At 46.2% G+C, this 137379-nt stretch overlaps 1 long non-coding RNA gene across 2 annotated transcripts; it reads left to right on the top strand.

Moving 5' to 3' along the window:
• Window positions 1-22786: 22786 nt before the first annotated feature.
• On the top strand, window positions 22787-97501 carry LOC140479388 (uncharacterized). 2 transcript variants are annotated; one of them, XR_011961013.1, is made up of 5 exons: window positions 22787-23992; window positions 50220-50347; window positions 60725-60859; window positions 80440-80649; window positions 97382-97501. It is a non-coding gene; the product is annotated as an uncharacterized lncRNA (long non-coding RNA). The 2 variants fall into 2 exon arrangements; XR_011961014.1 differs by lacking the exons at window positions 22787-23992; window positions 50220-50347 and adding an exon at window positions 55590-55666.
• The last annotated feature ends 39878 nt before the right edge of the window (window positions 97502-137379 follow it).

Raw genomic sequence — 137379 nt, 5'->3', positions numbered from 1 at the left:
AATACCATCTGAACCAGTACATAAACACACCATTTTCACAACATCTGAGATCTTTAGCACATTGTATCACGCTCTTCTTTGGAAACAAAAAAAAACATGAAACGGAGCCTCAAGGAATCGGAGCAGGAGTAGGGCATTGATCCCCTTCAGCTTGTTCACCCCATTCTATCAGATCATGGCTGGGTCAACCCAGACCTCAACACCTCTTTTATACTTGATCCGCATAGCCCAAAACTGCTCAATATTTCAAAAATCTACTACCCTCTTTTAAAATAATTTGAGATAGAATCATAGATTCCCTACTGTGTGGAAACAGGCCATTCGGCGCAACAAGCCGGATCAACCCTCCGAAGAGTAACCCAACCATTCCGCTCCCCCATTTAACTTTCACAAAAGTTTGGGCGAGAAAATTCTAGCCATTCACTGAGAGAAAAAATTCTTTACTTTTTCTAAAATGAATGTTCCCTTCTGTGGTGTCCCCTGGTTTGAGACTTCACTGGTGCTCAAAGATCCAGTCAACATCCACCCTGTCAAGCTTGTCAGAATCTTGTTTCCGTAAGATCACCCCGCGTATCTATCCTTGTTAGCTGCTTCAAGGACGAAAGGATTGACCTAAGTGAATCTTTTTTGAATGGTCTCCTTTATTAAAATATGGGAGCTAACATTGTATACAGCACTGCAACTGAGGACTCGGCAACAGCCAGTGTGGTTAACCAATCCTCAATCCATGCTAATACATTACCCCGATACCATGAGCTCCTGTATTATGCAATTAACTTTTATGTAGCACCTTATTATTTGCATTTTTAAAATCCAAATACAGAACATCACTGGATTGCCCTTTATCAGCCCTGCTTGTTATCTCCTCCATGAACTGTCGCAAATTTGTCAAATATAGTTTCTCTTTCACAAAACCCAGTCTACCATGTTTAATGATAAGCTTTACTAAATGTTCTTCTATTTCTTACTTTAATATTCGACTCTGTAGATTCTTTCAGTAGATTTGCTAAGTATGATTCCCCTCTTAAATCCATGCGGACTCTGTCCAATCCTGTCACTGTTCAGTAAGAAACTTGACTGTACTCCAACATAGTTAGTAAATGTATCTGTGTTTATTTTTTAAAAATGATTACTTATAAATGCTGGACCCATGCAAGATCAATGAATTCGTGACTCAGAAAAAAAATGTTGTTTTCCTGTTAATTCCTTTTCATACTGTGTTATTCAAACAGCAACAAGTGATCGCTCTTAATTGTGAGTAATTTTGAAAATAATATATTTTAAAAATGACATCCCAAAATGCTGCCTCATTATTGCGCAAGGAGGATTTTGCATTCAATAGTCTGCAGATAAAATCGAACAGCTTTTTGCTGCAATTTGGCCAGACTGCAGGTTACACCAAAGTATCAGTGCCTCACATTTCGGGTGTTCCCAGATATCGCACAGCTGCAGTATTTTGTTTTGCACTCAGCTATATGTTGTTCTCACTTGTTTCTTGGTGAAAGATTACAAAATTAACTTTGATGAAGGAAATTATGATTTCTTTAACCAAAGTTGGGAGAAAAAAAAGTCAGTATTTCAAGTGCTGATAAAGTAAAATAAACTGAATCAGTAGAAAGGGTTTAAGATGGATATGGAACAAATGCTGGCAAATGGGTGTAGATTAATTTTGGATATCTGGTCAGCATGGGCAAGTTATACTGAAGGGTCTGATTTTGTGTTGTACAACTGTGATTTCATTCTATCAATTATTCAAGAAGTTGAAAACTTCGAGGAGTAAAAGGAGAATTTATGCAGAGAATGCACTTGAAATGATGATTGAGGTAAATCAAACTCACATTATTTCAGTACCTTTTCCTCTAGGTTCTTCAATGAACAAACTTGTTTTGTTCTCTGAATAAGTATGTATCATGTGATTTGTTTTGCTCAAAATATTTCGTTAGGATCTAGTGAACTATTAAGAAGTGTTCATTTTTAAAATTTAGGCAGCTTGATTATTAAAAGGTTAGCGTTTTACTCCCACTGAATCATTGCTCTATAAAAGGTAACAAGCTTTTTATGTTTTCTGGACACTGAATATATGGAAGTCAATTCTGAAGGAAAAACTCCTTGTTGGTAATGTCCCCACATATGTGGAGTAATTGCTTCCGGTCACTCTTCAGGCTATAGAGGCTCGGAAAGAAATGAGTTGGCCAAAGTTAGGAACACCATTTGGATGGACTGTGCTCATTGGGGAAAATTACAGGATCTGTAGAAGAAACACGTGTTTCAGAGTGTATGCAATAAACCTGAACATTGTTATTTTTTTTCACAGAGCTTGTGACCCAACTGGAGCAGCAGTGAAGCTCGTATTGTTTTTTAAATTTCCGAGCTTGCCAAATTACTGTTGGTAAATGCAGGTGACTTTATCAAAGCACATTTCACACTCCCCAGCCTGGAATTTGGTCCCAATTCTGTCAGTCCATCCATTCCTATGGATATTAGGTATTTCAAATGTGAGCACTCCATTTAACTATTTGAATTGAATACTTCAGTGGTTAAGTCCTCTTGGATTCTGAATTTCAAATTACTCAATTGTGATTTTTTGTCCCCCTGAATTTGCCAAGCACTGGGCAGTTCTGGAATATTCCAAGTATTTACAATAGATACATTCACACTGTTGAAGGCAACCTGGTATTCAGGTAGTCAACAACAATACACAAGTAAATTTATGAATTGCTTACTGTACACCAACAACACAAGCCAAGTACTATTGAAATCACAGATTGTCTCCCAAGGACTCCCAAATCTAAACAGTGCATTCCAGATATGCTCACTCTCACTATCTGGGAGCAGTCTCCCAAAGTGCTCCCAGAATTTAGAAAGCACACACACTGCCCTCCAAAGCTAAATCTGCCGTCACAGGCTTCACTCTGATTGTATACAATGACATTTATTGTCCAGTTCTTTAACATGACAAATGATTTTACAAACAATTTATAAAATTCTTTAAATCCTGAAGAAATGTGATGTCACCCCTTTGTAGAAGTGAATGGAAAGTGTGATGTTTGCTTGACCTTTGGCTCTATGTATCAGACCGAACTGAACCTTTAGCAAGATGTGGGATCTTTCTCACAAACTTTGTTTAAAAAAGCAAAGATTATGCTCTGAGATTTAAATTTTCAATCAGGTTTAATAAAAATCCTTGCAAAAAAATTGAGAGTTTGACTTCAGCTTCTTTAATGAGACATGCTCTTGGCCTTTAATTTTGTGACATATGATCATTCTTTGGTGAAGGTGGCTGTGTGTAACCCTGCAGGATGTTGTGCTGAAGTGCCTCATTGGGTGGAGGAGCTTTATTACTGGTGTAACTTGGCTAATTTTGAGATGGAATGTTATTGAGTTAAATCTTGTTTTTAAACTGAGGCGTGCTTGTGTAACTCAAGTGTGGACACCACGCTCACGTTTACAATGAACTTTTCACTTTTGCAGATTAGTATTTTCCGACCTGTTTTGTAAATAAATTTCACTATAGAAAGCACAATGTTGGAGAACCGCAGGTCCAGCAGCATCTCTGAGGGGAAAAAAAAACATTTCAAGTTCAAAGTCTCATGACCTTTTGTCCGTTCAGATGAAGAGTCAGTGAACTTGAAATGTAACATTTTTTTCTCTTCACCGATGCCCTCAGAACTGCTAAGTTTCTCCAGCACTTTGTTTCTGGGGTTTATGTCTCCAGTATCTGCAGTTTATTGTTTTGTTATAGATCCTATAATTTGACTTGGGGAGCAAGAGGCAGCAACTGTGATCAACTAGGGTAAAACTCCCCAACCATGGAATGGAGTTTTATACTTTGCAAAATACTACTGTAAATAAGAAATGCAATTAAGCTAAGTGCAAGATGACATATCACCTGCCTTGTCTCAAACTTGCTACTCACCTTTGAGGACTAAGCTGTCAGAATTATGTTTGCTCCCTTCCTTTGAGATCACAGTCCACAAATGTCCCAGTTCCAATTCCTGGGCCGGGCCCAGTTGCCACATTGCAGTGGGGTGGGGAGCTTTGTGTCAGCCTGAAGTTTTTGTAAAGAGAAAGATTGCAGGTTGAAGTTGACGGTTTTGACTAATATTGCGTCAACAAACTTGGAGGAAATCCATCCGAATGTATTGATTAACTGGACTGAGCCTGTTTACATGCTGCCCTGTTAGTAGTGCTGTAATATTCTTAGTTAATAATCACACAACACCAGGTTATAGACCAACAGGTTTAATTGGAAGCACACTAGCTTTCGGAGCACCGCTCCTTCATCAGGTGATTGTGGAGAGAATAATTCTAAGGCACAGAATTTATAGCAAAAATTTAGCGTTATGTAACTGAAATTATCCATTGAAAAATATCTTGATTGTCTGTTGAGTCTTTCATCTGTTCGAATACCATGATAGTTTCACTTCTTTCATGTGTAAATCACAAAACCTTTTTTTAAAAGTTGCATTCCTGACAGTGGCCCATCAAATCACTCATTGTATTAATCACTGCACAGTCTCAACAAAGGAATGAAACTGGATGGACCACATTACATCTACCAATGCACTGGAAAATACAACACAATCAGCCTCTTGACCCTGCAACTTCTGTCTCACTGTGGGCCAACAGCAGCAGCAGAACTGTACTCCAGGCCAATCTTAAATCTCATGGCCTGGTATATTCCCCATTCAACCATTAACATCAAGCCAGGGGATCAACCCTAGTTCAATGGAGAGTTCCACAGGGCATGCCAGGAGCAATACCAGGCATACCTAAAAATGTGGTGCCAACCTGGTGAAGCTACCCAACCTACATGCCAAACAGCACAAACAACACCAAATAGAACTATGTGATCCAATAACCAATGGATCAGATCTGAGCTCTGCAGTTCTGCCACACCGAGTTAGGAATGGTGATGGACAATTAAACAACTCACTGCAGGAAGCAACACAGATATCCCCACCCTTACTGATGGAGGGGTCTCACACATCCGTGCAACAGACAAGACAACAGCATTTGCAGCAATCTTCAGCCAGCAGTGCCAAGTGGATGAGCTTTCTACATTGGTCCCTGACATCACAGACGTGAATCAACTTGGTTGAAAACTTATTTCAAATCAGATCAAGAAATGGAGAAGTAGTGTAAAGGCAGTCAGCCCTACCAACATTGTGGCAATAATACTGATGGCTGTGCTCCAGAAATTGCTGCCCATCAAGACAAGTCCAGCACTGGCACCTACTGACATTGTGGAACATTTCCCAGGGATGTTCAACACAAAAACACAGGACAGAGCCAACCCAGCCAATTTCCCTCCATCAGTCGACACTCGCTCAGCAGTGAAGTGATGGAAGGTGTCATCAACAGTGTTGTCACGCAGCTGCTCAGCAATAACTTTCTGTGACACCCAGTTTGGGTTCTGCCAGGGCCACTCAGCTCCTGATCTTGTTACAAACTTGATTCACAAACTGACAAACAGCTGAATTCCAGAGGTGAGGGGAGGGTGATAGCCCAGTCCCACTCCAAGACCACTATTTCGACTTCAGTGATATCACCTGACCTCACCACAGCCTCAGCTCATTTACTGAAACTCTCATTCATTCCTTTTATTAACTCTAGATTTCATTATTTAAACCCACTCCTGACCAGCATCCCACAATCACCCTCCCTATAACCTTCAGAATATTGAAAACTCTACCGCCCAAGTGCTCACTTGTACCAGAACTTGCTGATCCATCAAAAGGCTCCCATTTACAAGCAACAACAATTTACTTTCACACCCTTGACTTAATTCCTGGCTGTAATCATTCCTATCTCCCTGCACCACACACCCTTTCATATCTCAAAAACTCATTTTAGTTTAGACTCCCAATGATGTGTTTATTTTTGAGTTCAGCTGTGTGACTGTTTCTATAGATTCCAAGGCAACACGGTCTGGAATTCCCACCCTCTAAGATCTGCTTTCTTCCTTTGAGGCATTCCTGAAAAATTGCTTATTTGGCAATGGTTTTGGTCACTGGACATAATATTCTCCAGCTGTGGCCTTATGTCAAAAGTTCTCAATATTTTTGTGAAATTAAAAACATGTTGATTTGTACAGATATCTTCTACTTTTCACTATCACTGAGTGAATAATCTGTAATGTCTCTTAGCCAACCACGTTGTGGGAGCGCCTTCACCATTCAAACTGCAGCAATACAAGGAAGTCAAACATCACCCTCTCCACAGGCAACAGGGCTTTGGCAATGATCACTGGTATCTGTGGAAGGAGAAATACACATGATGTTTCAGGGAGTGCAATATGAATTATAGGGAATGAAAATGGTGCAGAATTTGACTGTCAGAAATGGAAGAAAAATCCACTCACTATTGGAAAAAAGAATTCTTGACTGTCAAAGATATTGTGGAAAAAATAACCTGATAATGGAGCAGCATACAGTCAGGAGTCGGGCAGCAGTGGACAATCCATTTACAAAAAGGTCTGTGAACGTAGTAGTAAAATACTAAACATGGCAAAAATACACTCATGTGAGACTGAGGAAGCTAGATAATGAACAAATGGTCATCAAGGAGCCAAGAGGTGAATCAGAGCAGTGTTCACTTTTCTGATCCCACAGTCAGAGATGTCTAGCACCGAAACAGACTCTTCAGTCCAACCCATTTATGCAAACCAGATATTCTAACCTAAACTATTCCCATTTGCCAGCACTTGACCGACATCCCTCTGAACCCTTCCTATTCAAATGCCTTTTAAATGTTACAATTTTGGTTGCCCTTTCGGCTCCTTTTGAATTTTCCCAACTAACCCTAAACCTATATCCTCTAGTTCTGGGCTCCACCTCCCCAGTGTAAACACCTTGTCTATTTATGCGATCCATGCCCCTCCTGATTTTATAAACCTCTTCAACATCACACCTCAGCCTATGACACTCCAGGGAAAATGGCCCCAGCCTATTATGCCTCTCCCTGCAACTCAAATCCTCCAACCCTGGCAACATCCTTAAAAAAAAATCAATTCTCAAACTTTCCATGTTTCAGTGCCTCATTCTGATAAGAAGGAGGCCAGAATTGCACACAATATTCCAAAAGTGGCCAAACCAATGTCTTGTACAGCTCCTTTACTCAATACTCTGACCAACGAAGGGAAGAATCCCAAACAATTTCTTCACTATCCTATCTACCTGTGACTCTACTTTCAAGGAACTACGAACATGCACTCCAAGGTCTCTTTGTTCAGCAAGACTCTCCAAGACCTTACAATTCAGTGTGAGTCCTGCTCTGATTTGCTTTTCTAAAATGCAGCACCTCACATTTACCTAAATTAAACCCTATCTGCAACTCCGCAGCCCATTGGCCCATCTGATCAATATCCCATTGTATTCTGAGACAACCTTTATCACTGTCCACAATCCCTCCAATTTTGGTGTCATTTGCAAACTTACGAACCGTACCGGCTCTATTCACATCCAAATCATTTAAATGGATAAAGAAACAAATCCAGGAAAAAAAAACATCCATTTCTCTGGGTTTGAATGTGGTCTGTGTAAATCCTGCCCTCTGACTCTTTACCAGGGAGGGCTGCACATACATCCCTCTGAACTTTGCCCCCGACAAAGCTGGCGGCCGCGCACGTGTCCAGTGAATCTTTGCCCCGAATAAAGATGGCGGCGATCATACGATGAGGTTATTTTCCCGTTTACTGCAAAAACGGGACTGTAAGTTTCAAATTTGTATTTTCCGATGTGCACCAAATGTTTGTAAAACCTCTCAGCCCATACCAACACCATATCCGTCCAACTTCCTGCTGTTTATTTCTTTCCTTACCAACAGCTCTCCATCCACACGTCCCGCACATCCGCGCCCACCGTGAGGATGATCACGTGGTATAGTCTAGTCCCGTCCCTCATTTACTCTGATTGGTCGGAGGACCAAATGCCCCGCCAGGTCCTCCAGCTCTGCCCCTGCCTTTTCCATTGGTCTTCCGCTGACATCAACTCCCAGGGGCCCATTGTTGCCTGGAGCATGCGCACTGCTTCGTGGCTTTTGTTGCTGTTTATTAGTTACAAGAGTGAGACACAAAGTTAAAAATCACACACCCATCTGATGAAGAAGCTGCAAAGCGAGTGCTTCCAAATAAACCTGTAGGACTATAACCTGGTGTTCTGTGAATTTTAATTTTGTCCATCCTAATCCAACACCAGCACCTGAAAGTCAAGAGTGCGGGAGGAATGCAAAATATAACAACAAAAGAACTCGGAACAGGAGAAGGCCGTCCTGCCCTTTGAGCTTGCTCTGGCATTCAATAAGATCATGGCTGATCATTTAATGGACGCAGAACCATTTACCAACGTTCTCACCATATCCCTTAATTAATTAGTTATTTCTTTTAAAAAAAGTTACCTTAGCTTTAAAAATGTTTACTGAACTAGCATCAACGACTTCCCTGGGCAATGAATTCCATCGAGGTCAAGAAGCCCCTTCTCAATTCAGTCCGAAATTTGCTGCCTCTAATCTTGAGGTGATGCTCTCTTGTCCTGGCTTCGTCTGCCAGTGGTAACATTCTCTCTACTTCTATTTTATCCATTCCATTCATTATTTTATATGTTTCCCATTCTTCTGATTTCCAATGAATATAATCCCAATCTACTCAGTCTCTGTTAAGACAACCCCCTCAACTCTGGAATCAACCTAGTTAACCTCCTCTGCACCCCCTCTAGTGCCGGTACATCCTTGAGCAAGTAAGGAAACAGAAACTGCATGCAGTACTCCAGGTGTGGTCTCACCAGCACCCAATAAGATGGAACATAAACTCTGCTTTTAAACACAGTCCCTTCAGCAATGAAGGCCAAAATTCCATTTGCTTTCTGAATTGATTGTTGTACCTGGTGACCAACCTTCATGCGGAAGGTTACTCAGGTGCCCCTGCATAGCAAATGTTGCAACTTTTTAAAATTTAAGTAATAATCTCATTTTTAATGTTACTCCAACCAAACAGTAGGACTTTACATTTATGAATGTTCTATTCCAAATGCCAGACCATTGCCCACTGACTCAATGTAGTTATATTCCTCTGCAAAGTTTCCCAGTCCTCTGCACACTTTGTTCTGCTACTCATCTTAGTATCATATGCAAACTTTGACACCCTACATGTGGTCCCCAACTCCAAATCATCTGTATCAATTCTAAATAATTGCAGACCCAACACTGATCCATGAGGCACACTATTAGTCACTGATTGCCAGCCAGAATAGTACTCATTTATCCCCACACTTTGCTTCCTGTTAGTCAACCGGTCTTCTATCCATGCTAATACTCTTCTCCTAATGCCGTGCACCTTTATATTATGCCACAGCCTCTTGCACAGCACCTTGTTGAAGGCCTTTTGGAAATCCGGGTACACTGCATCCACAGGGTCCCCGTTGTCCACCTTTTTCGAAATGTCTTCATAGAATTCCAAAAGATTTGTGAATCCTGACCTGCCCTACATGAACCCATGCTCTGTCTGTCCAATGGGAAAATTTCTATTAAGATTCCCTGCTATTTCTTCCTTGATAATAGACCCAAGCAGCTTTCCCACTACAGAGAATAAGCTAACTTGTGTATAATTCCCCACCTTTTGTCCACCTCCTTTTTTAAAACATGGCATCACTTTTGCTGCTTTCCAATCTGCTGGGACTGCCACAGAGTCCAGTGAATTTTGGAAAATTACTGCCATTGTATTTGCTATTTCTCCTGGCATCTCCTTTAGTACCCTGGGATGCATTCCATCAGGCTCAGAAGACTTTTCTGTCATAAGCTCAATTACCTCCAACAGTCCAACACTAGCTGTTCCATAATAATGATAATTTCCAAATCCTCACCTATCTTTGTCTCTTTGCTAATTATTGGCAAGATATTATTTCCTCCACTGTGATATCCCATAATTAAATGTTCCTTTTCATTTTCCAAGGGACTAACATTTACTTTAGCCACTCTTTTCTCATTCAATATAAAATTTTGCTATCTGTCTTTATAGTCTGTGCTAGTTTATTTTTATCATGTTCTATCTTACGTTTCTTTATAGCTCTTCTGTGGCTTTCTGTTGACTTTTAAAGTTTTCCCAGTTCTAGTTTCAGGCTGTTTTTGGCCACTTTGCATGCCTTCCCTTTCAATTTGATTGCTTTCCTTAGATACCCATCGCAGAGTATCCCTTTTCTTACAGTCCTTCCTTTTCACTGGAATATGCCATTGTTGAGCACTTTGTAAAGTGCCTTTGAAAATCTTCCACTGCTCATCAACTGTCCCACCATAAAATCTTTGTTTCGAGTCTACTTTATCCAGGTTCTCCCTTATTCTATTGTAGTTCCCTGTGTTGAAGCACAGGACCCAGGTATTAGATTTTATCTTCACATTCTCCATATGTATTCTAAATTCAACCATACAGTGATCACTTCTTTCAAGAGGCTCCCTGACTCTGAGGTCATTCATTATTCCTGTCTTATTGCACAGGGCCAGATGCTGGATAGATTGCTCCCTTGTGAGTTCCATTTCAAACTGTTCAAGAAAACTGTCATGGATACACTTAATAAACTCAAGGCTACCCTGACTGAGCTGGTTCGATTTAATCTACATGTAGATTAAAATCATCCAAGATAATAACCGTACCATTTTTACAGGCAATAGTTATTTCTTTGTTTATTGCCCATCCCAATGTGATGTTATTATTTGGTGGCGTGCACACTAACCTGTCAGTGACTTTCTTGTTAGAATTTTGAATGCATCATTCCTGTTTCTCCGAATGTACAGCAATAATAACAACTACTTGCATTGTATGGGATCTTTTACAATGGCAAATCTCCTAAGGTGCTTCATGGATGATCAAAACATTGATTAAAGAGAATGATTTTAAAATACATCTTAAAGGAGGATATAGAAGGTTAGGGAGGATATTCCACAGACTTCTACCCTTGACAGCACCATTCGTGGAGTGATGCAGGTGGAGTGGGTTGGAAAGGGAATGTGCAAAGGGGAAATGGAGGAGCGCAGGCAGTGCGTAAGGTCTCAAGGACAGAGGAGGTTCCAGACTGAGTCTGTCTGTCAGAGAGTATGGCTGTCTCATGGAGTTTGAAGCTCTGCAATGGGACAATGCATGTCATGTTAGTCAAGGAGAGTATAACGGTGGCTGAGAGAGCTTTTGATGAGGGCTAGTCTCCTGAGGTAGTGTGGGCTGAGGTGAGAAACAGAAGAGGAGAGGTCACACTGCTTGGAGTTTTTTTTTAAAATAGGCCTCCACAGAGTTCCAGGGAGGTGGAAGAGAGGATTTGCAAAACTATTCTGGATAGGAGTGAAAGTAACAGGGTGGTCATTATGGGGGACTTTAACTTCCCCAGAATTGACTGGAAATGCTATAACTAATACGTTGGATGGATCAGTTTTATCCAATGCATACGGGAGGGTTTCCTGACACAGTATGTTTTAGGGCCGACAAGAGGGGAGGCCACATTGGATCTGGTCCTTGGTAATGAATCAGACTAGGTGTTTGATTTAGTTGTGGGTGAGCACTTTGGAGAGAGTGACCATAATTCAGTTAAGTTTAGTTTAGTGATGGAAAGGAATTAGTACATGCCACAGGTCAAGAGTTATTGATGGGGCAAGGGCAATTATAATGCTATTAGGCAAGAATTAGATACACAGAATGGGGTAGCAAAATGCAGGGGATGGAGACAATGGAAATGTGGAGCTGGTTTAAGGAACAGATATTGCGTGCCCTTGATAGGTATGTCCCTGTCAGGCAGGGAGGAAGTGATAAGGTAAGGGAACCGTGGTTTACTGCGGAAACTGCATCTCTTGTTACGAAGAAGAAGGAGGCTTAGGTGTTGATGAGGCAAGATGGTTCAAATGAGGCGATGGAGAATTACAGATCAGCTAAGGAGGATTTAAAGAGAGAGTTAAGAAGAGCAAAGAGACGACATGAGCAGTATTTAACAAATAGAATAAAGGAGAACCCTAAAGCTTTCTATAGGTATGTGAGGAATAAAAAGATGGTTAGGGTAGGAATAGGGCCAATCACAGACAGAATGGGAAGATGAGTGTTGACACTGTGGAGATCAGAGAGATGCTAAATGAACATTTCTCATCGGTTTTCACTCAGGAAAAGGAGAATATTGTAGAGGAGGAGAATGAGGTATGAGATATTAGACGAGAAATTATCAAGGTTAGTTATGAACAGGTATTATCAATGCTGGAAGGCGTGAAAATAGACAAGTCCCCTGGGCTGGATGGGATTTATCCAAGGATTCTCTGGGATGCTAGGGAGAAGGTAGCATAGCCTTTGGCTTGGATATTTGAGTTGTAATTGTCTGCAGATTTGGTACCAGAGTACTGGAAGATTGCAAATGTTGTGCCCTTGTTCAAGAAGGGCAGTAGAGATGACCCAGGTAATTATAGACCAGTGAGCCTTACTTCTGTTGTAGGAAAGGTTTAGGAAAGGATTATGAGAGATAAGATTTATAATCATCTGGCAAACATCAATTTGATTTCAGATAGTCAACTTGGTTTTGTCAAGGGCAGGTCATGTCTCACAAATCTCATTGAGTTTTTTGAGAAGGTCACCAAGCTTGTTATGAGGGTAGGGCATTTGACGTGGTATACATGGACAAAAGTAAAGCCTTTGACAAGATTCCACATGATAGCCTGTTAGAGAAAATGCAGAGGCATAGGATTGAGGGTAATTTAGCAGTTTGGATTAGAAACTTGCTTTCTGAAAGAAGGCAGCAAGTGGTGGTTGATGGAAAATATTCAGCCTGGAGTCCGATTACGAGTGGTGTGCCACAAGGATCTGTTTTGGGACCACTGCAGGTATAAGTGAATGGATTAGGAAATTTGCAGATGACACTAAAGTCAGTGTAGTAGTGGACAGTGTGGAAGAATGTTACAGGTTGCAAGGGGACTTGGATAAACTGCAGAATTGGGCCGAGAGGTGGCAAATAGAGTTCAATGCAACTAAATGTGAGGTGATGCACTTTGAGAAGAATAACAGGAAGGCTGAATACTGGGTCAATGGAAAGATTCTTGGTAGTGTTGGTGTGCAGAGGGATCTTTGAGTCCATGTACATAGATCCCTGAAAGTTGCCACCCAGGTTGATAGTGCTGTTAAGGCGGCAAACGGTGCGTTAGGTTTCATTTGTGGAGGGATTGAGTTCCGAAGTTGAAATACCATACTGCAACTATACAAAACGCTGGTGCAGCCACACTTGGAATATTGTGTTCACTTCTGGTGCCCCCATTCCCCCCACTCCAGTTACAGGCTCCGCCCCGACTCCCAGCTCCACACCCACACCAGATCCCAGCTCCCAGCACTGCCGGTTTTCACCATCCCTCCAGACCTTCCCCTCACTGAGGACAAACGATCAGTCCTCAGCAAACGAATCACTTTCATCCCCCTCTGTCCACACATCACTGAATTTAATGCACGCCGTGACATCGAACACTTCTTCTGCCGCCTCCGAGCTTTCACAATCAGGACTCCCACCCACCTTCCGAGGACCCCTTCGCCCACCTCCAACTCACTGCATTCACCTGGACACCCCGCGCTGGCCTATTACCTGCCCTTGACCTCTTCATTTCCAACTGCCGCCGGGACATTAACCGCCTCAACCTGTTTACCCCCTTCCCCAACTCCACCTTCTCACCCTCTCAACGCGCAGCCCTCCAATCCCAACCTCACCATCAAGCCAGCAGATAAAGGGGGTGCAGTGGTAGTCTGGTGCACTGACCTCTACACCGTTGAAGCCAAACCCCAACTCGAGGACACCTCTTCCTACCATCCCCTCAACCATGACCCCACCCCCCATCACCAAACTGTAATCTCCCAGACCATACAGAACCTCATAACCTCAGGAGATCTCCCACCCACAGCTTCCAACCTCATAGTTCGGGAACCCCGCACTGCCCGGTTCTACATCCTTCCCAAGATCCACAAGCCTGACCACCCTGGCTGACCCATTGTCTCAGCATGCTTCTGCCCCACTGATCTCATCTCTATTTACCTCAACACTGTCCTAGCCTCCTTAGTCCTGGAACTCCCCACATACATTCGAGACACCACCCACGCCCTCCACCTCCTCCAATACTTCGGTTTCCCCGGCCCCCAATGCCTCATCTTCACCATGCATATCTAATCTCTCTACACCTCCATCCGCCATCATCAGGGCCTCCAAGCCCTCCGTGTTTTCCTCTCCCAATGTCCCCAACAGTACCCTTCCACCAACAGTCTCATTCATTTGGCCGAACTGGTCCTCACCCTTAACAATTTCTCCTTCGAATCCTCCCACTTCCTCCAGACCAAAGGGGTAGCCATGGTGTATGGGCCCCAGCTATGCCTGTCACTTTGTTGGCTACGTAGAACAGTCGATCTTCCATAATTACACCGGCACCACTCCCCACCTCTTCCTCCGCTACATTGATGACTGCATTGGTGCCAGCTCATGCTCCCGCGAGGAGGTTGAACAATTCATCAACTTCACCAACACATTCCACCCTGACCTTAAATTTACCTGGACCATCTGACAACTCCCTTCCCTTCCTGGACCTCTCTATCTCCATTAATGACGACCGACTTGACACTGACATTTTTACAAACCCACTGTCTCCCACAGCTACCTGGATTACACCTCTTCCCACCCGACCTCTTGCAAAAATGCCATCCCATATTTCCAATTCCTCCGCCTCCGCCATATCTGCTCCCAGGAGGATCAGTTCCACCACAGAACACACCAGATGGCCTCCTTCTTTAGAGACCGCAATTTCCCTTCCCACGTGGTTAAAGATGCCCTCCAATGCATCTCACCCACATCCTGCACCTCTACCCTCAGACCCCACCCCTCCAACCGTAACAAGGACAGAACGCCCCTGGTGCTCACCTTCCACCCTACAAACCTTCGCATAAACCAAATCATCCGCCGACATTTCTGCCACCTCCAAAAAGACCCCACCACCAGGGATATATTTCCCTCCCCACCCCTTTCTGCCTTCCGCAAAGACCATTCCCTCCGCGACTACCTGGTCAGTTCCACAACCCCCCGACAACCCACCCTCCCAACCTGGCACCTTCTTCTGCCACTGCAGGAATTGCAAAACCTGCACCCACACCTCCTCCCTCACCTCTATCCAAGGCCCTAAAGGAACCTTCCACATCCATCAAAGTTTTACCTGCACATCCACTAATACCATTTATTATATCCATTGCTCCTGATGTGGTCTCCTCTATATTAGGGAGACTGGACGCCTCCTAGCAGAGTGCTTTAGGGAACACCTCTAGGACACCCGCACCAGTCAACCCCACCGCCCTGTGGCCCAACATTTCAACTCTCCCTCCCACTCTGCCGAGGACATGGAGGTCCTGGGCCTCCTTCACCGCCGGTCCCTCACCACCAGATGCCTGGAGGAAGAAAGCCTCATCTTCTTTTTTGCAACATTTCAACCCCAGGGGATCACTGTGGACTTCAACAGTTTCCTCATTTCCTCTTCACCCACCTCACCACAGTTCCAAACTTCCAGCTCAGCACTGTCCCTGTGACTTGTCCTACCTGCCTATCTTCTTTCCACCTTTCCACTCCACCCTCCCCCCGCCCCCGACCTATCACCTTCATCCCCTCCCCCACTCACCTATTGTACTCTATCCTACTTTCTCCCCACCCCCACCTTCACCCTCACCCTCCTCTAGCTTATCTCTCCACGCTTCAGGCTCTCTGCCTTTATTCCTGATGAAGGGCTTCTGCCCAAAACGTCGATTTTACTGCTCCTCGGATGCTGCCTGAACTGCTGTGCTCTTCCAGCACCACTAATCCAGAATCTGTACCCCACCACATCACTTTGCCCCACAATCGTGGTATCTGGCTGTGCACAAGGAGGAGTGGCACAGTCTGTACTGGGAGGCACTGGGGCCCTGAAACACATGGTAAAGATTAAAATCACCAGAGCATTGAGAGCCCCACCACATTGTTTGTATGTTCTATTGTTTTTACTCTGTTCCTGCCTTCCCTTGTTTTTTTCTTAATAAAGTTGTTGTTGTTGTTGTTGTTGTTGTTACACACACCTGCACAAACTGTGAAATGAACTCAGGCCTCTCGATCCAAGATTCGAGATTCGAGATATTTTCACCACATCACAAGGCATCGACTCTAACTTCCCTTGTCCCTCAGCCTGCTGAGTCACGCCTGAATCAACTCTGCAATTGGGAGGAAGGGGCGGAACAGGAGGACCGAGCAGCGGCCGGTCCGCCAACCAGAGTGAGTGAGGAGCGGGGCCAAAGTACTTTTTTCTTTTCTTTTTTTTCTTTCTTTACGAATCTTTATTCAATTTCCACCACCAGGAAGATAGGAAAACACCCGAGTGGCCAGTGACAAGCACTGCCCTTCACATCAAAGGGCGGGGCCAAAGTATTCTCTTTTTTTCCTTTTTTAAATTTTTTTTTTCAGTGAAGGGGAGGGTAGGGACTAAATCAAAATAGAGTTGGAGGGAGAAATGATGCAGTTAGGCGGTAGTGTGGGGGAAAAAAAAGGAACAGGAGGTGGGCGCCGCAGGGAGTGGAGTGCATCATTTCTCCCTCCAACTCTATTTTGATTTAGTCCCTACCCTCCCCTTCACTGAAAAAAAATAAAAAAAAAGAGAATACTTTGGCCCCGCCCTTTGATGTGAAGGGCAGTGCTTGTCACTGGCCACTCGCCTAACTGCGGTAGTGCTTATTAAGTATCCCCTGTATATTTTATTTTTGTGTGTGCACAGAGTCACAGCCCCACACTGATCCAATTCTCCACACAATGGGGGAAAAACACCCGAGTGGTCAGTGACAAGCAGTGGCCCTTCACATCAAAGGGCGGGGCCAAAGTATTCTCGGGCAGTGAACGCTTCAGGATTGGTTAGAAAGCAAACTATTTTGCAGGATTGATTATCCTCACCACACAGTGGAGCATTAAATCTCTCCCATGAATCAATGTGAGATTTTTAAGAAATAGTTGAGATGTAAATCTGATAACTTGCATTAGGGAGATTTACACAATCCTGACATAAACACATGTGTGATTTTGCAATAGTGTAGCGGGACGAGCTGAGTATAATTCACAGGTCGGTTTACACAACTCGAGTAAGAAATTTACTTTCAAACTCCCAGAACGGCTTCTCGGCCTTTTGGCTCGGAATATGTGTCGTTCCTGAGGACCAGAGGAAGAGATTCTGCTCGAGTGTTGGAGGTTCGACGCAGCAGAAGCGTGCTGGCGGGGGAAAAACTGCGGGGGTCGTGTTGCGAGTCGTCGGAGCTGCTGGAGACCATCGCTGGATCGTGATTGGACGTTGGAGGATCGTTTGGTTGTGCTGACCTGCTCTTGGTGGATCTTCATGCTGGCTTCGGCCTAACGCCAATTCAGGGACCAGCCAACCTCAGAGCTATGGCCTCAGCAGCCACTCGCCGCCCAGGCCAGGGCATTCGGAACACAGTCAGGGTGACTGTGAAGAAGGTGGAGGAGCACACACCGGTGGATCGGACGGTGTTTGTGAAGAAAGTTCGGCTGGAGTGTTGCGGCCTTGCAGCCGCAGACGTGTACTGCCTGCAGGATTTCCCTGGGGCAGGCTACTTCGATGTGACCTTCAGAAGTGTGAAGCAGTGTGAACAGCTCCTGAAAGTCTTCAAGGAGAAGGAAGGGGAGCCGCTGTTTTCCATCCTGTCGGCGACCCCATTGTGTGTGCTTCCTGCACAGAGGAATCGGGTTGTTACAATCCATATGTACAACCCCTACGTTCCAGCGGCTGATGTCCTGACCTTCCTGGGAAGGTACGTCCAAGTCGAGGGAGAAGCCACCGATGTGATCGACCCCTTTGGGATCTGGACCAGTAAGAGGCAGGTCAAGGTAACTCTGAGGGCCGATGACAGTGGGAACATCCTCCACCCACCCTCGAGCTTCGCAATCGGAGGGAGCAGAGGCTACCTGACATATGCAGGGCAGCCCAAAGTGTGCCGAACCTGCGGGAAGTCGGGACACGTGGCGGTGGATTGCAAAGTGACCATCTGCAGGAACTGCAAACAGGAGGGTCACTTGACAAAGGACTGTCGGGAGGAAAAGAGCTGCAACCTGTGCGGGGAGGCGGGCCACATGTACAAGGCCTGCCCAAGACGAGGAGCTGCCACCTACGCACAGATGGCCGGAGGTGGCAACACGAGCCGCGGACCGACAAAGTCTAACGAGGTACCGCGAATCAGCAAAGGAACGGTGCCTGGAGGCACCCAGAAGGAAGGGAAAGTTGTAGAGGAGCAGGCAGCAGACAGCGGGGAGTTGCAGCAGCCGACCCAAGCTCCTGCAAGACAGACGGAGGAAATGGAAGAGGAGGGATCAAAGGAGGCAGAGCAGTGGATTATCGTTAAAAACAGGAAAAGGAAACCTCTCGAGGGCCCCAAAGCCACCAAGCGAAGGGGGAAGAGACACCTCCAAGAGGAGGATACAGGCAGCTCCTCCGACGGTGAGGACGGGCGCAAGAAGGGTTGCCTCCGGAGGAAGAGGCAGAGCGCCGTGGGGAGAAAGGAGGGCAACACCGCCCAAGAAGGAAAAGACGATCCCTCTGAGGGGATGGGTGAAGGCCTCCCCCTACCCGGTGAGAACCAAGGGGTACCCACCGGCCCACAGCTCCAGGGAACTGGGAGCAGCGGCCCTGTGACAGCCCTGATGTCAGATGGAGAACGGGGCGATGCGGACCCTGGGTCTGACACGATGACACCAGAGCGGGGAAATGACTCCAGCGTGGAGCCGGACAACTACCTCAGCCCTGGGAAGGTCCAGCAGTTTGCTGTCACCACGGGGATGCACGCAGCTACCCCACTGGAGCAAGACCAGAAGAAAATGGACACTGGTAACCCCGCAAACTGTTAAAATGGGGTTTAAAATTGCCAGCATAAATGTGCGTAGCATTAAAGCGGCTACGCGATGTGTTTCAACGCTGGCCTTCCTGGCCAACGTCAAAGCCGATGTCCTGTTTCTGCAGGAGTGTGGGATACCGCACCTCAGCAGTTACAGGAGATGGTCGAGCTTGTGGACCCACGGGCCGTCAGTGTGGTCGGGGGGCAACGATAGCCGCGCCTCCGGCCTGGGTATCCTGTTGCGGGGAGGCAACTTCACCATCTCCGAGGTTAAGGAGGTGGTGGGCGGGCGCCTCCTCGTCGTGGACGTCAAATACAGAAACGCTCCCGTGAGACTAATCAACGTGTACGCCCCAGTGGGTAAGAGTGAACGGTTGGCCGTCCTGCAACAGCTTCCACTGCTGCTGGCTACGTCCAGGCCGGTCATTCTGGCCGGAGACTTCAACTGCATCATTGATGCAGATGGACGATCCGGCGGGGGGGACAGTAAACCGGACGCTACGTCCAGGGCCCTGATGGAAACGGTCAAAGACGCCAAGCTGCACGATGTCTTCAGCGCCCCTGCAGACGGAGCGCAGCGTAGATACACCTGGTCACGGGCAGACGGGTCTATCCGCTCAAGGATAGATTACCTGTTTGTGTCCCGAACGCTCTCGGTCAGATCCACCGACGTCAAGCCGGTGTTCTTCTCTGACCACTGCCTCCTGCTGGCCGACTGTCACCTACAGGACGAACAGCGGGCGGGCAAGGGAACGTGGAAACTGAACACTAAGCTGTTGACCCCGGGAAACATCGAAGAGCTCAAGAGGGATTACGCAGGTTGGAGAACCGTGAAGCCCCTCTTTGAGTCTCCAGCGGACTGGTGGGAAACGGTAAAAGGGAACATCAAGAGGTTCTTTATCCTCAAAGGTGTCCAGGAGGCGAGAGAGAGGCGGGGAAAACTGTCCCAGCTCCAGGAAAGTATGCAGAACCTGCTCCTGCTGCAGACGATGGGGGTGGATGTCACGGAGGACCTCAAGGAGGTGAAGGGCCAGCAAGCCTCGCTCTTTGCCTCGGAGGCCTCCAGGATAATCTTCCGGTCCAGGGTCCGCTCGGTGGAGCAGGACGAGACGTGCTCACGTTTCTTCTTCCAGAAGGTGCACAAAGAGAGCTCGGTGCTCAGCAGCCTGAAGAAAGAAGATGGCTCGGTAACGTCATCTCAGGCTGACGTCATGAGGATCAGCAAATCCTTCTACGCCAGCCTGTATGACTCGAAGCCGACCGACAGCGCGGCCTCCCAGTCGTTCCTGTCCTCTATCACGGAGGTCCTAGATGACGGAACACGAGAGAGGCTGGACCAGCCGCTATCTCTGGATGAACTGACCAAGGCCCTCAAGTCCTTCGAAAAGAATAAAACTCCCGGAAGCGACGGCTTACCGGTCGAGGTTTATTCCGCTCTTTGGGACTTGATCGGCCAGGACCTGCTGGAGGTGTATGTCAGTATGCTCCGGGCAGGTACCATGAGTGAATCCATGAGGAAAGGCATCATCACCCTCGTCTACAAGCGGAAGGGGGAGAGGGAGGAAATTAGAAATTGGAGACCGATCTCACTGTTAAATGCAGACTACAAAATCCTGTCAAAGGTCATCGCCAACCGGGTCAGGTCTGCTCTGGGATCGGTGATCCACCCGGACCAAACCTGTGCTGTACCGGGCAGGAAGATCTCTGAGAGTCTCGCACTCCTCAGGGATACGATCGCCTACGTGCAGGACAGGGGGGTGGACACCTGCCTCATCAGCCTGGACCAGGAGAAAGCCTTTGACAGGATATCGCATACATATATGAGGGATGTCCTCTCCAAAATGGGCTTTGGGGAGGGAATCGGAAATTGGATCAGACTGCTCTACACCAACATTGTCAGTGCAGTCTCAATCAATGGGTGGGAATCAGATAGCTTCCCTGTAAGACCTGGAGTCAGGCAGGGATGCCCCCTCTCACCCGCCTTGTTTGTGTGTTGCATAGAGCCATTTGCCGAATCCATCAGGAAGGATGCGAGCCTGAGAGGGGTGACTATTCCTGGCAGCGGGGGCCTGCAGGTTAAGGCCTCCCTGTACATGGATGACGTCGCTGTTTTCTGCTCGGATCCACTGTCCGTGCACAGACTCGTGTGCATCTGCGACCATTTCGAACGGGCCTCGGGGGCCAAGGTAAACCGAGGCAAGAGCGAGGCCATGCTCTTCGGGAACTGGGCCGACCAATCCTCTATCCCCTTCACCGTCAGGACTGACCACCTGAATGTGCTGGGTATTTGGTTCGGGGGGGCTGGGGCGTGCGCCAAGACCTGGGAGGAGCGGATCAGGAAGATGAGACAGAAACTAGGCAGATGGGGGCAACGGTCGCTCTCCATCGCGGGAAAAAACCTGGTCATCAGGTGTGAGGTCCTCTCAGTATTGCTATATGTGGCACAGGTCTGGCCTATCCCCAGGACCTGTGCCGCCGCAGTCACCCGGGCCATCTTCCAATTCATTTGGAGATCAAAGATGGACCGGGTCCGAAGAGACTCTATGTACAAAGACCGGTGCAATGGGGGAAAAAATACGCCCAATGCCACCCTCACCCTGATGGCCACCTTTGTGTGTGGCTGCATCAAGCTGTGCGTGGATCCCCGGTACGCAAACACCAAGTGTCACTACGTACTGAGGTTCTACCTGTCCCCGGTGTTGCGAAGGATGGGCCTGGCCTCGCTGCCGCGGAACGCTCCGAGTAGTTGGACCGTTCCGTATCACCTGTCCTTCGTGGAGAAATTTATGAGGAAAAACACCTTTGACCACAAGTCCAGCAGGAAGTGGTCAGCACGTAGCGTCCTTGAGACCCTTCGGGAAAAGGAGAGGGCGGATCCTGTCGAGCGGTTCCCTGAGCAGACTGTCAAAGCCATTTGGCAGAATGCCTCATCGCCAGAACTTTCCAACAAGCACCAAGACGTGGCTTGGCTGGTGGTGAGAAGGGCTCTGCCTGTGAGATCCTTTATGCACGCCCGGACTCTCTGCCGCACCGCACGCTGCCCTCGAAGTGGCTGCGGGGGGGACGAGACTGTCACACACCTCCTTCTGGAATGTGCCTATGCAGAGGAAGTCTGGAGAGGAATGCAGTGGTGCTTGTCGAGGTTCGTCCCGAGCAGCGCCGTGACGCGGGACTCCGTGCTCTACGGCCTGTTCCCCGGGACTCACACCGAGACGAACATTAACTGCGCCTGGAGGATCATCAACTCGGTGAAGGACGCTCTCTGGGTGGTCCGAAACCTGTTGATCTTCCAGCTGAAGGAGTTGACCCCGACCGAGTGTTGCAGACTGGCACATTCCATGGTCCAAGACTACGTGTTGAGGGACTCGCTGAAGCTTGGGGCAGCTGCCGCCAAGGCGCGGTGGGGAAAGACCACCGTGTAAGATCGGCCTGCCGAAAGAAGAACAGGGGGCCCATACAGACGTTTTTTTGGGCTCTGCTGATGCCTCAGCCAAATATATGTATATATACAAGAGTGAAAAAATGCACAGGATTGTAAAGGACAAGAATAAAGTCGAATCTGTGTTTGTAAATATGGACATATGTATGGCATGATCCAATGTACAGACCATCAAATCATTTATGAATAAAGTATATTTTTGAAATAAAAAAAAGGTTGGTAATTTACGTACCTGACTAGCGTGTATAAATTGGACCGAACAATCTATTTACACACGAACAATCTGAATGACTGCAAGTCGACAGAGCAATTGTTAATGAGTAATATTTCACCCATGATCCTGTGCAGTTATGAATATTCTCGAGAAACTCACCGATAACCTCAGACGCACGCGCAGTTTGGTTTCTATGGAGAGCATGCGCAGTGTCACATTGATCAGGACACAGAAAGAGAGGCATGGAGCTGTTTTCTCCGGCAGCGGCTGCGATCAGCTTCAGAGAGCGGCGCTCAGAGCCGTTGTGTGGGAGCCAAGCTGGGAGAAAGGAGCGGAGAGATTTCACAAGTCCTGGATACAGGTTTAAAAAAACTCGAAAAAGACCCTCCAGGCCTGGGTAAGGAGGTGGCGGTCTCTGATCAGGGAAGTGGCCCAGGGTCACGGCCGCCATTTGTTTGAGGGAAGAGGGAGCGCGGAGCTCCGGGCCGCCATTTTGAGAAGGTCAAGGCGCAGGAGGGCGGGGCTCTCGGGGTCTGTAGAACAATCAGAGGAAAGGGAAGCCCCATTGTTATTGATTAATTCCACGAACACAGCGTCACTGGGCGGTCCTGCAGGAATATCTTCTCTCAGTCCTGCTGGGATGTTTCACCCAATCAGAACCAGCAGCTCTCCTCCTCTCTCAGCTCCCCTTCTGTCCTTCCTGCAGCATCTGTCCCCTGGAACATTGAGCTGCCTGTCCTGTCCCTCCCTCAGCTGTTGTTTCTGTAATACCTGTGATATCCCAGTCCTATCTTAGATTACTTCACTAAAGACAGGAATGCACCCGATGGATTTTTCTTAATATCAGTAATTCTTTAATACTCACTTACAGGTTTTTAATTACATCGTTTTTGAAGCATTTACTTCACTTTCAATCATTTGCAATGGTGGGATTTGAACCTGTGTCCAGAGAACACTTGCTGAGTTTCTGGATAAATTGTCACACAATAATGCCACTAGGCCATCACTTCGCCTGCTCACAGTTTGTATATCCCAGTGCAACATGAATCAAAACCCTTTCTTCCTGCACAATTGTTTGACCCGGCACTCTGGTGATGTGACTCTCCATGTGATATCCCTCACTGTGTGGGTCTAATTGCTGCCTCTGTCAACGTCTCTCACTTTTGAAGCTACTCCAGATCATGAGCCAACAGAATTCTCCACTCTGGAGAGGTGAGGCAGCACAGGTCAGGAATGGAGACTGGGATTTTCCAGATCTCTGTGGGCTCAGTGCCATTCTATTTGTGTAACCCTCACAGCATCAGTCTACTTTCCCATTCTGCCTATTTCTGTGTCTTCTACAGGTACTCATGGTGTTCCTGACTCAATAGACTTGCCAACTGCTGGTTGGGACAATGGATGTTCAGCCAGAAAGACAAAGTCGGGGAGGTTGGGAGTCTTCAATAAATCCTGCTGCCAGGTAAGATCATTCCAGTGCACAGAGCAGAAAGTAATAAGGGGGATCCAAACATCAGCTAACAAGACGTGACATAGAGAAAGTGCTGGAGGGGGAGCACAGTACAGGCACACCCCAGGCTCAATCACCAAGCCGACTGCAAGTTTTGTTGTAATGAGACAGCATCGGGAGTTCCCAGTTATCAGTCCAGGCCTGTGCTTTCTTAGGGAGCATCAGAACAACAGAGGGGAAAGCAGGCCTCCCACGAGAGGGTGGTAATGCTGCCTGGGATCTTTCTGTTCTCTATTCCCTCTCCAACACTGTATCTATGGCTTGTATTGTGGGCCAGTGTCTTCAACCATTCTAACTCCTATAACAGTTCCTATCTCTGTCACCTCCTCCCCTCTCACCAATTATTTCACATATTTCAAACCTCCAGTCCAGATGACCATCCGTATCGCTGTAACTTGCTTCAGTCTCTCCAACATGCCTTGTCTCGATAGTCTCCTCCTCCAATAACTGGAGACATCGGGTCTGTTTCTGTGCGGCATGACTCTTCGGCCGAGGTTCCCTAAATGGAATGAGTCGGGTTTGGCTCATATCCCTTCAAACCTTCTCCTCTCCATGTACCTGTCCGAGTGTCTTTTCAATGTTGTAATTGTACTTGTTTTTACCATTTCCTCTGGCAGTCCATTCTGTCTATGCACCGTCCTCTGTGGATAATGTTGCCCCTCAGCTCCCTCTTTAAATCCTTGCTGTCTCACCTCACGTTTATGCCTCTAGCTTTGGACTCACCTCCCCTTGGCAATTCACCTTACTTAGACCCTACATGGTTTCATAAACCTTTATAAGGTCACCCCGTGGCCTCCCCTGCCCAGGAGAAATATTGATGACAGTGTTACCAATATCTCCAACTCATGTACTCAATGCTCTGACCAATGAAGACAAGTGTGCCAATTGCCGCTTTCAACACCCTGTCGCCCTGTGATGCCAGTCCAAGGAGCAATGTAACTGCACCCCTTGGTCTCTCTCTGTTCAACAGCACTGCCCAGGGCCCAACCATTACCCGTGTTAGTCCTCCCTGGTTTGTCTGAACTAAATCCAACACCTGAATTAAACTCCATCTTTCATTCCTTGGCCCAGTTGATTAACATCCCCTTCGATAACTATACTCCCTGCCCACTCTTCCACTAATCTTGGTATCCATAAGCATACGAACAGGGGCTCCTATATTTTCACTCAAATTATTTATGTAAGTGGTGCACAACAGTGGTCCCAGCACCAATCTTTACAGCACACTGCTGGTCAGAGGCCTCCAGTCTGAACAACAACCCTCTCCCACCACCCTCTGTCTCCCACTGTCATCCCATTTTGTATCCAGTTGGCTAGCTCTCCCTGATCCCTTGTGATCTACCCTTACTAACCAATGTATCATGCTACATCCTGAACAAGGGTTTGTGGAAGCCCGAAACAACGTCTGTTGCTCTCCCTTCGTCTATCTTTTTGGTCACATCTTGAGCAAACTCCAGTCAAGTTTGTGAGACATGTTTTCCCATGCACAAAGCCATGCTGGCTGTCTGTGATCAGGCCTTATCTTCCAAATGCATGTAAGGCCTACCTCTCAGAATGACCTCCAACAACTGACCCACCCTAATGTCTCGCTCATCAGTCTGTAGTTCCCTGGATTTCTCTTGCAGCCTTTCTTAAGTAATGACACAACATTATAATCATAGTCAGAGAGTCAGACCGCACTGTTTAGTTAACGCTAACCATACTCTAAAACTGATCTCGTCCCACCTGCCTGTTCCTGGATCATATCCCTTCAAACCTTTCCTATTCCTGTACTAATCCAAATGTCTTTTAAACATTGTAATTGTCCCCATGTTCACCCCTTCCTTGGGAAGTTCATTTCACACACAACCCACCCTCTGTGTAACAATGTGCCTCTTGTGTCTTTTTTTTTAAATGTCTCTCCACTAAACTTAAAAATGTAGTGCCTTGTCTTGAAACTCCCCTGTCCATGGGAAAAGACAACTCCCATTAACTCTATCGATCCCCCTCATGATTTTATAAACTTCTATGAGGTCATCTGTCAACATTCAGGTTTCAGTGAAAAATACCAACCTATTCAGCCTTTCTTTATACTGAAGCCTTTCGTACCCAGCCACGTCCCAGTAAATCTCCTCCCAACCCTTTCCAGCTGAATAATATCCTTCCTATAACTGGGTGACCAGAACTGGACACAGTATTCCAGAAGAGGACTCACCAATGGCCTGTATAATCTCAATTCGACTTCCCAACTCCTATATCCAAAAGACTGAGTAATGAAAGCAAGTGAGGCCAGCACCTTTTTTCAAACTATCCTGTCTCTCCATGTTATAAACTTTAAAGAATTATATAGCTGAGCCCTGAGGTCCCTCTGTTCTACAACACTACCCAAGGTCCTCCCATTAATTGTATAAGTCCTGCACGTGTTTGTTGTACCAAATGCATTACCTCACATTTATTCAGATTGATCTCCATCAACAGTTTTTCAGCCATTCACACATTTCATCAGGATCCCTTTGTAATCTCAGAAAACCTTCTTCACTGTCCACAATGCCACCCTCCAGTCTAACAGCCTATCACATGCAGCTCTCTATGGGACAAATATATCTGTTGGAGGCCCTACAATTTCTTCACCAGCTTCCCACAATGTCCTGAGATCCATTTGATCAGGTCCTGGGGATTTATCTACCTTTGTGTTTTAAAACCTCCAGCACCTCCTTTTCTATAATGTGGACTCATTTCAAGACATTGAGTCATAGAGACGTACAGCACGAAACAGGCCCTTCAGACCAACTCCTGCATGACGTTTCTAGTCACATTTGCTACAATTTTGCCAATATCCCTCTGAACCCTTTACTATTCATACACCCATCCACATGCCTTTTAAATGTATTTCTATCAGCCTCCACTATTTGCTCTGGCAGCTTATTCCATCCACTCTGCGGGAGCCAGTTGTCCTTTAGACCCCTTTGAAAAGTTTCCCTCGCCTGGGGAAATGACCTTGTCTATTGACCCCGTCGATGACCATCATGATTTTAAACACCTTTTATCGGTTAACTCCTCAGCCTCCCATGTTCAAGTGAAAACAGCCCCAGCCTATTCAGGCTTTTCCCTGAAGCACAAACCCTCCAACCCTGGCAACATCTTTGGTCATTTCTTCTGGACCCTTTCATGTTCCACGACATCCTTCCGATGGCATGGAGACCAGAATTGCACACAGTATTCCAATAGTGGTCAGGTCAAACACTGTTTAGTTCCCTGAGCGCCCCAGTCTTTATCCACAGTAAGTTCCAAAGTGAAATATTTGTTTTGGATCTTTTAGTTTCACACATCGTTGCCTTCATTGATCATTAAGGAGACCGGGTTTGTCCCGAGCTCTTCTTTTGCTCTTAATACACTTGTAGAGTCTCTTTGGATTCTCCTTAACTTTCTCTGCCAAAGCGATCTCGTGTCCCCTTTTTACATTCCTGATTTCCATCCTAAGTGTATTCCTACAGCCCCGATGCTCCTGAAGGGATTCCCTTGAGTCAGCCAGTTATATCTGACATGTGACCCCGTTTTCCTTGACCACAGCCTCGAAACTCAGCCAGTGTTTCCTAATTCAGTCAGCATTGAGCTGCACACTAACAGGAACACGCTGGCGCTGAACGCTCCTTTTATCTCGGTTTTAAAATATTCCTACTTGCCAGACTTCCCTTTATCTGCAAATAGCCTCCCCAGATCTACTTTAAAAATTCATGTCTAATACTATCTTGCTTCATTGAATAACTTTAACTTGTGGACCAGGCCTGTCCTTTTCCATCACTATTTTCAAACTAATACAATTGTGGTAACTTTCCAAAGTGCTCCCCCACTAACACCTCAGTCCCGTTCCCGACCTTCTTTCCCAAGGGGAGGTCAGGTTTAGCCCCATTCTCCAGTTGGGCCACTTACATAATGACTGGGAGTTTTCGGAACACACTTAACAAATTCCTTCCATCCAAATGCTTAACTTAGTAGCAATCCCAGTCCAGGTTTGGAACGGTTAAGATCCCCTATCATTACAACCCTATTATTCTAAGAGATATCTCAAATCTCCTGACATATTTGCTCCTCCATCTCCCATTGCCTATCGCTGTAGTCCGACCGTAGAAAACTAATGACCAATTTTTATTTCTCAGTTCCACTAATATCGTTTAACTGGGCGATCCTACATGAATCCTCCCTCTAGGTACTGCTGGGATGTTTCCCCAATCAAACCCACCAGCTCTCCTCCTGTTTTGCCTCCTGTTCTATCCTTCCTGTAGTATCTGTCTCCGGAACATTGAGCTGCTGCTCCTGTTGCTCCCTCAGCTGTGTTTCTGTAATATCTATGGGATCCCAATCCCATGTTCCCATCCATGCTCTGGGTTCATCTGCCTTATCTGTCTGGCCCTTTACATTGAAGTAACTGCAGTTTAATCCATCAGTTTTCCCTCATTGTCTGCTATGTTCTTGCCTGCCTTGTCTACTTATATCGCTCTCTTGAACATTTGTACCAGCCTCAACTTTCTTTCTGGCCTTATGACTCTTTGGGGTCACACAGCCCTGCCAGATGAGTTTAAATCCTCTCGAGCAGCTCCAGCAATGTTCCCCACCAGGATGTGGGTCCCCCTCCTGCTCCCAGTTCAGGTGTCTTCCCCACCCTGTCTACCTGTGCTGACACCTTCAGACATCCAGGGACTTACCCACCAAGGTCCCTGTGTCCCTCAGTTCTCCAGGTGGACCTACCATTCATGATGTTTATCATTCATTTATTAGACTTCCCACAGTGCATTACCTCACAGTGATCAGAAGTAAACTCCATCTGCCATTACTCTGCTCAGTTTATCATCTGATCGATATCAGACTGCAGCCTGAGTCCATCCCCCTCACTGTGGACAACACCCTCACCTTTCATGTTATCTGCAAACCTACTAATGTTACCTTCTGCTTTCACATCCGAGTGATTAATGTCCATAAGGAACAGCAATGGCTCCTGCACAGATCCCTGTGGTACACCCGCTGGGCAAAGGCTTTCAATCACAAAACCAACCCTCCACCAATTGCGGACCCAATTCACCAACTTACCTTGGATCCCATGGGATCATCCCTTTTGGACCAGCCTTCCATGTGGGACCTTGTCAAAGACCTTAATAAACTCCATATAAACCACATCATCTGCACTGCCCTGACCAATATCAGAGGACAGTCGTCGAGCAAATCCATACAGACAATCCCGAATGAAATTATGGGGGTATCCGTTTTTGGCGGATAAATTGGATAGGTGTTCTTCTTCCTCTTTTTGTAGTTCTGGTGTACTGCAGTGTGTTGTGGCCCTTTTGAACAGTGTCTTGATGCAACTTCTGTTGAGTGTGTTGGGGTGGTTGCTTTCGTAGTTCAGGACTCGGTCTGTGAGTGTGGCTTTCCTGTAAACCTTTGTGGTGAATTCTCCGTTCGGTGTTCTCTGTACCATCACGTCTAGGAATGGGAGTTGGTTGTCCTTTTCTTCCTCTATAGTGGATCGGATTCCTGTGAGTGTGGCGTTGATGATCCGGTGTGTGTTCTCTATTTCTGTATTTTTAATGATTACAAAGGTATCATCTATATATCTGACCCAGAGTTTGGGTTGAATTTGCGGTAAGACTGTTCTAATCTTTGCATTACCGCTTCTGCTATGAGTCCAGAGATGGGTGAGCCCATGGGTGTCCCGTTGATTTGTTCATATATTTGGTTGTTGAATGTGAAGTGTGTTGTGAGGCACAGGTCCAGTAGTTTGAGTATACCGTATTTGTTGATAGGCTCCCCGTCTTGTCTGTTCTGTATGTCCAGCAGGTTGGCTTTTTTTTTGTGGGTAGGGTTTTGTCGATAGAGGTGAACAGTGCCGTTACATCGAATGAGACCATGGTTTCTTCCTTGTCTATGTGTGTATTTCTGATGATGTCCAAGAATTCCTGTATTGACTGTACAGAGTGTCTGGATCCGCTGATCAGGTGTTTCAGTTTCTGCTGTAGTTCTTTAGTCAGTTTGTGTGATGGTGTCCCTGGTAGTGATACTATGGGTCTGAGTGGGATGTCTGGTTTGTGCAGTTTAGGTAGTCCATAGAATCCGGGGGTGTTGTTGCTTTCAGGTTTCATTCTCTGTCGGTCAAACCTGGTGATCTGTCCATTTTTTTTGTAGGTTTCTCAGTGTGTTGTTTATCCTATTGGTGAGCTGTGGGGTGGGGTCAAATTTCACGCAATTTCATCCAAAGATGCCTTTGGGAAAGACAACGGAACGAAGACATGCCACGACCCAAAGGACCAGCCATACTACCATACATCAAGAACATTTCTGAACTGACAGCCAGACTACTGCGACCACTAGGACTCATAACAGCACACAAACCAACAGCCACGCTCAGACAACAACTCACCAGAACGAAGGACCCGATACCCAACATGAGCAAAACCAATGTAGTGTACAAAATCCCATGCAAGGACGACACAAAACACTACATAGGACAAACAGGAAGACAGTTAACGATCCGCATCCATGAACACCAACTAGCCACGAAACGACACGACCAGCTATCCTTAGTAGCCACACACACAGATGACAAGCAACGTGAGTTCGACTGGGACAAAACTACTATTATAGGACAAGCCAAACAGAGAACAGCCAGGCAATTCCTAGAGGCATGGCACTCATCCACAGTTTCAATCAATAAGCACATCGACCTGGACCCAATATACCGGCCACTGCAGCGGACAGCTGGAACTGACAACCGGAAGCGGCAGATACAAATCACTATAAATGCCGGAGGAAACATCACAGAAGCGCTTCACAGGAGGCTCCCTGAGGGTGTCACCTAGACAGGGGACGAAACATCTGCAACACAAATTCCTAACTCGGCGAACAGAACCACAACAACGAGCACCTGAGCTACAAATCTTCTCACAAACTTTGTAGCCCTTTAGACTCTACAAAGCTCCGTCATGAACAAGCCACCATCTCTCTATTTCCTTTGCCTTCGTCAGTGTCTGCAACTCTCGCTGTATCTTCCAGTAACGTTCTTTAATTACTGCAGGTCTGCCTAGCTCCCCAGATAACCTGTTTCATCCCCTACAGCTCCCTCAATCACTGTAACACCCTCTGCTTTGTCTAATCCTCCTCTTCCCCACTGTCTTCCAGGCACAACGGCGATCCTGGAAGAGAGCAGTGTGGAATGGGATGTTATAAATCTCAGCTGAGGCTTGAGGCCTCCCATTACCTGGGGGTCACAAGGGGAGAGAACCTGAGAGACAGCAGCACAGAGCAGGAGAATATAAATCAGCAGCGAGGGTCAAGGCCGACTGGGACTTGGATTTGGATAAAAAGCAGAGCAGGAGGCTCGAAATCAGCACCGAGTCACAGAGGGAGCAACTTGGAGCAGGAGCTTGAGGCTGACTCGCACCTGGGAGAATATAAATCAGCACTGAGGATCGAGGCCTAGTTGTACCTGGGAGTCACAGAGACGGTGACCCTGTGAGGCAGCAGACTGGAGTGAGAGCTGGAGGATTACACGTTAGAGGAGACACTTTCTGAGCACGTCTCACCCTCACTGTGTGTGTGTGTTCCTCTTGCTGTGTATGTGTGAGGGTGTCCTCCCCTCGCTCTGTATGTGTGTGTATACATATCACTCACTCTCTGTGTGTGTGTGTGTGTGTGTGTGTGTGTGCGCGCGCGAGTGTGTCCCCCCCTCGCCGTGTGCGCGCGTGTCCCCCCCTCGCCGTGTGCGCGCGTGTCCCCACCCCCCCCCCGTTGTGTTAAGCATGTCCCCCCCCTCACTGTGTGTGCATGTCCATTGCTGGCTGTGTGTTCGTGTCCCTCTCACGCTGTGCGTGTCAGTCATTTTGTGTTTGCGCATGCACGTGTCCCTCCCTCGCTGTGTGTGTGTGTGAGAGTATGTGTCTCCCTCCCTGGCTGTGTGTCTCCATGTATCCCCTTAACTGTGTGTATGTGTGTCTGTCCCTTCCTTGCTCTTTGTGTATATCCCCCTCCCTGTGTGTGCTCATCTCTCCTTGCTGTGTGAGTGCATGACCCCCTTGTGTGTGCGTGTGTCCCTCCATCGCCGTGTCTGTGCATGTCCCCTCTCACTGTGTGTGCGTGTCCCCCCCCACGCTGGGTGTGTGCGTGTCCCCCCCCACGCTGGGTGTGTGCGTGTCCCCCCCACCACGCTGGGTGTGTGCGTGTCCCCCCCCACGCTGGGTGTGTGCGTGTCCCCCCCCACGCTGGGTGTGTGCGTGTCCCCCCCCCCCACGCTGGGTGTGTGCGTGTCCCCCCCCACGCTGGGTGTGTGCGTGTCCCCCCCCACGCTGGGTGTGTGCGTGTCCCCCCCCACGCTGGGTGTGTGCGTGTCCCCCCCCCCCCCCCATGTTGGCTGTGTGCGTGTCCCCCCCCATGCTGGGTGTGTGCGTCATTTTGTGCTTGCGCACGCGCGTGTCCGTCCCTCGCTGGGTGTGTGTGAGTATGTGTGTCCCTCCCTGGCTGTGTGTCTGCGTGTATCCCCTTAACTGTGTGTTTGTGTGCGTGTCCCTCCCTCGCTTTGTGTGTGTGTGTCCCTTCCTTGCTCTTTGTGTATATCCCCCTCACTGTGTGTGCTCATCTCCTCTTGCTGTGTGAGTGCATGACCCCCTTGTTGTGTTTGCATGTGTCCCTCCATCGCCGTGTCTGTGCATGTCCCCTCTCGCTGTGTGTGCATGTCCTTCCCTCGCTGTGTATATGCGTGTCCCTCCCTCGCTGTGCGTGTGTATCTGTACCTCGCTGTGTGTCTCAGCAAGCCTCTTGCTCACTGCGTGTGTCCCTCGCTCGCTCTGTGTGCGTGTGTGTGTGTGTGTGTGTGTGTGTGTGTGTGTGTCCCTTCCTCTGTGTATGTGTACACGAGTCACACCGTCACAGTATGTGTTTGTGTGACGTCCCTTTGCTGTGTGTCCCTCCCTCGCTGTTTGTGTGTGTGTTACTCCCCCACATTATGTGTGTATGTCTCTCTCTTGCTGTGCGTGTGCATGTCTCACCCTCGCTCTGTGTGTGTGCGTGCATGTCCCTCCCTCATTGTGTCTGTGTGTGTCCCTCCCTCGCTGTGTCTGTGTGTGTCCCTCCCTCGCTGTGTCTGTGTGTGTCCCTCCCTCGCTGTGTGTGTGTGTGTGTCCCTCCCTCGCTGTGTGTGTGTGTGTGTCCCTCCCTCGCTGTGTGTGTGTGTGTGTCCCTCTCTCGCTGTGTGTGTGTGTCCCTCTCTCGCTGTGTGTGTGTGTGTGTCCCTCTCTCGCTGTGTGTGTGTGTGTGTCCCTCTCTCGCTGTGTGTGTGTGTGTGTCCGACCCTCCCTCGCTGTGTGTGTGTGTGTCCTCCTCTCGCTGTGTGTGTGTGTGTCCCCCTCTCGCTCGTTGTGTGTGTGTGTGTCCCTCTCTCGTTGTGTGTGTGTGTGTCCCTCTCTCGTTGTGTGTGTGTGTGTCCCTCTCTCGTTGTGTGTGTGTGTGTCCCTCTCTCGTTGTGTGTGTGTGTGTCCCTCTCTCGTTGTGTGTGTGTCCCTCTCTCGGTGTGTGTGTGTGTGTGTGTGTGTCCCTCTCTCGCTGTGTGTGTGTGTGTGTGTGTGTGTGTGTGTGTGTGTGTGTGTGTCCCTCCCTCTCTCGCTGCGTGTGTGTCCCTCTCTCGCTGTGTGTGTGTGTGTGTGTGTGTGTGTCCCTCCCTCGCTGTGTGTGTGTGTGTGTGTGTGTGTGTCCCTCTCTCGCTGTGTGTGTGTGTGTGTGTCCCTCTCTCGCTGTGTGTGTGTGTGTGTGTCCCTCTCTCGCTGTGTGTGTGTGTGTGTGTCCCTCTCTCGCTGTGTGTGTGTGTGTGTGTGTCCCTCTCTCGCTGTGTGTGTGTGTGTGTCCCTCTCTCGCTGTGTGTGTGTGTGTCCCTCTCTCGCTGTGTGTGTGTCCCTCTCTCGTTGTGTGTGTGTGTGTGTCCACCTCTCGCTGCGTGTGTGTCCCTCTCTCGCTGTGTGTGTGTGTGTCCCTCCCTCGCTGTGTGTGTGTGTGTGTGTGTGTGTGTGTGTGTGTCCCTCTCTCGCTGTGTGTGTGTGTGTGTGTGTGTCCCTCTCTCGCTGTGTGTGTGTGTGTGTGTGTGTGTGTGTGTGTGTGTGTGTGTGTCCCTCTCTCGCTGTGTGTGTGTGTGTGTCCCTCTCTCGCTGTGTGTGTGTGTGTGTCCCTCTCTCGCTGTGTGTGTTTCCCCCTCTCGCTGTGTGTGTGTGTGTGTGAGACCCCCTCTCACTGTGTGTGTGTGAGACCCCCTCTCACTGTGTGTGTGTGTGTGTGTGTGTGTGTGTGTGTGTGTGTGTGTGTCCCTCTCTCGCTGTGTGTGTGTGTGTCCCTCTCTCGCTGTGTGTGTGTGTGTGTCCCTCTCTCGCTGTGTGTGTTTCCCCCTCTCGCTGTGTGTGTGTGTGTGTGTGAGACCCCCTCTCACTGTGTGTGTGTGTGTGTGTGTGTCCCTCTTGCTGTGTGTGTGTGTGTGTGTGTCCGTCCCTCCCTCGCTTTGTGTGTGTGTGTGTGCGTATGTGTGTCCCTCTCGCTGTCTGTGTGTGTGTGTGTGTGTCCCTCTCGCTGTGTGTGTGTGTGTGTGTGTGTGTGTGTGTCCCTCTTGCTGTGTGTGTGTGTCCGTGTCCCTCTCTCGCTGTGTGTGTGTGTGTGTGTGTGTGTGTCCCTCTCTCGCTGTGTGTGTTTCCCCCTCTCGCTGTGTGTGTGTGTGTGTGTGTGTGTGTGTGCCCCCCTCTCGCTGTGTGTGTGTGTCTGTGTGTGTCCCTCTCGCTGTGTGTGTGTGCGTCTCCCTCTCGCTGTGTGTGTGTGCGTCTCCCTCTCGCTGTGTGTGTGTGTGCGTCTCCCTCTCGCTGTGTGTGTGTGTGCGTCTCCCTCTCGCTGTGTGTGTGTGTGCGTCTCCCTCTCGCTGTGTGTGTGTGTGCGTGTCCCTCTCTCGCTGTGTGTGTGTGTGTGTGTCCCTCTCTCGCTGTCTGTGTGTGTGTGTGTGTCCCTCTCTCACTCTGTGTGTGTGTATGTGTCCCTCTCTCGCTCTGTGTGTGTGTGTGTGTGTGTGTGTGTCCCTCTCTCGCTCTGTGTGTGTGTGTGTGTGTCCCTCTCTCGCTCTGTGTGTGTGTGTGTGTGTGTGTCCCTCTCTCGCTGTGTGTGTGTGTGTGTCCCTCTCTCGCTGTGTGTGTGTGTGTGTGTGTCCCTCTCTCGCTGTGTGTGTGTGTGTGTCCCTCTCTCGCTGTGTGTGTGTGTCCCTCTCTCGCTGTGTGTGTGTGTGTGTGTGTGTGTGTCCCTCTCTCGCTGTGTGTGTGTGTGTGTGTGTCCCTCTCTCGCTGTGTGTGTGTCCCTCTCTCGCTGTGTGTGTGTGTCCCTCTCTCGCTGTGTGTGTGTGTCCCTCTCTCGCTGTGTGTGTGTGTCCCTCTCTCGCTGTGTGTGTGTGTCCCTCTCTCGCTGTGTGTGTGTGTCCCTCTCTCGCTGTGTGTGTCCGTCCCTCTCTCGCTGTGTGTGTCCGTCCCTCTCTCGCTGTGTGTGTCCGTCCCTCTCTCGCTGTGTGTGTGTGTCCCTCTCTCGCTGTGTGTGTGCGTGTCACTCCCTTGTTGTGTGTGTGTGTGTGTGTCCCTCTATTGCTTATTGTGTATATCCCCCTCACTGTGTGTGCGCATCGCCCCTCGGTGGTGAGTGCATGTCCCCCCTTGCTGTGTGTCCCTCCCTCGCTGTGCCTGTGTGTGTCCCCTCTCACGTGTGTGCGTGCACCCTCTCAATTTCTGTGCATATGCCCTCCCCCTCGCCGTGTGTCTGATTGTCCCTACTTCCCTGTGTGTGTGTGTGTCCCTCCCTTGCTGTGAATGTGCATATTCCTCCCTCGCTGTATATGTGAGATTCGCCCTTGCTGTGTGTGTGTGTGTGTGTGTGTGTGTGCATGTCTCCCTCTGGCTGAGTTTGTGCGTGTCTCTCTCACTGTATGTGTCTGTGTTTGTGTGCTTCCTCATGTGCGTGTCGCTCGCTCACTGTGTGTGTGTCCCTCCCTAGCTGTCTGTGTGTGTGTGTGTGTGTGTGTGTGGTCCCACCCTCGCTGTCAGTGTGTGCGTGTCCCTCCCTTGCTATGAGTGTGTGTGTGTGTGTGTGTGTGTGTGTTCTTCCCTCGCTGTGTATGTGTGAGTTACCCCCTTGCTCTGTGTGTGTGTGTGTGTTTGTGTGTGTCCATGTCCCTCCCTGGCTATGTGTGTGTGTGTGTGTGCGTGCCCCTCTCTCGCTGTGTGTCTGTGTTTGTGTGCTTGAGCATGAGCATGTCCATCCCTCGCTGTTTGTACGTGTCCCCTCTTGCTGTGAGTATGTGTGACCCTTTTACAGTGTATGTGAGTGTCCTTCCCTCGCTGTGTGTGTGTGTGTGCGTGTCACTCCCACACTGTGTGTGTGTCACTCCCTTGCTATGTGTCTGTGTGTATGTGTGCGTTTCCCTCCCTTGCTTTGTACGTGTGTATGTGTGCCTGTTGCTGTGTGTGCACGTGTCACTCCCACGCTCTGTGAGTGTGTGTCCGTCCCTTGTGTGTGTCCCTCCCTTGCTCTTTGTGCATATCCCCACCATTGTGTGTCCGCATCGCCCCTCCCTGTGTGAGTGCCTGTCCCCCCTGGCTGTGTGTGCGTGTGTCCCTCCCTCGTCATGTCTGTGCGTATCCCCTCTCGCTGTGTGTGCGCATCCCCTCTCAATTTCTGTGCACATGCCCTCCCCCTCGCCATGTGTCTGCTTGTCCATCCTTCCCTGTGTGTGTGTGCGTGTCCCTCCCTCACTATGTGTGTCCCCCTCTTGCTGTGAGTATGTGTGTCCCTCTTGCAGTGTATGTGAGTGTCTCTCCCATGCTGTGTGTGTGTCCCTCCCTCGCTGTGTGTAACCCCTTAACTTTGTGTATGTGTGCATGTCACTCCCTTGCTGTGTGTGTGTGTGTCCCTCCATTGCTCTTTGTGTATATCCCCCTCACTGTGTGTGCTCATCTCCCCTTGCTGTGTGAGTGCATGACCCCCTTGCTGTGTGAGCGTGTGTCCCTCCCTCGCCGTGTCAGTGCGTGTCCCCCTCACTGTGTGTATGTGCCCCCTCTCACTTTCTGTGCACATTTCCTCCCCCTCGCCGTGTGTGTGTGTGTGTCCCTCCCTCGCTGTGTGTTTGTGTATCACCCTCCGTCGTTGTGTGTGTGCATGTCCTTCCCTCCCTCACTGTGTGTGTGTGTGTGTCCCTTCCTCGTTGTGTGTGTATGTGTCACATCCTCACAGTATGTGTTTGTGTGTTCCCCTTCACTGCGTGTCTCCCTCCCACGCTGTGTGTGTGCGTGTCCCTCCCTCGCTCTGTGTGTGTCTACATGCGTGTCCCTCCCTCTGTGTGTGTGTGTGTGTGTGTGTGTGTGTGAGTGTGTCTCCCTCCCACGCTGTGAGTGTGCGTGTCCCCCTTGCTGTGTGTGTCCATGTCTCTCCCTTGCTGTGTGTATGTATCCCTCTTGCTGTGCATGTGTGTGCGTGGCCCTCCCTCGCTGCGTGTGCATGTGTCCCTCTAGATGTATACGCGTCTGTGTGGCCTTCACTCTTGTGTGTATGTGTCTGCCCCTTGCTGTGTTTGCGAGTATCCCTCTTTTGCTCTGTGTGTGTGTGTGTGTGTCCCTCCCTCGCTGTATGCACGTGTCCCTCCTCGCTGTGTGTGAATATCCCTCTTTCGCTGCATGTGTCTGTGTTTGTGTGCTTGCACATGTCCCTCCCTCACTGTGAGTGTGTGTGTCCCTCTTGCAGTGTGTGTGAGTGTCCCTTCCTTGCTGTGTGTCTGTTTGTATCCCCTTAACTGTGTGTATGTGTGCATGTCCCTCCCTCGCTTTGTGTGTTTGTGTCCCTCTTGCTGTTGTGCGCCTGTCACTCCCTCGCTGTTTGTGTGTGTGTGTGTGTGTCCCTCCATTGTTCTTTGTGTATATCTGTGTGTGTGCCTCTCCCCTCACTGTATGAGTGCATGTGCCCCCTAGCGATGTGTGTGTGTGTGTCCCTCCCTCACCGTGTTTGTGCGTGTCCTCTCTCGCTGTGTGTGCGTGTCCCCTCTCAATTTCTGTAAACATGCCCTACCCCTCGCAATGTGTGTGCTTGTCCCTCCTTCCCTGTGTGTGTGTGTCCCTCCCTTGCTGTGTATGAAGGTGTCCCTCTCTCGCTGTGTGTGCGTGTGCCTCCCACGCTGTGTGTTCATGTCCTTCCCTCCCTCACTCTGTGTGTGTGTGTGTGTGTGTGTGTGTGTGTGTGTGTGTGTGTGTGTGCGTGCGCGTGTCCCTCCCTCGATATGTGTGTGTCTCTCGCTCGATGCGTGTGTGTATGTGTCCCTCCCTCGCTGTGTGTGTGTGTGTCTATGTGTGGCACTCTCTCGCTGTGTTTCTGCGGGTAACCCCCTCACTGTGCGTGTGCGCATGTCCCTCCCTTGCTGTGCGTGTGCGTGTCCCTCCCTTGCTATGTGTGTGCATATGCCCTCCTCGCTGTGTATGCGTGTCCCCCCCATGCTGTGTGTGTGTGTGTGTGTGTGTGTGTGTGTGTGTGTGTGTGTCCCTTCCTTCGCTGTGTGTCTGCGGGTAGCCCCCTCACTGTGTGTGTTTGCGTATCGCTCCCTCGCTGTGTGTGTCCCTCCCCCGCTGTGTGTGCACGTGTCCCTCCCTTGTTCTGTGTTTGTGTGTGTGTGCATGTCCATCCCTCGCTTTGCATGTGTGTGTCCATCCCTTGTGCGTGTCCCTCCCTTGCTCTGTGTTTCCGTGTATGTATGTGTGCGTGACCCTCCCTCACTTTGTGTGTCCATGTGTCAGTCCCTTGTGTGTGTGTGTGTTTGTGTGTCTCTCCCTCGCTGTGTATCTGCCTGTATTCCTCACACTGTGTGTTTGCGTGTCCCTCAATCGCTTTCCGTGTGTCCCTCCCTCGCTGTGTGTCTGCGTGTATCCCCCTCATTGTGTATTTGCGTGTCCCGCCCTCGCTCTGTGTGTGTGTGTGTGTGTGTGTATTTGTGCGTGTCCCTCCCTCGCTTTGTGTATGTGTGTCCCCTCTCAAATTCTGTGCACATGCCCTCCCCCTCACAGTGTGTGTGATTGTCCTCCTTTGCTGTGCGTCCCTCCATCGCTATGTGTGTGTGCGTGCCCCTCCCTCGCGGTGTGTGTGTGTGTATTTGTGCATGTCCCTCCCTCGCTTTGCGTGTGTTTGCCCCCCCTCAATTTGTGTGCACATGTCCACCCCCTCGCAGTGTGTGTGATTGACCTCCTTCGCTGTGTGTCCCTCCCTCGCTCTCTGTGTGTGTGCCGCTTCCTCACTCTGTGTGTGTGCGTGTACCTCCCTCACTGTGTGTGTGTGTGTGTGTGTCCTTCCCTCGCTGTGTGTGCGTGTCCGACCCTCGCTGTGCATGTGCGTGTCTGCTCCCTCATTGCGTGTCTCAGTGTGTCCCTCCCCTTGCTCTGTGTGTGTGTGTGTGTGTGTGAGAGAGAGAGAGCGTGTCCCTCCCTCACTGTGTGTGCATGTCCTTCCCTCACTGTGTGTGCGTGTCCTTCCCTCGCTGTGTCTATGTGTGTGTACATATGCATGTGCCCCCACTTCGCTGCGTGTGTGCGTGTCCCTCCCTCGCTGCGTGTGTGCGTGTCCCTCCCTCGCTGCGTGTGTGCGTGTCCCTCCCTCGCTGCGTGTGTGCGTGTCCCCCCTGGCTGTGTGTGTGTGTGTGTGTCCCTTCCTCGCTGTGTGTGTCCTTTCCTCCATTTGCGGGTGTGTGTCCCTCCCTTGCTGTGTGTCTGCGTGTATCCCCCTCACTGTGTGTGTGTGTGTGTGTGTGCGCATGTCCTTCCCTTGCTGTGTGTCTGTGGGTATCTCCCTCATTGTGTGTGTTTTCGTGTCGCTCCCTTGCTGTTTGTGTGTGTGTGTGTGTCCAATATTCGCACCATCAGTGGATTGGCCATCATAACTTGACTGTAGTATTCAGGAATGTGTGTTTTAAGTAAGTTCACCATGAGAAATGCAGGGTTTAATGTATAGGTAGAGGGGTGGGTCTGGGTAGGATGCTCTTCAGAGTTTTGGAATGGACTAGTTGGGCCGAATGGCCTGGTTGCACACGATGGCGATTCTATTCAGGTTATTGTCCAGCCCTGTCAACCATCCCCGTCTCTTACACCTGGCCTGATCCCCAATATTCTCCTTAACACTGTAATCTCCTCCAGACTCTAAAACACTCCTTGGCGATGTAACCTTCTCCAGTCCTTGCAAAGATCGATATGTCTGTCACCTCTTCCTGCTTTTAGAACCCTCCCTATAACTATTACCGTTTGGTACAGCGCTCCCAATCATTGTTCCCTCTTGAAACTCCCATAAACATTTGTATCTCTGAAAACTCATCTGGACTGTCTCAACTTCCCTTTGACAGTTACGTGCTGAGACCTGCTCTATTTCAGTGAAGTAATTAAATCTTGGCAACACTCACTGTTATAATCTCCCTCCAGCCCTACAGCACCGAGGATCTGTAGAAGGTCTTTTCAACCCGACAGCCATCTCTGTGTCTGTAATCTCCTCCACTCCCCATAATACATTCTCTCTGAGCTCCTCTGTAGTCCATTAAACACTCCCTAACACTGTCTGTATCAGTGTAACCTTCTCCAAAAACACAACCTTCCCTATCTGTGTAAATCCCTACACCGGTCCCTATCCCTCTCAGCTCCGTCTAACAATACAACCCTCCATGTCTGTGTATTCACCTTCAGTCCCTACTCACCTCCCTATCTGTGTAACCTTCTCCATGCATTTTTGCTTCAGTGTCTTCAACTCTCCCTGTCAGTGTAATCTCTTCCAGACCCGAAAACTCCCCTCTCTTTCACTTCCTCAGGCCACATACCCCTCACTATCTATAACCTACTACTGTCTGAGAAACCTCCCTCTGTAAACTGCTCCAACTCGTCAACTCTCCACAAGCTCCTGCAGCTCTTGCATCCCTCCCTATCTACAAAACCTCTTCCAGTCCCTTAAACACCAACAGTCTGTGGAGACCTGACCACCATCCCTATCAGTGTAATCCTCTCAGGTCTCTGCAGTAATCCTGATCTGTCGAACTCACTCCATGCCTGTACCTCTCCCAATCCAGTCCCTACAAAACCCACTATCAATTTAACACCCTCCTGTCACTATCACCCCCATGTCAATGTTAGCTCCTCCTGTGTCTCCACCATCTACCCATCTCCATAACCTTGTCCAGCTCTTACACCACTATCTGTTTAAACGTCACCCTCCTCTACAACTTCCTCCTGTTTGTGCAATGCTCCCTTATCTGTGAAACTGTTTCTGACCAAAATTGTTATCTCAGTCTCTAAAAAGAAATCCAGATTCCACAGCCTCCATAACCCCCAGACCCTAAGCCTTCCTATGTCTATAACCATCTTCAGTCACGACTACCCTGCATATCTCTGTTTGTTCTTCCAGTCGATACAAACATCTTTATCTCTGTAATCTTCTCAGCTCCCTAAAACAGTCCCTGTCTGTGATCCAGCCCTGGCCTACAAACATCCTTATCCCTGTAAACTTCTCCATCCCTCCCAGCATTCCCATCCCCATCAACCCCTGTCAGCCCTACAGCTCTCCACATTTCTGTAACCTCCTGTGGGTCTATGGTCCTCCCTCCCTGTGAAACCACCTCCAGTCCCCCCATCCCTCCCAATCTGGGTCCTCTGCTCCAGATCAGACCATTGCTGTCTCTGTGAACACCTCCACTCCTGACAACTCTTCCCATTTGTGTAACCTCGTTCAGACCCCATACTCTCCAGCTTCCTGAATCCTCTTCCTGCATTGCAACTAAAACCACATGTTTATGTAACAACCACTAGTGCTTCCACCCTCCCCAACTCAGTAACCACTTGCAGCCCGAACAAAACACCTAAACTGTGAACCCTCTCATTTCCCTAGAATCCTTCCTCCCTCCCTCCCTCCCTCCCTCCCTCCCTCCTCAAATGCCTTCATCACCATGAAACTTCACAATTACTGAAACCTAATGTCTGCAAAATCCTCCTGTCCTGATATTCCTCTCTATCTCTATAACCCCCACCACCCTCCAGTGCCCTTCTGGGGAACATGGCAGAGGAAGGAAGATTTGTAAAGTCCAATCCATGTAACGGAGGTAGAATTCTGGGAATTACAGATTTGGTCGAATGTCTGTGGTGTGCAGATTATTGGTGAGGACTCTAAAGACAGGATTTACGACTACTTGGAAAACCATAGTTAAATTAGTGACAGTCAGTATGGGTTTGTGAGGGGTCAGGTCATACCTCACAAACCTTATTGAATTCTTTGAGGATATTTCAGAATAGGTTGATGGCTCATTCAGAAAAGAAGGAAAATTGGGATACAGGGAAATCTGTCTGTCTGGATACAGGATCGGATGACCCAGAGAAGACAGAGGGTGGCAGCAGATGGACAGTATTGAGCCTGGAGCTCAGTGACCAGTGGGGTTCTGTAACAATCAGCTCCGGGACTCTGCTCTCTGTGATTTTTGTAAATGACTTGGGTGTGGATGTTGGAGAGTGGGTTAGTAAGTTTACCAATAACATGAAGGTTGGTGGAGTGGTGGGGAATGTGGAGGGCTGTTGTAGGTTGCAATGGGACATTGACAGGACACAGAGCTGGGCTGGAAGTGGCAGATGGAGTTCAATCTGGAAAAGTGTGAAGTGATTCATTCTGGAAGGTTGAACTTGAATACAGAATACAGGGTGAAAGGCAGAATACTTGGCATTGCGGAGGAACAGAGAGATCATGGGGTCCGTGTCCATAGATCTCTCAAAATCGCAACGCACGTTGGTAGGGTTGTTAAAAAGGCAGATGTTGTGTTGGCTCCCCTTAGAAGGGGATTGACTGTAAGAGCCGTGAGGTTTTACTGCATCATTATGGTGAGACCACACTTGGAATATTGTGTTCAGTTCTGGTCCCCTGTTTACAGGAAGGCTGTGCACGTTTTAGACAGTGTACACAGGAGATTTACCAAGATGCTGCCTGTAATGGAGGGCAGTTCTTAGGAAGAAAGGTTGAGGGAGCTATGGCTTTTTTCATTGGAGGAGGGGGCGGGGCGACTTTGTGGAGGTGAACAAGATGATAAGAGGCACAGAGTGAGTGAATAGTCAGAGACGTTTCCTCCTATGGCATAAATGGTTATTACAAGGCGGCATAATTTTATGGTGAATGGAGGACGGATAAGAGGATAGAGAATGGTACGTGGTTGGATGGACTGCCAATTGCGGTAGTAAAATTAGACACATCTGGGACATTTAATAGACTCTTGGACAGATACATGGACAATAGTAAAATGAAGGGTATGTAGGTTAGTTTGGTCTTACAGTTGGATAAAAGGTTGGCATGAAATCATGGCCGAAGGGTCTTGGGCTGAACTGTTCTGTGTTCTATGTTCTGTCTGGTAAACTGGGTAATAAGCTCAGATCAGTGTAAGAAGGATATGATATTCAGGAGGAGCTCGTCAACTGGATACAAAATTGGGCTTGATGGTAGGAGACAGAGGGTGGTGGGAGACATGTTGTTTTTCTGACTGGAGGCATGTGACCAGCGGTGGAGTGGGTCCACTGTTGTTTGTCATTTGGATAAATGGTTTGGATGGGAATATTGGTTTCCTGGTAGGTAATTGTTTTGGGTGACACTGAAATTGGTGGTAAAGTGGACAGCGAAGAAGGTTATCTGTGATACAACAGGATGAACAGTACTGCTGGGATCGTGGGCTGAAGAATAGCAGATGAAGTTTAATTAGATAGAGGTGAGGTGTTCCATTTTGGTGAAACAAACCAGGGTGGGACTTGTACAGTTAATGTTCGGGCCCTGGGTAGTGTTTTCAGTCAGAGATCTAGTGACCCAGGTTCACACTTCTTTGAATGTGGTGTCACAGGTAGACAGGCTGGTGAAGCAGGTATTTGGGATGGTTACCTTCATTTGGGAGAGCATTAAGAGTAAGAGTTAGGATGTCATGTTGTGGCTGTAAAAGATATTGGTGGGGCCACCATAAAAACATTGTTGATCAGTAGGAAGAACTCATCTAGTTCACAAACCTCCTTTAGGGAAGGACATCAAATATTCTAACCTGGTTGGCCGACATGTGACTCCCGACCCATAGCAATATGGCTGACTCTGAGCTACCCTCTCAGTAATTAGCAGAGGGGTCAAAGAACGTTGTTCCAGGCAGTGACACCCACATCCCATGAATGAATATATAAAAATACCTATGTCCCTCCCTGCCTCTGCAAACCCCTCCAGCTGCAGCAATCCGTCCTGGCTTTGTAACACCCTGACCACTCTCTGTAACAATGTCACCACCTCCAGCACCTTCACCTCTCCCTGTTCCTATCGTGTCAATGGACCCTGACCGTGGCTCCCCTTCCCACAGCCCTCCTGCGAGCAGACACATTGTAATCCATTTACATTTACTCCTAAAGCACTCTCTCACTTCAGGATTTTAAGTACTTTTTGGTGATCTTCTCAGCCTCATAATCTAGTATGATTCCTTTTGTCCTGAGTGAGGGATCAGTGGGAATTTCTTGCTGAGGTTTTTACTGTTTCAATGGAATGTGCTTTTGTTGAGTATTTTGCATTGTCCCTACAAATGTTTTCCACTGTTCATTTACAGGCACATATTTCAGTCTGTTTAGCCTGCTTACCTTGGTCAGTTCTCCTCTCAAACTCAGGTCATTGGCTATTTTTGTTTTTAGTTGTAGCTTGTCCTTTCTGTGATTCACTTTAAAACTTTATATTTCTTTAAACTGCACTTTATCACAATTTCCCGAAGGATCTCTCCCGGTGACATTACTCATTCACTAAGTTTCATTACACAGTCGCTCTGTGATAGTTATGTCCCTTAACAGTTGCACAATGTGTTTTTCAAGGAAACACTGAAAAAAAAATTAACCGAACTCCTCTTCCAATATCAATGTTGTCCGTGTGATTGTCCCAGATTATACAAATATTGAAGTTTTCCAAAATTATCACAATGCCTTTGTTAAAAAATTCCAATGAGTTCCTGTTTAATGTAGTGATGAGCAATGAAATGCTGTTTGGTGACTAAAACTGTTCTGCTGCTTGTGTCCTTGGCGAGTAGTAGCCAGAATTTACATTCAGACTGACTCTACCTCATGATCTGCGGCCAAATGCTTTCTCTGTAATGCCTTTGTTATCCATTATTGTTAGCGTTGCCCATTTTGCCTGAGTTTGCACAAGATTACAAACCACTGAATATTTTGTTCACCCTGTATCCATGTCTCCCTGGTGTCTAAATCTCTTTTATCTCTGTCTCACAAATCCATCGACCTTATTGCAGCAACGTTGTCCATTTAAAAAAAAACATAATATACTCTCTTCCACAATTTTCTGTCACAAATCTATTTGCTGATGTACAATTTTAGTTAAACTCTGTCCCATCCTGTTCCTTTCTGCTTGTCTTCAGCCACATTCCCATGCTGTTCCATTGCTTCACCTTTTCCCTTTGGATTTGGAAAGCTCCTTTCACCTGCATCCTCTCTGTCAGTTTAAAGCCCTGTCCATAAACCTACCGACATGTTTGGCCAGGACACTGCTCCCAGCACAGTTCCAGGGGGACCATCCTAATAGATTTTTTTTTAAATCAGGTATGGGATGTGTGAGTCTCTGGCTGACCAGCCTTTCTTGCCCAGTCCTAGCTGCCCTTGAACTGAGTAGCTTGCTTGGCCATTTCAGAGGGTAATTGAGAGGCAACCACTTTGCTGTGGGCATGTCGTGCAGACCACGTGAGGATAGGCAGATGTCCTTCTCTAAAGGACAAGTGTTTGGATTTGTTGTACATCAGTAATGGTTTCATACTTATTTGTGGATTGTTAATTATTATTTTTTAAATTATTGATTACAAATGTCTCCTTTTCAGATGGCGGGATTCAATCCTGCCTCCCCTGAACATTAGCTGAGGTTTTGGATACATTCTCTCGCAATAATACCACTAGGCCATTGCTTCACCTGCTCACTGGGTGCTCATCCCTGAGCACTGATACCAGGGCATCATGAAGCTAAACCCATTCTTCCAACACAATTGTGTGATCCTGACATCTTCCAGCAATCTGGGACTATTACTTAATATCGCTCCATTTTCCAGATCTCTGTGGGACTCAGTGCCATTCTCCATGTGTAACCCTCACTGCATCTGTTTAATTTCCCATTCTGTCTATTTCTCTGTCTCCTGTAGGTATTCAGGAAAGTCCTGACTCAATAGCCTTCCCAGCTGCTGGGTGGATCGTCCATCACCTCATTGAACGCAGTTGGTCTGCCAGAGAGAGACAAAGGGAAAGGAGATCTGGAGCCTTCAATAATTCCTGTAGTGAGGTCAGGTCACCCACAGTGCACAGAGCAAAGAACAATGAGAGGGCTCCAAACATCTGTTAACACAACATGACATAGATACAGTGCTGGAGGGGAGCACAGTACACACACACACACCCCAGGCTCAATCACCATCCCAATGTAAGTTCTGTTATATTAAAACTCACTACTCTAACAGCGTATCTATGGCATGTCTTGTGGTCCAGTGTCTTCAATAATTTTTAATTCCTATAACAGATCCTATCGCTGTAACCTCCTCCTTTCCCGATAGTCCCTCCACATATTTGACATGTACTGCATTCCAGACTACCATCCCTATCCCTGTAACTTGCTTCAGTGTCTACAACATGCCTTATCTCGGTACTCTCCTCCTCAAGTAAGGTAAAAACCAGGACTGCAGATGCTGGAAACCAGAGTCTAGATTAGAGTGGTACTGGAAAAGCACAGCAGGTCGGGCAACATCCGAGGAGCAGGAAATCGACGTTTCAGGCAAAAGCCCTTCATCAGGAACAGAGGCCAGGAGCCTGCAGAGTAGGGAGATAAATGAGAGGGGGTGGGGGGGCGGGGGGGGAATGGGGGGAAAGTAGCATCGAGTACAATAGGTGAATGGGGTGGGGAAGAAGGTGATAGATCAGAGTGGAGGATGGGGGAAGGTAGCAAAGAGTACAATAGGTGAATAGGGGTGGGGATGGGGGTGATAGGTCAGAGAGGAGGGTGGAATGGATCGGTGGGAAGGGAGATAGGCCATTGGGACAGGTCATGGGGGGGCTGAGCTGGAAGGCTGGAGGTGGGGTGAGATGGGGAAGGAGAAATGAGGAAACTGGTGAAGCCCACATTGATGCCCTGGGGTTGAAGTGTTCCGAGGCGGAAGGTGAGGCGTTCTTCCTCCAGGTGTTGGGTGTTGAGGGAGTGGCGGTGGAGGAAGCCCAGGACCTGCATGTCCTCGGCAGAGTGGGAGGGGGAGTTGAAATGTTGGGTCACAGGGCGGTGGGGTTGATTGGTGCGGGTGTACCAGAGATGTTCCCTAAAGTGCTCTGCGAGGAGGTGTCCAGTCTCCCCAATGTAGAGGAGACCGCATCAGGAGCAATGGATACAATAAATGATATTGGTGGATGTGCAGGTAAAACTTTGGATGTGGAAGGCTCCTTTAGGGCCTTGGATGGTGCTGAGTGGGGAGGTGTGGGCGCAGGTTTTGCAATTCCTGCAGTGGCAGGAGAAGGTGCCAGGAAGGGAGGGTGGGTTTTTGGGGGGCGTGGAACTGACCAGGTAGTCATTGAGGGAATGATCTTTGCGGAAAGTGGAGAGGGGTGGGGAGGGAAATATATCCCTGGTGGTGGGGTCCGTTTGGAGGTGGCGGAAATGTCGGCAGATGATTTGGTTTATGCGAAGGTTGGTGGGGTGGAAGGTGAGCACCAGGGGCGTTCTGTCCTTGTTACGGTTGGAGGGGTGGGGTTTGAAGGCGGAGGTGCGGGATGTGGACGAGATGCGTTGGAGGGCATCTTTAACCACGTGGGAAGGAAAATTCCAATCTCGAAAGAAGGAGGCTATCTGGTGTGTTCTGTAGTGGAACTGGCCCTCCTGGGAGCAGGTACAGTGGAGGCGGAGGAATTGGGAATTGGGGTTGGGAATTTTGCAGGCGGTTGGGTGGGAAGATATGTAATCCAGGTAGCTGTGGGAGTCGGTAGGTTTGTAAAAAAATGTCGGTGGCAATTCGGTTGTCATTAATGGGGATGGAGAGGTCCAGGAAGGGGAGGGAGGGATCAAAGATGGTTCAGGTAAATTTAAGGTCGGGGTGGAATGTGATGGTGAAGTTGATGAATTCCTCAACTTCCTCGAGGGAGCACGAGGTAGTGCCAATGCAGTCGTCAATGTAGCGGAGGAAGACGTGGGGAGTGGTGCCATTGTAACTATGGAAGATGGACTGTTCTGCAAAGCCAACAAAGAGACAGGCATAGCTGGGGCCCATACGGGTGCCCATGGCTACCCCTTTGGTCTGGAGGAAGTGGGAGGATTTGAAGGGAAAATTGTTAAGGGTGAGGACCAGTTCAGCCAAACGAATGAGAGTATCAGTGGAAGGGTACTGTTGTGAACGTCGGGAGAGGAAGAAACGGAGGGCTTGGAGGTCCTGGTCATCGTGGATGGAGGTGTAGAGGGATTGGATATCCATTGTGAAGATGAGGCGTTGGGGGCCAGGGAAACAGAAGTCTTGGAGGAGTGGAGAGTGTGAGTGGTGTCTCGAACGGATGTGGGTAATTCCTGGACTGGGGGATAGGACAATGTCGAGGGAGGCAGACATGAGTTTGGTGGGGTAGGAGCATGCTGAGACAATGGGTCGGCCAGGGTGGTCAGGCTTGTGGATCTTGGGAAGGAGGTAGAACCGGGCAGTGGGGAATCCCGACAATGAGGTTGGAAGCTGTGGGTGGGAGATCTCCTCCTGAGGTGATGAGGTTCTGTATGCTCTGGGAGATGACGGTTTGGTGATGGGAGGTGGGTCATGGTAGAGGGGGTGGTAGGAGGAGGTGTCTTTGAGTCAGCATCATGGCTTCAGTGGTGCAGAGGTCAGTGCACCAGACTACCACTGCACCCCCTTTATCTGCTGGTTTGATGGTGAGGTCGGTATTGGAGCAGAGGAAGTGGAGGGCTGCACATTGTGAGGGTGAGAGGTTGGAGTGGGGGAGGGGGTAGATAGGTTGAGGCAGTTAATGTCTCGGTGGAAGTTGGAAATGAAGAAATCGAAGGCAGGTAATAGGCCAGTGCGGGGTGTCCAGGTGGATGGAGTGTATTGGAGGCCGGCAAAGAAGTCCTCAGGAAATAGGTGGGAGTCTTCATTGTAAAAGTAAGCTCTGAGGGGGAGGTGGTGGAAGAAGTGTTCGATGTCACGGCGTGTATTAAATTCATTGATGTGTGGACAGAGGAGGATAAAGGTGAGGCCTTTGCTGACGACTGATCATTCGTCCTCAGTGAGGGGGAGGACAGGGGGAAAGGTGAAAACTCGGCAGGACTGGGAGCTGGGACCAGGCGTAGGTGTGGAGCTGGGGGAGGTGACGGAGCCTGTAACTGGAGTGGGTGTGGTGTTAGGGGGAATGGGGATGGAGTCGGAGTCATGAGCAGGGGTGGGGTTCCCCTCAGGGTTCTGGGGGCAGGGATTGTGATGGTGGGTCCTGCGGGGGTGTCAGCAGAATGCAGATGAGTGGCGTTGGTGAGGGCGGAAGTGGTGGCAAACATGGCCGTGGGGGGGGCGTGGAAGTCACTGGGTGTGTGACATCAGCGATGATGTGAGGGGCGGAAGTGATGTCACTTGTGGTGTATGAGGAATTGTGAGGGGCGGAAATGGCATTTACTTTATTTTAACCAATAATTGCCTGTCACAAATCTGTTTGACAATGTCGTATTTTAATTAAACTCAGTCCCTTACTGTTTCTTTTGGTCCTCATTCACATCTCCATGGTGTTCCAATATTTCAACCTTTCTCTTTGGACCTGGGAATTTCCATTCACCTCAGACCTGTCCCCTCCTCATCTGTATCCATTTATATCACACTGCATAATCCTGGTACCAGAGGAGCCTATCCCAATAAAATAGCTCAGTCCTCCCTGAGTACTGGTAGCCGTGCTCACTGGTCAGAACCACTTCTGATGATACCATTGTGTGATCCTGATACATTCCTGCACTCTGCTGATATCACTCAGTCTCTCTCCATGTGATATCCCTCACTGTGTGGGTCTAATTGCTGCCTCTGTCAGTGTCTCTCACTCTTGCAGCTACTCCAGATCCTGAGCCAACAGCATTCTCCACTCCAGCATTCCCATTCTGTCTACTTCTCTGTCTCTTGTAGGTATTCCTGATGTCCCTGACTCAGCAGAATTCCCAATTCCTGTCTCATGCATCACCACATGAAGACAGTTGGTCAGCCAGAGAGAGATGGAGAGTGAGATCTGGAGCCTTCAGTAAATTCTACAGCCGGTAAGATCACTCACAGTAAACAGCACAGGGAGGAGTTAATGGACTTTAATTCAGACCCTGAGGGCATGATGTAGGAACAATGCTGGGCAAGGAACATGAGAAAATTCTCAGGCTTCATGATCACCATCTTGTCTGTAAATTGATCTGTTCCACAGAACCCTCCCTATGTCTGTCAGTTTCTCCATTGTCTGTTTCATCAATACCACTTCCCCTATCTCTATCAGCCCCTACAATTCTGCTTATCCCTGTAAGCTCCTCATATCAGTAAAACTCTCCAAGTTTCTGCCTTTGTCTTTAATCTTAGTTCTGTCACATCTCTCCTTAACTGAAGAAAAACAACTCCTCAGTTCCTTAAGCCATCCTGGTCAGTGTAGTCCTTTCCAGACCTGAAAAATCTCCCTGTCTCTGTGACTTTTTTGAACTCCTACAACCTTCATGATCTCTGTGACCTTCCCGTCACGTCAACAAAAAAGCTCTGTACCTGAGTACCCTCCTCCAGCTGTGAGACTCCTCCTTGTCTCTGGGCACAGTGCAGAGTGACCCTGCTTCTCTCATAAATTAGTTTCTCCATTTCTAATGATGGCTATGAACTCTTCCTGTCTCTAAAACGCACTCCGTCTCTGTAAACTCTGCTGGTCCCGATTGATGGAATTTCCTTCGGTAATTACAAACCTTTATACCTTTAATCTCCTCCAGACGCGACCACACAGTTTATTTCTATAACCTCTATGACTGATAGAGTCATAGAGATGTACAGCACGGACACAAACCCTTCAGTCCAACCCGTCCATGCCAACCAGATATCCCAACCCATTCTAGTCCCACCTGCCAGCACCCAGCCCATATCCCTCCAAACCCTTCCCATTCATATACCCATCCAAATGCCTCTTAAATGTTGCAATTGTCCCAGCCTCTACCACATCCTGTGGCAGCTCATTCCATACACGTACCACCCTCTGCGTGAAAAGGTTGTCCCTTAGGTCTCTTTTATATCATTCCCCTCTCACCCTCAAACTATGCCCTCGAGTTCTGGACTCCCTGACCCCAGGGAAAAGACTTTGTCTATTTATCCTATCCATGCCCCTCATAATTTTGTAAACCTCTGTAAGGTCACCCCTCAGCCTCCGAAGCTCCAGGGAAAACAGCCCCAGCCTGGTCAGCCTCTCCCTGTAGCTCAAATCCTCCAATCCTGGCAACATCCTTGTAAATCTTTTGTGAACCCTTTCAAGTTTCACGACAATTCTTCCGATAGGAAGGAGACCGGAATTGCACAAAATATTCCAACAGTGGCCAAACCAATGTCCTGTACAGCCACAACATGACCTCCCATCTCCTGGACTGAATACTCTGACCAATAAAGGAAAGCATACCAAATGCTGCCTTCACTATCATATCTACCTGTGACTCTACTTTCAAGGAGCTATGAACTTGCACTCCAAGGTCTCTTTGGTCAGCAAAACTCCCTAGGACTTTACCATTACGTGTATAAGTCCTGCTAAGACTTGCTTTCCCAAAATGCAGCACATCGCATTTATCTGAATTAAACTCCATCTGCCAGTTAGCCCATTGTCCCATCTGGTCCAGATCCTGTTGTAACCCTCTTTGCTGTCCACTACACCTCCAATTTTGGTGTCATCTGTCAACTTACTAACTATACCTCTTATGCTCACATCCAAATCATTTATGTAAATGACAAAAAGTAGAGGGCCCAGCACTGATCCTTGTGGCTCTGCACTGGTCACAGGCCTCCAGTCTGATAAAAACCCTCCACCACCACTCACTGTCTTTTACCTTTGAGCCAGTTCTGTATCCAAATGGCTACTTCTCCCTGTATTCCATGAGATCTAACCTTGCTAATCAGCCCCCCATAGGGGACATTGTCGAATGCCTCACTGAAGTCCACACAGATCACATCTATCATCTGCCCTCCTCAATCTTCTTTGTGAAATCTTCAAAAAAATCAATCAAGTTTATGGGACATGATTTCCCACGCACAAAGCCATATCGACTATTCCTAATCAGTCCTTGCCTTTCCAAATACATGTGCATCTTGTCCCTCAGGATTCCCTCCAACAACTTGCCCACCGCCGAGGTCAGGCTGACTGGTCTATAGTTCCCTGAATTGTCTTTACCACCCTTCTTAAACAGTGGCACCACGTTTGCCAAACTCCAGTCTTCTGGCACCTCACCTGTGACTATCGATGATACAAATATCTCAGGAAGAGGCCCAGCAATCACTTCTCTAGCTTCCCACAGAGTTCTCGGGTACACCTGATCAGGTCCTGGGGATTTATTCACCTGTAACCGTTTCAAGACATCCAGGACTTCCTCCTCTGTAATCTGAACGTTTTGCAAGATGTCACCATCTATTTCCCTACAGTTTATATCTTCCATATGCTTTTCCACAGTAAATACTGATGCAAACTATTCAATTAGTATCTCCCCCATTTTCTGCGGCTCCACACAAAGGCCGCCTTGCTGATCTTTGTTGGGCCCTATTCTCTCCCTAGTTACCCTTTTTTCCTTAATGTATTTGTAAAAACCCTTTGCATTCTCCTTAATTCTATTTGTCAGACCTATCTCATGTCCGTGTTTTGCCCTCCTGATTTCCCTCTTAAGTATATTCCAACTTCCTTTATACTCTTCTAAGGATTCACTCGATCTTTCCTGTCTATACCTGACACATGCTTCCTGCTTTTTCTGAACCAAACACTCAATTTCTTTAGTCATCCAGAATTCCCAATACTTACCAGCCTTCCCCTACACCCTGACAGGAATATACTTTCTCTGGACTCTTGTTATCTCATTTCTGAAGGCTTCCCATTTTCCAGCCGTCCCTTTAGCTGCGAATATCTGCCTCCAATCAGCTTTCAAAAGTTCTTGCCATATACCGTCAAAATTGGCCTTTCTCCAATTTAGAACATCAACTTTTAGATCTGGTCTATCCTTTTCCATCACTATTTTAAAACAAATAGAATTATGGTCGCTGGCCTCAAAGAGCTCCCCTTCTGACACCTCACTCACCTGCCCTGTTTATTTCCTAACCTAAAGTTTTGCACCTTCTCTAGTAGGTACATCCACATACTGAATCAGAAAATTGTCTTATACACACTTAAGAAATTCCTCTCCCTCTAAACCTTTAACACTATGGCAGTCCCAGTCAATGTTTGGAAAGTTAAAATCCCCTACCATACCTACCCTATTATTCTTACAGATAGCTGAGATATCCTTTCAAGTTTGGTTGGCAATTTCCCTTTGACTATTGGGGGGTCTGTAATACAATCCCAATAAGGTGATCATCCCTTTCTTATTTCTCAGTTCCACCCAAATAACTTCCCTGGATGTATTTCTGGGAATATCATCCCTCAGCACAGCTATAATGCTATCCCTTATCAAAAATGCCACTCCCCTCCTCTCTTGCCTCCCTTTCTATCCTTCCTGTAGCATTTGTATCCTGGAACATTAAGCTGCCAGTCCTGCCCATCCCTGAGCCATGTTTCTGTAATTGCTATGATATCCCAGTCCCATGTTCCAAACCATACCATGAGTTAATCTGCCTTCCCTGTTAGGCCCCTTGTATTGAAATAAATGCAGCTTAATTTATTAGTCCTACCTTGTCCCTGCCTGCCCTGACTGTTTGACTCACTTCTGTTCTCAGCTGTACCTGTCTCGGATCGAGCTCCCAAAATCCTCCCTGTGATTGTTATCACGTCCCATCCCTGCATTCCTCCAAATCCCTGTAATGTCCTCCCATTCCTAACACCCGCCCTGTATCTGTCACCTGTCCCAGCTTCCACAACCATCCCTATCTCTGTAAGACACCTCCCACCCCCTGTCCCAGTTACTCCAGCCCGCTGTATCACTAAATGCCAGTCGTCACTATAATATCAGAGTAAGGTGTGAAAGCAGGAATACTGTACTGGGTTAATGATCAGTCGTGATCATATTGAATGGTGGGACTGACTCTGTGGTCAAATGGCCGATACCTGCTCTTCTTTCCTGTGCTTCTCTATAAACTTACTATCTATATAACCTCCATCAGTCCCCACAGCCCTCCCTATCTCCATAAACTCCTTCAGTCCCCACGACTCTTCCTATCGAAGTAACCTGAATCATTCCCCACAAACCTCCCTAACTCCATAACCTCCAAAAGGCCCCACGACCCTCCCTATCTCCATAATCACATCCTGAGCCAACGACCCTCCCATTCAGAGTAACCTCCTTCAATCCCCATCATCCTCCTGATCTGTGAAACCTCCTTCAGGCCCAACAGCCCTGCAGATCTCTTTGGCCCCTTTCAGGCCCCACATCACTCCCTATCTCCATAATGTTCTTCAGTTACCACTGCACTCTCTGTGTCCATCATCTCATACAGTCCCCACATCACTCCCTATCTCCATAATGTTCTTCAGTCACCACTGCACTCTCTGTGTCCATCATCTCATACAGTCCCCACATCACTCCCTATCTCCATAATGTTCTTCAGTCCCCACTGCACTCTCTGTGTCCATAATCTCATACAGTCCCCACATCACTCCCTATCTCCATAATGTCCTTCAGTCCCCATGAACCTCCTTAATTCCAAAACATCTATTACCTGTTGAACCTGTAAGCTACCTTTTTCAGATTGACAAACATGAACTCCCATAACCCTTTCTGCTGCCAGTCAGGAACCAAACAGTGTTAGCCTGACAGTAGGTCGGGAGCTGAAATATGTTTGAAAGGATATGTCAATGAACAATAACTGGACCCTTAGAAATGCTTTTAATAAAAAGAGAATGTGTTTTTGAGCCTGTTGGATTTTATTTTTATTGGTGTGAATATAAATCGCAGTATAGATACAGGTGTAGGGGTGGTTGTACCGAAGATATGGTTTATTTGAATTTTCAGAAACCTTTACACAGGTTTCAATAAGGGCTAAAGAATAACTTGGTAGAGAATAGGGCACCTTAACTGTCAGGAGGTGGGTGAGATATTAGACAAAATAGTGTTGTCAGAATTTACTGTGGACAAAGACATGGAAGCTCGGGAACGTGGGGAAATAAATAGTGATGTCTTGGAAAGAATCCTCAACAGAGAAGAGAAAGTGCTGGAATCTTAAAATAAATAAAGGTAGATCAATCCTCAGTCACTTATTAGGTCCATCCTAGAACATTGTGGGATTCTGGGGAAGAGATTGCAGTGTCCCTAACAGAGATATTTATATTATCAACAGACACAATGAGTTACTGGAAGACTGGAAGGTGGCTAATGCTGTTCCATCACTTAAGGTCTGCAAGGAGCAGCCAGGAAATCACAGCCCAGTGAGCCCAGTGCTGGGTAAGTTGTTGGAGGAGATTCTGAGAGAAAGGAGCTACATATCTTTGGAAAGTCAAGGGCTGATTAGAGATAGTCAGCATGGCTTTGAGAGTGGGAAACCGTGTTTCACAAACTGGATTGACTCTTCGAGGAGTTGACCAAGAGATAGATGAAGGCAGAGCAGTCAGTGTTGTCTACAGCAAAGCATTTGACAAGGTTCCGGGGGATGTAGAACATCTTGTCAAGAGGAAGAAGGAAGCTAACTTAGGTTTGAGGAACCAAGGATCAGAAGCAGGGCTCCAGAGAGTTACATGGGGCAGCACGGTGGCTCAGTGGTTAGCACTGCTGCCTCATAGCACTAGGGACGTGATTTCAATTCCAGCCCCAGGCGACTGTCTGTGTTGAGTTTGCACATTCTCTCCATGTCTGCGTGGGTTTCCGACAGGTGCTCCGGTTTCCACCCACAGCCCAAAGATGTGCAGGTTTGGTGAATCAGCCATGTGTTGTTCAAGAAAGGGAATAGAGGTAATCCTGGGAATCACAAACCTGTCAGTCTTCTGTCTGTGATGTGCAGATTATTGGAGAGGACTCTGAGAGACAGGATTTATGATTCCTTGGAAAATCATAGTTTGATTAGAGGAAGTCATCATGGCTTTGTAAGGGACAGGTCATGCATCACAAATCTTATTGAATCCTTTGAGAATGTGACAAAACACATTTCTGGCTCATTGAGAAAGTACAGAGCATGGGATACAGGGAAACCTGCCTGTCTGGATAGAGAATTCCTGGCCCATAGAAGACAGAGGGTGATGACAGATGGAAATCATTCAGCCTGGAGCTCAGTGACCAGTGGTTTGCTGCAGGGAGAGGTCAAAAAATCTCTGCTCTTTGTGATTTTATGAATGACTTGGATGTGTGAGTGAAAGAGTGGGTAAGTAGGTTTGCCAATGACACGAAGGTTGGTGGAGTGGTGAATAGTGTGGATGTCTGCTGGAGGTTGCAATGGAACATTGACAGGATGTAGAGCTGGGCTGAGAAGTGGCAGATGAAGTCAAATCTGGAAAAGTGTGAATTGATGCATTTTGGAAGGTGAGACTTGAATGCAGAATACAGGGATAAAGGCAGAATACTGAATAGTGTGGAGGAACAGATGGACCTTGGATTTCATGACCAGAGATCCATCAAATTTGCCACCAAGCTGTGATCGTGTTGTTAAGAAAGAATATGTTGTATTGGCTTTCATTAGCTGGGGGATTGAGTTTTAAAGCCATGAGGTTATGCTGCAGCTGTATACAGCCCTGTTTAGATCCCAATTAGAATATTGTGTTCAGTTTTGGTCCCTTCATTACAGGAAGGATGTGGAAGCTTTAGACAGGGTAAAGAGGAGATTTACCAGGATGCTACCTGAACTGGAGGGCATGTCTTATGAAGAAAGGTTGAGGGAGCTAAGGCTTTTCTCATTGGAGTGAAGAAGAGTGTGGTGTGATTTGGTAGAGGTGAACAAGATGATGGGGGGCAAAGATAGAGTGAACAGTGAGAGACCTCTTTATCCCATGGCATACATGGTACAAGGGGGCATAATTGTAAGGTGATTGGAGGATAGGTAAGGGGAGATCTCAGATGGAGGTTCTTTACACAGAGAGTGGTGGGTGGATGGAACGGGACATTTTAACAGACTCTTGGATAGGCACATGGATGACAGCAAAATGAAGGTTATGTAAGTTAGTTTGATCTTACAGTCGGGTAAAAGATGGGCATGGCATCATGACCGAAAGGTCTTGAGCTGTACTGATCTGTGTTCTACATTCTGTATGGTAAACTGTGTAATAAGCTCAGATCAATGTAAATGGATATGGCATTCAGGAGGAGCTAGTCAACTGGATACAAAATTGGGCTTGATGGTTGGAGACAGAGGGTGGTGGGAGACATTTTGCCTTTCTGACTGGAGACATGTGACCAGCGGTGAAGTGAGTCCCCCTGTTGTTTGTCATTTGGATAAATAGTTTGGATGGGAATATTGGTTTTGTGGTAAGTAAGGATTTTTGAGTGACACTGAAATTGGTGGTAAAGTGGACAGTGAAGAAGATTATCTATGATACAACAGGATGAACAGGACTGCTGGGATAGTGGGCTGAAGAATAGCAGATGGAGTTTAATTAGATAAATGTGAAGTGTTTCATTTTGGTGAAACAAACCAGGGTGGGACTTGTACAGTTAATGTTCGGACCCTGGTTGTTTTGTCAGTCAGAGACCCAGGGATGCAGGTACACAGTCCTTTGAAAGTGGTGTCACAGGTAGACAGGTTGGTGAAGCAGGCGTTTGGGATGGTTACCTTCTTTGGGTAGAGCATTGAGAGTAGAAGTTGGGACGTCATGTTGTGGCTATACAGGACATTGGTGAGGCCACCATAAAAGCATTGTTGACAAGTAGGAAGTACTCATCTGGTTCACTTACGTCCTTTAGGGAAGACCATCTGACATTCTTACCTGGTCTGGCCTGCACGTGACACCAGACCCACAGCAATATGGATGACTCTGTGCTATACTCTGGGTAATTAGCAGTGGGGCAAAGAATGTTGGTCCAATCAGTGACACCCTCATCCCATGAATGAATAAATAAAAAAATACATATATCCCTCCCTACCTCTGCAAACCCCTCCAGCTGCAGCAATCCGTACTGGCTTTGTAACACCATTCAGACCCTGACCACTCTCTGCAACACTCTCACCACCTCCGGCACCTTCAGCTCTCCCAGTTCCTTTTGTGACATAAAACCTTGACATTTATTCCCTCTTCCATCTGACCTCCTGCGAGCAGACCTTTTGCAATCCCTTTAAAACTTACTTCTAAAACATTCTCTCACTTCAGGATTTTAAGTACTTTTTGGTGATCCTCCAAGCCCGATAATCTAATATGATCCTTTTTACTTGAGTGTGGGACCAATGGAGATTTCTTGCTGAGGATTTGTCTGTTTCAATGGAATGTCCTTTTGTTGAGTGTTTTACACTGCTCCTTCAAATGTTTTCCAATGTTCATTTACAGACACCTATTTCAGTCTGTTTAGCCTGTTTACCTTGGTCAGTTCTCCTCTCAAACTCATGTTATTGGTTATTTTTTTGGAGTTGTAGCTTGTCCTTTCTGTGATTCACTTTAAAACTTTATATTTCTTTAAACTGCAATTTATCACAATTTCTCTGAGGATCTCTCCAGGTGACATTACTCATTCACGAAGTTTCATCACACAACAGTCACTCTGAGACAGTTACGTCCCTCGCCAGTTGCACAATGTGTTATTCTAAGAAACACTGAAAACTAATTCTCTGAACTCCTCTTCCAATATCACTCTTGCCAGTGTGACTGTCCCACATTTTGTGAATATTGATGTTTCCCAAAATTATCACAATGCCTTTGTTAAAAAATTCCAATGAGTTCCTGTGCAATGCAGTGATGAGCAATGGAATGCTGTTTGGTGGCTAAAACTGTTCTGCTGCTTGTGTCCTTGGGAAGTAGTAACCAGAATTTACATTCAGACTGACTGTACTTCATGATCTGAGACCAAGTGCTTTCTCTGTAATGCCTTTCTTATCCATTATTGTTAGTGTTACCCATTTTGCCTGAGTTTGCACAAGGTTGTGAACCATTGAATATTTATTTCCACCTTTTGTTCACCCTATAACCATGTCTCTCTGTTGAACAAACCTCTTTTATCTCAGTGTCACAAATCCATCTGCCTTATTGATAAGACGTCGTCCATTTAAAAAAAAACATAATTTACTCTTTCCCACAATTTCCTGTCACAAACCTATTCACTGATGTACAGTTTTAGTTAATTGCTTTCAGTCACATCCCCATACTGTTCTGATGCTTCACCTTTTCTCTTTGGATTTGGAAAGCTCCTTTCACCTGAACCCTGTCCCTGCATCCTCTCTGTCAGTTTAAAGCCCTGTCCATAAACCTACTGACATGATTGGCCAGGAAACTGGTCCCAGAACGGTTCCAGTGGGACCATCCTATTGGATTTTTTTATAAATCAGGTAGGAGATGTGGGTGTCTCTGACTGACCAGCCTTTATTGCCCAGCCCTAGCTGCCCGTGAGCTGAGTAGCTTGCTTGGCCATTTCAGAGGGCAATTGAGAGGCAAACACTTTGCTGTGGGTATGCCTTGCCACGTGAGGTATGTGGGTACCACGTGAGGATGATCAGATCTCGTTGTTGAAAGGACAATTGGGTGGCACGGTAGCTCAGTGATTAGTACTCCTGCCTCACAGCACCAGGGTCCCAGGTTCGATTCCAGCCCCGGGCGACTGTGTGGAGTTTGCACATTCTCCACGTGTCTGTGTGAATTCCCCCCGATGCTCCGGTTTCCTCCCACAGTCCAAAGACGCGCTGGTCAGGTGAATTGGCCATGCTAAATTGCCCATGATGTTAGGTGTATTAGGTCGAGGGAGATGGGTCTGAGTGGGTTACTCTTTGGAGGGATGGTGTGGACTGGTTGGGTTGAAAGGCCTGTTTCCACACTGTAGGGAATCTAATCTAAGGGGTTGTGATTTTTGTACATCAGCAATGGTTTCATATTTGTTTATGGATTGTTCATTGCTATTTTTAAAATTATTGATTTTACATTCCACCATATCTTATGGTGGGATTCAACCCTGCCTCTCCTGAACATTAGCTGAGGTTTTGAACAAATGCCCTAACAATAATGTTACTAGGCCATCACTTCACCTGCTCACTGGTTGCTCATCTCTGAACACTGATGCATGAAGCTAAACCCATTCTTCCAACATGATTGTGTGATCCTGAAGTCTTCCTGCACGCTGGTGATATCACTCAATCTCTCTCCATGTGGTATCCCTCACTGTGTGGGTCTAATTGCTGCCTCTGTCAGTGTCTCTCACTCTTGCAGCTGCTCCAGATCCTGAGCTAACAGAATTCTCCACTCCAGAGAGACGCAACAGCACAGGCCAGGGATGGTGTTTGGGATTTTCCAGATATCTGTGGGGCTCATTTCCATTCCCCTTGTGTAACCCTCACTGCATCAGTCTAATTTCCCATTCTGTCTATCTCTCTATCTCCTGTAGGTACTCAGGAAGTTGCTGACTCAATAGACTTCCCAACTGCTGTGTGTCTCATCCATCACCTCATTGAAGATGGTTGGTCAGCCAGAGAGACAAAGGGCAGGGAGATTACGAGCCTTCAATAAATCCTGCAGTGAGGTAAGATCACTCATAGTGCACAGAGCAGAGAGCAATGAGAGGGCTCCAAAGATCGGCTAACAAGACATGACATAGATACAGTGCTGGAGGGGCAGCACAGTACAGTACAGACACACCCCAGACTCAATCACCACCTCTACTTTAACTTATATTGCACTGAGACAGTATGGGGAGTTCATAGTTATCACTCCAGGCCTGTGCTGTCTTAGCGAGCATCAGTACAACAGATGGGAGAGTAGGCCTCCGACGAGAGGTTGGGAATGCTGCCTGGGATCTTTCTGTTCTGTGTTCTCCCTCCAACACTGTATTAAGACTCACTACTCTGCAACACTATCTGTGGCATGGCTTGTGCACCAGTGTCTTCAGTCTTTGTTAACTCCTATAATCGTCCCTGTCCCTGTAACCTCCTCCCTTCCCGATAGTCCCTCCACATATTTGAAATGTACTGCATTCCAGACTACCATCCCTATCGCTGTAACTTGCTTCAGTGTCTACAACATGCCTTATTTTGGTACACAAATCCTCTTTAACTGGATACAGAGTGATACAGCACGGAAACAGAACCTGTGGTCCAACTCCTCAATACTGCCCATGTTACCTAAACTGAACGAGTCTCATTTGCCTGCATTTGGCCCTTATCTCTTCAAACCTTCTCCTCTCCATGTACCTGCCCGAATGTCTTTTCCATGCTGTAATTGTTCTTGTTTCTCCCATGTGCCTGAGGCAGTCTGTTCCGTCTATGCATAATTCTGTGTGGATAATGTTCCCCCTCAGCTCCCTCTTTAAATCCTTGCTCTCTCTCACCTCCCGTTTATCCCTTCTAGTTTTGGACTCACCTACCCTTGGTTATTCACCATTCTTAGGGTCACCCTGTGGCCTCCTCTGCCCAAGTGAAATATTTAGGATAATGTTACAAATATCTCCAACGTATGTAACAAAGTGCTGGCCAATGTCGGCAAGTGTGCCAAATGTCGCTTTCCACACCCTGTCCACCTGTGATGCCACTTCCGAGGAACAATGTAACTTGCACCCCCTGGTCTTTCTCTCTCTCTCTCTCTCTCTCTCTCTCTCTCTCTCTCTCTCTGTTCAACAACCCTGGCCAGAGCCCTTCCATTAACTGTGTTAGTCCTCCCTGGTTTGTCTTAACAAAATCCAACCCCTGAATTAAACTCCATCTTTCATTCCTTGGTCCACTGGCCCAGTTGGTCAAGATCCCCTTTGATAACCGTATTTACTGCCCACTACCATTCATTTGATCATCAACAAACTTTCGCACAATCACTCCTATATTTTCACCCAAATTGTTTATGTCGATGATGCACATCAGTGGACCCAGCCCTGATCCTTTCTTCAATAATGGAATCAAACCATATTCTTGTCATAGAGCCATACAGCTTGGAAACTGACCCTTCAGTTTATACCCACCATAATCTAAAACTAAACTCTTCCCAGCTGCCTGTTGCTGGCCCATATCACTCCAACCCTTCCGTATTCACCTGTTTATCCAAATGTCTTTTAAATGTTGTAATTGTACCCACATCAACCCCTTTCTCAGGAAGTTCATTCCACACTCAAACCACCCTCTGTGCAGCAAATTGCCCCATATCTTTTTTTTTGAACATCTCTCTCCTCTAACCTTAAAAATGTGGCCCCTCCTCTTGAGACTCCCCCATCCTGAGGAAAAGGCATCTACCATTAAATTGATCTATATACCTCATTGTTTTTTCATAAATCTTTAAAGCATCATGTCTTAACCTCCAGGCTCCAGTGAAAAAAGACTCAGCCTATCCAGCCATTTTTCAGATCTCAAGCCTTCCATACCCAGCAATATCCTGTTAAATCTCTTCTGAATGCCTTGCAGCTTAATAATATCCTCCCTGTTAACTGGGTGACCAGAACTGGAGAGAGTATTACAGAACAGACCTCACAAATGTCTACGCAATCTCAACATGACGTCCCAAATCCTCCACTCAATGGACTGAGCAATAGTCAGGCATGCAAAGCACTGTCTTATCCATCCTGTGATGCAAACGTCGAGAATTATGTACCTGAACCCGGAGGGCCCTCTGCTCTAAAACACTAACTGAAGCCTTAACATTAATTGTATAAACTCTACCCTTGTTTATTTTACAAAATGCATTACCTCGTATTTATTCAGATTGAATTCCATCTCTAGTTTTTCAGCCCATTCACTCCCTTCATCAAGATCCCTTTGTAATCTCAGAAAACATCCTTCACTGTCCATGATGCCACCCTCCAGCCTGCCAGCCCATCACACATGACTGTCAGTAGTACACATACCTTTGCTAGGGGCTCCACAATTTCTTCCCTAGCATCCCACAGTGTCCTGTGATACACTTAATCAGGTTCTGGGACTTGCCATAGCTTTGTGTTGTAAAACCCCCAACACCACCTCTTCTATAACATGCACTCTTTTCAAGTCATAGAGATATACAGCATAGAAACAAACCCTTCGGTCTCCAACTCGTCCAGCCTTACCAGAAGATCTAAATAAATCAATTCCCTTTTCCAGCATTTGGCCCATATACGTCTACACCCTTACTATTCAGATGCCCATTCAGATACCTTGTAAATGTTGTCATTGCATCAGTCTCCATTACTTTCTCTTTCAGCTCATTCCATACACACATCACCATGTGTGTGAAGAAGCTGTCCCTTCAGTCCCTCTGTAAACCGATCACCTCTAACCTTAAACCTATGCAGTCTAGTTTTGGACTCCCCACCTTCTGGGAAAAGGCCTTGAATGCTTACCCTATCCATATTGCTCATGTTTATATAAACCTATGTAATGTCACCCCTCAGTCTCTGATTCTCCAGAGACAGTAACCCCAGCTTATTCAGCAACAACCCGGGCAATATCTTGTTAATCTTTTCTGAGCCCTTTCAAGTTTCACAACATCCTGCCTGTAGCAGAGAGACTGGAATTGCAGAGAACTCCAATTGTGGTCTAATGTATTATTCTTGTTCCCTGAGTTCCCCAGACTTTCTCCACAGTAAGTTCTGGAGTGAAAAATTTGTTTCGGATCTTATCAAATATCCTGCAGTTCCACACAACGATGGCCTCATTGATCTTTAATGGACACTATTTTGTCCTGAGTTACTTATGCACTCTTAATATACTGATACAATCACTTTGGATATCCCTTTCCTTCTCTGCTGAGGCTATTTCATTTAACCTTTCTCCATTCCTGTTTTCTACTCAAAGTGTATTCCTACAGCACCTGTATATCCTCAGGGATTCCCTTGATCCAGCTGCCTATACATGACATGTGCCCCCTTTTCCTTGACCAGACCCTCAATAGACAGCCAGTGTTTCCGAATGCTGTCAGCATTGACCTGCACACAAACAGGAAAATGCTGGCGCTGATCGATCAGTTTATCTCACGTTTAAAATATTCTCACTTGCCAAACTTCCATTTCCCTGTAAATAATTCCCATCCCCAATCACATTTTGAAAGTTCCTGGCTAATACGATCAAGATTGGTCAGGCTCCATTTTATAACTTGCACTTGTGGACCAGGCCTGTCCTTTTCCAAAGCTGTTTTCAAACTACTAGAACTGTGGTCACTTTGGCAAAACGCTTTCCCACTCACATCTCAGTCCCTTTCCCTACCTTGTTTCCCAAGTGGAGGTCAGGTTTTGCCCCTTTCTCTTTTCAGACCATTTACATATTGATTGGCAGTTTTCTGGAACACAATTACTAAATTCCTCCCTTAAACACTAAACACTGGCAGTCCCAGTCTAGGTTGGGAACGTTCAAAAACCCCTACCATAACAGCCCTATTATTATGGTTGATACTTAAGATGTCCCGACATATTTGTTCCTCAGTCTGCTACAGGTTATTCGGGGTCAGCAGTCCGATCGTATCAAAGTGATGACCCATTCTTATTTCTCAGTTCCACTAACATAGCTTCACTGGGCGATCCCACAGGAATATCCTCTCTAAGTACTGCTGTGATGATTCATGCAATCAAACCCCACCACCACACGTCCTCTCTTGCCTCCCCTTCGATACTTCCTGTAGCATCTCTACCTTGAAACAATGAACTGTCAGTCATGCCCCTCCCTCAGCTGTGTTTCTGTAATAACTATAATATCCCAGTCCCATGTTCCAATCCATGCCCTGAGTTCATCTTCCTTCGCTGTCTGGCCCCTTGCATTGAAATAAATGTAGTTTAATAACCAGTTTATCCCCATTCCCTGCTATGTTCTTGCCTGCCTTGTCTGCTGAAATTGCTGTCTTTAACTCGGTGTACCAGCCTCAATCTTCTTTCTGGCCTTACCTTTATTTAAGGTCCAACACCCTGCCAGACTGGGTTATATCCTCTCAAGCAGCTGTAGCAATTCACCCCACCAGGATATGGGTCCCTCTCCCACTCCCAGTTGAGGTGCCTTTCCCACCCTGTCTCCCTGTGCTGACACCTTCAGCGATCTATGAACTTGTCCACCATGGTCCCTGTATTCCTCAGTACTCCGCAAGGACCTATCGTTTATTATGCCTGTTCTTCTCTTATCGTACCTCCCACAGAGTATTACCTCACTTCGATCAGAACTAAACTCTGTTTAGATTATCATCCGATCGACATCGGACTGCAGACGGAGACCATCCTCCTCACTGTGAACAACACCCTCACCTTTCATGTCATCTGCAAACCGACTAATGATACCTTCTGCTTTCACATCCGAGTTATTAATGTTCAATGGTTCCTGCACAGATCCCTGTGGTACACCCGCTGGTGAAAATATTCTATCCACCAATTTTGCATCCAATCTGCCAACTTGCCTTGGAACCCAATCCTTTTGGACCAGCCTTCCGTGTTGGATCTTGTTTAAGGACTTATTCAAGTCCATGTAAACCACATCATCTGCACAGCCTTCATCAATATACTAAAGCACCATTCCAAAAAAACTGAACTGAATTCCTCAAACAGTATCTTCCTCTGCCAAATCCGTGATGACTAAACCGAGTCGATCCTTACCTTTGTAAGTGTTGATTCATCCTCACAATTGTTTCCAATAATTTCCCTCCCCCTGCTGTCAGACTATCTGCTCTGTAATTACCTGGACTCTCCCTGCTGCCCTTCTTGAACAAAGGAACCACATTAGCGATCCTCCAGTCATTCAGCACTTCACCTGTGTCCAGCAAAGTATTATATTTCGCCACCAGGGCCCAACAATCTCTGGGTAATTAGCATGGGGTCAAAGAATGCTGGTCCAGGCAGTGACACCCACATCCCATGAATGAACAAATAAAAATACATCTGTCCCTCCCTACCTCTGCAAACACCTCCAGCTGCAGCAATCCGTACTGGCTTTGTAACACAATTCAGGCCCTGACCACTCTCTGTAACTCTCTCACCACCTCCAGAACCTTCACCTCTCCCTGTTCCTATCGTGTCAATAAACCTTGACAATGATTCCCCTTCCCATTGCCCTCCTCCTGCGAGCAGAGCCATTGCAATCCCTTTAAAACTTACTCTTAAAACTCCCTCTCACTTCAGGATTTTAAGTACTTTGTGGTGATCTTCTCAGCCTCATAATCTGATATGATCCATTTTGTCCTGAGTGAGGGACCGGTGGGGATTTCCTGCTGAGGTTTTGTCTGTCTCAGTGGAATGTCCCTTTGTTGAGTATTTTACACTGTTCCTTCAAATGTTTTCCACTGTTAATTTCCAGACACATGTTTCAGTCTGTTTAGCCTGTTTACTTGGTCAGTTCTTCTCTCATACCCATGCAATTGGCTATTTTTGTTTCTATAGTCCTTTCTGTGATTCACTTTAAAACTTTATATTTCCTTAAACTGCACTTTATCACAATTTCCCAGAGGATCTCTCCAGGTGACATTACTCATTCACGATGTTTTATCACACAACAGTCGCTCTGAGACAGTTACGTCCCTTGCCAGTTGCACAATGTGTTATTCTAAGAAACACTGAACAAAACATTCTCTGAACTCCTCTTCCAATATCACTGTTGTCAGTGTGATTATCCCAGACTTTCCGAATATTGATGTTTCACTAAATGTTCACCATGCCTGAATTAAAAACTCCAATGAATTCCTATTTATTGCAGTGACGGACCATGAAATGCTGTTCGGTGGGTGGTCTAAAACTGTTCTGCTGCTTGTGTCCTTGGCAAGTAGTCGCCAGAATTTACATTCAGACTGACTCGACTTCATGATCTATGCCAAATGCTTTCTCTGTAATGCCTTTCTTACCCATTATTGTTAGCATCGTCTATTTTGCCTGAATTTGCACAAGGTTGTGAACCATTGAATATTTATGTTCCACCTTTTGTTCGCCCTGTAACCAAGTCCCTCTGGTGTCTAAATCTCTTTTATCTCTGTTTCACAAATCCATCTACCTTGTTGCAGAGACTTTGTCCATTAATAAAAAACATAATTTACTCGTTCCCACAATTTCCTGTCACAAATGGATTTGCTGATCTACAGTTTTAGTTAAACTTTGTCCCATCCTGTTCCTTTCTGTTGTCTTCGGTCACATTCCCACACTGTTCTGATGCTTCACGTTTTCTCTTTGGATTTGGAAAGCTCCTTTCACCTGAAGCCTGTCCCTGCATCCTCTCTGTCAGTTTAAAGCCCTGTCCATAAATCCACCAACGTGATTGGCCAGGACATTGTTCCACTGGAACTGTGCTGGGACCAATCTGAACGGATTTTTAAAAAAATCAGGTATGGGATGTGGGTGTCTCTGGCTGACTAGCCTTTATTGCCCATCCCTTGCTGCCCTTGAGTTAAGCAGCTGGCTCGCCCATTTCACAGGGTAATTGAGAGGCAAACACTTTGCTGTGGGTATGTCGTGCAGACCACATGAGAGTGAACTGTTGTCTTTCTCTGAAGGTCAAGTATTTGGATTTTTATCAATACTTATTTATGGATTATTAATTCCAATTTTTAAAACATATTTTCATTTAAAATTCCACATAGTTAGAAGTTAGAAAGAAGGAGGAGGGTGGTCACTTTGTTGGGACTGTATTGTTGACTGTTGTAGACCCAAGAGATACCAGAGGAGCAGCTGTGTAGAGAGATTGCAGATAACTATAGGAATAATAGAGAAGTGCAGGCTGGAGATTTTAATATTTCCTGTATTGACTGAGTATAAAAAGAACTGGCCGGAGGGCAATTTTTCAAATGTGTCCAAGGAAGGTTCCTAAATCAATATGCAGAGGGCCCTACTCTACTCAGGCCGGTGTAACACTGGACCTCCCCTCAGAAAACGAGGTCGGGCAAGTCACTGAAGTGTCATTCAGAGAGCACTTTGGGTCCAGTGCCCACAACTGTCTTCGTTTTAACATAGTTATGGAAAAAGATCAGCAGGTCTACAGATTGAAGAGGAAAACTGGAACAGGGCCAGGGTTGGGGCCATTCTGCAGGATCTGGCCAGCGTCAATGCTGTGAATGTAAAATTGCATAATGCCCAGTTATAATCCAACTCACTTTAGAAGCGCTGGTGATCACTGTAACAGATGAAAGGCTTAAACTAAATTTGTTTGCTATTATATTCCATGACACTGCCATCCTGTTGCTATAAATTCTGTACCTTAGGATAGTGCTCCACAACCACCTGATGAAGAAGCAGTGTTCTGAAAGCTAGTGCTTTCAAATAAACCGGTTGGACTGGAAACGAGTATCGGGTGATTTTTAACTTAGTACATCCCCAGTCCGACACCAGCACCTCCACATTATGATTCTAATCCATTGGGTGAGTCTGTTTGAAGGAAAAGGAACAACTGGCAAATGGGAGGCTTTTCAAAGTGTGATCTCAAGAATCCAGGACCAGTATGCCCCATTGGGGTAAAGGGAAAAGCTGGCAGGGTTAGGGATCCTTGGCTGATGAGGGATAATAAGGCTCTGGTCTTGAAATGAAGACTGCATACATTGGGTTTAAGATTTCCACATCTACATATTCTTAAAGACACGATCAATCTGTGGAGACCCTACAATCCTCTCAGTCCCTGTAATACTCCCAATCTGCAGAAGTCATTCCAATGTCTGTGACTCTTTCAATACAGTTCCTACCAGACCCACTATCGATGTGATATCTTTTCATTGCCAGCACCCACCCTGTCAATGTAAGCTCCTCCAGTGTCTCCATCCATCTACTCATTTCCACAATCTTCTCCAGCTCTTCCATGTGTAAACATCACCCTCCCCTACAACCCTTCCCCACTCTGACCAAACTGGAGGAGGTTCCTAACGCTCCCTAATCTGTGAAACTGTCTCCAACCAAAATTGCTGTCTTTATCACTTGGAGAATCTGTCTGATTCCACACCCCCTTTATCGAAATAACCTGCAGAACCTAAGTCTTCCTGTGTCTATAAACATCTTCAGTCACGACTACCCTCCATACGTCTATTTCTTTTTCCAATCTGTACAACCCACTTTATCTCTGTACTCAGCTCCATTCACCTGAAACATTCCTGTCTGTGTAAAACACCCCATCCTACCAACATCCTTATCCCTGTAAACTGCTCCATTCCTCCCAACCTCCCCATCTCCATGTCCTCCTGTAGACCCGACAGCTCTCCACATTTCTGTAACCTCCTGTGGCTCTGTGCTCCTCCCTCCCTGTGAAAGCCCCTCCAGTCCCCACAATTCTCCCAGTCTGGTCATCTGCTCCAGATCAGACCATTGCTGTCTCTGTTACCTCATACAACTTTAGCAACGCCTCCTATTTGTGTCACTTCATTCAGATCGGATCCTCTCCCGCTTCCCGAAACCTCTTGCTGCCATCATAACCCTTGCTATTCAGAACATGGAATAGCACATTCCAGTACAAGCCCTTCCGCCCTCAATATTGTGCTGACCTTTTATCCTACTCTGAAGCTGAAACGAACCTACATACCTTACATATTACTATCATTGATGTGCCTATCCAAGAGTTGTTTAGATGTCTGTAATGTGTCTGAATCTACTACAATGGCTGGCAGTCCATTCCACGCACACAACGCACTCTATGTAAATAACGTCCCAGTCCTGTCCATGCCGACAGGATATCCCAACCCAATCTCGTCCTACCTGCCAGCACCTGGCCCATATCCCTCTGATATCTAAGCTAAACCTTCCGCCAATTACCTTAAACTTATGTCCCCTTGTGATAGCCATTTCGCCATGTGAAGTAGTCTCTGGTTATCCACTCTATCTATGCCTCTCATTCCCTTGTCCACCTCTATCAAGTCACCATTCTTCCTCCTTCGCTCTGATCAGAAAAGCCCTAGCTTCCACAACCTACGTTCTATGGGCATGCCCTCCAGTCCAGGCAGCATCCTGCTAAATCTCCTCCGCACTGTCTTTAAAGCTTCCACATCCTCCCTATAATGAAGCGAACAGAACTGTTCACAATATTTGAAGTGTGGTCTAACTGGGGTTCTGTAGCGCTGCAGCAATATCTCACATCTCTTAAATTCAATCCCCCTGCTCATGAAAGCCAACACACCATCCGCCTTCTAAAAAGCCTGTCAACTTGGGTGGGAACCTGAGGGACACAGGATCCCTTTGTTCCTGCACGCTGCTAAGAATCCTGCCTTTAACCACGTAAAGGTTTTCAGCAGAATCCTCCAATCTAAACTATCCCTATCTTTGTAAGTTCCTCCAGTCCCTACAACACTCATAAACTGTGAAACCTCCTCAAGTCCATATATTCCTAATGTCTGCAAAATCCTCCCATCCTGATGTCCCTCCATATCTCTGTAACCCCCACCATCCTCCAGTGCCCTTCTGGGGAACATTGCAGAGGAAGGAGGAGTTGGAGAGTCTGGGCCATGTTATGAGGTATGAAGGGATGCAGAACCTGGAAGGTGGAACAAATGTCAGAAGGGATGTGGGACTTGCAGAAGGTTAGAGGTTCCGGGATTCATTGAACCTGCAGGATGGGACAGGGGGTGTCTTGTGGAACCTGGAGGATATTATGATTTGAACCACAGGTAATTTTTGATTGGACCATTCAGCCAATCTTACAGTCATAGAGATGTACAGCATGGAAACAGACCCTTTATTCCAACCCGGCCATGCCGACAGGATATTCCAACCCAATCTAGTCCCACCTGCCATTACCTGGCCTATCTGCCTCCAAACCCTTTCTATTCATATATCCATCCAAATGATTCTTAAATGTTGCAATTGTACCATCTGTAAGATTGGCTGAAAGATCCAATCAAACATTACCTGTGGTTCAAATCATAACATCCTTCAGGTTCCACAACCCATTCATGGTCCCATCCTGCAGATCAGATATCCCAACCCAATGTAGTCCCACATGCTAGCACCCGGCCCATCTCCCTCGAAACCCTTCCTATTCATATACCCATCCAGATGCCTTTTAATTGTTGCAGTTGTACTAGCTTCCACCACTTCCTCTGGCAGTTCATTCCATATATGTACTATCCTCTGCGTGAAAAAGTTGCCCCTTTTTATTTTTTATATCTTTCTACTCTCACCCTAAACCTCGCCCTATAATTCTGGACTCACACAGCCCAGGAGAAAGACTTTGTCTATTTACCCTATTCATGCCCCTCTTGATTTTATAAACCTCTATAAGGTCACCCTCAGGCTCCGACTCTCCAGGAAAAACAACCATCACCTGTTCAAACTCTCCCTATAGCTCATCCCCGGCAACGTTGTTGTTAATCCTTTCTGGACCCTTTCAAGTTTCACAAAATCCTTCCGATCGGAAGAAGAACAGAGTTGCATGCAGCATTCCAAAAGTGGCCTAACCACTGCCTTGTATTGGATTAGTGGTGCTGGAAGAGCACAGCAGTTCAGGCAGCATCCAAGTAGCTTCGAAATCGATGTTTCGGGCAAAAGCCCTTGCTAAAACGTTGATTTCGAAGCTACTTGGATGCTGCCTGAACTGCTGTGCTCTTCCAGCACCACTAATTCAGAATCTGGTTTCCAGCATCTGCAGTCATTGTTTTTACCTCACTGCCTTGTACAGCCGCAACATGACCTCCCACCTCCTGTCCTCAATACTCTGAACAATAAAGAAATGTATACCCAGCGCCTTCTTTGCTATCCTAACTACCTGTGACTCTCCTGTAAGGGAACTCTGTATTTCATTTGAAAAATTGCATAGACAGATAGAGTGGCCCGAGGTCTTCTGGGTAATGCTAGTTCAGTCTAAGCTGGTAGGCAGAGCCAGTGAAATATTTGCAGCGCTCTCTGATGAATGGTCGAGAGATAATGCACATGTCAATCAGGCTATTTTAAGAGCTTATGGATTGCTTACGAAAGGGAAGCCACTACAATTCCCTTTACTGTACCATCGCTATCTGTCAAAGCTCCTTCAGCTCTATATCCTCCGAATTGTTGAATCCTGCTCTCACCATTGCAACTCCCGTTATTTCCTAACATTGTTGAGTCTCTAAAAGCTTCCCTATCAGGTTAATCTCCTCCACTGCATACAACACTCCTAGCCTGTGTAATCTCTTCAATTCCTTCAGTTCCTATATACCCATATATAGGTGTGACTGCTTTGTGGCCATTGTATCCTCATTTATATATTCTAAAGCTCTGCTTACTGTCGCACATCCTATGCTCATAAGTGAATCTGGTCTCTCACAAGACTCTCTATCACTCTCTCCTCCAGTCTCTACAAGCTTCCCTATCCCTGTCGTATCTTGCAGCATGCACACCACTCACTCTCTCTGACATACCTTCCAGTGCATAAATTCATCTCTCCTTCTAACTGTATCCAGTCTACAACTTCATCCCTGTCCGTGCAACATCCTCCAGTCCATATACTCCTCTCTATTGCTGCAGCATTCTCCAGCTTATATCATCTTCCATGTGCTTGCAACATTCTCCAGTCCATACCACCTACCCTTTTCCCTGTAATATTCTCCAGTCCATACCATCCTCTCTATCACTGATATTCTCCAGATCCCACAACTGTTGTTAAATGTACCATATCCTGGAATCCTGTGAATGTTTCTACGCCCTGATCAACATAGTCCATGTTTCGATCCACAACCCTGTGCACATTCCTATCTCTGGAATCTAGTCAAAGACGCTTTATCTCTCTAACTTCCTCCAAACAATAAAATGTTTTCTCCTGCGGGCATTCTGTAGCAACTGTAACTATGTTTAACCCTGCAACATTGTCGCGCCCCCAAACATCTCTCCCACTCTGTGACCTCTCTCCATCCCTCAAAGGCCCTCTCTCAATGGCACGTGCCATGCATTTGCAACAAGGCAGATGGAAAGACAAGCATTAACTGAAGAGAACAGATATGATCTAACTGTTATTGTGGAGGTGTGGCTGCACAATGATCATGACAGCAATGTGATTATTGAGGGATTGTAGGGATTTCGGCAGGATCAGCAAAAAACCAAACAAGGTCCCGTTTTGTTGTGAAGAAAGGATGCAGTCAGTGCATTAGTGAGACAGCCAATTTAATCTGGGAATCAAAATATAGAGTCATTTTGAATGGACAGCTTCCAAATAGCAAGGGGGATCTGGAAGATCAAATCACAATCCATGCTCGTTGTTAAGTTGGATGCAATATTTTCTTGGTGATAGTAGACAGAGACATGTGGAGTGGTCAATTTCTGTTTGGACGTCTGTGGCCAATGCTGTTTCACAAGGATCAGTGCTGCGATGTCTGTGTATAATTTATATCTGTGATTCTGATGAAAAGGTCAGCAGTTTGAGTGGTAATTTTGCAGTCGACATTTGGAAATGCATGTAATGATTAGGGATAGTTCGGGGAATTGTGGATAGTGAGGAAGAGTGTTCAAGGTTGCAGCAGTGTGTAGATCAGCTGGAACGTTGGGCAGAGATGTGGCAAATTGAATTTCATCGGGACAGGTGTGAAGTGATGCATTTATGAAGCCAAATGGAAGAGAGAAGTACACTAATTGACTAGTTGGAAACATTGATAAACAGAGAGACATTGGAAGCAAATCCATAGCTCCCTCAAAATAACAACACAGTAGGATGTGATGGTAAAGGATATGGTAGGTTTCCCTTCATTGGTCACAGTATTGAGTACAGACGTTTGCATGTCATGTTGTGACTGAATGAAACTTCAGTTGGCCATGTTTGGAAGATTGCGTGTCATTCTCGCTGACAAACTACAGGAAGGATGTGGAGGCTTTGGGGAGCGTGCAACAGAGGGTTGGCAGAATGTAGCCTGGATGAGAATGTGTTTACTGTAAGGAGGTTGGACGCAGTTGGATTTTTTTGCGTGAGTATCGGAGACTGAGGGGTGACTGTGTACAGGTATATAGCATTAGGAGAGACGTGAATAGTGTGGATAGTTGGAATCCTCCTTCCAATGTAGAAATATCAAATACTAGGGCGCATCGGTTTAAGGTGAGAGTGAGAAGATTTAAGTGAGATGAATGAGGCCAGTTGTCTTTACCGAGAGGGAAGAAGCTGCTGAGGAGGTGGGAGAGGTGGCAACGAGAGCAAACATTTGAAGGGCATTTAGACAGAAACATGAATAGGCAGAGAATAGAGGGATATCGCCCATGTGCAGTCAGATGGGATTAGTGTAGAATAGCACAATGGTCAGTACAGTCATGGTGGGCCGAAGGGCCTATTACTCTGCTGTACTGTTCGAGTTTCTAACTTCATGGCATCTACTCTGTCAAAGCCCCTCAGAATCCTGGATGTTTCATTCAATTTCTTTCCCATTCTTCAAAATCCCATTCGGTTCAAGGGCAATCTACTCCACCTCTTCTCATTGGAAAATTCCGCCATCTCCAGGATCAGCCGAGTGAACCTTCCCTGGTCTGCCTCGAACACAAGAATATCTTTCCTTAGGGCATGCATACTGTTCAATATAATCTAGGTGTGGTCTGACTTGTACCTTGCATCGTTTTAGCAAGATCTCCCTATTTTTAGACTCCATTCCCTTTGTAATAAATGACAACATTTGATTTGCCTTCTCTACGACCTGCTGATCCTGTAAGCTACCTGTTTCAGATTGATTCACAAGGATTCCCAAAACCCTTTGTGCAGTCAGTCTGAAACCAAACGGTGTTAGCCTGACAGTAAGTCGGGAACGTGCTGGAATGTGTTTTAAAGGATATGACAATAAATGATAACTCGTCTTCAGCGCCCCTGCAGACGGAGCGCAGCGTAGATACACCTGGTCACGGGCAGACGGGTCTATCCGCTCAAGGATAGATTACCTGTTTGTGTCCCGAACGCTCTCGGTCAGATCCACCGACGTCAAGCCGGTGTTCTTCTCTGACCACTGCCTCCTGCTGGCCGACTGTCACCTACAGGACGAACAGCGGGCGGGCAAGGGAACGTGGAAACTGAACACTAAGCTGTTGACCCCGGGAAACATCGAAGAGCTCAAGAGGGATTACGCAGGTTGGAGAACCGTGAAGCCCCTCTTTGAGTCTCCAGCGGACTGGTGGGAAACGGTAAAAGGGAACATCAAGAGGTTCTTTATCCTCAAAGGTGTCCAGGAGGCGAGAGAGAGGCGGGGAAAACTGTCCCAGCTCCAGGAAAGTATGCAGAACCTGCTCCTGCTGCAGACGATGGGGGTGGATGTCACGGAGGACCTCAAGGAGGTGAAGGGCCAGCAAGCCTCGCTCTTTGCCTCGGAGGCCTCCAGGATAATCTTCCGGTCCAGGGTCCGCTCGGTGGAGCAGGACGAGACGTGCTCACGTTTCTTCTTCCAGAAGGTGCACAAAGAGAGCTCCGTGCTCAGCAGCCTGAAGAAAGAAGATGGCTCGGTAACGTCATCTCAGGCTGACGTCATGAGGATCAGCAAATCCTTCTACGCCAGCCTGTATGACTCGAAGCCGACCGACAGCGCGGCCTCCCAGTCGTTCCTGTCCTCTATCACGGAGGTCCTAGATGACGGAACACGAGAGAGGCTGGACCAGCCGCTATCTCTGGATGAACTGACCAAGGCCCTCGAGTCCTTCGAAAAGAATAAAACTCCCGGAAGCGACGGCTTACCGGTCGAGGTTTATTCCGCTCTTTGGGACTTGATCGGCCAGGACCTGCTGGAGGTGTATGTCAGTATGCTCCGGGCAGGTACCATGAGTGAATCCATGAGGAAAGGCATCATCACCCTCGTCTACAAGCGGAAGGGGGAGAGGGAGGAAATTAGAAATTGGAGACCGATCTCACTGTTAAATGCAGACTACAAAATCCTGTCAAAGGTCATCGCCAACCGGGTCAGGTCTGCTCTGGGATCGGTGATCCACCCGGACCAAACCTGTGCTGTACCGGGCAGGAAGATCTCTGAGAGTCTCGCACTCCTCAGGGATACGATCGCCTACGTGCAGGACAGGGGGGTGGACACCTGCCTCATCAGCCTGGACCAGGAGAAAGCCTTTGACAGGATATCGCATACATATATGAGGGATGTCCTCTCCAAAATGGGCTTTGGGGAGGGAATCGGAAATTGGATCAGACTGCTCTACACCAACATTGTCAGTGCAGTCTCAATCAATGGGTGGGAATCAGATAGCTTCCCTGTAAGATCTGGAGTCAGGCAGGGATGCCCCCTCTCACCCGCCTTGTTTGTGTGTTGCATAGAGCCATTTGCCGAATCCATCAGGAAGGATGCGAGCCTGAGAGGGGTGACTATTCCTGGCAGCGGGGGCCTGCAGGTTAAGGCCTCCCTGTACATGGATGACGTCGCTGTTTTCTGCTCGGATCCGCTGTCCGTGCACAGACTCGTGTGCATCTGCGACCAGTTCGAACGGGCCTCGGGGGCCAAGGTAAACCGAGGCAAGAGCGAGGCCATGCTCTTCGGGAACTGGGCCGACCAATCCTCTATCCCCTTCACCGTCAGGACTGACCACCTGAAGGTGCTGGGTATTTGGTTCGGGGGGGCTGGGGCGTGCGCCAAGACCTGGGAGGAGCGGATCAGGAAGATGAGACAGAAACTAGGCAGATGGGGGCAACGGTCGCACTCCATCGTGGGAAAAAACCTGGTCATCAGGTGTGAGGTCCTCTCAGTATTGCTATATGTGGCACAGGTCTGGCCTATCCCCAGGACCTGTGCCGCCGCAGTCACCCGGGCCATCTTCCAATTCATTTGGAGATCAAAGATGGACCGGGTCCGAAGAGACTCAATGTACAAAGACCGGTGCAATGGGGGAAAAAACACGCCCAATGCCACCCTCACCCTGATGGCCACCTTTGTGTGTGGCTGCATCAAGCTGTGCGTGGATCCCCGGTACGCAAACACCAAGTGTCACTACGTACTGAGGTTCTACCTGTCCCCGGTGTTGCGAAGGATGGGCCTGGCCTCGCTGCCGCGGAACGCTCCGAGTAGTTGGACCGTTCCGTATCACCTGTCCTTCGTGGAGAAATTTATGAGGAAAAACACCTTTGACCACAAGTCCATCAGGAAGTGGTCAGCACGTAGCGTCCTTGAGACCCTTCGGGAAAAGGAGAGGGCGGATCCTGTCGAGCGGTTCCCTGAGCAGACTGTCAAAGCCATTTGGCAGAATGCCTCATCGCCAGAACTTTCCAACAAGCACCAAGACGTGGCTTGGCTGGTGGTGAGAAGGGCTCTGCCTGTGAGATCCTTTATGCACGCCCGGACTCTCTGCCGCACCGCACGCTGCCCTCGAAGTGGCTGCGGGGGGGACGAGACTGTCACACACCTCCTTCTGGAATGTGCCTACGCAGAGGAAGTCTGGAGAGGAATGCAGTGGTGCTTGTCGAGGTTCGTCCCGAGCAGCGCCGTGACGCGGGACTCCGTGCTCTACGGCCTGTTCCCCGGGACTCACACCGAGACGAACATTAACTGCGCCTGGAGGATCATCAACTCGGTGAAGGACGCTCTCTGGGCGGTCCGAAACCTGTTGATCTTCCAGCTGAAGGAGTTGACCCCGACCGAGTGTTGCAGACTGGCACATTCCAAGGTCCAAGACTACGTGTTGAGGGACGCGCTGAAGCTTGGGGCAGCTGCCGCCAAGGCGCGGTGGGGAAAGACCACCGTGTAAGATCGGCCTGCCGAAAGAAGAACAGGGGGCCCATACAGAGGTTTTTTTGGGCTCTGCTGATGCCTCAGCCAAATATATGTATATATACAAGATGGAAAAAATGCACAGGATTGTAAAGGACAAGAATAAAGTCGAATCTGTGTTTGTAAATATGGACATATGTATGGCATGATCCAATGTACAGACCATCAAATCATTTATGAATAAAGTATATTTTTGAAATAAAAAAAAACAATGGGAGCTGTATGATTTTCTAAAAGGGGAATATTTTTAAATCTGTTGGATTCTATATTTTGGTGTGACCATAAATGCAGAATAGATAAGTGTGGGAGAGGCGAGTTGCGGTAGAGTGATATTAGAAATTTCAGAAGCATTTTGACAAGTTTCAACCAGGGCTAAAAAATAGCTCGTGAGAGAATAGGGCCCCTGAAAGGTCAATGAGGCTGTCTGTGTGGAATCACTGCTGATGGGTGAGATACTGAACAAATATTTTGATTTTGGATTTACTGTGGTGAAAGACATGGAAGCTCGGGAACTTGGGAAAATTCATAGTGATGTCTTGAAAAGAGTGCACATTGGAGCACAGGAGGTGCTGGATGTCTTAAAATGCAAAAAGTTAGATAAAATCTTGGGACATGGTCAGATGTATCCCATTGCCTTGTGAGAAGCGAGGGAGAAAATTACAGGACCCCTTCCAGAGATATTTGTAGCATCGACAGCTACGACGGATCAGTGAGACTCATGGCAGGGTGATAAGTTGTTGGACGAGATTCTGAGAGAAACGATCATCATGCATTTGGGAAGGTAAGGACAGATTAATGATCATCAGCATGGCTTTATACACAGGAAATCATGCCTCAAACCTGAGTGTGGAAGTAGACAAGTGAGAGGTCAAAGCAGAGCAGTACACGATGTCCACATGAACTTTAGCAAGGCCTTTGACAACGTTCTGCATGGCAGACTGGATAGTAAGTTTAGATCAGACATAACCAGGGAGCACTCACCAACTGGATACAAAACAGATTGATGGTCGGAGACAGAGCATGTTCAGAGAGGGTTGCTGCTCAAACTGCAGGCCTGTGACTAACGGTGTGCTATAGGGTTCGGTGCTGGGTCACTGTTGTGCATCATATATATAAACATTTTGGATGATGTTACAGGAGTCATGGTTAGCAAGTTTGAGTGAGACTGAAATTGGTGATAATGTGGACAGTGAAGAGGGTTATCGAAGAGTACAATGGAATCAACACTACTGCTGGACCAGTGAGGTTAGGGATAACAGGTGGAGAAATGCACAGTATTGTATTGTGGTAAAGCAGACCAGGCTGGACTTGTACAATTAATGTTCGGGCCCTGGGTACTGTTGTCAATCAGTGACCCAGGGACTCAGGTACACAGTTTTTTGAAAGTAGCGTCACGGGTAGACAGGCTGGTGAAGCAGGTGTTTGGGAGGGTTACCCTTCATTGGGCAGAGCATTGAGAGTAGGAGTTGGAATGTCATGGTGTATTTGTAGAGGACATTAGTGAGGCCACTGTATAAGCATTGTTGATTATCTGGTAAAAATCAACTAGTTCACGTATGTCCTTTAGGGAGGGATTTTTGACATTCTTACCTGGTCTGGCTCACATGTGACTCCAGTCCCACAGCAATATGGCTGACTCTGAGCTGCTTCCGGGCAATTAGCAGAAGGGCAATGTATGCTGGTCCAACCGGTGACATCCTTAGGCCGTGAATGAATCAATGAAAAATACATATGTCTACCCCTACCTTTGCAAACATCTCTATCTGCAGCAATCCATACTGGCTTTGTAATGTTGTTCAGGCCTTTGCCCCTCTCTGTAACACTCTCACCACCTCCAGCACCTTCAATTCTCCCTGTTCCGCTGCTCTGATTAAACACTGACAATATTTCCTCTTCCTACTGCACTCCTCCACATTTCTAAATGTTGGTTACTTCAGAATTGATCGGGTTTTTTTTCATCTCTTAATCAGATCGGCCAAGACCGTCTGAAGTGGGGAAGGAGCATTGGGAAGGTGTCGAGCACCACGAGACTTTCTGTGGGGAAAACGGGAATCCAGGAGAAAACAGCACAAGGAGTGTGCTGTCATATCAACGCCCCACCCACCCCCTTTCCATGTCCACCTTCTGCCTCAAGTGTAACAGAGTCTGTGGAAGGCCACATCGGTCTGTACAGCCAACTCCAGACTCCCCCACCCCCACTGAGAGTGGGAGAGAGTCAGCCTCATCTGTGACCCACCGCCAAAGAGATGATGAGATAGGAAGGTTGAATCCCCTCACAATTATCCCAGTGCCTTTGTTACAAATTCAAACAATTCCCTGGTAATACAAAATCTAATAATGTGCTATCACTCAGTATGTCTCCATGTGGTGTCCCTCGCTGTGTCGGTCTATTTACTGCCTCTGTCAGCATTTCTCCCTCTTACAGATGGTCTGAGATCCTGAGTCAACAGAATTGTCCATTCCAGAGAGATGCAGCAGCACAGGCAAGGGATGGAGACTGGGATTATCGAGATCTCTGCTGGACTCAGCGCCCCTCTGCATGTGTTATACTCATTGCATCAGTCTAATTTCCCATTCTGTCTATTTCAGTCGCATGCAGGTCATCAGGATGTTCCCAACTCCTGTCTCATCCATCACCTCATTGAAGACAGTTGGTCAGCCAGAGAGAGATGGAGAGGAAAATCTGGAGCCTTCAGTAATTCCTGCAGCTGTTAAGATCGCTAACAGTGAACAGTACAGGGTGGAGGTAGTAGACTTCTATATTCAGACCTGGAAGACCGGACATAAATACAGAGCTGGGTAAGGAACAACAACATTCTAGGCTTCATTCCCACCATCTTGTGAGGGTCCTGCTTTCTCCTCTTCTGTACTGGTCCTCAATGCGACAGCACAGGGGATCGCAGGCATCAATCCTGGCCCATGCTGTGTTAGTGATCTCTGTAATATCCTCCAGTCCCGGTAATCCTTCCTCTGTTTGGAATCTCCTCTAGTCCACATCACTCTCTGTGTCTCTGTCTCTGTCTCTGTCTCTGTCTCTGTCTCTGTCTCTGTCTCTGTCTCTGTCTCTGTCAGGTTCACCAGTCCCTAACACCCTAATCCCTAACCTTCTGCAGTAGATACTAAATTCCTTCATCCCTATAAACCCTGACAGCCCTGTCTATCCCTGTGAGCTCCTCCCACCAATACCACCCTCCATGTCAATGTATTTGTCTTTAACCTCTCCATCCGTCCCTACCTATGTAATCTTCTCCAGCTCCTACAACCCTTCCTTAGCTGTGAAAAAATTGTAATCTCCTTATCCTTCTCCAATTCTTTGATCTTTATCTTGTTAAATTTCACCCTCATTTCCGACACCATACCCCTCGCGACCACAGGAACCTCTTTCAGTTTGTGCAACCCTCCCCATCTGTGTAACTGTCTCCAACCCAGTAACCTGGCATTCTCCATTGCCTTCCTATCTATGTAGCCTCCAGAGCCTAGAAGCCTTCTTATATCTGTAAATGTCTTCAGTCACGACAACCTTCCATATCTCTGTTAGTATACACAATAATCTCCGAGATGAAACAGCCCCCTGTCTGTGCCTCTCAGTCTGCCTGCCTCTTCCTATCTCCATCCCTATCCCTATCTCCGGAATCTAATCCAGCTCCCTCTATCTCTGTAAATTCCTTCAATCCCCAAACCCCTTTCTCCCACTGACATTCTTGACCAGATGTAACTCTGTTTAGCTCTTAACATCCTCGAGCCCCAGTAAGCCTCCCTATCTCTATAACCTCTACGCATCTGTTCAACCCCCCCACTACTGAGGAATGACTCCCTGTATTCGCCATAAGGAAGATGGAATGACAGTGAACAGATATGATGGAACTGTCATTCCGGAGATGTAGCTGCAGAATGACCATCGCTGGGAAGTGAATACTGAAGGGTTGTTTGGATAGAGCCATAGAGCAGAGAGATGTACAGCATTGAAACCGACCCTTCGGTCCAACCGCTGTGCAGATATGCCAGCCCAATCTAGTCCCGATATGCAGACAAGGCAAAAAGTCAACAAGTTATGTAGGAAGCTTGAGTTTAATGCATTAATGAGACAGTCATGTCGATCTGAATATCAAAAGTGGAGCTGAGAAGAAGCAAACAGCAGCAACTGTTATCAGGAATTCATTTGTAGGCACCAGACAGTGATGGGAATGTCAATATGGTTACAGTCAGGACACTGAATGTACTTATGGCAAGGGCAGTACAGTAACTGTGTGTGACAGTGGTCTCCATGCCGACTGATACAGCAACGAGCCTGTTGGATTGAATTTGTTGGTGTCAATATAAATGGCAGAATTGTAAGGGTGTAGGAGAGGTGTACTGGTATAGGATATATGGTGTATTTGAATTATCAGAAGCCTATTATGCAAGTTTCAATAAGGGCTAAAGAGTAACTTGGGAGAGAATAGGGCTCCTTAAAGATCATAAGGTCGCCTATGTGTGGAACCAGAGGAGATGGATGAGATATTAGACGAAATAATCTTGTCAGTATTTACTGTGGAGAAAGACATGGAAGCTCAGGAACTTGGGGAAATAAATAGTGATGTCTTGGAAAGAATCCTCAACAGAGAAGAGAAAGTGCTGGAATCTTAAAACAAATAAAGCTAGATCAATCCTCAGTAGCTCATTAGGTCAATCCTAGAATATTGTGGGAAGCTAGGGAAGAGATTGCAGTATCCCTTATAGAGATATGTATATTATCAACAGACACAGTGAGATGTTAGAAGACTGGAGGTTGGCTAATGCTGTTCCATCACTGAAGGACTGCAGGGAAAAGCCAGGAAATTACAGCCCCGTGAGAACAGTGATGGGGACGTTGTTGGAGGAGATTCTGAGAGAAAAGAGATCCTTACATTTACAAAGGCAAGGGCTGATTTGAGATGGTCAGCATGGCTTTGTGAGTGGAAAACCACGTTTCACAAACTGGATTGACTCTTCGAGGAGGTGGCCAAGGATAGATGAAGGCAGAGCAGTCAACATTGTCCACGTGGACTTTAGCATCTAATCAAGAGGAAGAAGGAAGTTTACTTAAGGTTGCGGAAGCAAGGATCAGACAGGGCTCCAGAGAGTTACATCGGATGGCATGGTGTCTCAGTAGTTAACACTGCTACCTCATAGCACCACGGACTCCATTTCGATTACAGCCTCAGGCGACTGTCTGTGCGGTGTTTGCACATTCTCCCTGTGGGTTTCCTCCAAGTGCTCCAGTTTCCCCCCCACAGCCCAAAGATGTGCCAGTTTGGTGGCTTAGCCATGCTAAATTACCCATAGTGTTCAGGGATGGGTAGGTTTGGGGCATTAGTCAGGGCAAATGGAGAGTAATAGGGTGGGGGAATGGGGGTGGGTTGGATACTGTTTGGAGGGTTAATATGGAGGTGTTGGGCCAAATGGCCCGTTTCCACATTGTAGGGATTCTCTGAAGGTACCAGGAAAGAACCAAAAGATGGACTTAGGGCAACTAGAAGGGTGCATGAAAAAGCATTGTTGGGAAGGATTAAGGAAAACCGTGAGGCATTCTCCATTTATACGAGGAACAAGAGCAAGGCCAGAGTGAGGATAAGGCCAATCTGGTATAGTGGAAGGAACTTGTGCCTGGAGTCACAGGAGGTAGGGGAAGTCCTTAATGAATACTATGCCTCAGTATTCACTGCTGAGAAGTGTCTTGTCGTTTGTGAGGACAGCGTGAAACAGGCTGATGTACGTGAACAGGTGGATGTTAAGAAGGAGGGTGTGCTGAGAATTTTGTAAAATATAAGGATATATAAGTCACTAAACCAGACTGGATACGTCCAAAGTTACGACAGGAACCAATGGAGTAGATTAATGAGCACCTGGTGATGACCTTTGCAGCCTCACTGTCCACTGGAGTCGGACCGGATGATTGGCGGCAGGAAAATATTATTCCCTTGTTCAGGAAAGGGAATAGGGGTAATCCTGGGAATTGCACACCTGTCAGTCTTATGTCTGTGGTGTGCAGATTATTGGAGAGGACTCTGGGAGAGAGGATTTATTATTCCTTGGTAAACCATAGTTTGATTAGCGATAGTCAGCATGGTTTTGTCAGGGGCAGGTCATGCCTTACAAGTCTTATCGAATCTTTTGAGAATGTGACAAAACATCTTTATGGCTCATTCAGAAAGTACGGAGGCATGGGGTACAGTGAAACCTGTCTGTCGGGATACAGGATTACTGGTAAACAGAAGAGAGAGGGTGATGATAGATGGAAAGCATTCATCCTGGAGCTCAGTGACCAGTGGTTTTCTGCAGGGAGTGGTTACAGGACCTCTGCTGTTTGTGAGTTTATGAATGACTTGGATGTGTGATTGAAAGAGGCTTTAGTAAGTTTCCCAATGACACGAAGGTTGGTGGAGTGGTTGATAGTGTGGAGGGCTGTTGTAGGTTGCAACGGAACATTGACAGGATGCAGAGTTTGGCTGAGAAGTGGCAGATGGAGTTCAATCTTGGAAAAGTGTGAAGTCATTCATTTTGAAGATTGAATTTGAATGCAGAATGCAGAGTTAAAGGTAGGATCTTTGGCAGTGTGGAGGAACAGAGGGATCTTGGGTACCAAGTCCATAGATCCCTCAAAGTAGCCACCCAAGCTGATTGGCTTGTTCAGAAGCAATATATTGTGTGGGATTTCATTTGCTTGGGGATTGAGTTTTAAAGCCGTGAGGTTATGCTGCAGCTCTAAAGAGACCTAGTTCGACCCCACTTGGAATATTGCGTTCAGTTTTGGTCCCTTCATTGCACGAAGGATGCGGAAGCTTTAGAGAGTATAAAGAGGCGATTTACCAGGTTGCTGCCTGTACTGGAGGGCATGTCTTATGAAGAAAGGTTGAGGGAGCTAAGGCTTTTCTCATTGGAGTGAAGAAGGGTGAGGGGTGACTTGACAGAGGTGAACAAGGTGATGAGAGTCATAGATAGATTGAATAGAGAGAGATATTTTTTACCCTCATATAAATAGTTATTATAAGGGGGTATAATTTTCGGGTGATTAGTGGATGTTTAAGAGGGGATTTCAGAGGTAGGTTCGTTATATACAGAGTGGTGGCTGAGTGGGATGCACTGCCAGCGGTGGCGGTAAAATTAGATGTATTAGGGACATTTAGTATACTTCTGGATAGGCACATGGATGATAATAAAATGAATGGTATGGAAGTTAGAGTCCTAGAGATGTACAACATGGAAACAGACACTTCAGTCCAACCTGTCCATGCCGACCAGACATCCCAACCCAATCTAGTCCCACCTGCCAGCATCCGGTACATATCCCTCCAAATCGCTACTATTCAAATACCCAAACAAATACCTCTTAAATGTTGTAATTGTACCAGTCTCCACCACTTCCTCTTGCAGCTCATTCCATACACATACTACCCTCTGCATGAAAAAGTTGTCCCTTACGTCTCTTTTATATCTATCCCCTTTCATCTATAACCTATGCCCTCTAGTTCTGGACACCCCAACCCCAGGGAAAAGACTTTGTCTATTTACCATATCCATGCCCCTCATAATTTTGTAAACCTCTATACGGTCACCCCTCAGCCTCCGACGCTCCAAAGAAAACAGTACCAGCCTGTTCAGCCTCTCCCTCGTGCTCAAATCCTCCAGCCCTGGCAACATCCTTGTAAATCTTTTCTGAAGCCTTTCAAGTTTCCCAACATCTTACCGATAATAAGGAAACCAAAATTGCTCACAATATTCCAACAGTGGCCTAACCAATGTCCTGTACAGCCGCAACATGACCTCCCAACTCCTGTACTCAATACTCTGACCAATAAAGGAAAGCATAACAAATGCCTTCTTCACTATCCTATCTACCTGCAACTCCACTTTCAAGGAGCTATGAACCTGCACCTGAAGGTCTCTTGGTTCAGCAACACACCCTAGGACCTTACCATTAAGTGTGTAAGTCCTGCTAACATTTGCTTTCCCAAAATGCAGCACCTCGCATTTATCTGAATTAAACTCTATCTGCCAGTTTTATTTTTGATCTTATGGTCGGAGAAAAGATTGGCATATCATCATGGCCGAAGGGTCTTGTTCTGTACTGTTCTGTGTTCTACGTGACATATGGTAAGCTGGGTAATAAGTTCAGATCAGTGTAAAAGGTCATGGCGTTCAGGGGGAGTTTGTCAACTGGACAGAAAATTGGGCTTGATGGTAGGAGGCAGAGGGTGGTGGGAGACATGTTGTTTTTCTGACTGGAGACATGTGACCAGCGGTGGAGTGGGTCCCCTGCTGTTTGTCATTTGGATAAATGGTTTGGATGGGAATATTGTGAAGTAAGTTAAGTAAGTTTTTTGAGTAACACTGAAATTGGTGGTAAACTGGACAGTGATGAAGGTTGTCTGTGATACAACAGGATGAACAATACTCTGAAATAGTGAGCTGAAGAATAGCTGATGGCGTTTAATTAGATAAATGTGAAGTGTTCCATTTTGGTGAAACAAACCAGGGTAGGACTTGTACAGTTAATGTTCGGGCCCTGGGTAGTGTTGTCAGTCAGTGACCCAGGGATGCAGGTACACAGTTCTTTGAAAGTGGTGTCACAGGTAGACAGGCTGGTGAAGTTGACGTTTGGGATGGTTACCTCCATTGGGGAGAGCATTGAGAGTAGGAGTTGTGATGTCATGTTGTATCTGTACAAGACATTGGTCAGGTCACCATAAAAGTGTTGTGGATCAGTGGGAAGAACTCATCTGGTTCCCTGATCTCCTTTTGAGTAGACCATCTGACATTTTAACCTGACCTGGCTAACATGTGACTCCAGACCCACTGCAATATGGCTGACTCTGAGCTGTCCTCTGGGTAATTAACAGTGACACCCATATCCCATGAATGAATAAATAAAAATACATGTGTCCCTCTCTACCTCTGCAAACCCCTCCAGCTGCAGCAATCCGTACTGGTTTTGTAACATCGTTCAGGCCCTGACCACTCTCAGCAACACTCTTACCACCTCCGGCACCTTCACCTCTCCCTGTTCCTTTTGTGACATTAAACCCTGACACTGATTCCCCTTCCTACTGCCCAACTTCTGCTAGCAGACCCTTTGCAATCCCTTTAACACTTACTCCTAAAACACTCTCTCACTTCAGGATTTTAAGTAGTTTTTGGTGATCTTCTAAGCCTCATAATCTAATATGATACATTTTGTCCTGAGTGAGAGGCCGGTGGGAATTTCTTGCTGAGGTTTTGTCTGTTTCAGTGGAATGTTCTTTTGTTGAGTGATTTACACTGTTCTTTTAAATGTTTTCCACTGTTCATTTATAGGCACAGATTTCAGTCTATTTCGCCTCTTTACCTTGGTCAGTTCTCATCTCAAACCCATGTCATTGGCTGTTTTTGTTTCTAGTTGTAGCATGTCCTTTCTGTGATTCACTTTAAAACTTTATATTTCTTTAAACTGCACTTTACCACAATTTCCCGAAGGATCTCTCCAGGTGACATTACTCATTCACTAAGTTTCATCACACAACGGTCGCTCTGAGATAGTTACGTCCCTTGCCAGTTGCACAATTTGTTATTCAAACAAACACTGAAAAAAAAATTCTCTAAACTACTCTTCCAATATCGCTGTTGTTAGTGTGACTGTCCCAGATGATGGGAATATTGAAGTTTCCCAAAATTATCACCAAGTGTTTGTTAAAAAATACCTATGAGTTCCTGTTTAATGCAGTGATGAGCAATGGAATGCTGTTCGGTGGCTAAAACTGTTCTGCTGCTTGTGTCCTTGGCAAGTAGTAGCCAGAATTTACATTCAGACTGACTCTAATTCATGATCTGAGGTCAAATGATTTCTCTGTACTGCCATTGTTATCCATTATTGTTAGCGTTACCCATTTTCCTCAGTTTCCAATATTTATGCTCACCTTCGCCCTGTAACCACGTCTCTCTGGTGTCTAAATTTCTTTAACTCTGTGTCACAAATCAATCTACCTTATTGAAGAGAGTTAAAAATCACACAACACCAGGTTATAGTCCAACAGGTTTAATTGGAAGCACACTAGCTTTCAGAACAACGCACCTTCATCAGGTGATAGTGGGGAGCTCGATCGTAACACAGAATTTATAGCAAAAATTTAGTGTGATGTAACTGACATTATACATTGAATAATTGATTGTCTGTTAAGCCTTTCATCGTTTAGAATACAGTGATAGTTTCACTTCTTTCATGAGTAAATCACAAAACATTTTTTTAAAAGTTGCATTCTCGGGTTAGCTGTTAACAATGGTGACAGCTAGACAATATGTTGAAGGTATTAGACCCCTGTGTTCTCTGTCTAGGCCCTGATATTTAGATTGATTCTAATCTAAAAAGTGAGATAAGAGTTTGACGGAAATTCATGCAGTTTTTGAGCTCAGAGTTCTACATGAATGCATGCAGTTTTTGAGCAAAGTACAATGTAATCCTGCAAGTACAAATTCACCCCACAAAATATATGTGTGTCTGTGGGTCTTTGTCTGTCTGTGTGTGTCTGTCTGGGGTGGGGGTTGTGAGTGTGAGAAAGTGTGTGTGTAGTGGTTGCAGAGTGTCTTAAGTCTGTGAGGGATTGCATGTGTGAGTGTGGGAGTGTGTGTGTCTATAAGGGTGTGTGTGGGTGTCTGTGTGCCCGTCTGTGTGTACCTGTGTCCGTGTGTATGTGAGAGTGTGTGTGTGTAGGAATATCTGTGTGTGTGTGTAGTGCAATGGTGATCACCTGTAATGTGAAATGAACCCAAGGTCCCGTTTGAGGCCCTCCCTATGGGTACCGAACTTAGCTATCAGCCTCTGCTCGGCCACTTTTCTCTGCTGCCTGTCCCGAAGTCCACCTTGGAGGATGGTCACCCGAAGGTCCGAGGCTGAATGTCCTGGACCACTGAAATGTTCCCCAACTGGGAGGGAACCCTCCTGTCTGTTTATTGTTGTGCGGTGCCTATTCATCCATTGTCGTAGCCTTTGTTCGGTTTCCCCAATGTACCATGCCTCCGGGCATCCTTGCCTACAATGTATAAGATAGACAACGTTGGCTGAGTCACATGAGTACTTTCAATCTTTTCTGAGCACTTTCAACTTTCACAACATCTTTCCTATAGCGGGGATACTGGAATTGCAGAGAACTCCAAATGTGGTCTAACATATTACTCTTGTTCCCTGAGTTCCCCAGTCTTTGTCCACAGTAAGTTCTGGAGTAAAAAATGTGTTCACGGCCTTAGACATATCCTGCTGTTCCACACATCAGTGGTCTCATTGAACTTTAAGGGACAGCATTTTGCCATGTACAAGGTGGGAGGTTTTCCCAAACGTAATAGTGGTATATATGTCCACAATCTGACACGTCTTGCAGCGTCTACCGTGACAGGGTTGTGTGGAGTTGTCCTGAGGGCCATTCCCTTTATCCTCGATTACAACGTCTTCACTGACCACTAAGCCTACCTCCAGCCTTTCCAGCACATCACACATGGCTATCAATGGCACAAATATCTTTGCTCGGGGCTCCACAATGTTCTGTGATACACTTAATCAGGTCCTGGGTTTTTCCATAGCTTTGTGTTTTAAAACCTTCTATAACATGCACTCTTTTCAAGTCACAGAGATGTACAGCATGGAAACAGACCCTTCGGTCCAACTCGTCGATGCTGACCAGAAGATGTAAATAAATCCATCCCATTTACCAGTATTTGGGCCATGTATTTCTAAACCCTTATTATTCATATACCCATCCAAATATCTCTTAAATGTTGTCATAATATCAGTATCTGCTACTTTCTCTCTCAGCTCTGTGTGCATAAAAAAGCTGTCCCTTCAGTGACTTTTAAACCTTTCCCCTTTAACCTTAAACCTATGCCCTCTAGTTTTGGACTCTCCAACCCCTGGGAAAATACCTTGAATGTTGACCAAATCCATACACCTCATGTTTATATAAACCTCTGTCAGGTCACCCCTCAATCTCAGATGCTCCAGGGAAAATAACCCCAGCTTATTCAGCAACAACCCTGGGAACATCTTGTAAATCTTTTCTGAACACTTTCAAATTTCACACCATCCTTCCTATAGCAGGGAGACTGGAATTGCAGAGAACTCCAAATGTGGTCTAATGTATTACTCTTGTTCCCTGAGTTCCCCAGTCTTTGTCCACAGTATGTTCTGGAGGGAAAAATGTGTTTCAGGTCTTACCCATATCCTGCTGTTCCACAATGGTCTCATTGATCTTAAAGGGACACTATTTTGTCTCGAGTTACTCTTTTAATCAATATATTTAGACAATCACTTTTGGATTCTCCTTATCATTCTATGCCAAGGCTAATGCATGTACACTTTCTGCATTCCTGATTTCTACCCAAAGTGTATTCCTACAGCCCCTGTGATCCTCAGGGATCCCCTTGATCCAGCTGGCTATACCTGACATATGCCCCCTTTTCCTTGAACAGGCCCTCAGTAGACAGCCAGTGTTTCCTAATGCTGTCAGCATTGACCTGCACACGAACAGGTGGTGATTGCTCAATGTATCTCATTTTTAAAATATTCTCACTTGCCAGATTTCCCATTCCCTGCAAATAGACTCCCCAATCACCTTTTGAGAGTTCCTGGCTAATATTCCTGGCCCCATTTTATAACTTGAACCTGTGGACCAACCCTGTCCTTTTCCATCGCTATTTTCAAACTTATAGACTTTAGTCACTTTGGCAAAATGCTTTCCCACTCACACCTCAGTCCCTTTTCCTACCTTGTTTCCCAAGGGGAGGTCAGGTTTTGCCCCTTTCTCTTTTCAGGCCATTTACATATTGATTGGGAGTTTTCTGGAACACAATTACCAAATTCCTCCCTTGCAAATACTGAACACTGGCAGTCCCAGTCTAGGTTTGGAAAGTTTAAAAAACCCAACCATAACAGGCCTATTATTATGATTGATATTTGAGATCTCTTGATATGTTTGTTCCTCAGTCTGCCACTGATTATTCGGGGTCAGGAGGACAATCGTGTCAGAGTGATGACCCATTCTTATTTCTCAGTTCCACTAACATAGAGTCGCTGGGTGATCCCACAGGAATATCCTCTCTAGGTACTGATGTAATGATTCATGCAATGAAAACCCACCACCACGCGTCCTCTCTTGCCTCCCCTTCGATGCTTCCTGTAGCATCTCTACCTTGAAACAATGAGCTGCCAGTCCTGTCCCTCCCTCAGCAGTGTTTCTGTGATAACTATAATATCCCAGTCCCATGTTCCAATCTATGCCCTGAGTTCAACTTCCTTAGCTGTCAGGCCCCTTGCATTGAAATAAATGGATTTTAATCATCAGTTCCCCCTCCCCCATTTCCTGCTCTGTTCTTGCCTGCCTTTTCAGTTGAAATTGCTGTCTTTAACTTGTGCACCAACCTCAATCTTCTTTCTGGCCTTATGACTGTTTAAGGTCCAACACCCTGCCAGATTAGATTATATCCTCTCAAGCAGCTCTACCAATTCGCCCCATCAGGATGTGGGTCCCCCTCCTGCTCCCAGTTCAGGTGCCTTCCCCACCCTGTCAACCTGTGCTGACACCTTGAGACATCCAGGGACTTGCCCACCAAGGTCCCGGTGTTTCTCAGTTCTCCAGGAGGACCTACTCTTCATGATGTATATCCTTCGCTTATGAGACTTCCCATAGTGCATTACCTCACAGTGATCAGAAGTAAAGTCCATCTGCCATTACTCAGAGTGTGTACAACTCTGAGTATGACTAACTTCATCCAGTCTCCCCAACCGTCCCTACCTCTAATTGTCGAGAGAATGCACAACCCTCCCTATTGGGTTAACCTCCTCCAGTCCCTCTCATGGACACCATCTATAAAGCTTCTCCTGTTCCTGACTATATTTTCCTCCTGTTCCAAAAAACCCTTGTGAACTTTGTGACCTCGTCCAATCTCTGGAGTGCTCTGTATAATCAGCCTCACTGTGCCTGGAACCTGGCTTCAATTCCAGCCTTGGCCGACTGTCTGTGTGGACTTTGCATGTTCTCCCCCCCGACTGTGTGGGTTTCTTCCGGGTCCTCTGGTTTCCTGTCATAGTCCAACATTTGCATGATACGTGGATGTGCCATCATAAATTGACTGTAGTATTCAGGCAAGTGTGTGTTAGGTGAATTCACCATGAGGAATGCAGGGTTTATTGGACAGGGAGAGGGATGGGTCTGGTTAGGATGCTCTTTAGAGGGTTGGTGTGGACTCGTTGGGCCGAATGGCCTATTTCCAGACTGTGGAGATTCTATTCAGTTTATTGTCCAGTCCTGTCAACCATCCCTGTCTCTTGAACCTTGCCTCATCCCCAATACTCGAGGAGAAAGTGAGGACTGCAGATGCTGGAGATCAGAGCTGAAAATCATTTCCTGAAGAAGGGCTGATGCCCGAAACGTCGATTGTCCTGTTCCTTGGATGCTGCCTGACCTGCTGCGCTTTTCCAGCAACACATTTTCAGCTCATCCCCAATACTCTCCTTATATGTGTAATCTCCAACAGTTTCTAAAACATTCCTTGCTGATGTAAGCTTCCCCAGTCCTTACCATGATCGATATGACTGTCCCCTCTTCCTGCTTTTAGAACAATCCCTATAACTGTTGCCATTCGTTACATCACTCCCAATCACTGTTCCATCCTGAAAACCCAAAAACCTTTATCTCTCTGTAAACTCATCTGGACTGTCTATACTTCCTTTTGACAATCCCGTTCTGAGACTTTCTCTATATGAAAAAAGTCATTGTGCAGGTAACCCTTATTATTGTAACCTCCCTCCAGACTTACAGCACTGAGGATCTGGAAAAGCTCTTTTCAACCCGACAGCCATCTCTGTGTCTGTAATCTCCTCCACTCCCCATAATACATTCTCTCTGAGCTCCTCTGTAGTCCATTAAACACTCCCTAACACTGTCTGTATCAGTGTAACTTTCTCCAAAAACACAACCTTCCCTATCTGTGTAAATCCCTACACCAGTCCCTATCCCTCTAAGCTCCGTCTAACAATACAACCCTCCATGTCTGTGTATTCACCTCCAGTCCCTACTCGCCTCCCTATCTGTATAACCTTCTCCATGCATTTTTTGCTACAGTCTCTTCAACTGTCCCTGACAGTGTAATATCTTCCAGTCCCGAAAACTCCCCTCTCTTTAACTTTATCAGACCACACAATCCTCACTATCTGTGACCTACTCCTGTCGGAGAACCCTCCCTCTGTGAACTGCTCCAACTCTTCAACTCTCCAAAAGCTCCTGCAGCTCTTACAGCCCTCCCTATCGTCCAAACCTCTTCCAGTCCCGAAAACGCCATCAGTCTGTGGAGACCCTAACATCATCCCTATGTGTGTTATCCTCTCAGGTCCCTGCAACACTCCCGATCTGTAGATCCCACTCCAATGCCTGTGCCCCTCCCAGTCCTGTTCCTACAAGACTCATTAACAATGTAACATCCTCCCGTCACTATCACCCACCCTGTCAATGTAAGCTCCTCCTGTATCTCCAAACATTTACTCATCTCCATAATCTTCTCCAGCTCTTATCCCCATTTGTGGAAACGTCACTGTCCACTCGCACCCTTCCTACCGCACGAACTTCCTTCTGTTTGTGCTATGCTCCCTTATCTGTGAAACTGTCTCCAACCAAACGTGCTACCCAATCTCTCAAAAAACAATCCAGATTCCACAGCCTACGTGTATAAATAACCCCTAGAACCTAAGCCTTCCTATATCTATAAACATCTTCAGTCACGATGACCCTCCATATCTCTGTTTGTTCTGCCAGTTGATACAAACCTCTTTATCTCTGTAATCTGCTCAGCTCCCTAAAACACTCCCTGTCTGTGATCCAGCCCTGGCCTACAAACATCCTTATCCCTGTAAACTTCTCTATCGCTCTCAACATTCCCATCTCCATGAACCCCCGTCAGCCCTCGAGCACTCCACATTTCTGTAACCTCCTGTGGGTCTATGGTCCTCCCTCCCTGTGAAACCACCTCCAGTCCCCACATCCCTCCCAATCTGGATCCTCTGCTCCAGATCAGACCATTGCTGTCTCTGTAAACACCTGCACTCCTGTCAACTCTTCCCATTTGTGTAACCTCGTTCAGACCCCATACACTCCAGCTTCCTGAATCCTCTTCCTGCCATTGCAACGAAAACCACATGTTTATGTCATATCCACCAGTGCTTACACCCTCCCCAACTCGGTAACCTCTTGCAGTCCTAACAAAACACCTAAAGTCTGAAAGCTCTCATTTCCCTACAATCCTCCCTCCCTCCCTCCTCAAATGCCTTCATCACCATGAAACCTCACAATTACTGAAGCCTCCTTTTGGCATTGCAACCCTCCTAATGTCTGCAAAATCCTCCTGTCCTGATATCCCTCCCTGACTCTGTAATCCCCACCACCCTCCAGTGCCCTTCTGGGGAACATGGCAGAGGAGAGAAGATTTGTAGCGTCTGGACCATATTACGGAGGTAGAATTCTGGAAATTACAGATTTTGTCTAATGTCTGTGGTGTGCAGATTATTGGCAAGGACTCGAAATAAAGGATTTATGACTACTTGGAAAGCCATAGTTAAATAAGAGACAACATGGGTTTGTGAGGGGCAGGTCATGCCTCACAAACCTTATTGAGTTCTTTGAGGATATGACAGAATACGTTGATGGCTCATTCAGAAAGGAAGGAGGATTGGGATGCAGGGAAATCTGGATGCAGGATTGGATGGCCCAGAGAAGACAGAGTGTGGCAGCAGATGGACAGTATTGAGCCTGGAGCTCAGTGACCAGTGGTGTTCTGTAACAATCAGCTCCGGGACTCTGCTCTCTGTGATTTTTATAAATGACTTGGATGTGGATGTTGGAGAGTGGGTTAGTAAGTTTGCCAATCACACTAAGGTTGGTGGAGTCCTGTGTAATGTGGACTGCTGTTGTAGGTTGCAATGGGACATTGACAGGACACAGAGCTGGGCTGGAAGTGGCAGATGGAGTTCAATCTGGAAAAGTCTGAAGTAATTCATTCTGGAAGGTTGAACCTGAATATAGAATACAGGGTGAAAGGCAGAATACTTGGCATTGCGGAGGAAAAGAGAGCTCATGGCGTCCATGTCCATAGATCCCTCAAGTTGCCACGCACGTTGATAGGGTTGTTAAAAAGTCATATGTTGTGTTGGCTTTCCTTAGCAAGGGGATTGATTTCAAGAGCCGTGAGATTTTACTGCATCTTTATAGCGACCTGGTGAGACCACACTTGGAATATTATGTTCAGTTCTCATCCCATCTTTACAGGAAGGGTGTGCAAGTTTTAGAGAGCGGACACTGGAGATTTATCAGAATGCTGCCTGTAATGGAGGGCATTTCTTATGGAGAAAGTTTGAGGGAGATAAGGCTTTTCTCATTGGAGAGAAGAGGGGGGTGGGGTGTCTTGGTAGAGGTGAACAGGGTGATGAGATGCACAGAGTGAGTGAATAGTGAGGTACATTTTCTCCTATGGCATAAATGGCTATTACAAGGCGGCATAATTTTAAGGTGAATGGAGGATGGATAAGAGGATAGAGAATGGTAGGTGGTTAGGTGGACTGCCAATGGTGGTAGTAAAATTAGACACATTCGGGACATTTAATAGACTTTTGGACAGATACATGGACAATAGTAAAATGAAGGGTATGTAGGCTAGTTTGATCTTACAGTCGGATAAAAGGTTGGCATGAAATCATGGCTGAAGGGTCTTGTGCTGAACTGTTCTGTGTTCTATGTTCTGTCTGGTAAACTGGGTAATAAGCTCAGATCAGTGTAAAAGCATATGGCATTCAGGAGGAGCTAGTGAACTGGATACAAAAATTGCCTTGATATTAGGAGACAGAGGGTGATGGGAGACATGTTGTTTTTCTGACTGGACGCATGTGACCAGCGGTGGAGTGGGTCCCATGCTGTTTGTCATTTGGATAAATGGTTTGGATGGGAATATTGGTTTCCTGGTAAGTAATTGTTTTGGGTGAGAACCCGGAATCAGTGTGTGTGTGGGGGGGGGGCGTGTGTGTGTGTGTGTGTGTGTGTGTGTGTGTGTGTGTGTGTGTGTGTGTGTGTGTCTGCGTGTGTGGGTGCATGCGTGTGTGTGTGGATGCATGTGTGTGTGTGTGGGTGCATGTGTGGGTGTGTGTCCTGTGTGTGTGTGTGTCTGCGTGTGTGGGTGCATTCATGTGTGTGTGTGTATGTGTGTGTGTGTGTCTGCGTGTGTGGGTGCATGCGTGTGTGTGTGGCTGCATGTGTGTGTGTGTGGGTGCATGTGTGGGTGTGTGTCCTGTGTGTGTGTCTGTTCTCCTGCTTGTGTTTTTGACACATAGCACACAGAATTTGCATTCAGGCTGATTCAGCTGCATAATCTGAGACCAAATGCTTTCTCTGTAATACCTTTGTTATCCAGTACTGTCAGGGTTCCAATCTTGTTTTTCCATTCTGCCTGAGATCCTGTAAGGTTGTTTACTGTTGAATATTTATGTTCCACCTTTTGTTCAACCTGTAATCACGTCTGTCTGGTGACTAAGTCTCATTTTTCTGTGTGTCCCAAGTCTACTACCTTATTGTAGATACTTTGACCATTCCAAATCAAAACAACATTATAGTTTCCTCTTCCCCACGATGTCCTGAAACAAACCGATTCATTGATGTACAGTTTTAGTTAAACTCTGTCCCTTCCTTTTCTGCTTGTCTTCAGCCACATTCCCATGCTGTTCCGAGGCTTCACATTTTCTCTTTGAATTTGGAAAGCTCCTTTCATCTGAACTATGTCCCTGCATCCTCCATGTCAGTTTAAAGCCCTGTCCATAAACCTACCGACATGATTGACCAGGACACTGCTCCCAGCAGTGTTGATTTTAAATCACTCATGGGATGTTGCTGTCTCTGGCTGGCCAGCATCGCATGCCCACCCCGACCAGCCTTAGAGCTGAGTGGCTTGTCAGATCATTACAGTGGGCATTTGAGCATCAATCCCATTGCCCTGGGACTGGATTCATATGTAGGCCAGACTGGCAGCCTAGAACAGATTTGCTTACTGAAAGGGTATTATTAAGTAGTTAGATGGGTATCCCTGACTCTGGCATTAAATTAGGAAAGGATATCTGGTCGGCGTTAAATTCTGGATGAACAGTCTAGTGAGAGTAACACGAGGCCATTGCCTGGTCCACCGATAGCTCCCTCATCCCTGAGTACTGATCCCAGAGCACCTTCTTCCTGACCGTGATTTGATCCTGATACCTTCCTGCACTCTGGTGCTATCACACAGTCTCTCTCCATGTGGTATCTGTCACTGTGAGGGTCTAATTGATGCCGGTGACTGCACCTTTTTCAGCTACTCCAGATCCTGAGCCAACAAAGTTCTCCACTCCAGGGAGATGAGGCAACACAGACCAGGGATGGAGACTGGGGTTTTTCAGATCTCTGAGGAACTTAGTGCCATTCTCCATGTGTAACCCTCACAGCATCAGTCTAATTTCCCATTCTGTCTGTTTCTCTGTCTCCTGTAGATACTCAGGATGCTCTTGACTCAGCGGAATTCCCATTTCCTGTCTCGTCCATCACCACACTGAAGACAGTTGGTCAGCCAGAGTGATGCAGAGTGAGATCTGGAGCCTTCAGTAAATCCTGCTGCGAGGTAAGATCACTCACAGTGAACAGAGCAGACTGTATTTAAGGGATCGAGCTTTCTTAGTGAGGATCAGTACAACAGAGGGGAAATCAGGCCTCCCTTAAAGAGATGGTATTGAAACCTGGGATCTTTCTGTTCTATATTCCCTCCTCACGCTACCTCTTGTCATGTGATAGAGTCATACAGCAAGGAAACATGCCTTTCTGTCTAAATTGTTTCAGCCAATGTCTTGAATGCTTGTAATTCCCAGAAATTTTCCTATTTCTGTAAACTCAACCCCTCCCATATTCCTGCTGTATATTTGAAACCTACTCCGATATTCATGACTCTTCCAGGTTGTAAATTGCTCCAATGTCGATAACATGCCCAATCTCAATAATCTCATCCTGCACACAGTACAATAATTCCTATTTCTGTAGTTTTGCACAATACTTACAGTGCCCTTGTCTCTGTAAAATCCTCCAGCCTGGAGCAAAATACCCACCTGTGGACCTTCCTCAAGCCCCACGAAAACATGATATCACTGTAACCTTCTGCAGGTCCGATCACACTCCTGCCTCCTGGCCTATAGCACCACATGACCACAGTAACCTTCTCCCAACCCTCCCGACCTCCTTACCGATACGAACACCTCCAGACCCTTTTCAAGCCACAGCAGCACTCCACATCTCTATTTGGTCGTCCACTCCCTACAGTCCTCCCAGCACCTAAAACACTCTCTCTTTGTGTAATTCTGCAATTTGGGGCAGCACGTTGGCTCTGTGGTGAGCAATGGTGCCTCACAGTGCCAGGGACCCAGGTTCAATTTCAGCGTTGGGCGACTGTCTGTCTGTGTGGAGTTTGCACCTTCTCCCCGTGTCTGCGTGGGTTTCCTCCAGATGTTCCAGTTTCCTCCCACATTCCAAAGATGTGCAGGTCAGGTGAATTGGTCATGCTAAATTGTCCATAGTGTTAGGTGCGTTGTCGGAGAGAAGTGGGTCTGGGTGGATTACTTTTTGGAGAGTTGGTGTGGACATGTTGTGCCGAAGTACCTGTTCCCATGCTGTAGGGAATCTAATCTAAACTCTCCCTCTGCGTTCCATATTACTGTACCTAAATCTATCCATAATCAGCCCCAACCCCTTCAAACCTCCGAGTCTCTGTGAACTCCCACAGCTCTAACATCCCTCCTTAACTGTGTAACCTTTTCCATTCCTGAAACAGTCTGAAAATGTGGACATCCTACAAACCTCCTTATCTGCGTAATCCTCTCAGGACCCTGTAAAACCCTCGATCTGTGGAACCAGCTCCAATGCTTGTGACTCTACCGGTCAGTTTCTACAAGACTTACTATCTATGTAACATCCTCCTGTCGCTATCACCCGCCCTGTCAATGTAAGCTCCTCCAGTTCCCCCATCAATCTAATAATCTCCATAACCTTCTCCAGCTCTTACACCTCTATCTGTGTAAACGTTACACTCCCCTACAACCATCCCGAAAGCAGAAACCTCCTCCAGTGTCTGCAATACTCCCTATCTGTGTTTGTGTCTCCAGGATCTATTGCTGTTCCTGTCTCTGTAAACTCTGACAGATTGTACAGCTTTCCGGTCCATATTCTTTCCAGAACCTCAGCATCTGACATCAACAAAAGTCTTCATTAACTACAGCCTTCCATATCTCTGTTCTTTCCTCAATTCTATACAACTCTCTTAATCTCTGTAAGTAGCTCAATTCCATAAAATAACCCATGCCTGCGTAAACTGGCCCAATCCGACAGTGAGAAGCCTCACTGCCCTTTTGATCACCTGTAGTCCCTTCATATCTCCCTGTATCTTCCCTGACTCCATTGAATACAGCCCATCTCATGTCATAACTCCTCTAACTCATATGTTACTCCCCATCTCTGATATTCTTCAGTTACTGCAATTCTCATTATTTTTTCCAGAGCTTCCAATACCCCGCTCGATGTAAGGTTTTGATCCCTTGCAGCATGTTTAACACCTGTAGCAGCCTCCAACTCCTCAACGCATCCTGTCGCTGTAACCTCATCAAATACTACAGCTCACTGTCTTTGTAATATCTTCCAGTATCTGCAACCCTCGTGATTTTTGTAACCCACTCCAGAACAGCACTCCACATCTCTGTCTAACTGATGGGAATGCTGTAAACCTGCCTTCACTGTCCTCACTACCTCTCTGAACTTCTGCAGCCCTAGAACCCTCAGTATCTCTGGCTCCTCCAATCCCTACACTTCTCCATGGCTGTGTGAAGTGATCCAGCGCCTTCAAACCTCCCTATCTCACTCACTCCTGCAGCTCCAACTCTTGTCCACGTCAGTGTAATTACCATCACCAACAATCCTCCCAGTCTCTGTAAACTCCTGCAGCTCCAACTACCACCCCTACCTGTGTACTCTCCAGTCCCTCCAATCCTCCCTTTCTCTATAAACTCCTGTAGCTCCAAATACCACCCCATCTGTCTACTCTCCAGTGCCTATAACACTCCCTTTCTCTGAAAATTCTGTAGATCCAACTACTACTGTGTAATCTCTAGTCCCTATATTCCTCCTGGTCTTTGTAAATCCTTCAGAACTGATAATCCTGTATCTCTCCTTGACATCTTTCATTCCGACAACCACCTGATCTCTAACCACCAACAGTGATCTCAAACCACCGAACTCTGTGACATCCTCCAGTCTCTACAGCCCAGCTTTTCTCTGTTAGCTTCTCTGGTAACTGTATTCCCCTTCATCTCCGGTTACAGATCCTTGCTCAGTGAAACAATGTCTCAGTACCGAATCTGTAAGAACACAAGAAAATTTGGTGTTTCAATAAATTTGCCACATTTTCTAAATTTTAACGACTGCAAGTTCAACCTCTCCACCTCTTCTCAGCAATATTCCTCCATTTTGAAGATCAGTCTGGTGAACCTTCTCTGGACTGCCTCCAATGCAAGGGCATTTTCCCTCCAGATAGGGGACCAAACCTGTTCACAGTATTCTCACTGTGGGCTGACAGGAGTCCTCTATATTTATTACAAGCCTATGTTTATTCTCCATTCCCTTTGAAATCAATGCCAGTATTCCATTTACATTCTATATGACCTGCTGTCCCTGTATGCCACCTGTCTGAGATTTATACACTAGGATTCCCAAGTTACACCATAGCGTAGCGTTCTGCAGTTGATCTGAAACCAAGAGCTGACAGTAATAACCATGAAAGTGCTAGGATGTATGTTAAACGATATGCCAGAAATACTAACTGCACACTGAGAAACTTATGGAATAAGCGCAGTCCATAAGACCATCATGTGTAGGGATAGAATTAGACCATTCAATCCATCAGGTCTATTCCACTATTCGATTGTGTATGAATTGTTTCTCAACCCCATTCTCTCACTCCCTGTAACCCTTGTTCTCCTTATTCATCCAGAGCCTGCTTATCTCTGAGTAAGATACACTGAATCACTTCGCATCCACAGCCCCATGAGGCAGTGAGTTCCACAGATCCATCACCCTGTGACTGAAAAAATTCCTCCACATCTCTATTCTAAAGGGCCGTACCTTCACTCTGAAGCTGTGCCCTTGGCCCCTAGTCTCTCCTGCTCGTGGAAACATCTTGCCCACGTCCACTCCATCCAGGCCCCTCAGTTTTCTGTAAGTTTGAATGAGATTCTGCCGCCGCCTCTGAAACTTCATCAAGTGCAGACCCAGAGACTTCACCTGCTTCTCATATGACACAAATTGCATCCCTGAAATCTTTCTTGGAAACCCATTTCTCTTACCCCTTCACATCCTTTGTCTAGACTCTGAATGAATAACCTGTTGAGTGTAGTCCCAACACTGACCCCTGCGGAGCTCCCTTCATCACCAGTTCCCATCGGGAAAAAGACCCCTTTCTTCACACTCTCTGCCTTGTGCCAATCAGACAAAACCTCTATCCATGCTCAGCATGTTGTTGTGAAACAGAAATGTCATTTCACACCCACTGCTGGATTTATTTTTCTGTCTGGCTGTAAACAGCAGAGTTTCACCATTACCTTCGCATCTGTAATTCCCTGGAGAAGGTGGTGGGGAGCTGCCTTCCTAAACCACTGCAGGCCTTTGGGTGTAGGGACAGACAAAATGCTGGGAGGATGGAGCATGCCTTGGAGGGCATCTTGGAAATGCAGGTGTTTCAATGCACCTGGAGCTCCTGTCCTTCCAGGGTATAGTGGTTCCGGGTTTATGAAGTGCTGTTGAAAGACCCTGCCTGAGTGACCTCAGTGCTACTTGTAGATCTTTTATTCCTTTATTCATTGGTGAACATGAGCTTTGTTGGCTGGGCCAGCATTTATTATTGACTTTGAGTTGTCCCTGCGAAGGTGGTGGTGAGCTGCCTTCCTGAGCCACTGCACCAGCAGTTGGGACTGTTGTTATCCATGTAGCCTCCAGCAGGCGCTACAACAATCTTCATGTCTCGAACTGCACACAGACAATGCATCTGTCCCTTTTATATCTGACATCCTCTCCGACTTATAACTCTTATAGTTCCTCACACTATCTCACCTCTTCCATTCCCATCTGTGTTAGAGATCTCTAACATTTCTTTATTCTTGTTTAAATTTCTGATCACCTAAAATCTCTCCCTTTTTAAATTTGTAACCCCTTCAGCTTCTGTAACTCTCCATATAGTTGTAATCAATGACAGCACAGGTTCCCTTCCTTAAATCTCTATAATTACAATGGTTGCGTGGGGTAAATTGGAACTTTTCATTCTCCTTATCCATCTCGGGACTTCCAGCCCCCACAATCCCACTATTGGAATGCTCCCATTCTCTGCACCTCCTCATGTCCTGAGGGTCTTTGAACACCAACAATGCTCCAAAAGTTTATATTCCCACCAGTTACTGCAAGTCTTCTAACTCTGTAACATCCAACAGTCTCCACTACCATACAACACTTGTTGGCTCTCAATTTGTATTTGTTGAAGTCTACACATCTCTGTAAGCAGCACAGAAAAAAAAACACTTTGACTCTACATTGCTCCATCATGAACAAGCTACTATCTCTATTTCCTTCGCCTTCTTTGGTGTCTGCAACTCTCATTGTATCTTCCAATAACCTGCTTTCGATACTGCAGGTCTGCCTAGCTCCCCAGATAACCTGTTCCATCCCATATAGCTCCCTCAATCACTGTAATACCCTCTGCTCTGTCTAATCCTCCTCTTCCCCACTGTCTTCCAGGCACAACAGCGATCCTGTAAGGCAGCAGTGCGGAATGGGATGTTATAAATCTCAGCTGAGGCTTGAGGCCTACCATTACCTGAGAGTCACAAAGGGAGAGACCCTGAGAGACAGCAGCACAGAGCGGGAGAATATTAATCAGTAGCGAGCATCGAGGTCGACCAAGACTTGGAGTTGGAGAAGCAGCAGAGCAGGAGGCTCGAAATCAGCACCGAGTCACAGAGAGGGTGACCATGTGACGGAGCAACTTGGAGCAGGAGCATGAGGCTCACTCACACCTGGGAGTTACAGAGGCAGCAAAGTGGGAGGATATAAATCAGCACTGAAGATCAAGGCCTAATCGTTCCTGGGAGTCACAGATTCGGTGACCCTGTGAGGGAGCAGAGTGGAGTGGGAGCTGGAGAATTACACGTCCCTGTGAGTCACAGAGACGGTGACCCTGTGAAGGAGTGGAGTGGAATGGGAGCTGGAGGATTACACCTCCCTGGGAGTCACAGAGACGGTGACCCTGTGAAGGAGTGGAGTGGAGTGGGAGCTGGAGGATTACACGTCCCTGGGAGTCACAGAGACGGTGACCCTGTGAAGGAGTGGAGTGGAGTGGGAGCTGGAGGATTACACGTCCCTGGGAGTCACAGAGATGGTGACCCTGTGAAGGAGTGGAGTGGAGTGGGAGCTGGAGGATTACACGTACCTGGGAGTCACACAGATAACTTTCTGCTGCTAGGGCCTGCCTGCACTGGGTTTTGAAGAAGTATTAAATCCTTCACAGAAAAGGGTGTAAATTCATTGACAGATAATGCATCGTTATTCGCACCTGTCAGTGATTTGATAGAAGTTAGCAAATTTATATTTTCAAATTCTGAAATAAGGGTTGAACTCAGAAATAAGAGGGAGATGTGAAATTCTGAGCCAATATATATATTACCCTCAGTAAGCCACAGTTGTATAAGGGAGTTAACCATATTCGTTTTTTCTCCCTGATGTTAATTTAATTCTAATAATTAATGAAGTTACTCTAGACATGTTGCATTTTAAGACATGACAAGACATGTTTGTTAGATGGAAAATATGTTCTGTTACGTTGGGAAGTCATGGCCCCCCTGCTCGTGTCCTAGATGAACACTGGGTCTTGGAGCTCAGATGGGACATCTGTGATGCTGAGAGTTAGGTGAGTAGCTCACACACAGATCAGACCACCCTGCAGACAGGACAGCCAAGAAGAAGAAAGGGAATAGGGGACTAGACAATCGAAGAGAAACATTCAGGGAATGGAAGGATATCCTGATATCTCCCTCCCAATTCAGTTTCCTGGTTTGGAAGCTGATGTAGGTGCGGGCTGTTCGGGGAGGACAGTCGGAGCCATGTCTGTGGCACCACAAACAGTCTGACTGTGCAGGAGGGGAGGGAAAAGGAAGGAGGATCAATAGTCACAGGGGAGTCAGGAAATTGAAGAAGGTGGATTAGTGGTGCTGGAAGAGCACAGCAGTTCAGGCAGCATCCAACGAGCAGCGAAATCGACGTTTTGGACAAAAGCCCTTCATCAGGAGATCCAGTATTTGGTTTTCAGCATCTGCAGTCATTGTTTTTACCAAATTGAAGAAGGTGTCACTGTTTCTGTAATTCCAGGATAGTGGGGTTAAGAATATAACGGTGTCTGCAGGGCATTCGTCTGGGGGACAGTGAGCAGTCAAAGGTCATGTCCATGTTGGTAGGAATGACCTGGGTAGGAAGGGTGAAGCGGTTTAGGAATCAGAATTTAGGGAGCGAGTTGGACGGTTAGCAAGCGGGACCTCAAATGTAGCAATCTCTTGGTTATTGCCAGTTCCGTGTCCAATTGAGAACAGGACTCGGAGTTTTAGATAGATGAGAGTGTGACTGGAATGATGGTGCAGCAGGAATGGCTTTGGTTTCCTGTGACATTGGGACTGGTTCTGGTTCTGGGGAAGGCAGCAACTGTACAAGCTGGATGGGCTAACGTGACAGAGCTGGGACTGAATTTCTTACGGGGTGTTTGGGAGGGATTGAAAATAACTTGGCGGGTGCATAGGATCCAAAAAGGAATAGTAGAGGAGACTACCAAGAATCTAAAAATAATGGGAGATACAGTTGGTACTAATTTACAACAACAAGTTTATCAGTGGAAGATGGAGTAAGAAAGAAAGCCTTAATCTGAGGTACTCTGCATGGACATGAATACTCGGAGTTTGGAGAGTTCGAGATGCAGATCGGTGTGTGGAAATCTGATAAACTGATCACCGAGCGCTGGCTCAAGGAATGGAAGGACTGTGTGTTAAATATTACTGTGTATCAGGGATTCTGAAATTATAGAAGGGAAGGGAAAGGATGAAGGTGGAAGTATTGGTTTTGATTATCATTAGCTAAGGCGCCTAAGAGAAAGAGCCTACTCACTCTCTCGGGACACCTAACTACCTTTTCCCCAGCTGTACGAGCTGTTACAAATAATTCCACCTCCCTTAGTACTGTTTGGTAATTCTCACTGTTCGGAAGGAACCAACGCACACACGAGCAGAAAGAGCCAAGAGGGATAGGGGGTTCCCCAACATTCAGCTCCTCACTCTATCACAGGGAAGGATCCTGACCCTAACAACCATGAGAGTCTGACTGACCGTGTCCAAGCTCGATAACTGGGATCTGAGACTCCCCCTGACTCACTGTGCTGGGCACCGTGACTGACCGTGTCCAAGCTCCCGGGCAGGGATCTGAGACTCCCCCTGACTCACTGTGCTGGGCACCGTGACTGACCGTGTCCAAGCTCCCGGGCAGGGATCTGAGACTCCCCCTGACTCACTGTGCTGGGCACCGGGACTGACCGTGTCCAAGCTCGCTGACTGGAATCTGAGACTCTCCTTGACTCACTGTGCTGGGCACCGTGACTGACTGTGGATAATGATATCAAGCTTCCTGTGTTTGTGTCTATGCTAAACACCAAGACAATACAGCAGGCGGGTGAGCCTCGTAGCTCTGGCTGAGGGGAAACACTGCTGAGGGCAGGGTAAGGCAAGGCAATCATTCTGTGAGCTTTCAAGTCAGTTCAAAGTGAGTGTGTACAAACACCGAATGTGCACCCCAGAGGGACAGGCCATGAGTTGGGTGTGTCCCTGAGCACAGTGTCCTTGCAGCAGCATTGAGTGCGTACAAACACGGAGTGAGTAGCCCATAGGGGCAGTCCATGAGCTGGGTGTGTGTCCTTGAGCACAGTGTCCTTGCATCAGAATTGCAATGAGAGTTGTGAGTGCACCCTGAGCTGCAGCATTGAAGTACAAATGTATACTGTCAGTGGGTCGGAGATGTGCTGGGATGGCATGGTGAGGCTGGCATGTGACATGTGCCAGCATTGGTCGGTGTGGATTACATGCAGCTTCTGTCTGTGCAGCGTCCCCCGAGACGTTGGTGTCCAAGATAGAAGGCTGCAGGAGCGAGGGGCAAGATGGAGTCATCAGTTACCAGCTCTGACTTTCACGTCCAATTCTCCATATTGAGTTTCCCTACTGTAGGAGGGAGGGTATGAAGCTGTAACTTGTTGAGGATAGATCCACTGAATGTGGCTGTTGATCATCAGTAATCATTCAGTCAACATCTTGCCACTCCCGCGCTCAAATCTTGTTTTAGAGATCAGTCCAGCACAGGAATACGCCCTTCATCCCAGCAAGACCACACTGACACATGATGCTGTTCGAAAGTTAAAAAGAAAGTTTTTGCTCCGACACTTTCTATGTCATTCTGTTCCCTACTTACTCATATTTGTGCCAAGATCCCTCTTCAACCTTGCTTTATTAGCTTCTTCCCCTCTATCAGTGCATTCCAGGCACTTGCACATTCTGTCTAGAACAGCAAAAATAAACCTTGCCGATCACATCTCCTGAACTTTCTCCCTTTTACCTAAAACCTACGGTCCTGGGTAATTGATATTCCTACTCTGGGAAAAAAGCCTCTAACTGTCCTTCTATCTATGCCTCTGATTATTTTGTAAATATCTATCAGGTAGCCCCATCGCCAATGATGCCCAGATGCACACAAACCACGTTTGTTCAATATCTCCTTCTGGCTAATACCCTCCAAACCAGACAACATCCTGGTAAAGATTTTCCATACCCTCTCCAACACTTCCACATCGTTCTGCTGGTGTTGGCAACCAGTACTGTACACAATATTCTAAATGTGCCCAAACTAAGTTTCTCTACAGCTGCAATATGACCTGCTAATTTTCATACTGCATGCTCCGATGCATGTCTGCAAGTTTGCCGTCAGTCCTCTTGATCACCCTCTCCACCCGTGTTACCACTTTCCGGGAACTGTGGAGCTGTAAACCTCGATCCCTTCAGATGTTGATGCGGCCAGTAGTTTTTCCATCCACTTTATACTTCTCTCCTACAGTAGATCTTCTAAAACACATCACGTCGCAACTGTCCAGATAAAGTTACATCTGTGTTTTCTCTGTCCAAGTCTGCAGCTGACCTATATCCCGCTGTATTCTCTGGCAATCATCCTCACAATCTGCAACTCCACCAATCTATTTACAGATCTCCAGTCACAAAAACACTGTTCCACCACTACTCTGTCTTCAATGACCAAGCAGTTCTCTATCCATCTTACTAAGTAAACGCTGATCCCATTTCACTTCACCCTCTGCATGAGCCTGCCATAAGCAACCATATCCAAGGTCTTGCTAAGGTCCAAACGGCCAACATCCAGCCCCACACCCTCTTCAATCAATTTTGTCACTTCCTCAAAATAATCAATCAAGTTTGTGAGACAGGATATTCCCCACAGAACTGCGTTGCCTGTTGCTGGTAAGTCAATATTAGAGTATTTGTGGAGCTGCACTCATTCAGACAAGTGATTATTCCATCATATTCCTGACTTGAACCTTGGAGGTTAGACTAGATTCCCTACAGTGTGGATACAGGTCCTTCAGCCCAACCAGTCCACACCAACACTCCGAAGAGTAACCCACCCAAACATATTCCCCTGCCCTATATTTACCCTGACTAATGCATCTTACACTATGGGCAATTTAGCATGGCCAATTCACCTGAACTGCACATTTTTGAACTGTGAGAGGAATCCGGAGCACACGGAGGAAACCTATGCAGACACGGGAGGAATGTGCAAACTCCACACAGACAGTCACTGAGGCCGGAATTGAACCTAGGACTTTGGTGCTGTGAGGCGGCAGTGCTAAGCACTGAGTTCTAGATAGTTACTGTACAGTGGGAGGTATGTCGGGCCGTAATGGTTACTGTACAGTGGGAGGTATGTCGGGCTGTGGTGGTTACTGTACAGTGGCAGGAATGTCGGGTGTGACGTTGCAGACTGAGTTGTACAGAGTATGATTCTGCTGCTGCAGAAGGCCCACTGTACCTCATAGATGCATCATCATTTCTTGCTCAATCTGTTTAACCCTTGTCCCAGTAGAAACCCATATCATGGTTGAGGTGGGTCTGCAAAATGTAAAGGTAGCCTTTGCTCCCCATAAGGACTGTGCAGTGACCATTCGTACCGGTATATGAAATGTAGAAGTGTATCTGCAGCAGGCAGATCAGTGATGATGTGGTCAATGATATATTTCCCTTTTACTGATTCCCTTATAACCTGTCGCAGAGCAGTCTCGCAGCTACAGGATCCAGTATCAATGCTGAGCATTGTATTGAATATATGCCAAGAACTGCCCCCTCAGCCTGGCTATGTCCTGTCAGTGGGACAGAACCTACCAGAGAGGATGGTGTAGTTGCCAGTGACATTGTCCTGTTCACAGAATCCTCCTTTACAGGCAATATCTGACTGTTTTTTGATTAGTTCGTGGGAAATATAGAACAGGTTACTTTTTTACATTTTATGTAATGAAGTGTTAATATCACTTTGTTTCTTGCATATTTTAAAATAACCCAAACATCAATATTTTTCTATTGAAAACAATTGAAGTGAACAATAATTGAAATACCTGAGAGCACACATGACTATTACACAATTCAGTGACTGTAGGAAACAGCCGATTCAGTGAACACACCATCTTGCAGGCAGCAAAGCTGTTGGAAATGAATTTGAGGAAAAGCCTGAATTCAGACACAGTGTTACTGGCCCTCACCATGACCTCCAAAACACTGACCATCTCTAAAATCTCTCCAGAAAACTTCCAAACTGGAGCTGGGCAGTTACTCACACAATAGACTGGTTAGAGACATACCTGAACAACGGGGAGAGGTGTGTGGGGCAGACTGGTCAATGGACTAGCACATGGCGCAGTTCAACATTTGTAAGAATGATCTGTAAGCTTCTGATATGGCACCTAAACTCTGTAATTCTGCACCTTGGACCTGATTTTGAATGAATGTGTTATAAAGGTAATGGGCTCCTGCAGCACATGGCATCTTACATTGAATCCCACATAAACCATATCCAGTGTATGTTAACCCCACGATGTCAGTATCCAAACAGAATTGTACAGCTCCATTGATGGCCGGCATCATTCCAGACCAACGTTCTTGTGTGTGGCTTGAGCTGGAAATCTCTGTGTAAATGTTTGCAGCATTGTTCTAACCATTAACAGCAAAGTCTCTTTACTGAAGTTCTGACATCCTTTCATAATACCAACTTTTAGATTGTCCAATAAGCACTAAGTCCACCCATGTATTCAGTTCAGTTTTATAACAACAATATGATAAAAAACAGTGCCCAACTCACAGTAAGGAGCATTGAAATGATGAGTCTCATTACCGCACCCAAGACCAAATTATGATTAAGTACAAGGAATTTGAAAATATACATTTATTTTCCCTTTTATTAATATTGTGAACTCATTGTCGACTCTCCTGCACCTCAGCGGCTACACGAATGGCTGTGCTATTTTTTCAGAACCGCACTTTTTGACTCTGATCTCCAGCGTCTGCAGTCCTCACTTTCTCCCTGCTAATATTCACTCATAATCATTTTCATGGCAACAATATCACTGCGTGTTTAAACATGTTACAGTCAGATCAGGGTACATTTTGAATTGCTTCTGTCTATCTCAGAGCTCAGTAATGTGAGATGTGAATGTCAGTGTCTGTGTGATGCTCGGTATGTAGGCCATGCCTCTGAGAGACTGACAGATTGTTTAAAACAGCACATACCTTCAGCTGTTTATATCAAACACGTTACTGCCTAGACACTAACAGCCTGAGCTCACAAAACCCAAAGCACAGTGTCCAACATTGGGCAGCTATGGACAATATTTTCATTTCATTTATTAATGGAATGTGATTGGGCCAGTATTTATTGTCCATCCCTTGTTGCCCTTGAGAAGGTGAGGGTGAGTTGCCACATTGAACCACTGCAGTCGATGTGCTGTAATTAGACTTACAATACTTTGAGGATCTGACTAGAAACATTGATGAGGGTCGAGCTGTGGATGTGTTATATATGGACTTCAGCAAGGCATTTGATAAGATTCCCCATGGTAGGCTCATTCAGAAGGTCAGGAGGAATGGGATATGGGGAAGATAGCTGTCTGGATACAGAATTAGCTGGACAGCAGAAGACAGCAAGTGGTAATAGAAGGAAAATATTCTGCCTGGAAGTGAGTGGGTGTTCCATCAGGCTCTGTCCTTGCGCCTCTACTGTTTGTAATTTTTATTAAAGACTTGGGTGAGGGGATTGAAGAATGGGTCAGCAAATTTGCAGATGACACAAAGTTTGCAGGTGTCGTTAACAGTATAGAGGGCTGTTGTAGGCTGCAGCGGGACATTGAGAGGATGCAGAGATGGGCTGAGAGGTGGCAGATGGACTTCAACCTGGATAAATGTGAGGTGATGCATTTTGGAAGGTCGAATTTGAAAGCTGAGTACAGGATTAAGGATAGGATTCTTGGCAGTGTGGAGGAACAGAGGGATCTTGCCGTGCAGGTACATAGATCCCTTAAAATGGCCCCCCAAGTTGACAGGGGTGTTAAGAAAGCACATGGTGTTTTGGCTTTCATTAACGGGGGATTGAGTTTAAGAGTCGTGAGATCTTGTTGCAGCTCTATAAAACTTTGGTTAGACCGCACTCGGAATATTGCGTCCAGTTCTGGTCGCCGTATTCTAGGAAAGATGTGGATGCTTTGGAGAGGGTTCAGAGGACGTTTGCCAGGATGCTGCCTGGACTGGAGGGCTTATCTTAAGAAGAGAGGTTGACTGAGTTCGGGCTTTTTTCATTGAAGAGAAGGAGGAACAGAGGGGACATAACTGAGGTATACAAAATAATGAGAGGCATAGATAGAGTTGATAGCCAGAGACTATTTAAAAGGGCAAAAATGGCTAATACGAGTAATCATAGTTTTAAGCTGGTTGGAGGAAAGTATAGAGGTGATGTCAGAGACGGGTTCTTTACACAGAGATTTGTGAGAGCATGGAATGCGTTGCCAGCAGCAGTTGTGGAAGCAAGGTTATTGGGGACATTTAAGAGACTGCTGGGCATGCATATGGTCACAGAAATCTGAGGGTGCATACATGAGGATCAATGGTCGGCACAATGTTGTGGGTTGAATTGCTTGTTCTATGTTGTACTGTTCTATGTTCAATGTTCTAATATCATTAGGGGGGGACCTTGAAATAGTGAAACTGAAGGAATGGCAAAATACTTCCCAAACAGGATGGTGGTTGGCTTGGAACGGAAAGCGAACATGATGATAATCCCATGTGCCTGTTTCACTTGTCCTTCTTGACGGTCATGGTTTCAGAGATACGTTGTAAGAAGCCTTGTTAAATATCTGCAGAGCACCGTGTCGATGGCAGGTATTGATGGTCCTGAGTGTCAGTGGTTGAGGGGTGAAGCTGCATTCACAGGGAAAATGGGGAGGGGGCGGGTATTTCATCGCACACACATTCAGTGTGTGTCTTATAGATGGTGTACAGGCTTTTGGAAATCATGAGGTATGTTATTTCTACAGGATTCCTCGACCTTGAGATATTCTTGTAGCCAATTAATTTATATGCATCAAAGTGTGACGCTGAAAAAGCACAACATGTCAGGCAGCATCTGAGGTACAGGAGAGTCGACATTTTAGCATAAGGCCTTTACAGGAATGGGTAATGAAAGTATACGGTCAGTCCAGTTCTGGTTAACGGTAATCCACGGGATATAAGTCGTTGGGAGTTCAGTGATGGTGGTGTCATTGAACGTTAGAGGATACGATTCCATTTTCAATTATTAGAGGTAGTCGGTGTCTGGCCTGTGTGCAATGGGAATGGGACTTGTCATTGTTAAACACACACCTTCATATTTCCAGGTCCTTGTTGCATTTGAATAAAGATTGCTTCAGTATCAGAGTAAATCACTTATAGTGGTGAATATTGTCCAATCATTGGCAAACAATCCCAGTTGTGACTTCGCTTGAGTAGGGATGGTCATTTATGAAGCAGCTGAAAATTATTGGGCCTAGGGCAGAGAACACTTTTACAGCTCACTGATGCTGTCCCTCTCTCTGAGCTAGGAAGCTGGCTTCTCTTTCCACCTGCTCCAAAGGTGTTTAGCAACATATCTGAATGGAATAATATTACAATACCTACCACATGGAGCTGAGTGATGACTTGGTTAGTTGGACAGCTGGTTTGTAATGCAGATTAATACTAACAGTGTGGGTTAAATTCCTGCACTGACTGAGGTGTATGATAAGGGCTGTCCTATTCAAGCTCTCCCTTACTTGAGGCATGACTGTCCAGTTAATCTACCAGCAGTTGTCTCTGTCTAACGAGAGAGCAGCCCAATCATCCTGTCGGGATACGGTGCCCTACCTTTCCATTTCTGATCTACAGGCTTACCCAGAATACCCTCCCTTGGGGAACTGCGGCTGAGCTGAGATGGTTGCTCTCCACCAACCCCAGCCACCTTCCTTTGTCCCAGGTATAACTTCTGCCAATGCAGACGATTCCTATTTTCTCCAGGTTTGCCGTTAATCCTAGATACGACATTTGGTCAAATGCAGTTATGATCATGTTAAAAGTGAAGTCACTGTCACCTCACCTCTCGAATTCAGCTGTGTGTTTTCTTGTTGTAAATCGTTTAGCTGAAGACTGCCATCTGGAGGAGACTAAAGTTGATCCTCTCATCGATATTTCTGTCTGAACATTGTTGTGAAAGTTTCAGCCTTAGTTTTCCTATTATTGTGCTTTGCTCTTCAATCTTTGAGGAAGGTGGTATTTGTGGATCCTTCTCCTCCGGTGAGTTGTGTGATTGTCCACCACCACTCACCCAGACTGTATATGAGATGATTGCAGAGATAAGTCCTGATTCATTGGATAGATCTGTGTATCATTTTCTATTTATACCATGTGGTGAGTAAGTGGCCCAATTTAGTAACTTCATCTCATTCTGAGGTGTATTTGGCGCTACTATAGGTAGGCCCTCCTGTTTTCTCCATTTAACAAGTCTGTATCCCTGGCTTGATGGTCAGGATAAAGTGGAGCATACACCAGGCAATGACAGTGAAACTTATACTGGAGTACAATTCTGCTGCTGTTGGTAATGACCCGAACTGCTTCACACAGGCCAGTGCAAAGTTCGAAAATCTATTGGAAATCTGCACTGTTTAGCACAGTGATGATATCACACATACACAGGGGGTCTTCACGATGTAAAAGTGGAACATTGTCTCCAGAAATACTGTGTGCGGTAGTTTGCCATTCCCAATACGGTTATCAAACAATGTGTCTGCAGCCGGTAGGTTGGTGAGGATGAGGTCAAGGATGTTTCTACCTGTCAGTCGTTCCCCCTGACCCGGTGCAGACGCAGTGAAGCAGTTATGTCCTTTTGGACCCGACCACCTCGATCAGTAATGCTGCTGCTGAGCCCCAATTGGTGTTGGGTTTGAAATGGCCCACCCAGTATACATTCTCCAGCTCTGTCACTCTCTCAGTGCTTCCACCAAGTGTTGTTCAATGTAGAGGGACACTGATCCACCAGCTCAGGTAGGGGAGTCAGCAGGAGGTTTCCGTGTCAGTGTTTCATCTGACACCATGAGGCTGAGGGAGGGGGGGTCAGCATGAGGTTTCCGTTTCAGTGTTTGATCTGACAACGCGAGGCTGGGGGAGGGGGGGGGGGGTTCAGCAGGAGGTTTCTGTGTCAGTGTTTGATCTGACACCGTGAGGTTGAGGGAGGGGAGTCAGCAGGAGGTTTCCGTGTCAGTGTTTAATCTGACACCGTGAGACTGAGGGAAGGGAGTCAGCAGGAGGTTTCCGTGTCAGTGTTTGATCTGACACCGTGAGGCTGAGGGAGGGGGGTCAGCAGGAGGTTTCTGTGTCAGGGTTTGATCTGACACAATGAGGTGTTGTTATGTCACATTGTTGTTTGAACCGTCTACAGGACACCTCTCCCAAATCTAGCCCTTGCCCGCAGACGTTAGGAAGGAGGGGTTTCCAGGGCCTGCAGGGCTTTTTATTTGTGTCGCTGTCAACCGAAGGGCCTGTCCTGTGCTGTATGACACTGACTCTATTTCTCTCGTGTTTGAACAATCCAAGGTCTCACTTCTTCAGTTCCTCCCAGTGCCTTCTCTATTCCAAAGATTTCTATAATATTTTCTCGATTAAGAGATCGCTCAATTCCATTTTTAAACTATCTACGTGTATATCTGTATCTTTCTTTGTCATCTTCTCCAGCCGCTACATCCATCTGTTTCTCAGTAACCCTCCATATCTCCACAATCTTTATCTCATACTCCAGACCCATCTATCGCTGTAAATTCTGCCAGCCCCTACATCCCTCCCTATCTCTATACCTTCCAACTGCTACACTTCTCCCTACATCCTGTGATTGAATTTAAAAATACCTCACTAACCTGTTCTAGCATGCACATGCCACGCTATCTCTCGGCCATCTCCAGCCTTGCTTTCCTTTTCCTGTAACATCTCCAGCCTTGCTTTCCTATCTCCGTAACATCTCCAGCCTTGCTTTCCTCTCTCTGTAACATCTCCAGCCTTGCTTTCCTCTCTCTGTAACATCTCCACCCTTGTTTTCCTATCTTGGTAACATCTCCAGCTTTGCTTCCCTATCTCTAACATCTTCAGCCTTGCATTCCGAGACACCTCAGTGAATTGGTTATACATCTGCTCCTGTATTTTCATCTTTCTGGGGCTATATAAAATATCCCCAGCAGTGTGTTCTGTCAACATTTTGATCCTAACCTTGGCCGATTAACCCTCATTTGAAGACTCTTCCAAGATATTGTCCCTCCTTGCTGCTGTAACTGACTCCTTAATTAATAATCCAACACCATCTCCTCTTCAACACCCTCTCCTCTCCTGCCCATATTTTACAGTATGACTGAATATTGAGTTGTTGACCCTGACCTCCCTCAAACACGTCTCTGTGATGGCAAAAATGTCACACCTCCAAATGTCAACTCATTCCTTTACCACATCAGTCTGTCTGGTAATACTCCCAGCATTAACATAAGCTGGAACATAACAATTGGAATACTCTGTACCTTCAGTCATTCACTATTTCTTATAAGGGTGCTCAAACTATGAACCAAAATTATAAGTCTGGCACTGAATGTTGAACTGTCATTTCTTTTTTTAAAAAAACGTATTCATCAAGTGCAACTCTCCAGAACCGAGCAGTCAGCTCCACATACAATGAGTTTTTGATGGTTAGTTCCCCACTCAGTGTACAGAGGGGACAGCTGCAGTAATGTAGAAAGTGAGGACTACAGTTGATAGAGATCAGAGTCGAAAAGTGTGGAGCTGAAAAAGCACAGCAGGTCAGGCGGCATCCGAGGAGCAAGCGTGTTGATGTTTTAGGCATAAGCCATTCATCAGGAAGGTGTTGGTGCATTCCTTCATTTTTCATTCTGTGATTCACAGGACGTTGGGAACTGTACTTACTCAGGCAGGCAGCACTGTATATAGCGTTGAAATGGAAAGCAGTGAATCAGTTGGTTGGACATGGAATAGAAAAGTTGAAGGGAAGTACAGACTGATTGAAGTACAAACATAAGGACAGATAAATGAACTGGGTCAGATGGGGTATACCCAAAGTTACTCCAGGAAGTGATGGGAGATATTTGTATGCATTTGGCGATAACTTTTGCGTCCTCATTGTCCACTGGAGTATTGCCAGATGATTGAAGGATGGCAAATGTTATTCCCTTGTTCAGGAAAGGGAATAGGGATAACCATGGGAATGACAGAACAGTCAGTCTTATATCGGTGGTGGGCAAAGTATTAGAGATGATTCTGAGAGGCAGGATTTACAATTACCTAGAAGACAATAGTTTGATAAGAGGTAGTCAGCATGGCTTGGTCAGCAGCAGGTCATTCCTCAGAAACTTATTGAGTTCTTTGAAGATGTGAAAATACATGTTGATGATGGTCGACCAGTAGATATGGTGAACAAGAATGTTAACAAGGCATTTGATAAGGTTCTCCATTGTAGGCGCATTCAGAAGGTAAGGAGGCATGGGACACAGGAAAGTTTGACTGTCTGGATATGGATTTGGCAGGCATATAGAAGACAGAGAGTGGTCGCAGATGGAAAGTATTCAGCCTGGAGCTCAGTGACCAGTGGTGTTCCATAGGGATTGGCTCTGTGACCTGTGCTATTTGTGATTTTTAAAGATGAGTTTGATGAGTAAGTAGAATGGTGGGTTAATAAGTTTGCCGATGACATGAAGGTTGGTGGAGTTGTGGATAATATGGAGGGTTGGTATAGGTTACAAGAGGACATTGACAGGATGCAGAGCTGGGCTGATAAGTGGCAGATAGAGTTCGGCCTTAAAAATTGTGAAGCGATTTATTTTGGAAGGTTGTATTTGCACACACAATACAGGGTTAAAGGCCGAATTCCTGGCAGTGTAGAGTGACAGAGGGATATTGGGCTCCATGTCCATAGATCCCACAAAGTTGCCACCCAAGTTTGCAGGGTTGCTAAGAAGGCATATAGTGTGTTGGCTTTCATTAACAGGAGTATTGAGTTTAAGAGCAGTGAGGTTAATACATAACTCTATAAAGCTGTGGTCCAACCACACTTAGAATATTGCTTTAAGTTCTGGTTGCTTCATAGAACATAGAACAGTACAGCACAGAACAGGCCCTTCAGCCCACGATGTTGTGCTGACCATTGATCCTCATGCATGCACCCTTAAATTTCTGTGACCATATGCATGTCCAGCTGTCTCTTAAACGTCCCCAATGACCTTGCTTCCACAACTACTGCTGGCAACGCATTCCATGCTTTCACATCTCTGTGTAAAGAACCCGTCTCTGACATCCCCTCTATACTTTCCTGCAACCAGCTTAAAATTATGACACCTCGTATTAGCCATTTCTGCCCTGGGAAATAGCCTCTGGCTATCGACTCTATCTATGCCTCTCATTATCTTGTATTCCTCAATTAGGTCCACTCTCCTCCTCCTTTTCTTCAATGAAAAAGTCCGAACTCAGTCAACCTCTCTTCATAAGATAAGCCCTCCAGTCCAGGCAGCATCCTGGTAAATCTCCTCTGAACCCTCTCCGAAGCATCCACATCTCTCCTTAAATCGGGCGACCAGAAATGGACGCAGTATACCAAGTACAGTCTAACCTAAGTTTTATAGATTTGCAACAAGATCTCACGGCTCTTCATCTCAATCCCCCTGTTAATGAAAGCCAAAACACCATATGCTTTCTTAACACCCCTGTCCACTTGGGTGGCCATTTTAAGGGATCTATGTACCTGCACAGCAAGATCCCTCTGTTCCTCCACACTGCCAAGAATCCTATCCTTAATCCTGTACTCAGCTTTCATGTTCGACCTTCCAAAATGCATCACCTCGCATTTATCCAGGTTGAAGTCCATCTGCCGCCTCTCAGCACATCTCTGCATCCTGTTAATGTCCAGCTGCAGCCCACAACAGCCCTCTATACGGTAAACGACGCCTCCAATCTTTGTATCGTCTGCAAACTTGCTGACCGATCCTTCAGTCCTCTAATGCAAATCATTATAAAAATTACAAACAGCAGAGGGCAAAGGACAGAACCCTGTGGAACACCACTCACCACAGAATTCCAGGCAGCGTATTTCCCTTCTACTACCACTTGCTGCCTTCTATTGGCCAGCCAGTTCTGTATCCAGACAGCTAAGTTCCTCTGTATCCCATTCCTCCTGACCTTCTGAATGAGCCTACCATGGGGAACCTTATCAAATGCCTTGCTGAAGTCCATAGACACCACATCAACAGCTCGACCTCATCAACGTTTCTAGTCACATCCTCAAAGAACTCGATAAGGTTTGTGATGCATGACCTGCCCCTCACAAAGCCGTGTTGACTGCATTTAATAAAGCCATGCTCTTCCTGGTGGTCTTAAATCCTATCCCTCAGAATCCTTTCCAACACCTTGCAGACGACAGACGTGAGACGGACTGATCTGTAATTGCCAGGAATTTCCCTATTTCCTTATTGAAGAGAGGAATTACATTTGCCTCTCTCCAGTCCTCAGGTACGACTCCAATGGAGAGCGAGGATGCAAAGATCTTCACAAGTGGTGAAACAATCACATTTCTTGCTTCCCAAAGCAGCCAAGGGCAAATCTGGTCCGGGCCCGGCGACTTGTCATTCTTAATGTTTGACAAAAGTTTCAGCACATCAGCTTCCTCTATCTCTATCCATTACAGCATGCACACCTGCTCTTCAAAGGTTTCATTCACTACAAAGTTTGTTTCTTTCGTAAAGACAGAAAGAAAAAAAACTCATTAAGGCTTCCCCTACCTCCTCAGACTCCACACACAAGTTCCCTATGCTATCCCTGATCAGCCCTTCCCTTTCTTTGACCATTCTCTTATTCCCCACATAAGTGTAAAATGCCTTTGTGTTCTCCCTAATCCGTCCTGCCAAGCCTTTCTAGTGCCCCCTCCTGGCTCTCCTCAGACCATTTTTGAGCTCCTTCCTCCTGCCTGTAATCCTCTCGAGCTGAGCTTGACCCTAGCTTCCTCCACCTTATGTAAGCTACCTTCTTTCTTTTGACGAGAAGCTTCACCGCTCTCATCACCCAAGGTTCCTTTATCTTACCCCTTCTTGCCTGTCTCAGAGGAACATGTTTATTCATCATTGCAACAACTGTTCCTTAAACAGTCTCCACATGTCTATAGTGCCTTAACCATGGAACAATTGCTCCCAATCCATGCTTCCTAACTCATGTCTAATCTCATCACAGTTTCCTCTTCCCCAATTAAATATCCTCCCATTTTGCCTAATCCTCTCCTTCTCCATAGCTATGTAGAATGTGAGGCAGTTGTGGTCACTGTCATGAAAATGCTCTCCCACCACAAGATCTGATACCTGCCCCGGCTCGTTTCCGAGCACCAAGTTTAGAATGGCCTCTCTCCTCGTCAGCCTGTCCACGTACTGAGTTAGGAAACCCTCCTGAACACACCTTACAAAACAGCTCCATTCAAATCTTCTGCTCGAAGGAGGTTCCAATCAATATTGGCAAAGTTAAAGTCACCCATTACAACAACCCTACTACATCCACACTTTTCCAAAATCTGCCGACCTATGCTTTCTTCAATCTCCCTGCTGCTATTGGGGAGCCTGTAGTAAACCCCTAACGAGGTGACTGCTCCCTTACTGTTCCTAATTTCCACCCATACTGATTCGGTAGGCAGATCTTCCTCGACAATGGTAACTTCTGTAGCAGTGATGCGCTCTTCCGATTAGTAGTGGTACACCCCATCTTCTTTTCGCCCCTCCCTATTCTTTTTAAATGCCTTGCTGATATATGTACTCACTGCTTTCCTTCCTGGCTGCCCCGCTGGTCCTCGTCACTTCCTCCGCTGCTCCCAATCCTTCTGTGAAAGAGAAAACAACGCTGCCCGCTCTTGGTAAGTAATTTTTTAAAAACTGCCTTACCTTACCTGCAGTCTTTTGTGTTCGTCTTTCCTCCGCTGCATTTCGCACTCATCTGTGGAAGTCTCAGAGAGTGTGCAGAGCATATGTACCAGGATGCTGCCAAGTCTGGAGGACATGTCTTAGGAAGAAAGGTTGAGAGAGCTAGGGCTTTTCTCACTGGAGCGAAGAAGGATGAGAGGTGACTTGACAGAGATGTACAAGATGTTGACAGACATAGAGTGGATAGCCAGAGCCTTTTCCCAGGGTAGAAATGGCTATCAACAAGGGGCATAACTTTAAAGTGATTGGAGGAAGGTTTAAAGGAGATGCCAGAGGTAGGTTCTTTATTCCACCATAAGTAACTTGTGCGTTATTATTCTGACACTCCATGTCCATACATCTGTTCCATGGGCCAAGCTCTGACTGAAGATGAATTTGTTCCACCTGATTCCTGGTCAGTCATTGGTATCTAATTTAGACAGTATTGATACCTGCACTGAGAGCAGTGATATCCTGTTGGTTTCTTTACTCCTGCGCAAGGCTGATCCTAAATGATTCTCTGTGAGAGATTGTTTGAATGACTGCCCTGACCCAGGATGGAAACTCTCTGGGCAGATTCAGGAGCAGGCCAGTGTCTCACTCAGTGCCACAGGCAGCTGTGAGGTCCAGTAGCACTGTACCCGAATTCACCCTTTTGAAATCCACTTTTAATGTCGATCATGATGCAAAGTGATGGGTTTACTGACCTGATCAATGATCAGGAGTTTGCCATGTTTGTGAATTGGGCAATAATAAGATATGAGCTATAATTATTTAACTGAACAATAACTGCATCATCTCTGAAAACAATAAAATTAATTTTATTTGATGGAATTGAAATATAAACACCGAACAACGTTTTATGATACAAAAGTAAAGAATTACATTTTGTTTTGTACCGAAGAAGAATATGTTGTCTGACTATTTTGGTGATCACAATTACACATTGAATCTCAGTACTCAAATACGTACATTGTCGCTCTATCATTTGCAAAATGATTGACCTCTGACTGATTGCATATTCAGGGTGTGCAAATGATTGAACAATTAAATAGAATTATAACTCTTACACATTTAAATATAACCAGTCGATTTAATTTCTCACCTGAAATGTGTGAGTTTCAGTTATTTGCCAACAATTCTATTAGTTTTAAAATAATGATGGAAAAGGATAGACTAGATCTAAAAGTTGAAGTTCTAAATTAGAGAAAGGCCAATTTTGACGGTATTAGGCAAGATCTTTCAAAAGCTGAGGGCGGCAAATGTTCGCAGGTAAGTGGACGGCTAGAAAATGGGAAGCATTCAGAAATTAGATAGCCGGAGTCCAGAGACAGTATATTCTTGTTAGGCTGAAACGAAAAGCTGGTAGGTATAGAGAGTGCTGAATGAAGAAAGACATTGAGGGTCTGGTTAAGAAAAAGAAGGAATGATATGACAGGTACAGACAGGATAGATCGAGTGAATCCTTAGAAGAGTAGAAAGGCAGGAGGAGTATACCAAAGAGGGAAATCAGGAAGGCAAAAAGGGGACATGAGTTAGCTTTGACAAATAGAGTTAAGGAGAATCCAAAAGGATTTTACAAATACATTGAGAACAAAAGGGCAAATAGGGAGAGAATAGAGTCCTCAAAGATCAGCAAGGTGCCTTTGTGTGGAGCAGCAGGAGATGGGAGAGATACTAAACGAGTATATTGTATCAGTGTTTACTCAGGATAAAGACATGGGAGATGTAGATATACGGAGAAATAGATGGTGACGTCTTGAAAAATGTCCATATTACAGAGGAATAAGTGCTGGATGTCTTGAAATGCATAAAGGTGGAAACATCCCCAGGACCTGATAGATTAGGTGAAACTTGAAAGGGTTCAGAAAAGGCTTACATGCATGTTGCCAAGGTTGGAGGGTTTGAGCGACAGCTGGAGGTTGAACAAGCTGGAGCTGTTTTCCCTGGAACGTTGGAGACTGGGAGTGACTTTATAGAGGTTTATCAAATCATGAGGGGCCATGGATCGGGTAAATTGACAAGGTATTTTCGCTGGCGTGGTGGAGCCCACAACGAGAGGGCATAGTTTTCGGTTGGGAAGGGAAAAATATAAAAGAGATGTAAGGGACAACTTTTTCACTCAGAGGGTTGTCTGTGTGTGGAATGAGCTGCCAGAGGAAGTGGTGGCGGTTAGTACAATTGCAACATTTAGATGGCGTCTGGATGGATATATGAATAGAAAGTGTTTAGAGGGATATGGGCTGAGTGCTCGCAGGTGAGACGAGATTGGGTTGGGATATTTGGTCGGTATGGACAAGTTGGACCGAAGGGTCTGTTTCCATGCTGTACATCTCTTTGACCCTGTGACTGTAATTTAGAAATGGTAATAATTTGACATGCACTTAAAATAAATAAATCGCTTACATTATTAAATTGTAGCATGCAATAAGTTGAAAACTTGCTATTTTTAGAATGAATGATAAAGAACAAAGAACATTCCGACACAGGAACAGACCCTTCGGCCCTCCTAGCCTGTGCTGAGCCACATCCTCCTATTTTCTAAACCTGCACCTATTTTCTAAGGTTGTGTATCCCTCTGCTCCCTCCCCATTCATGTTTCTGTCTAAATACATCTTAGATAATGCTATTGCTCCTGCCCCTACCACCTCAGATGGCCACACATTCCAGGCTGCCACCACCCTATGCGTAAAGATCTTCCCACATATGCCTGCACTAAACGTTTCCCCTCTCACTTTGAACTCATGACCCTGAGTAATTAAGTTCCACAATCTGGGGAAAAAGCTTCTTCCTATCCATCCTGTCTATATCTGTTTTGAATTTGTAGACCTCAACCTTCGACTATGTAATGAAAATAGTCCTAATCTACTCATTCTTTCTTCCTTCATCTTTGTAGGCGACACGGTGGCACAGTGGTTAGCACTGCTGCCTCACAGCACCAGAGACCTGAGTTCAATTCCCGCCTCAGACGACTGACTGTATGGAGTTCGCACATTGCGTGGTTTCCTCTGGGTGCTCCGGTTTCCTCCCACAGTCCAAAAATGTGCAGGTCAGGAGAATTGGCCATGCTAAACTGCCGGGAGTGTTAGGTAAGAGGTAAATGTAGGGGAATGGATGGGTTGTGCTTTGGCGGGTGCTTTGGTGTGGACTTGTTGGGCCAAAGGGCCTGTTTCCACACTGTAAGAAATCTAAATCTATATACAGCATTCCAATGCAACTGTAACATGACCTGCCAGCGCTTGTACTCAACACCTGATCCAATGAAGGAAAGCACACCATATGCCACGTTGACCACTTTGCTGACCTGTGTTGGCAGCTTCAGGAAATGTAGATCATTAGATTACTTAGGGTAATCAGCCCAACAAGTCCACACTGACCCGCCAAAGTGTATCCCACCCATTCCTGTACATTTACCCCTTTACATAATACTAAGGGCAATTAAGTCATGACCAATTCACCTGAAATGCACATCTTTGGACTGTGGGAGGAAACTAGAGCACCCGGAGGAAACCCATGCAGACACGGGGAGAATGTGCAAACACCACACAGTCAGTCACCTGAGTCAGGAATTGAACCCGGGTCTCTGGCGCTGTGAGGCAGCAGTGCTAACCGCTGTGCCACCATGCTGCCCAACAATGGACCCAAACACCCAGATCTTGCTGTAAGTCAATTTTCCCCAGGAGTTTTCCGTTTACTCTGTTGCTCACTCTTGAACTGGATCTTTCAAAATGCATGACGTTGCATTTGCACAGATTGCACTCCATCTGCCATTTCTGTGCGCATCTCTGCAATCTATCTATATTCTGCTGTATTCTCTGACAGTCCTCTTCACAATCTGCTACTCCAACAATCTTGGTGTCATTTGCAAACTTGACAATCAGGCAACCAATACCTTCTTCCAAATCATTGATATATATCACAAACAACAGTGGTCCCAGTACGGATCGCTGTTGCACACCACTGGTCATAGGTCTCCATTTTGAGACATCCCCTTCCACTACTCCTCTCTGTCTCCTGTTGGCCAGCCAGTTCTCTATCCATCTAGATAGAACACTCTGGACCCCATGCGACTTCGCCTTCTCCATCAGCCGACCATGGGGAACCTAATAAAAAGGCCTTTCTCAAGTCCCTCAGTATCTTCTCCAGCAGCTTCCCTACCACCGATGTCAGGCTCACCGGTCTTTAATTACCTGGATTATTCCCGCTATCCTTCTTAAACAAGGGGACAATATTAGCAATTCTCCAGTCCTCTGGGACCTCACCCATGTTCAATCATCCTGCACAGATATATGTTAAAGCCCCAGTTATTTCCACACTCACACCCCTCAGTAACCTGTGATTGATCCCATCCAGACTTGGGGGCATGTCTAACTTAAAACCTTTCAGAGTATCCAAAACTTCCTCCCTCTTTATGTTGACATGACTCAGAGGAGTCAGAGATCTATTCTCAACTCAACATCCGTCATGTCGTTCTCCTTGGTGAATACAGATGCAAAGTACTCCCTAAGAATCTCACCCATTGTCTCTGACTCCATGCATAACTTTCTTCCTTTGTCCTTGTGTGGGCCAAACATTTCTCTAGTTACCCTCTTGCTCCTTATATATGAAAATAAGTCTTTGGGATTTTCCTCACCCCTGTTTGCTAACGATATCTCATGACCACGTTTAGTCCTTTTAAATCCTCGATATTTACTGGGAAATGTGGCTAGTGAAAAGAAAATAAACATTTGTTCCTGCGAGTGGAAACTCAGACCTTTTCAAAGTGTTTTGTGCCAAAAATAATTTGAAATTCGTCTCAGTGCAAATAAATGCAAGAGAAGAAATATCTTGGGAAGAGTAATTTTCAGCCACTATTCCCCCCAAAGTACTTCTGAGGTAGAAAAGAGTGAGGGTTTGTAACAAGGGCACAACAGTAACTATGGGTGGTTTGAACATGCAAATTGGCTCAATTAATCAACTTGACAGTGATATCCTTGAATAATGATTCATAGAGTGTATGAGAGATTATTTCTAAGAGCAGGCCATCATCGAAACAACTGGAGAATGGGGCTCAGTGGTTAGCACAGCAACAGGGACCCAGGTTCGATTCCAGCCTCGGGGGACTGTCTGCGTGTAGTTTGCACATTTTTCCCCCTGTCTGCTTGGGTTTCCTTCCACAGTCTGAAGATGTGCAGGTCAGGTGAATTGGCCATGCGAAATTGCCCATAGAGTGAGGTACGTAACTCAGAGGGGACTGGGTGGGTTACTTTTCGAAGGGTTGGTGGGAACTTGGGCCGAAGGGCCTGTTTCCAAAATGTAGGGCATCTAATCTAATTTAGATTTGATATTATGGAAGGATTGGTGGATGAGCTTTGCCTTGGAAGGAATACCCACAACATGCTGGAGTTTCACATTCAGGTTAAAAGAGTGAAAACTGAGTCATACATGAGAGTTTTAGTGTTAGGCAATGATAATTATACAGAGCGAAGGAGGGATTTGGCTGTGGTGGTCTGGGGGAAGAAAAGAACAGTCAAAGGCAGGACAGCTGACGAAATTTGGCAAACAATTAGGGAGATACTAAAGACCAAAGATGAATTGCATTATGGAAAAAAATCATCCATATCTTGATGAGGAAGTCAAGGACAACATGAAGACAACTCCCAGCACATGTCATACTTCACACGTCAGTCACACTGTGGAGGATTGGGCAAGTCAGTGGCCTCGTGGTGTTATAACTGAATTCTTATGTGATAAACCCAGATAATGTTGTGGTGACCTGGGTCCAAATCCTGCCACAGCAAGTGGCGGAGCTTGAATTCAAATCTGGAATTAAGAGACTGATGGTGGTTATGAATCGGTTGCCAAGAAAAGCCCACCTGGTTCACTAATGTCCTTTAGGGAAGGAAACTGCCATTCCACCATAGATTCACCACTCTCAGGCTGAAGGCATTTCTCCTTATCTCCGTTCTAAAGATTTTCTCTTCACTCTCGGGCTATATCTTTGAGTGCTTTCTCTCCGAATAGTGGAAGCATTTTCCCAACGTCTACTCTGACCAGGCAACCAGTATTCTGTATGCTTCTATTCGAGCCCACTTCACCCTTATACACTCCAGCGAGTATAGACCCAGAGACCTCATATGTTAAATTTTTCATTCCTAAGACCATTCTTATGAAGCTCCTCTGAACACGCTCCCGGGTGCTACATCCTTCCTGAGTTATGTGGCCCAAAACTGTACATAATCCACGAAATGTGGTCTGACCAGAGTCTTATAGACTCACGGAAGTCCATCCATTCAAGTCATCACAAAAGAAATGTCATCACTGTATTTGCCTTTCTGACCAGATTGACCACCTGAAATAATAATCTTACAATGGACAATAATAAGTTTACCATGGAGTTACAAAAATGAACAATGATTAAAGCATGCTGGGAAGTAGAACCCATCCTTGACCAAACTCTCTGTGCTCTTCCACATGCTGCAGAATCCAGATATGCTGCAGCCAACCAGAGATGGTTTGCAAACAAACCTGACAGCTCCAGACCCTGTAATACTTACAGTTGGACCTGAATGGGACAATGGAATGTTGCCTTTGGGCCATCAATGTGACAACCCCAGGTTGGATCTGATTGATCAGGGTAAATGAACCTGAATATTCCATTGGCAGATTCTCCAGACCCTCCCAAAAGGCATGAAGACTTGGAAGGATAGGAATCACCATAAAAACCCTCGGAGAGTGGTAACTCGAGAATAACCACTGAAAGCGAAGACACCTACAAGGCAATCAAAAGAACAAGAAGACGTCACCAGGTGGAATCCGGTCCACTTCTGGTGGGGTGGTATGTGATCATCCACGCTTAAGTTAAACCATAAGATAGATTGTAGTGTTTTTCATTACGTTATAATATGCTTTATTGTTCTAATATTAATTGCGTTCAATAAACAAATATAATTTTTTGTAAGAGTTGACTCAGTTCTTTTGCTGAATATAAGATTTCAAACACGATGTGTGGCAGATACAGCACCTTCCTAACTACTGACACAACCTGCACATTTACCTTGAGATAATCCTGACTGGAACTCGCAACGTTCTGCACTTCAGACTTCTGAATTTTCTCCCCAGCTATAAAATAGTCCATGCCTCTCTTCTTCCTACTAAAGTGCATAACCTCGAACTTTCCCAAGTGTACTCCATCTGCCACGTTTTTGCCCTCTCTCCTACCCTGTCTGAATCCTTCTGCAGCCTCCCTGCCATCTCAATGATGCCTGTCCCTCTATCTACCTTTGCATCATCTGAAAACCTCGCTGGATTGCCCTCAGTTCCTTTATCTAGATTGTTAACGTACAAAGTATAAAGTTGTGGTTCCCTTGCGAAACACCAGTTGTCATTGACTGCTATCCTGAGAAGGACCGTTTTATTCCCACTCTCTATCTTCTGCTAGACAGTCAAGCTTCTGTACACACTAGTAGCCTATCTCTGATACCATGGGCCCTTACTCCGCAGCCTCATGTGAAGCACCTTGTTAACGTCCTTCTTGAAGTCCAGACACATAGTATCCATTAGCTCTCCTTGATCTAACCTGTTTGTTACATCCTCAAAGCATTTTAACAGATTCATTAGCATGACCTCCCCTTGATGAAACCATACTGACTTCAGCCTACCTAATTATTCACAAATCCCATCCTTCACAGTGGATTCCAGGAAGTTACCCACGATCGAGGTTAGGCTGATCAGTTTGTAATTATCTGCCTTTTGCCTTATTCCCTTTTAAACAGGGTGTCAGGGAGATCCAAGATGACGGCGACCCAGCAGGTCTTAGTCGACAGAGCTCTGCCCAAGACTCAGGCAAAGTGGGGTACCCATTCTCACCTCACCTGTTAAATAGTTTAAAATAGTTTTCGCCCTGCAGCCTTGCCATTTAGCAGTTTGATGCTTTTTAAAATGTCCAAAGGCAAAGGGTCTCGCAGTTCCCAACAGAGAGGGACCCCTCCCCTCACCCGGCAGCAAGACAGATGTCTGCAGCTGTCCTGGGGAACTCACCTACAGAGGTGAGCCTGATCTTGGAGCTTGTTAAACTCCGAGAGAAGTTGATGCGTCCATTGAAGAGACCCAGTCCAGGTGGGAATCGATCTCGGTCATGCTGCAGAAACATGACGGAGAGATCGAGAAACTCGGGCAGCGTGTCGGAGGTACAGAGCAATAGACCACGGCCTCCGAGACCACTGCTGAGGTATCCATGGGTCAGGTCTGGGCTCTGGAACATCGAGTCCGACCATAGAGGCACATATTGACGATCTCGAAAATTGAGGTCATCGGAAAAATATTCGGTTGCTGGGCCTTCCCGAACGGGAGGTGGAAGGCCATCTTGTTGATTCCCTGGAGTAATGGCTCCCACAGCTGCTGTAACTGGAGTCAGAGCTGTGTCAGGTGTGGGTTGAACGGGCCCACCGGGTTGCTGTGCGCCGGCCCGGGTCGGACCAGCGCCCCCACCCTGTCCTAGTTTAACTTCAACATTACAGGGAAAAACAGATGCTGCTAGAGGCCCCCAGAGTCTTGGGGAAGGATTGTCATGCCATGATATACAAGGGGTCCAGGATAATGTTCTTCCAGGTTCTTCTCTCCAGCTGTGGTCGGCAAGAGCAAGGCATTTGATGGCGAAGAAGCATCTGAGGGATTTAAATATTCAGTATTCTATGCGCTGCAGTCATGGAGGATCTGTATATAACTTTGGATCACCGGAAAAAATAAAATAATTCCTAGCTTCTCTCAAATAGACTGCGGAACTTGAATTATATTGATAATAACTTTATTTTGCTCCCCCTCCTTTGTTTTTTCCTCTCCTTTCTTCCTCTCTCTCTTCTCCATCTTTCCTTGGTGATGGGGTGTGGGCTGGGAGTCCCCTTCCTTATCCTTTCTATGGACTCTTATCTAGAGCTCGTGCTGTTTATTTGATTATTAGGGGACGTTTCTGAGTGTTATTTTTATTTGGTTGCTTATTACTTGCTGGGATTGCAATTTTGTAATTTTATATATTTTCATCTTGTGTTGTTTTGCTAAGTGTATCTAGGTGATGATGTTGGGGGGGGAGGTGGTTTAGCTCGCACATTTTTAACGTCTGCTTTATAAGATATTCGAATTTATTTGCTCAACTTTGTAATGCCTGGGCCGAGGACATGGTTCTGGCTGGGAGATGTTATGGCGGGTTTATTGGAAGGTACTAGTGCCTGCTGTGAACAAGGGGGAAAGTCACCTTTTAAGTATGTTTGATGTTATTTGTTTTTAGGAGTAGTTCTTAGTTATTTTGGCATCGCTGTTCAAAGAGTGTTTTTATGTGTGAATCGTTTTTGGTTTTTATTCAATGTCTTTTGGGTGGGGTTCTTCCTCCTGGCGGGTCTCGGGCTTGCTTGGACGATCATGGCTAGTCATTCGTTTCGGTGGTGCACTGGGAATGTCAAGGAGAGCCACTCACCAATCAAAAGGAAAAGATATTATCAAGTCTTAAAAAAGAAAGGGTGGATGTAGCCTTTCTACTGGAGACACATTTACTTTCTAAGGAGCATTTAAGGCTGAAATAGGGTGGATTTGGCCAGGTGTTCTTTTCATCTTTCAGCTCAAAAAGTAAGGGAGCAGCCATTCTTATTCAGATGAATCATCCCTTCCAAATGCTAAGCCAATAAAAGATAAGTCTGGATGGTATATATTAATTAAAACTATTATATGGAGAGGAATTTGAGATCTCTGTTGACCTCTCCCCCCCAACCCCCGGAGCACTTTTTAAAATTTGTGATGGAAGTGTTCTGTAAGTTGATGGCTCTCGGGGTGCACCACACAATTATAGGGGGAGATTGTAATTGTATCATCAGCCCAGGGCTGGACAGAATATCTAAGATCTCTGCAGTCATATCTATGAGACCTAGGCATTTGGCGGATCTGAGTAGGGAGTTGGGCCTGGTGGATGTGTGGCGGTGTCTTCACCCGGAGACGAGAGACTTTACTTTTTATTCTAACCCTCACAAATGCCATACCGGAGTCGATATGTTTCTGTCCCCTCAATCCTTTTGAACTCAATATTGTTTTGTGAAGTAGGTAATAGTTCCGACCCGGCCGCAGTATATATGGAGGTTAAGACGAGTGATGATGAGGTGGCTTCCCGACATTGGGGTATTGAAGTATAGTAAGTTCATAAAATATTTCTGGCAGGAATTAAAAACCTTCTGGGATATCAACTCCAAAACGGCCAGTAACCCTTCGGTGATTTGGGAGACTGCTAGGCCATATGTGTGAGGTTTGATTATCTCATATTCTGTGATCCGGGAAAGACAAAAGGGAGAACAACAGTGTCTGCTCGAGGCTCGCCTGAAGGCGGCTGAGACAGCGTACGTTGACAGACCCTCCATTACTAAACTACAGCTGATCACAGCACTTAGGGCAACTTTACCACACTTGAATATCACACTTACTCAAACAGCAAAAACGGAGAGATTATTTGCGAAGCAGAGATTATTTGAATACGTTGACAAGCCTGGCAGGTATCTTGCATACCTTGCCAGAAAGAAAAAGGCTCCCCAAGTCATTACGTCTATTAGAAGGAGTGATAGTAACCTGACTTGTGATCGTAAAAAGATCAATGCAGTCTTCAGAAAGTTGTAAAGGACTGTGAGGATAGAACGAGGAATTTAGAGTCTTCTTTTAAACTCTGGCCCTCCTCTGAATGCCCCCCTGGCAACCCAGGAAGCACAGGAGGAGGTGAAGAAGCTCCAGAGTGGCAAAGCGCCCGGATCAGATGGATTCCAGGCTGAGTTCTATAAAAGATTGATTGGGGAATTGTTTGGGCCACTTATAAATATGCTTAATTATTCACATAGTCAGGGCTGTCTGCCGCCTTCTCTGAGAGAAGCAAATGTTTCTCTCATTCTTAAGAAGGGAAAGGCCCCAGATGACTGTTCTCCATATAGACATATATCCTTGTTGAGTGTGGATTCTAAAGTTCTCTCAAAAATGTTGGCATTAAGACTGGAGAGGGTTTTACCATTCGTTATAAAAGAGGACCAGATGGGGTTTATAAAGTGTCACAGATCAACGAATAACATTAGAAGAGTCTTATATATGGTAGAAGCCTGCCAGCAGGGAGCGATACCGGGATTAGTTGTCTCCCTAGACGCAGAGAAGGCATTTGATCGGGTAGAATGGCCATCTCTCTTTTATACACTGGAACGGTTTGGTGTTGGAGAGATCTTTAATAAAGCAGCGGTGATCACCAACAATTCAAGTTCACATAGCTTTGGCGTTGGCAGAGGTTGTTGTCAGGAATGCCCTCTCTCACCATTATTATTTACGCTAGTGATTGAGCCGTTGGCGGAAGCTATATGAGCTGACCATAATATAATGGCTCTGCAGGTTGGATCGGTGAAGCACAAAATTACTCTCTCTGCGGATGATGTCCTCCTTTTCTTAAATGATCCATTGACTTCTGTGCCCCGCTTAATTCAAGTGGTTAACTTACTTGGCATGTTCTCAGGTTATCAACTCAATTTTGTGAAATCATAGGCCATGCCGCTGGGAGGTCTTGTCAGTATATTCAATTTTCCAGATGGATCCTGTTTCCGTTTTCAGTGGTCACTGGGGGGCTTTCTTTACTTCGGTATTTTTAATACTCCGGCATTTGGTTGGCTATATAAAGTCAATTATACACATTTATTGGAGAAAATAAGATAGGACCTTCAATGCTGAGAAGATCTCCCAATATCCTGGCTTTGGTCAACATGAATATCCGACCTGGCCTTTTATATGCTATGAGAATGCTCCCCTTGATGCTGCCGAGACAGGTGCTATGTAAGCTTTATGGTTGGCTTGGCTGTTTTATTTGGAGTCATAGACGGCCCCTTGTTAAATTAGAAAAGCTGCAGCTTCCACAAGTAAGGGGTGGGCGGGATTTTAAGGATTTTAGGAGGTACCAATTGAGCTCTCTATTATTCTACATTGCTAATTGGGTCAATCTGGTTAGATACTGAGGCCTCCCAAGCAAAATATCCCTTCATCAATCTACTATTTATGGACAAGTTGAGAGTTATTACGATCATTGTAAAAATCCTATTGTATTAAATACAATCAAAGCCTGGACGATAATGCAACAGGATGAGGGCAACCTACAAAACCTTATACTGCTATAGTGGGAATGTTGAGATTCTAGCCAGGGCTGACTGATGCTGGATTCAGAACGTGGGAGTCCAACGGTATCTACTGTTTGGGAGACCTTTTTGATGGGGAAGTCATAATGTCCTTCAAACAGCTGCGTTAGAAATTTGGGCGCCTAGCAAATATCTTTTTCAATATTTTCAAATATGAGACTTTATAAAAAACATTGATAATTAATCCATATCAATCTGATAGGGAAAGGAGAGTGCTTCGGCGGATGCATCCACCCGCGGTCAGTACTCTCTACCACTAACTAGTTAATAAGGTATCAAAGGACATGGAATGGTTATATAATGGTCAAGAGTTGGGGATGGAAATATCTTTAGAGATGTGGGAGGACTTCTGGGAAAACGCCAGGAAGATCTCTATCTGTAACAGAACTCAGGCTATCCAATTGAAGATACTTCATAGCGCTCACATGGCACCTGAGCGACTTACAAAGTTCAAGGCAGGAGCACCTCCAATGTGTCCTATGTGCAAACTAAGAATTGGTACTTCCACGCATTGTCTGTGGACATGCTGTAAGATCCGCATGTATTGGGACAGATTAGCGAATGCCTTGGCAAAGATTTTGGGTACGGAGATTGGGTTGGACCCAGTGCCTCTACTTTTGGGCTCCCTAAATTTCCCCTCTTTGGATGTCTACGGGAGGAAATTATTCATTATTATTTCCTTTTTTCCGTGGGAAAAGCATTTTAGTGAATTCGATATGTGAAAGTCCCCCAAGACTTTCAAATTGTCACAGGATAATCATGGAATATATCTCCCTTAACTTCCTTACGAATGTGGTGCACCAAAAGACGGAATTATTTCATAGAACATAGCAGTCCATTTTGAACTACATTGACACAGATATATCAGCCACATTGTTCAGGGCCTTTTCTTAGCCGTGGGGATGGTTCGGGCTGGTTCGGGGGCCCCTGGGAGGAGGAATCCTGTATAGGTTCTGTTAAGACTTACTATAAAAATAAAAAAAAACTCGTTATTTATTTATTTATTTATGTTCTCCTTTTGTTTTATTGTTAGTATTGTAGGATATCTTATTTTATGGTTTGCTAGTTTGGAGAATAGATTAGTAGTTTGTTTTTAAATTCTATATTGGGGTTGTTATTATCTTGTAAAGCAGAATACACTAGTTTGCACTATTTTTGTAATTTTGTAAAAAATATTCAAAAATCTTCTTTTATCATAAAAATATATATTAAAACAAAGTGTCACGTTCACACTTTTTTCGTCTGCTGGGACACTCCCTGATTCCAAAGATTTCTGGAAGATCCCCATTAATGTCTCCATCCCGCTTAGTTACCCATTTAGTTTTTCGAGCAATTTCTCCTAATCAGCTCTGCCTCCTCATTCTCTTGATTTTTTGGGATGTTATTCATGTCTTCCGCCATGAAACCTGACGTGAAATAATTATTCAGTTTCTCATCTATTATTTTTTCCACACTACTATCTCTCCAGCGTCATTTTCCAGTGCCAAAATTTCCACTTCTGCTTCTCTTTTTTGCCGTTTATATGTCTAAAGTGACTCTTACAATCGTCCTTTATATCACTGGATAGCTTACCCTTGTATTTAATCGTCTTTGTCCTTATTTCTTATTTTGTTGCCCTCTGTTCCTCTTTGTAAGCTTCCTAATCCTCTGCTTTCCCACTGCCATTTGCCATGTTATCTGCTTTTTCTTATGCTTAAGCTTAAGCTTCCTTATCAAGTCTGCCTCACTGCACAACACTAACTCTAGTATTACCCGTTCCCTTGTTGCCTGCACGATAAGCTGCTCCAAAAAGCCATCTTGTAGACATTCCACAAATTCCTTTCCTTGCAAATTACTGCCACTAATTTTCCCAGTCCCCCAATCACTGTAACTTTGCCTCTCCTTCATATCTTTTCTATCGCCTGGCCGATCATGCGCCCAGCTCCTGACTACGATTCAAAGGCCTATACATTACTCCAACTATGGTTTTCCACCTTTGCCATTCCTCAAATCTGCCCACACACATTCCACACCATCTGACCCTACTTTGAGTAATGGAAACTGAGTGATGGGCCTGCAAAACACTTTAGCTTTGCATCAGATTTATAGCTTAGACAGGGAGTAAAAATATTTCATTGTCAATTACTGTGAAATATCGCCACAGTGTGTTCTTTGGCCAAATATTAACTCTGCATGAGGGAAGAATACAAACTTTTGAAACTGTTAGAGAAGGAAGATATGATGAGGACATGAGTCTATATGAAGATTAATGTGGGCCAAGTGAACAGGCAAATATTGGTGTATGGAACATAGTAGAAAAATGTGTCTATGCTGAAAGGTATTTGCGGGTTGAATGGAAAGTAGGGTATTATTTCAGTGGAGAGATTGGCTTAAGGCACAGAGGAACCGGGCACCTCGATTACAAAATAAAAACTTTCCATGTTCATCAAATTTTTATTGAGGTAAAATAGACTTTGAAACTTTCTGAAACAGAATACATTTAAAAGTGGGGACGATTTTGTGCAGATTTATAATGTTGGGATGTAACCACACCAAGAGAGTGATGGCCACAATGATATGAAATGCAATCCGGAGAAGGTTCACTCAGCTGACTCCTGGGAGGAGCGTTTATTTATGGGGGACATCTTGAACTGTCTGGCCCTGGATCTGCTGGGGTTTAGGCGAACAATATGTGATCTTGTTTAACCCCAGAATATTCCAAGTAGTCTTTTCAAGTTGAATTCTGAAACAATGTTTCAGCTTGTGTCAGAGATTACCATGAGTGGATGGGTTGTAAAGCTGAAGAATATCTCAGTGAAGAAGATGGTGATTTGGTGTAATCATCTCTCAGTATTGTGTCTTTGTGGAACTCCCTTCCGAGAGAGCGATGGAGGATAAGACATTGAATATTCCTTAGCAAAGGCAGGCAAAGTCTTGACTAAGAATGACGCACTAATGTTTTAAGAGCAAAGGAGGAATGTCTGATTGAGGCCACAGTCAGATCATCCACGATCTTATCGCTTGATGGAGCTGTTTTGATTCATTACTCCTGATGCTAGTTTCTGCATTTCTGTTGTCTTTAAATACTGAAAAATTCTGACACAATTCTTATGAACATGAAAACTCTCCTTTCAGATAATTGGGCACAGCTTTCCAAATGTGACTTTTACAGAGCACGGGAAAAGCACTCACGAAAGGTTCATGATGTTGTAGAGAGGTCAGGAGCGTAGGACAAAGGGAAAGCCTCGCTTGAAACTGCTTTAAAAATCAGATTGTGTCGAATGGATAACTTTAATACTTCAGATTCCTTTCAGTTGTTCTTGTGAGGTGCGTTTCATTACCAAGGCCAGCATTCTGTTGCCTGTGTTTAATTTCTATTCAGAATATAGTGATAAACTCCAGGGATTCATGTGCTTCAGGAACACTAACAGATATGTTACAAAGAGAGGAAAGGGTTCTGAACAATTTGATAGTGAAGGGATAATGATATAACTGCATATCCTATGTGGTCTTCGAGATTGTATTCCTCACTACTTGATACTCACAAGCTATGGAAATAGTGAGACTACATTCTCAGTTTCCAACAATTAAAGTGATAGAGTCATACAGCATGGAAACAGGCCTTTCAGCCCAGTACAACTATGCCAGCCAGAAAACACCAAACTACATTATTCCCAGTTACCTGAAGATCTATACCCTACTATTCCCTGGCAATTTGTTTTTAAATGCTGCGTTACCATGTATCTGTGACCTGAGTTTTTTGTTCTTTCAATACATGCACGAAATGCTTTCACGGAAATAGATCATACAACTTCAAAGACCGTGACCAACTCATCAGATCAACAAAATGTCCTCATTGTTTAATAATTATTCGAAAATCGGATTGTCTTCTTCGGTCATTTGGAATTTACATGGAGCTAGACCAGCAATAATTTGTCTTGAGAAGTTCCAGTCCAGTTGGTGTTGGTCCATCCAAGTGGCTGGTGGGATGGAGTACCAGCAGTGCATCTCATGTGCTGGTTTAGCTGGGAGTAAATATTACTGGTGGTGGATGGAGTGTTACACAAGCTGTCTTGCTGTGACGAACAGCTCGCAGGAAAACGGACTCTTTATCAATATGAATATATGAGAAGGAATTTACTATTCTTCAGAGAAATAACAACCTTACACGAGAAGTCTCTATAATAATGAAAGGAAGTCTATTTCTATGTCATTGGTGTCCTTAAAATAATGGTGTCAAGCAGTTAGAATAATGTTGGTGCTGTCGTTGAATGACTCTTCACTGAGCATGTGTGTAATCTTAGATGTTCTCCGAGATGACTGGTTGATACTCCATGGGATGATGCTGGTTTATAATCTCGCTACTTACTGAGCACAGTTCGATGGAACAAGCCAACAAGTCCAATTGGCTGCTGCTTCAGAATATATCAGAGCTTTCGTGGCTGCTACCACATGAAATCATGTAATAAAGACAAGGCCCATCGTGTCTACATCATCCAGTGCTGATACAATTGCTTTACAAAGTTTGTGACGTTTCCTTCCTTATCCATCCTCACAGGCAATCTGGGTTCAAAACAGATTCAACTAATCCTCTCTTAGTGTCTTATCTTTTAATTTAAACGTGTTCTCCCTTATTTTTAACCATTTGACAAAGGGGAACAGCTGCTGTCCAATCTGCTCATACCTTTCACGTTCTTATTCACATGGGTTTAAACTAGTATGGCAGGCGGGTGGGAACCTGAGCTGTGTACCAGAGGTGAGAGTTGATGCAGGTGAGGCAATAGCAAGAGGTAGACCAGCTAGTAGGAAGGATTTTCCTGGGAAGGAACCAAGGGATCAGTTAAAGTGTGTTTGCTTTAATGCAAGGAGTATCAGGAATAAAAATGATGAACTTAGAGCATGGATCAGTACCTGGTGCTATGATGTTGTGGCCATAACAGAGACATGGGTTTCTCAGGGGCAGAAATGATTGCTGGATGTTCCAGGGTTTAGACAATTTAAAAAGAATGGGGGGGGGGGATGGTGGAAGAGGAGGGGGTGTAGCACTACTAATCAGAGAGGGTATCACAGCTACAGAAGATTCCATTGTCGAGGAAGATCTGCCTACCGAGTCAATATGGGTGGAAATTAGGAACAGTAAGGGAGCAGTCACCTCGTTTTTGGTTTACTACAGGCTCCCCAATAGCAACAGGGAGATTGAAGAAAGCATAGGTCGGCAGATTTTGGAAAAGTGTGAATGTAGTAGGGTTGTTGTAATGTGTGACTTTAACTTTCCCAAAATTGATTGGAACCTCCTTCGAGCAGAAGATTTGAATGGAGCTGTTTTTGTAAGGTGTGTTCAGGAGGGTTTCCTAACTCAGTACGTTAACAGGCCGACGAGAGGAGAGGACATTCTAGACTTGGTGCTCGGAAACGAGCCAGGGCAGGTATCAGATCTTGTGGTGTGAGAGCACTTTGGTGATAGTGAGCACAACTGCCTCACATTCTACATATCTATGGAGAAGGAGAGGATTAGGCAAAATGGGAGGATATTTAATTGGGGAAGAGGAAACTATGATGCGATTAGACATGAGTTAGGAAGGATGGATTGGGAGCAATTGTTCCATGGTAAAGGCACTATCGACATGTGGAGACTGTTTAAGGAACAGTT

Source organism: Chiloscyllium punctatum, chromosome 7, assembly GCF_047496795.1.
Source record: "Chiloscyllium punctatum isolate Juve2018m chromosome 7, sChiPun1.3, whole genome shotgun sequence".
Taxonomy (NCBI): Eukaryota; Metazoa; Chordata; class Chondrichthyes; order Orectolobiformes; family Hemiscylliidae; genus Chiloscyllium; species Chiloscyllium punctatum.
This window is presented reverse-complemented; position numbering and strand designations above follow the sequence as displayed.